Genomic DNA, 121,896 nt, shown 5'->3' with positions numbered 1-121,896 from the left:
TCCGGTCAGTGAGATCTGCTCAGTGGGGGAATCCACGGGGACATCCCCAGAGGGAAGGGGTGGGAGTCCTAACACTGGGTCGGCACATTCGCAGCTGGGCAGTAGGCGCCAGTCCTGCCCTGAGCCCCCAGGTCTGACTGGGTTGACATTTTCCTTCCCTAACCTCTGTGATCCCATGATTTGAAAGGTGAGGGCTCCTGGCTCATGATTTGAAAGGTGAGAGCAGCCTGATACCTGGATATGTTCGTAGGGTCCTGTACCATCCCCATGGCTGTGTGCCCACTCCAAGGGACCCAGGACTCCGCTCTGTGTTTTTCTGTCAGGAAAGATGAACCCAGAGCTGTTCTTGACCCCACTTCTGGAATTGCCACAATAGCATCCCCAAGCACTGGTAGGAAGTGGGAAGGAGCCCCCTGGGGTCTGTCAAATCCCCACATTAGCTCAGGGCTGCCTGCATTTCTGCGGGCTTCCCGTGGCTAATTATGGAAACAAGCCAAGCCCCTGGGGTTGCCCAGTGCTCCTGGAGCAAGGGGCTTTGTGCACCTTCCAGCTTCTCCTCTTTGCTCCTTGCCCAGGGAGGAGAGGAGCTCTGGCTTCTCCTTTCTTTGCCTCCTTCCCTCATTTGGGAATGGGGCATTCCAGACGTGGGGGCATCTCCCCAGTTGTCTCTTTGAGCTGTCATCCTTTTCAGGCAGGGGGAAGAAGGAGGGGAGATAGACCATTCACCCTGCAACCCTCCTATTCTCTTCCCCCAGTCACTGGGGGAGCTGCTCCAGCTGACATCCCTGCAGTTGCCCAGCTGAGTGTTCCACGCCAGCTCCTCACTCGGACCCCCGTGGGAGTAGAAAGCAAGCCAGGTGAGCAACACTGGGGAGAACATTCCCAGCCAGCTGGAGGCCAGCTTCCTGGATGCTGAAACAGGGAGGCAGAACATTGGCAGAGACTGGCCTTTCCAAGAGCAGATTTAAACAACCAGGGGCAGTCCTGGATTAATTGAGATTATTGACAGCTAAGTGTATGATGTAGCTGTGAAATTCCAAGTGACCATGGTGCTAAGCGTAGTGACAACCAAGAAGCTGTACACTACCGCTGATTTGTGGCAACACTTAGGTACCTCACTAAAGTGCCATTAGGCCAAATTCAGTAGCATGTTTTGAGATCCTCAGGTGGAGGCCTCTGAGCAATGCAAAGTATTACTGCTATATTTATTTTAGAATGTCTACATCCTGTTTCTTTTTCACGTTGGATTCCCTGTCCAACCCTTATTCTGCTATGGTTTTAAAGTAACAAAAATATATGTTGTAAAGAAACTAATTTCTTTTGATTGTATGAATAACACCTCAGATGATCAGAGCTGAAAGAATTTTAAAACCCCAAAGTGCGTGTCCCTGTTTGTGCTGTTTGTTTACCTTCTGCCTGTCTTCCAGCTTGCGCAATGGAAACCAACTGAATCAGCTTCCCTTTTCTCACTTATGGTCAATGTCACTTTCAGGGGCTGACAGCTGAATGTGAGCTGCAAATAGTAAAGAGGAAGGGTCATTTGTTTAAAACCAGCTGTTTCCTTTGGAACTGAAAAAAATTGTACAAACATAGCTACTGGTCTTAGCTTTTATAAATGTTGGGCAGAAATTTAAGTTGCCCTTTGCCCTGTTGCAACACGGGGGGAGGAGGTGGTATGAGGACATCTGGAGTTTAAAAATAGCATCAGTCATTATTAATTAGACATTAAACTCCATTTCCCAGAAACTCAGAGGATGCTGCGAAAGAGCCTGGCATCGAGAACTACATTGCCCAGACAGCTCTGCGTATCCATCTTGCTCGGTAGCAGACTCATATTATTTCTGTTCTTACATTGCAGGAGAGGTTAAGAACTACACTTCCCAGTGTGCTCCTGAAAGACATGCTCTGTGCAGAGATGTCCAGGGCCTGGGACAGGGGAGCTGCTTTGTTTTGGACCTGTACAAGGAATTAATCCCAGCACTTAACACACTGACAGGCGTGGAGACCCCAGTGAAGGCCAGCTGGGGAGCCCCAGGAGGTAAGTCACAGTCTGGAGAGAGGGAGGCAGAGTGTACAGGGCTGGTTCTGGGTGCTGAAAACATTGGGACTCTGATGGGGACAAAATAGCCAGGTTGCGTGTAAGGCAGAGCAAGGGCACATGCCTGTGTGTTGGAAATATGGTAGGGGACTCTTCCCTCTGCATGCAGGTGGGTGCTGGGTGGAACATGAGCAGGGATCCTTGTTTCCCGTGATTAACTTCCCTTCCCCAAAATTTTCTGATAAAAAAACGTAAAAATCTGCCTTTTCCCACGATTAAAATGAAATGCTGAACTTTAGTTTCCCTAGCCACAACACAGGGGAACTCCATTTATCTGATCTAATTAGGACGGGGGCCGGATTGGATAATCAAAAATTTGGAAAATCCGTAGAGCTTCAGCTCTGGGCAGCGGGTCTTGGGCTGTCAGCCCTGGTTTGGTCAATATGGAGAGCTGGATATCGGAGGCTCAGATAAACGGGGTTCTGCTGTATACATTTTTATTTTTTCACAAAATATAAAAACTAAAGATTCTCTGTAAAAACACTAATTGCACGTTTTTCTGTGGTAAATGGATTTCTAGGAACCCTGAACATGAGCCACAATTTGGGTCTCTGTGTGCCAGGTTGGACAATGCAGCGCTTTCTGTCTGGGAGTGTGTGTCAGGGAGGACCTTAATACCTTTCTCCCTGAACAGGCAGGAGTTGTGCCCTACCATATTTAATAATCTGTTGGCCAGTGTCTGTCAGATGGTATGCTCTTTAAGGTCTTTTCTTCCTACATGGTACTAATAAAAGCGTACAGCAGGCAGGGACCCTAATTTAGATATTAACTGTATATCTGATTGACAAGCCATTCATTCAGTCTAGTTTACTGAACTCTTAATAGCTACAGTCCTACCAAAGAGTGACTGTGCCTTCCCACTTTCTGCTCGGCTGATAAAACTGAATTATTTGTAAATCTCTATAAAATGTTGTCAGGGGGAAAAACTGTGATTAGAGACATATGTGAAGGGGATGGAGCTTTTTAGTTCATTTTGTACCATGCTCATCACCATGGTATCTAATCATCTCTGCATGCTACAAGGAAATCTGTTTGCAGGGTGAGATATATATGCTAATTGCTAGAAGTTTGGGGTGGTTATTAGTTGTAAGGCAGTCAACTAAGTTGTGAATGGGCTTTTGAATGAGGAAGTGACAGCAAACTGAATAGTCATTGAATTTTGCTCACCCAAATTCTGACATCAACTTTGAACTTGACCTTGATCTTGTGCTTGGACTGAAGGGACCCGAGACCAAACTTGAAAAAACAAAAGAACCTGTATTGCTATCTTAATTTTCTCTCTAAAGGTGTAAAACCGGTAACCACATTTTCAAGGGAAGATAGCCAGCCCAGACTTCATAATAGTTTGAAAGTGGGCTGGACGCAGAAGGGACTGTTGAAAGTGCGACTTATAAATCATCATATGTTGTGTATTGGTGCTTCAATTTCTTGGCCACCTGTCTCCTGAAGTGGGAAGTAAAAATGAAAATGACTTCTAATGAATTTTGGTCATTTGGTGCTCATTTGGCCCCAATCCTGCACTCGCCTCCATGCAGGTGGGCTACTGTCTCTGTGCAGAAACCAGTATACTTCAGTGGGGCTCTGTGGAGGCATAGGGGCCTGACTCTGCATATCCCATTGCAAGGTCAGGGCCTTGCAGGCCACTGATACATATTTGATGTTGAGAAGATTAAGAGATCTGATGGAAGGTACCTCGCAGAAATCAGCTTGTTTCATTCTGCAGGATGTAGTTTGATATTGGCAGCTCAGTGACTGGGGTGTATTTTCTCTTGAATGATTGTTAAGTATTATTATTTTTTGCTTGTTGCTTTAATAGGGGAAAGTGACCAGAATGATTGTTCTGGGGAAGGTGCATTAGCTAAGATTTCTGAACTGTTGTGAATGTGCCAGAAGAATTAAAAAATGTATCTATCTTTTTAAGGAACATGCCCACACGACAGGAAAAGGCTTAGGGATGGGCTAAGCATGAACAGCTCCAAAGGTGATAGCAGATTACCACCCAGGGTTGGTGTGGTTACTCTCCAGTCGGCTGGTCCCAAACATTTATTTTCCTTCAGTACACTTCCTGCCACACTTCAGGAGAATTTCTGTTGGAGTTCACTTTGCAGCAGGTACTAGGATTCTCAGAACGTGGCCCAGAATCCTTTTATAACAGCACTATAGCTAGTGTGAAGGATCTGAGCTCCCTGTCTGGCAGCTGGAGGAGCCTGCTGCCAATGGCTGAGCAGAAAAAGGGGCCGCAAGGATGAATATGTAGATGGAGGAAGGTTGCTGTGCTGGGGTGGGTAGGTTTGTTTGCAATAAGAATTTTTGTTGGTTTTTGGTGTGCAGAGGCCACTAATCCTGTCTTCACCTCCTGAATCAATGCTTGTAGGGTCAGCTTGGCCCTGCCCTACCAAATGCCGAGGGTTAGCACATCTCCTATCATGAAGATGAGGAGATCTGTCCTAAGGAATAACTCTGAGGCCTAATCTACACTTAAAAATTAGATCGATCTAGCTACATCACTCAGGGCTATGAAAAAATTTGCTCCTGGTGCAACGTAGTTAGGTCGATCTAACTCCCATCGAATACGTGGTTAGGTTGACGGAAGAATTCTTAGAATCATAGAATCATAGAATATCAGGGTTGGAAGGGACCCCAGAAGGTCATCTAGTCCAACCCCCTGCTCAAAGCAGGACCAATTCCCAGTTAAATCATCCCAGCCAGGGCTTTGTCAAGCCTGACCTTAAAAACCTCTAAGGAAGGAGATTCTACCACCTCCCTAGGTAACGCATTCCAGTGTTTCACCACGCTCTTAGTGAAAAAGTTTTTCCTAATATCCAATCTAAACCTCCCCCACTGCAACTTGAGACCATTACTCCTCGTTCTGTCATCTGCTACCATTGAGAACAGTCTAGAGCCATCCTCTTTGGACCCCCCTTTCAGGTAGTTGAAAGCAGCTATCAAATCCCCCCTCATTCTTCTCTTCTGCAGGCTAAACAATCCCAGCTCCCTCAGTCTCTCCTCATAACTCATGTGTTCCAGTCCCCTAATCATTTTTGTTGCCCTTCGCTGGACTCTCTCCAATTTATCCACATCCTTCTTGAAGTGTGGGGCCCAAAACTGGACACAGTACTCCAGATGAGGCCTCACCAATGTCGAATAGAGGGGAACGATCACGTCCTTCGATCTGCTCGCTATGCCCCTACTTATACATCCCAAAATGCCATTGGCCTTCTTGGCAACAAGGGCACACTGCTGACTCATATCCAGCTTCTCGTCCACTGTCACCCCTAGGTCCTTCTCCGCAGAACTGCTGCCTAGCCATTCAGTCCCTAGTCTGTAGCTGTGCATTGGGTTCTTCCGTCCTAAGTGCAGAACCCTGCACTTATCCTTATTGAACCTCATCAGATTCCTTTTGGCCCAATCCTCCAATTTGTCTAGGTCCTTCTGTATCCTATCCCTCCCCTCCAGCGTATCTACCACTCCTCCCAGTTTAGTATCATCCGCAAATTTGCTGAGAGTGCAATCCACACCATCCTCCAGATCCAGATCATCCTTCTTCTGTCAACCTAGCTATTACCTCCCAGAGGGGCAGCTAAACTCCAGCAATGGAAACCCCCCATCTGTTTATGTAGGAAGCATTAATGCTATGGCGCTACAGGGGCACAGCTGCATCACCATAGCTGTGTTGGTGTCACCGCTGTAGTGTAGACGTACCCTGAGATAACGGAGAAACATAGAACTGTGTTAACTGAGTAATGCACTTGTTTAACTAGTTGCTATTCTAAGCTCTGGAGAAGGGAAGGATGTGGGGTGATGTCCCCTCACACAGTTACTCCATGCTCATTGGCTTCAGAATGCTCTGACTAGTCCAGAGCATTTGCTTGTTGTTACAATGAGATAATTGCAGGACACTTCCTGTTTACAAGGTAAATGGCTACATCCTGGGCAGACATCCTGAGATGTTTATTACCCAGAGCACAGTTATTATTCAGTTAAGAGGAAGAACCATCTGTTGTACTGAGAGATGCTCATTTGTGTCATACACCCTGTCCATCCCTCCGCTCCTCCTTACTCTTCACAGAGATTTAGCCCCACCCTCAATAAGTGAGTGATTTGTAATGTAACGATATTCTTCCCAAAGCTGTCACAACCCTCCCCCACACTAATTAATATTATGGTGCATTAACAGCTGGAAGGGGAGGGTGTTGTATGTAGAACTGCTGGCATGCATACAAATTGGCTCATCTGCTCTAAAGCCATCATAGGAGGAGGCGGTACATAGGGCATGGTCTCTTTGCCCATAGGAGCAGAAACACAGGGCCTCATTTTCACTCAGAGACACAGACTGCCACTTCGTGGGAAACAGGTACATGTTCAAATTACAGACAGTTCTGCTTGTGTCATTTACTGAATTTTCCTTCCTTGTCTTTTATCCTTAGCTCATCAGTGTAGCTAGTCAAAATTAACCCCAGTTTGGGATTAGAGGGTTGACTCCAACAAGCTACATCAAGGTAAAAACTACCTGTGCCTTGTTGTCTCCTGTAGGATTTTACATTGCAGTAACTACCTTAATGACAGGTTTCAGAGGAGCAGCTGTGTTCGTCTGTATTCGCAAAAAGAAAAGGAGGACTTGTAGCACCTTAGAGACTAACCCATTTATTTGAGCATCGGATGCATCCGATGAAGTGAGCTGTAGCTCACGAAAGCTTATGCTCTAATAAATTTGTTCGTCCCTAAGGTGCCACAAGTCCTCCTTTTCTTTTTATCTTAATGTAAAAACATGCCTATTCTTTGCAGTGAAGACCAGTCCTCTCTAGAAGATCCCAATGAAAGGCTGTGGAAAGGTGGCTGATGTCACCGCAGTGGGTTTCACGTCTTCAGGTGGGGAATAAGTGGCAGGATCAGAAGAGCTCCTAAAATGTAAAGACCCTGGGCCTGGTTCTCCTGGGAGTTGTACCATCGTCATCATCAATCAGGAGCAGCTGCACTGAAGTCGGCAGAAGTTATCTGGTGCAAGACGGGAGTGAGAAACTGGGCCCATCTCCAGGAATAGGACGACAGCCCGAACGAGAACCCAGCTGTGCGACGGGCCCCTGTTCTCCCCCTCCACGGAAGGGGAAAGGGGCCGGGGGGCGGGGGTCCTGGCAAGGCAGGGGGCTGGGGGGCTGGGACAGAACCCAGGAGTTCTGAGGTGGTGCGGGTGGGGGCCCGGCAGGGGGGGCACCGGGCCAGGCCCTGCGGTTGGGTGTGTGCCACCGTGGGCGGCCTCAGCACGAGGCTGGCCCCGGGCCCCAGCAACGTGCCCAGGCCCAAGCTCCCCCCGCCCCAAGGTTGCTTCAGCAGGGAGCGCTGCGGGCTGCGCCTCTCCTGCGCCCCCTGTGGCCGCCCGTGCATTGCACCCCTGAGGGGGACGGGCCGCGCCTGCGCGTTCGCAGGCCGGCGCCGCGCCGCGGGCTCCCTTGGCGGCCGCCGTGAGTGCTGCCGAGCTGAGGAGGCTGCTGGCGCATGCGCGGTGTGTCTCGGCCGGCCGGCGCGCTCGGCTGGGAAGTCCGGCCTGAGAGGGGGACGGAGCCTCGGTCGCGGAGCCCCGGGAGCGTCCCCGCCCGCTCCGGTGAGCCCCGGCCCCGGGCACCCCCCCCGCCCGCTCCCCCGGGCACCCCCCGCCCCGCCGCCCGCTGGGTGCTCTGTCCCTGGCACCCCCCGCCCCACCGCCCGGGCACCCCGTCCCGCCCCGGCACTGCGCTCTGCCCCCCGGTCCCTGGCACCCCGCTCTGCCCCCGCTCTCTGCCCCCCGGGCACCCCGTCCCGCCCCGGCACTGCGCTCTGCCCCCCGCTCTCTGCCCCCCGGGCACCCCGTCCCGCCCCGGCACTGCGCTCTGCCCCCCGCTCTCTGCCCCCCGCTCTGCCCCCCGGGCACCCCGTCCCGCCCCGGCACTGCGCTCTGCCCCCCGGTCCCTGGCACCCCGCTCTGCCCCCGCTCTCTGCCCCCCGGGCACCCCGTCCCGCCCCGGCACTGCGCTCTGCCCCCGCTCTCTGCCCCCCGGGCACCCCGTCCCGCCCCGGCACTGCGCTCTGCCCCCCGGTCCCTGGCACCCCGCTCTGCCCCCCGCTCTGCCCCCCGGGCACCCCGTCCCGCCCCGGCACTGCGCTCTGCCCCCCGGTCCCTGGCACCCCGCTCTGCCCCCGCTCTGCCCCCCGGGCACCCCGTCCCGCCCCGGCACTGCGCTCTGCCCCCCGGTCCCTGGCACCCCGCTCTGCCCCCCGCTCTGCCCCCCGGGCACCCCGTCCCGCCCCGGCACTGCGCTCTGCCCCCCGGTCCCTGGCACCCCGCTCTGCCCCCCGCTCTGCCCCCCGGGCACCCCGTCCCGGCACTGCGCTCTGCCCCCCGCTCTCTGCCCCCCGGGCACCCCGTCCCGCCCCGGCACTGCGCTCTGCCCCCCGGTCCCTGGCACCCCGCTCTGCCCCCCGCTCTGCCCCCCGGGCACCCCGCCCCGGCACTGCGCTCTGCCCCCCGCTCTCTGCCCCCCGGGCACCCCGCCCCGGCACTGCGCTCTGCCCCCCGCTCTCTGCCCCCCGGGCACCCCGTCCCGGCACTGCGCTCTGCCCCCGCTCTCTGCCCCCCGGGCACCCCGTCCCGGCACTGCGCTCTGCCCCCCGCTCTCTGCCCCCCGCTCTGCCCCCCGGGCACCCCGTCCCGGCACTGCGCTCTGCCCCCCGCTCTCTGCCCCCCGCTCTGCCCCCCGGGCACCCCGTCCCGCCCCGGCACTGCGCTCTGCCCCCCGCTCTCTGCCCCCCGCTCTGCCCCCCGGGCACCCCGTCCCGCCCCGGCACTGCGCTCTGCCCCCCGCTCTCTGCCCCCCGGGCACCCCGTCCCGGCACTGCGCTCTGCCCCCCGCTCTCTGCCCCCTGGGCACCCCGTCCCGGCACTGCGCTCTGCCCCCCGCTCTCTGCCCCCCGCTCTGCACCCCGGGCACCCCGTCCCGCCCCGGCACTGCGCTCTGCCCCCCGGTCCCTGGCACCCCGCTCTGCCCCCCGCTCTGCCCCCCGGGCACCCCGTCCCGCCCCGGCACTGCGCTCTGCCCCCCGGTCCCTGGCACCCCGCTCTGCCCCCCGCTCTGCCCCCCGGGCACCCCGTCCCGCCCCGGCACTGCGCTCTGCCCCCCGCTCTCTGCCCCCCGGGCACCCCGCCCCGGCACTGCGCTCTGCCCCCCGGTCCCTGGCACCCCGCTCTGCCCCCGCTCTCTGCCCCCCGGGCACCCCGTCCCGCCCCGGCACTGCGCTCTGCCCCCCGGTCCCTGGCACCCCGCTCTGCCCCCCGCTCTGCCCCCCGGGCACCCCGTCCCGCCCCGGCACTGCGCTCTGCCCCCCGGTCCCTGGCACCCCGCTCTGCCCCCCGCTCTGCCCCCCGGGCACCCCGTCCCGCCCCGGCACTGCGCTCTGCCCCCCGCTCTCTGCCCCCCGGGCACCCCGCCCCGGCACTGCGCTCTGCCCCCCGGTCCCTGGCACCCCGCTCTGCCCCCGCTCTCTGCCCCCCGGGCACCCCGTCCCGCCCCGGCACTGCGCTCTGCCCCCCGGTCCCTGGCACCCCGCTCTGCCCCCGCTCTCTGCCCCCTGGGCACCCCGTCCCGCCCCGGCACTGCGCTCTGCCCCCCGGTCCCTGGCACCCCGCTCTGCCCCCCGCTCTGCCCCCCGGGCACCCCGTCCCGCCCCGGCACTGCGCTCTGCCCCCGCTCTCTGCCCCCCGGGCACCCCGTCCCGCCCCGGCACTGCGCTCTGCCCCCGCTCTCTGCCCCCCGGGCACCCCGTCCCGCCCCGGCACTGCGCTCTGCCCCCCGCTCTCTGCCCCCCGCTTTGCTCCCCGCTCTCTGTCCCCCGGGCACCCCGTCCCGGCACTGCGCTCTGCCCCCCGCTCTCTGCCCCCCGCTCTGCCCCCCGGGCACCCCGTCCCGCCCCGGCACTACGCTCTGCCCCCGCTCTCTGCCCCCCGGGCACCCCGTCCCGCCCCGGCACTGCGCTCTGCCCCCCGCTCTCTGCCCCCCGCTCTCTGCCCCCCGCTCTCTGCCCCCCGCTCTGCCCCCCGGGCACCCCGTCCCGCCCCGGCACTGCGCTCTGCCCCCCGGTCCCTGGCACCCCGCTCTGCCCCCCGCTCTGCCCCCCGGGCACGCCGTCCCGCCCCGGCACTGCGCTCTGCCCCCGCTCTCTGCCCCCCGGGCACCCCGTCCCGCCCCGGCACTGCGCTCTGCCCCCCGGTCCCTGGCACCCCGCTCTGCCCCCCGCTCTCTGCCCCCCGCTCTCTGCCCCCCGCTCTCTGCCCCCCGCTCTGCCCCCCGGGCACCCCGTCCCGCCCCGGCACTGCGCTCTGCCCCCCGGTCCCTGGCACCCCGCTCTGCCCCCCGCTCTGCCCCCCGGGCACGCCGTCCCGCCCCGGCACTGCGCTCTGCCCCCGCTCTCTGCCCCCCGGGCACCCCGTCCCGCCCCGGCACTGCGCTCTGCCCCCGCTCTCTGCCCCCCGCTTTGCCCCCCGCTCTCTGCCCCCCGGGCACCCCGTCCCGCCCCGGCACTGCGCTCTGCCCCCCGCTTTGCCCCCCGCTCTCTGTCCCCCGGGCACCCCGCCCCGGCACTGCGCTCTGCCCCCGCTCTCTGCCCCCCGGGCACCCCGTCCCGCCCCGGCACTGCGCTCTGCCCCCCGGTCCCTGGCACCCCGCTCTGCCCCCCGCTCTGCCCCCCGGGCACCCCGTCCCGCCCCGGCACTGCGCTCTGCCCCCCGCTCTCTGCCCCCCGCTCTCTGCCCCCCGCTCTCTGCCCCCCGGGCACCCCGTCCCGCCCCGGCACTGCGCTCTGCCCCCCGGTCCCTGGCACCCCGCTCTGCCCCCCGCTCTGCCCCCCGGGCACCCCGTCCCGCCCCGGCACTGCGCTCTGCCCCCGCTCTCTGCCCCCCGGGCACCCCGTCCCGCCCCGGCACTGCGCTCTGCCCCCCGGTCCCTGGCACCCCGCTCTGCCCCCCGCTCTGCCCCCCGGGCACCCCGTCCCGCCCCGGCACTGCGCTCTGCCCCCGCTCTCTGCCCCCCGGGCACCCCGTCCCGCCCCGGCACTGCGCTCTGCCCCCGCTCTCTGCCCCCCGCTTTGCCCCCCGCTCTCTGCCCCCCGGGCACCCCGTCCCGCCCCGGCACTGCGCTCTGCCCCCCGCTCTCTGCCCCCCGCTTTGCCCCCCGCTCTCTGTCCCCCGGGCACCCCGCCCCGGCACTGCGCTCTGCCCCCGCTCTCTGCCCCCCGGGCACCCCGTCCCGCCCCGGCACTGCGCTCTGCCCCCGCTCTCTGCCCCCCGGGCACCCCGTCCCGCCCCGGCACTGCGCTCTGCCCCCGCTCTCTGCCCCTCGGGCACCCCGTCCCGCCCCGGCACTGCGCTCTGCCCCCCGGTCCCTGGCACCCCGCTCTGCCCCCCGCTCTGCCCCTCGGGCACCCCGTCCCGCCCCGGCACTGCGCTCTGCCCCCCGCTCTCTGCCCCTCGGGCACCCCGTCCCGCCCCGGCACTGCGCTCTGCCCCCCGCTCTCTGCCCCTCGGGCACCCCGTCCCGCCCCATCCCCGCTCTCTGCCCCCCTGCTCTCTGCCCCCCCGCTCTCTGCCCCCCGGTCTCTGGGCCCCGTTCTGCCCTGGGTGCTCAATCTCAGGCACCCCCGGGCACGCTGGCCTTCCCTGCCCCGGTTGCTGTGGGTGACACCCGTTCCCGGCCCCCACCTGCCTGCGTGCCCCGGCCCAGATGCTTTCCCCCTCTGGTACCCCATCTTATTAGGTTGGATATTAGGAAAAACTTTTTCACGAGGAGGGTGGTGAAGCCCGGGAATGGGTTCCCTAGGGAGGTGATGGAATCTCCATCCTTAGATGTTTTTAAGGTCAGGCTTGACAAAGCCCTGGCTGGGATGATTTAGTTGGGGATGGGTCCTGCTTTGAGCAGGGGTTTGGACTAGATGACCTCCTGAGGTCCCTTCCAACCCTGATATTCTATGATTCTGTGATCTCCTTTGTCTTCACCCCGGTCTTGGTATAGGGCTCCCTCCCCAGCGTCCTCTCTCTGGGCTGCCTGGGGTGACAGGAAACTCCTTGCTCTCCCTCATCCGACCTGCCCTGTCTCCCTCTGTTGGGTGCTACCCCTGATTCTGTAGGGAGAGGGGCCCTGAGCCACTGAGTGGGTCCTTTCGCCACAGGAGAGTAGGGGGGAGAAGAATCCCTCATCATGGGGGGGGGGGGGGGGGGTGTTGTCTACCTGGATATACAGGGGAAGGGGAAGCAGCTTTATAGGGACACTGAATTGAGGGTGTGTGGTGTGTCTGCTTTTTAGGGATGTGCTGAACTGGCTAAATCCAGCAGGCGCAGCTGCTTTGTAGGGAGTCAGGTAGCCCGAGATGGCCCTTTCTAAGAACATTTGTTAGGGAACTGACTTCGCTTAATGATCGTGACTGGAACTGGAAACATGCCACTTGCTGAGGAGGTGTTCAGCTGGTGCCAGAAGGTGAAGAGAAGAACTCTGCTCTTCCAGCACAGCCATCATCCCTTTTATTCCTGGACATTTATTCAGCCCAGAATTTTTCCCACTTAAATTCTGTTAGACTTTATTCATGGACTTCTCTCTTAACTGGGACGATTCTGTCCTTTGGCCCATCCCAGTCAAGGGGCTTCTGCTGTTTATTGGCTTAATTGCATAAAAAACCACTTTCATTTGTAACTATAAATGTGATTCATGTCCTTATCTGACACAGATCCATTAGTATCGTGGTTTTCTACCTGTGGTGTGTGAACCCCTGGGGGTCCACAGACTGTGTCTAAAGTGTCCGCAAAAGGTTGTCGTTACCATAGAACAGTGGTTTTCAACCCATGGTCCACAGAAGTCTGGGGGTCTGCAGAATGTCTGCAAATGAAAAAAGGTTGGAAACCACTGCGTTAGTATAATCATTGACTTCACTATGGCCATGTCTGTGCGACTGCAGTATCGCTATAGTGCTGTATCTATGCCACTGTAACTCCATAGTGTAGACACAAGACTACAGAAATGGAAGGAGTATTTCCATCGCTGCAGGAATTCCACCTCCCGAGCTTACAGGAACTCGGTCAATGAAGCATTCTTTCATCGGCTGCTTAAAACCTAGGTTGGCATAGCTATATCACTCAAGGGTGTGGATTTTTCACACCCCCTGGGTGATGTAGCTATTTTGAACTATGTTTTAAATGTAGACCAGGCAGAGTGAAATAAGAATGTGCAGAATGGGGCTCTGCAGAGTCTCCGGAGTGCATCCATGTGGATTTGATTGCAAAATTAGGGCCCAATTTTGGGGTGACAGCTTAAAAATCTGTGCTAAAGCTTTGCATTCTAAAGAAACCACAGTAATGAAATATAATTTACATATTGATCAGCGTGGATTTGATTTCAATCAAATTGATTTAAATCATGATTTAAATCACTAGTCAGGAAGACTTGATTTAATCATGGATTTCTACATAAAAGTGACAGGTTTTAGAGCGGTAGCCGTGATAGTTATTTTTACATAAAAGTGCATTCTTGTTGGTTGTTATAACCTTAATACATATTCTTCACAACTTAGAGATAGATATAAGTTTCATTTTTAGAAGGTACACACTATATATTTTTTAAGTGATTTATTTTGAAAACTTTTCAGATTAGTTTTACAGCTGTATCAGAAAATGAATGATGGTTTGGTTATTTCATTTACCAAAGGTAATTGAAGCAGATATTTATGAAGTCATTGGGAGGTGAACTAGCTCCAATTCAACAGGTTAATCATTAATATTTGGAGGATTTTCTTGTCAGGCTGTATTAGGAGGAGAACATCACCAGACAGACATTTAAATTGTTTTATTTAACTAAAAAAAGTTATGTATTCTGGATTTTTTTTCTTCAACAGCAAACATATCATATATTAACAAAACAAGCATATGAATTTTTGAATTTAAACATTCAAGTTTTTTAAAATCAGGTTTGTTTCTGTTAAAATTGTTTTTAACTAAAATAGTTAAATGAAATTCAAAACAAAACAAAACAAAAATTAAATTGACAATGTCAGCCAGATCAACCTGAGAAACTTAAAATATTGGCTTCTGCAGCTAAATCAGTCGTCTTCACCTTCATTTTCCTGTTTGTTCATAATCTGGGAAAGAAAAACTAGCTTTCCTGCTATTTCAGGTCCCAAACGAGTTCTCAGTTTGGAATGAAGTAGTCCAAAGGAAGAAAATATTCTCTCTACACTCTACTGTTCTCTCTACAGAAGAAGCTACTGCTGTTAAAAGTGAGATTATCACTTCAACAGTCTCTGAATCCAAGTGCTTAAGTGACTTCCACCAGTTCACTGGTGTGATTTTCTTTAAAACATCATCAGCGAACATATATTTCTTGAATGTTCTTATTCGCAAACTGGGTCTCTTTTATGGCCTGCTGCCATTATAGGTTTTCCCTTCTAGTGAGAGAATGGTATGATAGATCTCAAATCAATGAAGGCTACACTCAGAAAGACCTCAAGACTTCTGGAATATGCTGCTCAAACAGTTTCACTTTTGTTTCTACTACCTGTCCCTCCCTTCTCGCATTTATCTCCTTGTCCAGATCTATTCCGCCCCCAACAACCTTCTATTCATTGAACTTTTTGAAACTTTGCACTTTTAGAGAGAGGTAAGGCACTGACTCTGTGTACACAGATTTGCAGAGGGACAGTAGGGTTGAGGTTTGTTATTTCTCACCTGTATATATTATTTAAAAACATTTTTGCTGTTTACAAGCATGTTATCTCTGGAGACACAAATCCACAGTTTGAGAACTGCAAAACTAAGCATCTCTGATGGTATCTTCTATCTAGACTGAGCACTGGGTCCCTTTGGGTAGATAGAAATATTAACCTAAATTATCTATACGGAAGCCCCTGGAGCCCCATAAGATTGGGTCCCTAATCCATGAACTATTGGAACTCATTTACAAAACTTTTCTTAAACATTACATGAATATATTGTCTCATATTATAGAATTATAATTTATAATCCCTATTCCATGATGAGATATCTTTGAGCTATAATGTATCTTAATTAAAACTATCTTTAGATAGGTTTTTCCCTCAAAAAGCAATTTATCAAAAAAAATCCAAATTTTATTTATTTTTTTTAAAAATCATTGATTTTTATCCACCCTGAAATTGATTAATTTAGAAGGGCACTGTGATGGGGTGGATTAGCTTCCCACTATGGAATGGGAATACAGGAACAACTCTGGGCCCAAGAAGCCCTTCCCCGGTGGGCCTGCTGGGCATGCTCCAGTCAGAGGAGGGGTTTAAAAAGAGGCAGTGCAGTGGGGCAGGGAGCAGAGGGAGGTGGACCTGTTCTCACAGCTTGGAGGGACTACACCTGGAGGATGCATCATCAGGAGGGACGCTGCATCCGGTGGCTCCCATTGCACAGGATAACCGAAAACCTTGATGTGCCTTGAGGAGGAACAAATTGGTAGAAAGAGACCCAAAGAAGTGTGTTAGCTAGATTGCAGGTAGTGAACAGCATCCTTACAGTACTCAAGAGGGCCCTGAGTCAGAAGCGGTGGAGTGCCCAGGCCCAGGTTCCCTCTCCCTCTGGCTGCTGCTTCAGACTGTAACCCCTAGGCCGGTGGGAGACATGTTCTAGCTGCTGAGGGGTGGGGGCTTGCCCAACCATTGGCACTTTAAAAAAAAAAAAAAATTACAAGTCTTCCTGAACATTTTTTACACAGAAGGTTGCGATCACTGAAAGAGATTAGAGAAAACACTTTTTCCTCTCCCTTTGTCAGTTTGATGATTGTGTGCATTGTAAACTTTTCTGTCTCCTCTGTTTGTATGAATCTTTCATACAGCAAGATCGGGGTGGGGGGGCAAGATTTTTAAAAATAGAAAAATGTAACTTCAAACCCACAGAAATTGTCAGCGTCAGCTGTGGGATCAAAAACTACTTAGAATTTGTAAAAGATTGATTTCAAGTTGACTGTCCATTTGTGAGTTAACTTAGGGCTCACAAAATTGAGGGACTAATAACATGGGTTTAGAGGTAGTCACCAGCCAGGCTGGTTCTGTGCAGGGTTACTTTATATAGTTCTGCCTCTGAACGTCTATCCCGCCTGCGGCACCCTCTGCTATTCCAGATCTGGACTCTGAGGAGAGTTTACTAGTCATTTTGAACTGTGTTCTGGTTCTTGTGATGAGGACAAATGTGTTGAAGCATTTAGGTAGTGATCCACATGCTGGACAAATGCTTTTTTGACACTTTAAGAGAAGCTGAAGGATCAAAATTTGATGGCGAAATGCTAAAAGCACAGAAGTTGTGAGACCCTACAATAATAATAGGTATCCTTTTATGTTGTGCTTTTCATCTGTAGATTTCAAAATTCTTTACAAAGAAGGTTGTTATTGTCCCCATGTTACATGTGATGCAGAGAGGATGAAGATTACACAGCTGGATAGTGACAGAGCTGGGAATAGAACCCAGGTCCTTTGACTCCCAATCCAGGCAGTCCACTGGGCCACACATCCCTTATAATAAACTAGTGATAGCATAGGACTTGCAGGGAGAATATTTTTAGTATAGAAACATGCTTTTGATTTGAGCTTTTTGTGGGTTATCATAAACCACTTTCTGTGGACACATGCACATAGACACTAGAGTCATCTGCTGATCACCATCCTGAGCCTACGGCTGGAGGCAGAAGGCTCGTCTCAAAATTGCAACACTAGTGATTCTTTCGCCATGGAAGGCCAATGTAGGACTGTAAACAATATGGGTTTCTATTTGACATAGGTCAGAAATCCAGTGTGTTTCCTTTTTAGAAATTGAGTGGGAAAATCTCATAGAGGAAGATTTCACTGGATACATGTATGGAATAAAATGTGTCTGACATACTTTCCCTTTAACTTGTGCGTGTGTATACTACTGGAGGAAGAAATGGAGAGAGAGCTCTTTTCAAATTGTGAAAATGTTTGACTCCCAAATTACTTGGTAATTTCTGCCTTACTGACTCTTAAGTGTTTCATAACTGTTCTTTCATCCTGCATGCTCATTCTGAGATCTCTTGTTTTTATACTGGGCTATTTCACAGATGAAATATTCTTTTTAGATCTCTATGTCCAGTTAAATGTTTAATACTAGCAGACATCATCCTCTTTGCTTAGGTTCTGGCCTACCTCTCTTAGACTCCACTCCATCTTATGGCCCATCTGTTTTGCCACCTTCTGTGCTCTTACAACAAATACCATTCCCGGGTTAGTTTTGGCCACTGAGTTTTGGTGTTTTGAGATAAGGACACACCCAAAGGGCCTTGCTTTGATCAGCACAATGTCTGATTTGAATACAGTAGATATAAAACTGCAAAACAGAATGTGTATGAAGGTCAAGGTTTAGATCATTGACTGACGTCAGTGTCTGCTGAAGAAGGCTGTTGCTTATTGATACTAATCCTGAAACTGGGTATTTATAACTCTTCAGTTATTGTAGAAATTAAATGATTCACTTTTATGGCTATACATTTGTATGCTCCTGCAGGAAGAAGAACGTGAAAAGTTGTGCATCATGCTGGAATAGGTTGACAAATTGTTGTTTAGTTGCCAGTAGTGTTCTGTAAAACACAACTGTACCAAGGAATTTACAGTCTGTCTCAAACAGAGTTTTTGGAGAATAATTGTAGTACTCAGATTTGTCCACAGATTCAGAATATCTTAATATTTAGAGTTAAAATGTTCAGCAGTTAAATAGATAACAATGTTGACATTTAACTTATCACTATTAGACTTCAGATCTGCTATTTTAGACTGTCTGCAGACATTGTGTTAGTTGTGTATGTGAAGTGTCTTGTTCCTAACCAGAAGGGTTTTGTTCCTAACCAGAAAAAACTTAAAAGCTTCAATTCTAGAGAAACCGATGAAGCCAGGATGGCATTGCAGCCAGTACTAGCCCTTTGCAACTCCGTAACACTAATAAGTTGTCACTTAGGATTATTTTTGTCAAAATACCATAGAACCATACCAGTTAGTCTTGAAAATCAATAAATCTGCTTTCTTTAAAAGAAGCAAAACATAAAAAATTCGCAACACATCTCAGCTAAAATATAACAGTAAAGACTATGATGTGGTGACCTCTTGTATTACGAAGTTACAGAATACACGAAAGAATATTTAAAGTAAGGCTAAGTCTTACTGGTGCAAGCTCCTCTTTACAATGGTGCAGCACACGCATGTTGGGTTTTGTTATGGTGTAGCTACATCAATGTACACGAGTGACAGTGCACAAATCCCTAATGTAGTCAAAGCCCTAAGTCACTTTGTCTGTCTCCTCTGGTGTGCCCTTTACCTCGTGCAGTGCTTATTTCTTTGAAGTAGACTACACTAGGTCTTTCTGTGTAAAGGGTCCTTAGCTCTGGAGCAAGGAGAAGCTTGTATTTCCAAAACATTTGCAAAACAAGTCATGAACCTAATTTGAACTCTGCTTGTCAAATGCATCCCCTGTTCTGACCTGGGTTTTGTCCCGCTGTTTCACTGTTCGCCTCGGCCTGAATACTTTCTCATCTGTCATTGCATACGGTTTCTTGTTTAGGGGCTTGTTAATCTTCATATAACTTTCCTTTTTGCCACTTTGGAGATGCATATAGGAAATCTAGGAGTTTTGATGTACTGAGGTCCATGGTCATTCTTCTCTCTTGTGGGAGTGGTTTCAGAGTCTAAGACCTTCTCTTGTGAAAGATTTGTCTCCCCACTCATGCATTTTTCCCTATTGTTCAACAGTTTTGTTCTTCAGCTGGGACCATACCTAGGGCTGCAGATTTTTTATGACATTTTTTATTAAAAAAGATCGAGCAATCACAGTTAATTTAGTAAAAGTCATAGCTTTTGTGATTTGTGATTTTTTTTTTAAAGCAGTACAAATGAAATTCATCTGTGTCTCATTAAGATGATAGGCCAGCATCCTTCTTCACTGCTGTCACTGCCCTCAGCAGTACCTTCCACCCCGGCACCACAACCCTAATCCCACTATAGTGAGGAGGGGAGGCCATTGGTTTGGGGGCCCTCCCTCAGTGGTGGCTCCTGTCCCACATGGCTGGGCCTGTGGGTTGAGAGCGAGCCTATCCTGTGATCACCCTGGGCATGGGCAGCAGCGGCTCCTGTGTCCCAGGCATTGTGACCTGGCACATCGGCTCATAGCTCTGCTCAGGTTTGGCTTGGCCACCCCGGGGCAGCAGGCTAAATTTGAGTGAATGGCATTGCGACCTGAGAAAAAGGTCACAGTGCCATTCACTCAAATTTGGCCTGGCCACTGCTCTGTCATTATAGAAGGGTGCTGCGATCCCATGCGCCAGGTTGCAATGCCTGGAGTAGGGAGCTGGGCCCAACCCCGTGGGTCTCAGGAACTGCAGCTTGGGGTGAGTGTAGGGTGAGCTAGCTCTCCAACACCCCCACCCAACCTGGTGTAGAGAAGAGGTTGCTGGGGTGACCCACCTAGGACCTTCCCATATGGAAGTCATGGACAAATGGAGAAGTCATGGTATCTGTGACATTTTCACCACTGTGACAAATCTGCAACCGTAGCCACAGCTTTTAAGAAGTAATCTGTTGAATAGGTAGAAGCTAATCCCATGGAGAGCTTTGTGTATCAGGATAGATATCTTGAATTGGACAGTTGTTTGATGAGATCCATCGCAGAGAGCAGAGTACTGGGATGATGTGCTCATGGTGACTTGTGTTGTAAGCAGATAGGCAGCTGCATTTTGTACTAGCAGCTTTTTCAGGATATATGGCTTCATTCCTAGATACGGGTTGCAACAATGAAGACTGGAGTTAATGTAAAACTTTATTTCATTAGTTCAAAAGTCTGAATTTTACAACTTTCAAACCTTTGGTTACCTATGTGTTTTCCAATTGTCATGCCTTTTCTTCAGAAATGCTGCACATTAATATAGTAGTAAGTGTTAAATTATTCATGTAGCCTGGACAAATATTGCCTTCTGTTTAAAATGGTTGAGATGCTATTAAACGTACAATTCCATTACACACACCAATGCGTAAACCAGGAATTCTTTGTTTACATCTACCATGGTAATGTTTCCTTTTCTCTCTGCCAGGCTCCATCAGTTTCCCATCTCTGCATGATGACAGAGGTTTGGGCTCTTCTCTTCCCTTCTCCCTGTAGTTGATAGTTTTGGAATCAGAGGTGATGCTGGAGTAGAGATGGCAGACAGTGTGAAAACCTTCCTTCATGATCTCGTCAGGGTAAGTCTCTCAATTTGTCTTGAGCCCAGAATCTCTTCAGGATCTTTTTTTTCCCCTTGCATAAGTGGCATAGTGAGTTTATCGGCAAAATAGACTTAGAGACCAATCAATATTATAGGTCTTGAATATTCAGATTATATCCTGTTCTTTAACGCTTGGTGCCTCCCTTTCCATGTATCCAATGGTGGACTAAGAATATATCCTCTCCAGGAGTAACCTCAAGTTTCACTCCTGGTTACCTTTTTAAAAAAAATATGGAGCAGAATAGTGGTTGTGTACCTAATTTATATGTGTGGGATCACACACAAATAGCAGGATTCTAATCTCCCTCCAACTCCACTCATTGACATTCTTTTGCTCTTGAGTGTGTGGAAATAAGAGGGAGCTACTCTTGTTCAGCATGATACCACTACAGACTCACACGGCTGAGCATGGTCTGGACAAACGTTGAGCCTCCACTGCACCTCCAAACATCTCTATGTGCTGCAGAGCGCCCTGCAGAATTGAGCCTTAATCACTCTGCCATCAAAGGGATCAATTATGTATTTTTTGTGATGGGAATGCTTGACTGATTACAGCTGATTTGGATGATGCTGCAACAGATGGCCCACAGGTGAAAGGCTAACTCCGACCTAGTTAAGAAGATGTTGCTTCCCCCACCCGTTTTTAAAAAAAGTTGGAAATATCTTAAGTGCTTTCTGGAGCCCTTTGTGGGTTTAACTTTGGGTTTGGGCAACATGGAGCTGATGTTTCTTTGCAACCAGGAAGAGCAAACTGCCTTGGTTTTGTAACCAGAGGACACAATCAAGTAGTGTAAACACCAAATTTTGATTTACATTCGACCACAGATGCCTTGCATATCCTAAATGTGTGTGTAATTATATTTTATTGCCCTTATATTTTCTGCCTCCATGGATTAAAAAAGCTAACAAGATAATAGATAACTTGTATAAAGATATATCATAAATTATACTAATAACTCCCCACTCTTGGTGAGAAATTACAAATAAAGTGAACCAGTTCTTGGGAGATCCTTGAAACACTATCTTGTGGATTGATACTTCTATTGATAGCACAGCATTAAAAAACTAATAACTACGCCTCAAATGTCTGCGACAATCTCACTTATCAGCTTGTGTTACAAAACAAGGCAGTAAAGAAACCCTACTGGATTAATTCCAGCTTTATACACAAATTGGCAGGAGAAAAAGCACTTTTTGCCAGATAGGAGAAAACAGACAAGGAAAGAAATGATTCTCGGGCTTCTGAGAGAGGGGCTATAAATAATGGGAAGTCAACAAGAAATGACACCTTTAAAAAAAAAAAACTAATTACTTTCTACTGTCCCTTTTAGAGATGCCTAAAATGTGTGTGATTTAGGTCACTGGGCCACTGAAAATAGTTGGTGTAATGTATTGAACTGAACCTTGACTACAATTAACAGTGTTGGCTTCTCCTCCTGACGGAGTACTGTTGCTGGCTTTCATCCAAATTGTGGTCTGAGGGAATGATGGGAGCTGAGGGAACACAGGACAGGTGGCCAAACTGTCCCAAAGAGAACAACCTCTCCTTTCTTGGCTACTCCTTACAGCCTCGCTATTCTCCTTGGAATTCCACCTCAGAAGCTCATGACTTTTGTGTCTCCTTCTGCCATTGATCTCGCCACAGGTGCTCTCTGTTGCCGCTTCTGAGCATGGCCAAGATGACATAAAAAAATAGAGCAACATAGCCTTTATTTTTAGCGTGTGCCAAAACTGTTGTCCGGGGAGCATTTCCCCCACTTCCTTGTTTTGTTATCCTGCTGCTGTGACAGTTATCCCACTACTGTTATCGTCATTAATTATCTGTCTACACTAGACTGTGAGCTCCTTGAGGCTGGGACCTTGTCTTTTAAAATGCCATGCACACCTGCAGTTTTATATATAAGCCTCTCAGACCCACCTAAACTGAGATTTTCATTGAAAGGAAAACCACTGCACAATTTAGTACCCCTGAAATGTAGGTCTTGTTTAAAATGTTTTTGTTGAAAGGCCAATATTAATAGAAATGTTGACATAAAATTAAAAACAAATGCAAGGGAAACTGTTTTATAATTCGTACCTTCCTCTGCACAGGTTGTAGCCCAAAGACAGAAGTTTAGGCCAGTGCATGCACCAGAAAGTGAAACTGCCCAGGCTGGTTTTTACTGTCCCTAGCTGACTGAAGTGTGCAAAAGTAAACTGATGCAATGATCATAATGAAGAGATTTGTAAAATTCTTTCCGTTTCTATCATATAGTGGATTGCAGATAATATATGTAATTTTTATGAACATGATTTTTCTATTGATATATATATTCTATCTATATAACTTTTACTTTGACTGCCCAAAGTATGTTGGGTTCAGGTGTCCTGTTTCCTTGTGTCTGCAGGGAATTAAGGACTCCATCTGGGGGATCTGCACAATCTCCAAGCTGGATGCCCGGATCCAACAGAAAAGAGAAGAGCAGAGAAAAAGGAGAGCAAGCAGCGTGCTTGCCCAGCGGAGAGCTCAGAGTGAGGAGAGGAAGCTGGAGAAGTGAGTAAAGGAGCTTAAGTGTTAAAGACTTAACAAATTTGTTTGTGCCTTCTCAACCTACCATCTCCTAGGACAGGGAAGACAGAGAATTATTTGTAAGCACAATGGTTCTGACTAGGACTATGGAGGTCCTAAATAACTGGGAAAACAGAAAGTCACACTGAATTGGGAATAATCTGCAAGAACATTTGTTCACATATATAATATTTCAGAGTAGTCCAGATAGGGAATTTGAGGTGAGTGGAGATTTGACATTTAGACTGCTATTTCCCTCTGCACATGTGAGGATTTCCATGCTTACCCCTCCATGCATTGGGATGAAAATATGCCCCTTAATAGTAGGAACCTACTGACTGAAGGTCCATGGGGTCAGAATCTCTCTGAAATACTTTGCAATTAAAACTGGATTCATGAGCCAACTGTCATTGAAACAGAAAGGTAACAAACATAAAATGGATTAAAGGAGATACACTTTTTACATAAGGCACCTGTGGCAGTGACTTCCACGAGATATTCAGGCCAAGAGCTTAGAAAGATTCAAAAATTGTGTATGGTTAATGGGAGAGGACTAAAAAATAGAGTTATAAACCCTCATGCATCAAGACATAAGCCAACTCAGAACACGGATTTTTACATATCCCTCTGAAGCATCTGGTACTGGCCACTGCTGGAGAAAGGACACTGACCTGGTGGGTAATTAGTGCCACTGATCCAGTGCCTGTATTCTGTGACTGTCTTACAGAAGAGATATTGTATGCAGCGCTGGCAGTTGTGGGATTTGGGAGTAAGCTTTCCACATACAGTTCTGCCATCACACTTCAGAAATTTGCAGGGCTCTCTTAGTCCTGGCCTGGGCATCCAAAACAACTGTTGTTTCACAGTCATACCGTGTTCTTCAGTGATGTGGAAGAAACATCCACTAAGGACTAGGAAGAGATCCTCAAATTTATTGCCACTTGTGACCAAAACAGGATTTCTACCTTGGGTGTCTAGTCTCCAGATTATGGTAGCACTTGTTCTGGCTTCTCTGGTGAGGGTTAGGTTTATTTTTGTACCTAAGGCATGGATTCAACCTCTTTGTTAAATGAGTTAATTTGAGTTAATTTTTACTTTATAAAAAGTCAGTCTTTTAAGAAATAGCACCATATGCCTGTCTTTTTGTTGTTGTTGCCCTGAATGATTTTAGTTATCGAATAAGGCAACTCTTCAGACTTTCCAGACAGTTAATGTACTGAAATCTCATGGATTAGCTGCATTTGAATAATTATTTTAGGATTAATGGTCATATTTTACTATTATTCTTCATAATAAACTTTCTACAGCAGAGACTGATGAATAAAGTTCTACAGAGGTTCCCATAGAACTGCCCTCTTTCAAAAAGGCCACTGCCTTCCAGATTTCCCCAAGAGAGATAAGGGAAGAGGATGGCCCCAGAGAACATAGAGCACCAAAGAACCTTAACTCTGCTCTGTGGTGATAGCATAGACTCAGAGCTATAGGGTTAAAAGGGACCACAAGGGTCATCTAGTTAAAGTTTTAAATATTGAACGTGTCTTTAAAAATCAGTTTAATGTAACCTGGGACTGCAGATACATCATCATCACTCCTATAACCGCACTGGTCACTGGGACACCATCATTGATAAACAATCAACCAATTGTCTCCACCCCTGACGATTGCGTGTCAGTGCTTGAGTCTCCGCAAAGTCCATTCCTGTCTGCTCTTTTATGTCGTCAATCCATCTCTTCTTCTGTCTACCTCTTCTTCTCTTCCCCGTACTGTTCCTTGGAGGATGATCTTGGATAGGCCAGATGATCTTGTTACATTGCTGTACCACTTCAGCTTGCGCTTCTTCATGGTCGTCCGGAGGTCTTCATATGACCCAGCGCACTGGGTGATGACGTTGCGGACCTCTTCGTTAGTGACGTGGTCAAAGTAGGAGATGCCCGGGATTTTATGAAAGTATCTTATCTCTACTACCTGTACTTTCCATTCAAGTTCTGCCGTAAGGGTCCATGTCTCGCACACAGAAAAATGGAAATGACTAGCGCGTGCAGCCGTTTCAGTTTGGATTCCAGGGAGATGTTCTTGTTCCTCCAAATAGGCTTTAGCTTTGCCACTGTTGCTGTTGTTTGCACAGTTCTTGCCAGAATTTCTGCCTTTAATTCTTCATCAGTGATGATTGTCCCCAAATAGTTGAGCTGTTTCACTGTGTCGAGTTCTTGTCCACTGACAATGATATGTGATCTGATCCCATTTGTCATCAGCTTGGTTTTCTCTGCACTGATTTCCGTGCCGTATTTTGCGGAGGTTTCATCCAGTCATTTCACAAGGTTGGCAAGTTCATCTTTGCTACCTGCCAGGCCGTCAATGTCATCAGCGAACCGAAGGTTTGAGATTGTTTGCCCCCCAATGCTGACTATGCATATGTGATCTTCTAGGGCATCAGTCATTATGCACTCCAAGTAGATGTTGAACAGTATGGGCGAAAGAAGGCAGCCTTGCTGGACTCCAACTGTGGTGCGAAACCACTCTCCTATTGTGCCATTGACGAGAAATGCACTGCTGGCCTTGGCATACAGTTGTTTAATGGTAAGAATAAGCTTACGACCAACATTGTACTTCTTCGTGGTTGCCCAGAGAGCTTTGTGCCATACTCTGTCAAACGCCTTCTTGAAGTCAACAAAGACGTGGTAGACGTCCTGCTGGTGTTGTAAGTACTTCTCACACAGAACACGAAGGTTGAAAATCTGTTTTGTGGTACTTCTTCCAGCACATTCTTCCGCAATGATATTCTCCGCTTGTGGCTTCAGTCTGTTCAATATGACTTTCAACATCACTTTGCTGGGATGGCTAATTAAGCTTATGGTCTGGTAATTTTGACACAGCTGCAGGTTGCCTTTTTTTGGCAGAGTGATGAGTAGTGACTGTGTTCCCGTGGAGGGCCACTCGCCATTCTGCCAGATCTTGTTGCAGATCTTGGTGAGTACATCTATTACTATTTCTCCTCCGAATTTCATCATTTCGGCTTGGATGTTATCAATACCTGTAGCCTTTCTGCTCTTGAGTGATTTCACAGCTGTCTCCACTTCTTCATGCAGTATTGGAAAGACATCCTCCTCTGTTGAATCTGGGCTGTCTAGGACACTAGGATCTCCATTTGTCTGGTGGTTGTATAGATCAGAGCAGTAGTTTATCCACCTATTGATGATGTCCCTTTCTTCTGTAAGACTGTTCCCTTCTTTGTCTTGAATTACGTTAGCTTTGGTCCATCTTTCCTTCTTCAGATCTTTTACAACCTGGAAGGCTCGTTTGCTATTTTTATTGTATTTTAGAGCATTTGTTTTTCTATCTGTATCTCCTTGGTCTTCTTCATTCCTTTCTTGATCTTTCTGCCAATCGTTCTGTATTTATCAGCTCCCTCAGTGCTGTTCTTGTCTCTCTTGAGCTCTCTTCCAATGTCACATATTCTAGTGTTTCATTTGTGACCCAAGGTTTTGTCATCTTGTGGTGTTTCCCAAGGATGTCCATTGCAGTATCATTCATTACAGTATTGAAATGATGTTTCTACGTCTTCCTCTAGAGCAAGCAGCGGGGCAAATTTTCCGCCAGTCATTGCTTGGAATGACTCTGCAATGCTTCGGACTCCAAGTCTTTCTAAGTCAAACTTGATTCTGGTGAGGTTTGGCCTGATGATTTTTCCTTAGCCACAGCCAAAAGCATAGCATCACAAGGTCGAGATCACTTCCAATATCCACACAGTGGATGCTCCTTGTTTTAGCTCTGTTGATCCCAGAACGAAATCGGTTTTGCATCATGATGTAGTCGATCTGACTGTGAGGTAGGCCATTAGGTGCATGCCACATTGATCGTCTGGATGCTTTATGTGCTCCTAATGTGTTTGCAAGAACCAGATTGTTATAGCTGGCAAACTCCAAGAGTCTCAGTCCTCTCTCATTGGTTACTGCATCACAGAAAGGGCCACAGTAATCTCGCCAATCTGCCTGTTCGCCAGTACCCACTGTAACATTCCAATCTCCCTGTACAATCAGGATATTTTTCTTGTGTACCTTACAGATGTCTTGGCGCTGATTGTAAAAAACTTCAATTTGCTCATTGTCATAGTCTGTTGTAGGGGCGTAGACTTGTACCACTGTGATACTGAACGGTACTGCCTTAGATGGATGGAAATAAGCCGGCTGGATATTGGGCGGCCTCCAAATCCTGAATTCTTGATACCTTTATGCACAATAAATCCTACGCCGTTGACATGTTTGTCCTCTCCACTTTCCCCTGTGGGTCCGGGGACAGAATAGGCCCACTGCTCCTCCTGCATGTCGTAAGAGTCGACTAAAAGGGGGCTGCCTGGAGAAGGATGGGCTCTGCCAGGTTAGAAATTTGCCCAAGACATACCATACGATGAGCAAGTCAACCTTGTCTATATCGGATTGGTCACAGCCCAGGTTAATAATGACCATGCCATCCGTCTCCCACCAGGGCGGACGTGACAAGTATACTATTGGTGTAACCCCAACAAAGAGGATCCATGGAAGAGATAACATCACCATAGTCACGTGGAATGTTAGGACATTGAGACAAATAAGGAAGTTGAAAGAACTCGTGTATGAAATGGAACAATACACCTGGCATCTCCTAGGAATCTCTGAGGTCAGATGGAAGAACTTTGGAGAGGCACTAATGGATGAAGGCCATGTACTCTTATTACAGTGGAGAGACTACAGATACAGTTATGCACTAATCATAATTGAATAGTCACTGCATGGATGTTTTAACTGTGCATTTCCATGCCTTAACATGTTTGGATTTTTGAATTGAACCTTTAACTTTGAATTTCCTGGATTTCTAATGCTTGTTTTTGGAATAACAACAACATCCTTGTAAAGTCTTTTACTCTAAATTACTGATATATAATCTCAATTTTAATTCCATTTTAAAATAGTTTCTGCTGGGAATTAACACTATGTTGAAATGGACTTTCTGATACAACAGCATTAGTTTTCTATAAGCGTTGAAAAATTAACTTGTGTGTTGCAGTGAGCATATGTCATGAGTTTGTGTGGTGAATTGTTGGAGCATTACAGTGCTGCTGATTTACCAACTGAATTCTAGTAATAGAATTTATGATTCTAGATATTTTGAAGGCACCCAGCACATTTCTTCTTTAAGTTATTGTATAAAAGTGGTTCTCAGTGACCCAGGATGCTGGGGATAATTTGCTTTGAAGAGAAGTAGCTACAGTGATACAGTCTCTCATGCATGTGTATTATTGCTCTCCAGTGAACCTCGGATAGTAAGCCGGATTTTTCAATGTTGTGCATGGAATGGAGGCGTGTTCTGGGTAAGTGTAATTTTTTTTATTTCCTAACTTAAAAATTGAAGCACCAGTTTAAACCAGTGCACTGCTTCAGGGCTTTTATGGTTTCAGAGGTGATCTGTCAGGTTGGCTGCCTGGCTAAGATGGAAGGCGTTATGAATTGAGAGAAACCAGTAAGTTTCTAAGTTTTGATGTTTTATATAAAGGGGGACCCTCCTTAAAATATATAATTGAGCTACTGTATTCCCTAAGCAGACCATTATATTAATCTGGAGTCTGTTTCTCAAGTTCCTAATGCTGCTTGTTCGCCTGCTGATCAAATGAAATCTGTAGTGCTGCTCCACTGAATCGAATAGTACATTTACTCAGGTCAGCTTTCCAATAGGTGTTAATGAGTTTGATAGGGTTTATTCATGATTGTAGTAGGCATTTTGCAGCCTAATAAATCACTTGTCTCTTTTCATCTTCCATTAGACTTTGTCCTGATGGGTGAGGAACCAACATGGAAATGTTGAAAGGAAACAGTTCAATTATATATTTTGGTTGTATTTAAGAGAGGAGCGATCTTTCAGTGCTCTGCATTGATGGATCATAGTGTTTAATGTTTAATAGATGGTAGGCAAACAATTTGCTGTTAATAGAGAATGCACAATGTCTACATGAAATATCACTTTAAATCAGTGCTTATGGATCTTTGTCACTGTAGATGAAAGTTATTGCCCCATCTGATGCAGAGGTGTTTAGGTGCCAAATATGAAACAGCCTCTCAGTTTGCCAAAGCCATTCAGCATGGCAATGGCAGTGCAGTCAGACAAGATGGTACTTTTAGTAGGGTTCCTGCAGGAGATGGACACGTGGAGGCAGTTGAGAGTCTCTGGAGTGATTGCAGATTGGGTTGATGGATAGAGATAAGAGTAATAGAAGTGAACATTTAAGTGTCATTAACAAAACCTCTTCTATGGTTTCCTTGTTTCCTTTTTCCTTTAGCTTAGTCTCCTCTTGTTTTACCGAGTATTTATACCTGTACTTCAGTCAGTCACAGCACAGATAATTGGTAAGTACATAATTTGTTTCTGTAAAGAGTGCTAGGACATCAGCTCTCCTCAGGGTAAATAATTATCAGCATCTGTGTAGAAGACTAAGGCGACACTACTGCCAAGTGCCCCTACATCCTGCCTCTCCATCCTTGAGTTATTTCCCTCTCTCAAGTCTTTAACTGAGAGCAAAATCCAGGGGTGGCCACGCTGAGCCTGAGAAGGAGCCAGAATTTACCAATGTACATTGCCAAAGAGCCACAGTAATACGTCAGCAGCCCCCATTAGCTCCCCCCTGCTCCCAGCACCTCCCACCCACCAGCACACCTGCCGATCAGAGCCTCCCGTTCCCTCCCCATCAGCTGTTCCATGGCATGCAGGAGGCTCTGGGGGTGGGAGGGGGGGAGCAAGGGCATGGCAGGCTCAGGGGAGGGTGTGGGAAGGGGTGGAGTGGGGGCAGGGCTTGTGGCAGAGCCAGGGGTTGAGCAGTGAGCACCCCGCTCCCAGGATATTGGAAAGTTGGCACCTGTAGTTCCAGCCCCAGAGTCGATGCCTGTACAAGGAGCTGCATAGTAACTTCTGAAGAGCCGCATGTGGCTGCCACCTCTGTCCTTAGAAATGCTGAGCATCGCAGCTCCCACTGACTTGAGTGAGGGATGTGAGGACTCAGTACAACTCAGGATTTGACCCACTCAGTGTGGGCTGTGCCCTCCTCTTCCTGTGTTTTTCATGCATTAATGCTGCCATATCCTCTTTAGTGAACTGACTCAGATGAAAATTTTTAAAACTATCTATGGGATTTGGATGCTCAGGTCCCATTAAAATTAATGAGAATTGGACATCCACATTCCTTACCTTTTTGAAAATCTCAGCCAGATTTTCTTTTTCTTGTTTTTCTGTTGTGAAAACTGACACGTAAGCCTTAAAAAGCACACTTGGACAAAGTTAAACAATGTTCCAGTGACTTGATTAGCATGGCTTGTATCAGATAGAAAGATTGATGGGCAATTCTGCTAACAGACGGGGAAACGGGGAAGACCTTTTTTTGGAATGCTGTTTTAGTATTAAGCTAGTTACATAAGAACCTCCAAACTAGGTCAGACCAAAGGTCCATCTAGCTCAGTATCCTGTCTTCTGACAGTGGCCAGGGCCAGGGCCAGTGCCGGTGCCCCAGAGGGAATGAACAGAACAGGGAATGATCCAGCAATCCATCCCCTGTCGCCCATTCCCAGTTATTGTTTCTCCATGTGGGAATCCTGCTGCTGTTTATAATTACTTTCATTTAAATACTGTTCAGAGTGAATTTCTCACAAGCAGTACATCCTCCTCTTTATTGGGGGTGTAGCTTCTCATAGAGTTCACAATATGTAACATAGAAAGTTACCATTAGACATGGGATGAGTTGTTTTTTAATTGGTGTATTCTCTGACCAGCCAGTAAAGTCTAAAGCTGTTAAAATGAATTGTCTGGGATAAAAAGTGTTATATTTTGGAAGAGTCCTAATTTAAATGTTGTAAAGTGCTTTTTAAGTTAAGTGGCATGGATTGCAAATGCTATGTATTACTAATCACACTGACAGGAAAAGTCTCCACTCATTTTCATGGTCCTCATATTCTTCTTAAAACCATTGAAATTAAGCATTAATACTGAAAGCAAATGTAAAATCCAACATGTTAAAACTCAGTGCATGTGAATAGTAACATGTATTGAACTGTGGAGGTGAATGCCAGGAGGAGTTGGGGGTCTGCCTCTTAGTGTCAGTGGAAGTCTGTTTGTTAGCAATGTGATACAGTCACATTGCTTCCAGTTTTCTGTCATACGAGGAGGAGCTTCAGCATAGATCCAGGACAGCCACAGGCATGCCCAATAAGTGCTGACGTGAGGCAAACTAGAAGTAGGGCTGCCAAGCGTTTTTGGGCTTGGAGAACACTGAAAATACAGGAAAAACTGATCTTCGGTTGCTTTGTCCCTGAGTAAGTTCTTCTCCCATAACACAAACACATACAGCAAAGCTCCAACTATCTAAACAAAGAACTTTTTGGGAAGAAAGGGAGATACAGTCAGTGATATTGACTGTTTAATTTTTGGGAGGTCCTCTAGCACTACAGTGATGGACGCCATATAAGTACCTAAACAGGCAAATGTCTTACCCTTACCCTATGTCTCCTGACCTGTCTGTGTCTCCCGTCCTCTAGTTCTGTTTTGTTTAACACTGTTTCTCTTTTTCTTTGTCTCCTACCCTCTTCTCTCTTGCCTCCCCCCACATCTTTGTCCACCTCCTTTCCCTCTTGCTGACACTCTCTACCCTTTTGCCTTACTCCATTCTGTCCTTTTACTCTCATCTCTGTCCCTTTCTTCCTGTTGCTGGGTCAGCTTTCCCCACTGTTCAGATGTCTGGTTTGCTCATGATGTGCATGCTGTAATTGTTGCTTCTTTTTCCCTTTTCCCACTCTGAGTGTTCAGGGAGAGCAGGGACCAGAATGCTGATTAGAGCGAGCACTTGAGGAGCAGATAGGTCAGGGAATCTCGCTACAAGTATTAGAAACCTCTTACAGAGTTATCCATCAAAACAAAGGAGAACCCCATTTTTTTCCTGGGTGTTCTGGGCCTCTCATCTCCTGAGAACCAAAACACACAGCTTTGATAACATCTGTTCAAAACAGTATTTGAGTATAGGCGAGAGCTGTCTGTCTTCCCATGTGTCTGCTGCATGACATATTAGTTGCAGAATGCTTTCTCTTCCCATCCATATACGTTTTCAGCAAATAAGTGTCAAACCCGGAAACCTTATTCCTAATGATGGAAGAGGAAACTATGTTCCTGCTTATACCACAAGAAAGCGAAAGCCATTGTTTTTGAACCAGTAGGATGCTTTTTGGCAGTCCCAAAGCAAATGTTCCCATAGGATTAACCACTGGTTCCCTATGGAAGTACTGCAGCTAGGATATTATTAGAAGTAAATAAAGAGCAGGTGCATGAAAATGGGTCTGTAAAGAAGGGAAGTAGGAAATGGCCCTTCCTGGTTTTATCTATTTCCCTTTTTGTAGTAGGACCAGACTATCACATCTGTACAAAGGAGGCCGCTGTTAGCTATTTCTCCATTGTAACTGTAGGTTGTGCAGTCTGAAATGAAGAGAATCCCATGTGCATGTTGCTGATAGGGACTGTATTCTTATTTTGAAGGTGACCCCTCACTACATGGTGATGTCTGGTCCTGGCTGGAATTTATCCTCACCTCTATTTTCGGTGCCCTTTGGGTCCTTCCTCTCTTTGTGCTCAGTAAAGTCGTCAATGCCATCTGGTTTCAGGTAGGTGAGGAGGATGCGGAACAGCCCTCAGTAGCTATGGGAGCAGGAGTTCACATTAAACAAGTGACATAGCATATGCTGTGTTACGGGTGGGTCAGTTAAGACCATAGAGCAAGAGTACAACCCACAGCCTCCTTTATTTTTCATATCGATGGTGACCAGTCAGACTGAGGTGGAACATTGCGTACTGGAACAAGTAGTCTCCACAGACTGGCACCTCTGTAAATGAGCCGTAACCTGCTTTATTTCGTAAGGTCTTCTGGGTCAAACAAGCTACTAGTGTGGCCCTTATTTGGACAACATGTGGACGGCCATGTGCTCTGTTCTGTATAATGCCATAAAAGGAACATTTCTACATAAAGCTTATTGTTCCAGATGTGTTGAGTGTGTTGGCAGGTGCACTGTGGAATATGTGCACTGTGTTTCATGATGATGGAGAGATGGCTTGCTGCTTTTTGGGAGAAATCATCACTGTTATGTGATTGGCAATATGTTTGGAAAATACGCAATGGAGACAGCATGGTGATGTGATTAGAGAAAGGGACTGGGAGTCGTGAGACCTGAGTTCTAGTCTCAGCTCTGCCACTGGCTTACTGAATGACTTTGGACTCTGTGCCTCAGTTTCTCCATTTGTAGCAATGGGGTTAATGATACCCAGGTTTCTAAAGTACTCTGAGCACCTTGAATGAAAAGTGCAAACCCTTATTACTGTGTCTAATAAGCTGCTGAGCTAAAGCTGTTACTGCATCAGTAAGAAAACAAGATTGCACCCTGAAAGTGTACTCAGTGGAATCTGCATGCTGACTGCAGATCAGTAGCGCAGTCACTCGTGTTAATTGTCTTTGTAAATTCGTTTCCCTGAAATGTTTCTCTGTTTCAGGACATAGCAGATTTGGCATTTGAGGTTTCCGGAAGAAAGCCCCAGCCCTTTCCCAGTGTCAGTAAAATCATTGCTGACATGCTATTTAACCTCCTCCTGCAAGCACTGTTTCTCATCCAGGTGAGATTAGACCTATCTTGGGTTCTGTATCTGGGTCAGTAGAGAACCAAGTACATATTAGCTGTGAAATGCTGAGGGGGAGATGCCAAACCATTCTGCTGTTCGAATGCAGCTGTTGGCATTAGTGGCCGCCTTGGAAGAGAGAGAGCCTCTTGGCTGGAGTGGGGAGCTGTGACCAGGAGACTGTTATATGCAGAAAATTGTGGTCAAATTGATTGATGTTCCCAAAGTGACAGGATGAGCTTTGCTAGAAGGAAGGTGGGGTTCGGATGGTTCTGTTGGAGGGCGGGAGAATAAAATTAAAACTACAAGAAAGCAAGGTCCTCTCTAATTGTGCTCCCCTATCACTCGCTAGGGTAAAGATAAAAGTATTGTGTCCCTGCTGTGCTGTACAGAAATCCACCACTGCAGAAAGCAAACTCAATCAATTTCTTCTCTTCCTCTGCAGGGGATGATTGTGAGCCTTTTCCCAATTGATATCATTGGCCAGTTGGTTAGCCTTCTGCACATGTCGCTGCTCTACTCCTTGTACTGCTTTGAATACCGCTGGTTTAATAAAGGTTAGTGCTACCCTTCACTTCCAAGGCTAACAGCGTGTGTCTGGGGACATTCTGCATTGCTGGGAATATTTTAAATGCATAAGCTTCCCGATAGGAGGACAATCGAGTTTCAAACACATTTTATCCAGACAAGTAACTTGGGATGTTTCCAAGTGATCTCTCTCTCTGTCACCCTTCCTCCTCCCTTACCTCAAGAGTATGGAATATGAGCCTCTCTTTAGAGAATGAATCTCTGCTGTATTTGCAAATTTGTTTTTTCAGAGCATTAAACCTTACTAGCTGATCGATTTATTGTGCTGTTTACAAGAGAGGGATTTGACTAGGAGATGATTTTCACTTGTACTACTCTAATAAATGGTCTCGCCTGTTTATCCATATTTGGATGTTAGTGTCCCAGTAATGGGCCTGAGTATAGGAGCAGAGGTGTTGCCCAAAGATGAGACACGTCAATAAGATGGATAAAACAGAGCAGCACCCCAAAGCACCTCACAGTTGGGAGTGAGATCCTGCTGTTAGGGGGACTACATAGGCAATGGATCAACCATACCACTTATGGTCCAAGAGACTGTTCTATTGAGAGAGAGGAATGTTGGCTGCAACACTGGCATGTTATCCCTGACTTTCTTTAGAAGGTGCTGTGGGAACATTTCCACCTGAAACAGTCACCAGAGATGGGCAGATGGGACTTCAGCATCTTGTCTGAAGTCTGGCACCTCTGACATCTCAGCCAATCCCTCTCTGGTGCATGCTCCATTGCAGTGTGAATCCAAATCCTGATAGGGATCTTGACTCCACCCCTTTCTGGCATCAAGGTGTGAGAGCAGCACAGACACGAGGGGGGTGAATACATCATTTCACAATCCATTGAACACTGGCTGAGAAGGGGCCACTATAGATGACTTACTGCCCTTCTCTGTTTTTCTGTGACTGAATGCTCTGGTTGTGCTGTGCTTAATCTCTTGCCTGCCTATTCACTGAGGCTATAGCAGAGATGAGAAATAGTCACATGGTGTTTGAAGCAGGGCAGGGAAGATGAGTAGAATAATAAACATTTGTTTGAGGGCCAGATGCAGTCTGAAATTCTCCTGGTGGTTCTCACTTGAAAGCCTTGGATTTGGTCCCTGTCTGACTTGGTTTGCAGCGTACCATAGAATTCTCAGTTCCAGGGAAAAACAAGGTTCTCTTGTATAGTGGTTTTTCAGCTCCAAATATTTTTCACTCCATGGAATTAAGTCCAGGAACTAAATCCAAAGAGGCAATCTTACCATCATTGGAACAATCTGAATTCTAAATTCAGCTAGAGAAAAAACACTAGAAGAAAAGAGAACTTCCATTTCTGATGCTAGAGCTCTGGGTTGGCAAGGAGCCTGATGATGAATGTCAGGTAGGCCCAGCCACCTCTTGCTTTGTAATGCACATATTCAGACATGCAGAACATGAACATTTACTTGTCTCTCACACCTATGGTAAAATTGTTTTAATTGTTTAACCTTTTCCAGCAAAGGTAATAGAAGAAAAAAGAAATGCTGGTATCTTTTTCCTTTCAGATTAGAGAGAGATGCCTTGAAAACTTGTGCTGACAAAAGATCCCATGTTACTTTTCACAAGAGGAGTGTTAGTTCAGTTTTCCCAATTGGAATAACTTAATTTTGCCACCTACCTTCAACTATTAGTGAAGTTTCAGCCGAACATAGCGTTATTTTGTATCACACCATACGTTGCAGGCCATTTTAGGCATAAAAATACAGGAAGTTCATAATCTAAATTAGATTCTTCATTTAACACCGTAAGTGTTCTGTATTTTTACAGTCCACTGATAAATTAGTGCCACATTTATTCTAAATGTGTCTGCATTTAAATGATGGTAGATGTGATTTTTATCAAGGGGAAAAACCGTTAGAAGAAAGTTTAAAAAAAGCAGTGGGGAAGAAGGTAGAAACCTATTATATTTTTTTAAAAAGCATAGTCCTCCATATTTTAATTGAGCTGACCAGCTTTTCTGAGGTTAGTCTTTGAAGTCTTGATGTTATCTAAACTTGGAGTTTAATCAACTGCTATTTGTCTTGTGCCTTTTGTCTTACCAACTCAATGGGTCCAGTAAACCAAGTTTATATTCTGCTTTTTACTACAAAAGTGGCAAAACAATTAGGTTTTTACACTCTGAAGAACATCTCTGTTTCTATGGTGTTGTAAATCAGGGATCCCTTGTCAGATTTTATTGAAGCATGATAGAAAAATTCTACTGTCGTCTCAGGCTTCACATACCACTTTTGAGGCTGATGTCTTTTGTTTGTGGATTTTATAGGGTAGAGCCAAAATCTAATTTATAATAGAAACTTGTTTGCAACCTTAACTATGGAATGGCCAATACAGCTCCCTTATGTAGTTTATAAATTACTTTGGGATCATTCAGGATGCCTGGCACTCTAGAAATGTGAGATTTAGTGACAACACATGCTCTTTATCCCAAACTTTCCTGCCTTAGTTCCTTAAATTTCTGTACATTAACTTGTGTTTTTATTAGGAATTGAAATGCATCAACGGTTATCCAACATTGAGAGGAACTGGCCCTATTACTTTGGATTTGGTTTACCACTGGCTTTTCTCACTGCAATGCAGTCTTCTTACATCATCAGGTGACTTCAACTGTAAATTGGGAGCACTGGGCGTTTTTGCTTTGAGGGTGATGAATGCAGAGGTAACATGTCCCCCCAAATACCACCCAAAATTCCCACCCTCCAAGATACCACCAACCCCTGCAGATCAGAGGAGTATATCTGCTTCCACAGCACCATAGGGAAATAGCTCTGCTAATAAGTAGTTGGAGGGGAAAGTACATTGAAGAATAAGGAAGGTTTTTCCATTAAAATCAGAAATGTAGTGCAGATTCTTCCACCGAACTACCATACAACTATGAAACATATTTGGATAGTAGAATCTCCCCTACTTCCTGCCTCACTGTATTGACCATTCTGGAGGCACAGTGGCTGGGAAAAGCTTATAAATCCTCTCACTGCTCAGAAATCATCTCTTTGCTGAGATGATGTCATTGCTGTTTGCTTTATGATTTCTCGTCCTGCTCTCATTCTGCTGTAACCTTTTCCCATACGGTTGGAATACTCTTACAGATGGAGCCAACATTAGTGGCATGTTTTCTCTTATACTTAAAATGTAGAGCAGTAAGCAGAGCTAGCAGGGGCCACGATTTATTGATGCAGACAAGCTTCTCTGTGATGAGCTGCATTTCTAACTGTGTCAGCCCTGCCTAAGGTGACACTGAGACAGCATATATGTGGGAGGTAAAATCCAATTCCAGTGTCAAGCTGTGTATCTGTCTCTTCTTCTGAAAGTTCACTGAATACTTACTCTTAAAAGAACACTGTAGTGGATCCCAGCAGGGAAGGGTTTAAGCATGCCCAGATTCTATTGGAGTTACTTGTCCTTTATTTACATTGTTGATTCCGCACCTTTTGCTCGTCTTCCATGTGACTGAGATTGTCTCATTTAAAGCTGCGGTGAAGTGCTGATGGTTGCAGTAGTAGTCCCGTGAAGCCCACAGCAATCTCTGTTTAATATGCAGATGCAGCCTATGGAAGCTACATGATACTCTCTCTTGATGTGAGCTGCCGGAAAATGTTGTCTCTGCACAATGTGTTTCCTTATTAAATATTGTGACTGGTGTCATCTGCTCCATTTATATAAATTCAGTGTGGCCCTTGGTTGGGCTGTTTGATTTCCCGTGTGTTTAAAGGTGCTTCATTTCATCCTTCTCCAGTCCCTGCGAAGGGATGTCCTGAAATCAGCTTCCATTGCATGGGGGAGGTCATTTTCCTGTGTAACCTTATTATGACACCAACCTATAGTAATTGGCTTTTTGCTCAATGTGCCGTCTTCTCTTTGCAGTGGCTGCCTGTTCTCCATTCTTTTCCCTCTGTTTATCATCAGCGCCAATGAAGCAAAGACACCTGGGAAAGCATAGTAAGTATTTTCCTTAGGAAACTCAGAGTTGATTTTAATTAACATGATAATGCTAGATGCAGGATGAACTGACACTCGAATCTGTGACCTAAAACAGGGCTTTAGCAGTACTGTGCTTGGTAAGTCAGGGGATGCCCATGTACATCTCTGAAGATATTGGTCATGTAATGATGAAAGGTTGGGACACCTTGATTAATTTAAAATAGAGGAAATTAAACAGAGAGGACATTGTGTTAACACTTCAAAAGGGTGTGTTATTGGTAAGGGAAAGGTTCTCTGCGGTTATTGATAGACCTGCACTGAACTTTAAATCCTCTTACATCACACTCCCTGAGCTGAGTGCGGGTATGCCAAAACCCTGCAATTCCTGGGCAGCCATCAGCTCAGCTCTTATCTGCAACTTCAAGCTTTTCAAGACAGACTTAACCCCAAGGTTGGAATAATTGCGTCTGCTTTGTCCTCCCTACGTAGATACAAGGATGGAATGGAGGCATCCTGCATTTTCCAGGGGGTTTTGATAACTGTGCCTACATTAGGTCTTTACTCTTCATTACTGTAGAGTGTATCTACTAATCTGTGGGTATGTCTGCACTACGAAATTAGGTCGAACTTATAGAAGTCAGTTTTTTAGAAATCGGTTTTATATATTCGAGTGTGTGTGTCTCCACAGAAAATGCTCTAAGTGCATTAACTCGGCAGAGTGCTTCCACAGTACCGAGGCTAGAGTCGACTTCCGGAGCGTTGCACTGTGGGTAGCTATCCCACAGTTCCCACAGTCTCCGCTGCCCACTGGAATTCTGGGTTCAGATCCCAATGCCTGATGGGACTAAAACATTGTCGCGGGTGGTTCTGGGTACATATCGTCAGGCCCCCGTTCCCTCCCTCCCTCCATGAAAGCAAGGGCAGACAATCGTTCCGCGCCTTTTTTCCTGAGTTACCTGTGCAGACGCCATACCACGGCAAGCATGGAGCCCGCTCAGCTCACTGTCACCGTATGTCTCCTGGGTGCTGGCAGACGCGGTACTGCATTGCTACACAGCAGCAGCAACCCATTGCCTTGTGGCAGCAGACGGTGCAATAGGACTGGTAGCCGTCATCGTCATGTCCGAGGTGCTCCTGGTCGCTTCTGTGAGGTCGATCAGGAGCGCCTGGGCAGACATGGGCGCAGGGACTAAATTTGGAGTGACTTGATCAGGTCATTCTCTTTAGTCCTGCAGTCAGTCCTATTGAACCATCTTATGGTGAGCAGGCAGGCGATACGGATTGCTAGGAGTCCTATTGCATCATCTTCTGCCGGGCAGGCAAGAGATGAGGATGGCTAGCAGTCCTATTGTACCACCTTCCGCCGAGCAGCCATGAGATGTGGATGGCATGCAGTCCTTCTGCACCGTCTGCTGCCAGCCAAAGATGTAAAAGATAGATGAAGTGGATCAAAACAAGAAATAGATCAGATTTGTTTTGTACTCATTTGCAAACCCCGCCCCCCGTCTACGGGACTCATTCCTCTAGGTCACACTGCAGTCACTCACAGAGAAGGTGCAGCGAGGTAAATCTAGCCATGTATCAATCAGAGGCCAGACTAACCTCCTTGTTCCAATAAGAACAATAACTTAGGTGCACCATTTCTTATTGGAACCCTCCGTGAAGTCCTGCCTGAAATACTCCTTGATGTAAAGCCACCCCCTTTATTGATTTTAACTCCCTGTAAGCCAACCCTGTAAGCCGTGTCGTCAGTCGCCCCTCCCTGTGTCAGAGCAACGGCAAACAATCGTGCATCTGAGTTGAGAGTGCTGTCCAGAGCAGTCACAATGGAGCACTCTGGGATAGCTCCCGGAGGCCAATACCGTCGAATTGTGTCCACAGTACCCCAAATTCGACCCGGCAAGGCTGATTTAAGCGCTAATTCACTTGTCGGGGTAGAGTAAGGAAATCGATTTTAAGAGCCCTTTAAGTCGAAATAAAGGGCTTCATCGTGTTAACGGGTGCAGGTTTACATTGATTTAACGCTGCTAAATTCGACCTAAAGTCCTAGTGTAGACCAGGGCTGTGTTGTGAAGACACTCATTATCCTAGAATATACTAAGCAAAATATAAAAACGGACAAAGGGAGCTTCTTGCTGCACTGTTCTGTTAATGTGTTCGTGTGTGTGCGTGCGCGTATGTGTGCAAGAGACACCAATTGAGACTTTGGGATTGGAGCTCACAGCATTTGTTCTGTGTTTCAGCCATTTCCAGCTGCGTCTCTTCTCCTTGGTGGTTTTCCTCAGCAACAGACTCTTTCACAAGACAGTTTACCTTCAGTCCACCCTGAGCAGCTCCTCCTCAGTAGATAGACTGCCCTCTCCTCGCTCATCCCCTGCCAAACAGAAGGCTGCTTTGAGGCACTGAACCACAACCAAAGGGGTGTGTGTGTGTGTGTCATCCTTGGCTGCTACATGTGCCCCTGTGACCTAGGGAAGGGCAGGACCCATTCTGCCAAGGGGCTTGTGCATTTCCCCACCAGTCACCATTGTAAGCGCCACTTGGACATTGGTTTTGTGTCACACTGAGAACGTGGATGGAAATCTCTGGAAAAGTCTGGATTTTTAACACCTTTGTGAGTTTTAAAAAGCCGGGTTCTCTGTGCTTGTTTTATAGAGTGTAACAGACCTGTGCCTGTACTGTTTTGTATACTCTTTTCCTGTGCCATTTCCCTCCATACCCCAGGAAGAATGGTTTTGTAATCCACGTTTTGCTGTAGCTTTGTGGAGCTGATGGGAGTCTTTAAAGTAGATTGCGCCACAACTGTTGGATTCCTCAATGATCATAGTTCTTTGTATATTGTATCTCAGGTCAGGTTTTTGTAATTCTTGCTGTGCTGAAAAGCAGAATTGGAAGACAAACTGGATCATGCTGATCTAGGGGCAAGATCAATTTATACAGAGAGGGGACTCCCCCAGCCCACTATCCAATGAGCTCCAGTCAAGCTCTTTCTGTCAACTGGCAAACTTTGGGTCTTTCGTCAATACAAGACCTGGACAAGTGCCACCTTTCTGTATCCAGGATATATACTGGAGGGCATCAACTTTCATCAGGATGAAGCAAATTCCTAACCTAAACAGCAGAATGTGGTGGGTTTTTTTTAAATCCTGTTTGGAGCTGGTGAAAGCTCCTGAAATTTCAAAGGGAAATTGTATAAACGAGGTCAGGAACTGAAATGGAAACTTATTGAAACACTTTAACTCTGTAGTTGGGTTATAAGGTTTTTTTAATGTATCTTTTTGTCTCAGCAATCAGATGCTTTTGAAAATTAGTGTCTGCCAGTTTTCCGTGGAGACACCATGCATACTGGCGGTATTTAAAAAAAAATTCAAAATTATGAGGTTCCAAACTGTATCCAGACAACACAAGGGAGAACAATCGGTTTCTACTGGACTCATGGGATAACATACAGACCTGGGCTACACCATTGCCCTGCTTAAAGTAGGTAGTGTGCCTCTTGGGGAAGAGAGAGAGCTTGTTCAATTAACATGAAAGGCTCCAAGTCTGTCGCCATGGTGACACTATCTCTACTGCAATTGTTGTCCCAGCATAGGTGGAATGGTATTGGCCAAAGTACACTTAAGTGGTTGTAGCTGCAGTGAAACTGCTTCGTCAGCTCAGGATGTGTGAATTCATGTGCGTGTGTCTGTAAGTCTCTGTGTGTGTATATATACTCTGTATACACAAAGGGAGGGTGAGCAATCCTGGTTCTAGACAGTGTTCTTCTTGCATGTAACATTTCTGTTTGGCAGAAAAAAAATCTGTGAAATTCAAGAAGCCCTTGGTTTTTCAGAACTGAGGTTGGTCTACAGATAAACTTTTCTCTAGTATTTTCACACTGAAATATTAAACGAAAATGAACAAAAATTCAAAAATTGCAGTGGGTTCTGCCTGAGCACTGAAGTTAATGTTAAGAGGAAAAACTGCATTTTACTGTGGATGGGTCATTCTTAAAGTCTAAATTGCAATCCAGGGACTTTAAGGCTCTACATGTGGGAAGGGTGGTGGGGGAGATTTGGGAAACAGTTCAGTGCAACTTGATACTGGAGGCAAATGGAAATAGAATTTGAACTTCCCTTAAGCTTCTCTAAATAATGTAAATGATTCTCTTGGCTTGCTACAAAGCACTCTCAAAGTAATAGTAGAGAGAGCCACTTCTGGATGTTACGTACTCTCTTCCAGCAAGCTACAGGGAAGAGAAGGGGCAGATTCATATGAGAGTATTTTGAAAATGAACATTTTTGAAAGGGATTGTATACAATCTTATTTTACTGTACAAACAAAACCTAAATGACAATATACTAACCTATTACATTATTGACACAAATCAAGCATTTCAAAGCAAGGAAATAGTTTTGGACACTACATCTGACATTGCCCACTTAATAAGCAACCATATTGTTATCAGGAATTCAAAGATATGCACATCTTTAACTACACCAGGTGCATGAGTTTTCAAGGAGATTTAACTCCATGGAAAGTTTGAAGGGGCAGTAATGAGCTTGTTTTAAGCCAAAGGGAGGAAGACAAATGATAGACAATTCAGCATTCAGAGCAGGGTAACTTTAATGGCCTGCAACTCAAAAACAGCTTGACTAATTTTGCAAAAACTTCCTTTGTTGCTTTCTGAGTAAACGTGGCAGTTTTCAGATCAAACTGATTTACTAATTCAAAGTTAGATCGGGGCTAAAAGTGGGCAATGGAATGGAAGTTGGTTCCAAATGGAACTGAATGGGCTACTGCCTTTCTCCAATATGCAAACTGTTATACACATCTATTGTTTGATATCACATATATAGATTAACATGGCTATGGGAATCTTCCTTCTTGGGCTAACATGATAAATTAATGATGCCTTAACTGAAATAAACAGCATGGAGGAGAGTTAGACTGGGCATGTAACCTAGTACCTTTTCTAGTTTATCATGCTTAAACACGCTTCTTGCTTGAAGGATGCTAGCAAGACTTCCCTGGCCAATGGTACTGGGCTGAAGTCTGGCCACCATCAGCTGGATAGTGATTGAAGGCTATGAAAGTGACAGGGGTCATTTGAGGGAAACTCCATGTTCTAATATACTCTTCGTTGTGGTCTGGGCTGCATGAGTAGCTTAAGAGTTAATGAAACATAGAACAGCCAGAGAGGTATTCCTGCATTCCTTGCCAGTGTACCAGCCAGCTTCCTCCCTCTACCCGAAATAGCTTTCCAACCATGTTTGGCCTGTCAGTTTTCTGGACAAAAACCTCTGTTCCAGACAGGGCCTGCTGTTTCTTATTCAGCTATGCACCATCAAATGACCAGTGCTGTTTGCCGCTCTGGTCTGCTGATTGACAAAGGAGGCTAAATTCCATAGTGAGCTACAGCACGCACAAGAGGCAGGCAGCAGTAATGCAGTGGAGTTCAGCAAACAAGCTCATTACGAGACTTCCCCTCCCTGCCTAAGCGAACCAGGTCCAAAAGGCTACAAACCCAATACTGTGGGTAGGATTCTTCTCCTCTTAGTGTGGCCTTGTTGACCGCCAGCAGGTCTCGCCTATCTAGGAAAAGGGAGTAGAAGCTTCTCCTTTGTTAGCCTGTCAGTGGAGGCCTTCCATCTTTCTGTCCAGCACACTACACAGTGCTGCATTATTTAGAGGTGAACAAAATGGGGAATTCACAGGTTCCAAAGAATGAACCAAGCCCTTCACTGAGATGATGATGGGTTTCTTCATAGAGTTACAAGGCAATGGACCCAGCTGCTGTTTGTTCCCATAGCAATCAGAGCAAGACAAACGCTGAGGAAGGGAGCAGCACGACATAAGGTGCCAGCGGGTTTGCAAGGGCACTGCTGTGACAGCGAGTATGTGGGAATGTTTCCTAGGCTGTCAAAAATAGAATGCAAGGAGGAGATTCAGTTAAGCCATCCCAGCGGGTAAGGATTTCAAGAAGCCATGTGCTCAACCATGTAGCTCCTGTCCACTGAAAGTTCATGAGTCGGGGAAAGAGAAGGGAACGTACGGTGAGGAAAGTAGGATTTAATTCTCTTACATATGTAACCGATGGGAGATTTAAGATCTGTAGACTAAAAATGTCTGTGGGTAGCTTGGAGTGAGGGGTTACACCGCTGCTGTGCCCTGTCCTTGGGCAGACTCTCCTGCCCCTTTTCCAAGCCCTACCCATGGCCCTAACTCACTTTTATGTGGCCTCCTTTTGCAGCGTGCTGAACATTGCTGTGTGCGCCACATAAAATAGGAGGTAGCACCGGCCGCTAGATGGTCGCTAATGGTTGTGTAATTAGTACAGTGTCACCTTTAGCATGATTAAAGCTCTGGGTAAAATCCTGCTCACAAAGGCAGCCACGCTGAAGTTAATGGGACGAGTTATAGGAGTATAATGAGCAGAATTTGGCTGAGATAATATCTCCTGGGATTCACAGAAGAGAGAATCTTTCAGATACTCCTCGTCTCTCAGCGTAACTTTAAGGCTGCCAGAAAGTCATTGCATCATTCTGTGTTGATGCAGCGTTGGGATGTGATGGGAAGATGCTGCACTCCAGAGGAGTCTCGCACCAAAATTCCCTTTCGGTCTGAGAAATTTGCAAATGCACAGGAATCCAGCCTCTTCTCAGAGAGCTATGTGAGCATATAGTCACTCTGTGTTGTCCCACTACACCTGCTGGAATTGTATTTAATCCACAGCAGTACATAGCCCATAGACTCAGATTTATTTAAAGATACAGAATGAGTACATCAGGTAATGGAGTTCCCCCTCTTTTCCAACTGATTGCATCCACAATTTGGAGAAAGTGTACCCAGATGTGAGGAAAGAGAGTCAGGGGGAAAGAGACAATGTAACATTGTAGAAAGCAAGGGGTAGACTAACAACTGGACAGAAAAGTCACTCTGCAACAAGTCAAAGCAGCACACATGAGAAGAAAAAAGGAAAAGAAAGTGGCCTGGAGATGGAGAGAATGAGTTGAAAATGTAAGGAGAAAGGGGGAGGGGGGGGAATGAAAAAAGATAATCAAGTTCACATTGTTTTCTGGTGAGTAACTTCAAGGATGCTGCTTTAGTTTATTATACTATCTCCAAATTTGGAAAAAAAAGATCTTGAGCTTATGGGATGTCAATAGTTTAGGCTGCTCTGGATCCTGCAGGCAGCTAATCAGAGAAGCCAGAGCAGATACTGGGATATTCACCAGGCTGCACGCTGCTCTCCATGCAGGATGCAGCTCTGGGTGTCTCTTACAGCAGTTATCTAGTTATCTTGAGTTATAAATCAAATGTTACCCCAGCTTGACTCCCTCCCACCCACCCACAAAATTCTCTAACTCAAGGTTAGGGGTGCTTGGAGCTCAAGCAGGCTGGCCCATCCAGGCGTGTGGGTTAAAGCCCCAGTTATGCTGATGCTGGAGCTAGTAATGTCGTGGGGATGCAACAGCTCCAGTTACAACTGCTCAGCAGCAGCCAACGCCGTTGCTCTGGGCTACTCCTAACACCAGGGTAGGTCTACACAGTGAAAAAACTCCACAGCAGCAAACCCCAGAGCCTGGACCCCCAGCCGGAGCCCTCATCGCCCTGCCCCGACCCCCACCCCCTTCCCCGTCCTGGTGAAAATGAGCGAGTGAGGAAGTGGGCTGGGGTTTTCGGTTTTGTGCGATCAGAAAGTTGGCAACCCTGGGGGAACGGGGGACCCCACCAAGCCGGACAGCCCAGGGGGCGGGGAGTGAGCCCGCGGGGGCCCCGGATAGCCCGGGGGTCGGGGCGGGCGGGGAGTGAGGCGGGGGGGTGGACAGCCGGGGGGGGCGGGGGCGGGGAGTGAGGCCGGACAGCCCGGGGCGGGGGCGGGGAGTGAGGCCGGGGGGGGCCCGGACAGCCCCAGGGGGGGTGGAGAGTGAGGCCGGGGGGGGGCGGACAGCCCCGGGGGGGCGGGGAGTGAGGCCGGGGGGGGCGGACAGCCCCGGGGGGGCGGACAGCGAGGCGGGGGGGGGGCGGACAGCCCCGGGGGGGCGGGGAGTGAGGCCGGGGGGGGGCGGACAGCCCCGGGGGGGCGGGGGCGGGGAGTGAGGCCGGGGGGGGCGGACAGCCCCGGGGGGCGGGGAGTGAGGCCGGGGGGGCGGACAGCCCCGGGGGGGCGGGGGCGGGGAGTGAGGCCGTGGGGGGGGGTGGACAGCCCCGGGGGGGCGGGGGCGGGGAGTGAGGCGGGGGGGGGCGGACAGCCCCGGGGGGGCGGGGGCGGGGAGTGAGGCCGGGGGGGGGCGGACAGCCCCGGCGGGGGCGGGGAGTGAGGCCGGGGGGGGCGGACAGCCCGGGGGGGCGGGGGCGGGGAGTGAGGCGGGGGGGGGCGGACAGCCCCGGGGGGGCGGGGAGTGAGGCCGGGGGGGGCGGACAGCCCCGGGGGGGCGGGGGCGGGGAGTGAGGCCGGGGGGGGCGGACAGCCCCGGGGGGCGGGGGCGGGGAGTGAGGCGGGGGGGGGGGCGGACAGCCCCGGGGGGGCGGGGAGTGAGGCCGGGGGGGGGCGGACAGCCCCGGGGGGGCGGGGAGTGAGGCCGGGGGGGGCGGACAGCCCCGGGGGGGCGGGGGCGGGGAGTGAGGCCGGGGGGGGCGGACAGCCCCGGGGGGGCGGGGGCGGGGAGTGAGGCCGGGGGGGGGGTGGACAGCCCCGGGGGGGCGGGGGCGGGGAGTGAGGCCGGGGGGGGGTGGACAGCCCCGGGGGGCGGGGGCGGGGAGTGAGGCGGGGGGGGGGCGGACAGCCCCGGGGGGGCGGGGAGTGAGGCCGGGGGGGGGCGGACAGCCCCGGGGGGGCGGGGGCGGGGAGTGAGGCCGGGGGGGGCGGACAGCCCCGGGGGGCGGGGGCGGGGAGTGAGGCGGGGGGGGGGCGGACAGCCCCGGGGGGGCGGGGAGTGAGGCCGGGGGGGGGCGGACAGCCCCGGCGGGGGCGGGGAGTGAGGCCGGGGGGGGCGGACAGCCCCGGGGGGCGGGGGCGGGGAGTGAGGCGGGGGGGGGGGCGGACAGCCCCGGGGGGGCGGGGAGTGAGGCCGGGGGGGGCGGACAGCCCCGGGGGGGCGGGGGCGGGGAGTGAGGCCGGGGGGGGCGGACAGCCCCGGGGGGCGGGGGCGGGGAGTGAGGCGGGGGGGGGGGGCGGACAGCCCCGGGGGGGCGGGGAGTGAGGCCGGGGGGGGGGCGGGACAGCCCCGGGGGGGCGGGGAGTGAGGCCGGGAGCCCGCCCAGCCGAACAGCCCGCCGGGCGCAGCGGTCCCAGGCCGGCCCTGCCCACACCCGGGGCGCGGCCGGCGAGCGGCTGGATCACGTGGCTCAGGCTCGCCCCAGCCCTGGGGGGCGGAGCCGGGAGCCGTCCTCAGGCACCGCCCCCCGGCCCGCCGCCACGAGCGGGCCCCACCTCGCCACCACCACGTCCGAATCCGGTCACGTGACACCCCGCCCACCGGCCCCTTCCGGGCGTCTCTCGCCTGGACCGACACGTCACTGCTCGCGCCTCAACCAAACTGCCCCGCTCTCCAGACCCCGCCCCTCCTCTCACTTTTCCACCAGCCACAATTCAGTCCTGAAGCGCCAGTCCTGCCCACCCCCGCGCTGAGTGACAGGCCTGGCATCCAGTCAGCTCAGGCGCCGCCCGCGGCGCGCTGAGGGACAGCGGTCTGTGCCAATGGGGTGTGCCCAGGAGCGAGGGGCGGGGAGGAGGCGCGAGCCGGGGTGGGTGCGCCGAGCAGATGGCTGCTGAGGGAGCGGGGCGGAGAGCGGCGCCCAGGTGAGGGGGTGAGGGCCCGGGCCGGCCTGCGGGGCCTCCGCGCGTGCAGCGTCGGGTCGCCGGGGGCAGCGTCCGCCTTGGCGGGCGGGCTCGTTCTCACTGCCCCGGCCCCTCCCCCCCCGCCCCCCGGCCCCTGCGGCTGGGGGAGCTCCCCGCCCTCCTTGGCCCCCCAGGCCGCTCGGCTCCGGGGCCCCTGCCCGCCGGGCTCTCGCTCTGGGCGTCAGGCCAGGGGCTCCTGGGGGCAGGGCCTGTCTCTTGTGTCGGTGTGTACAGCGCCTAGCACGGGGGGGGCGGTCCCAGTCTAGGACTGGGGCCCCCGGGCGTTACGGCGACGCTGTCACGCATGACGGCGGGGTGCGGGTGCCCGCGGCAGCGGGGGCGCCGGACCTGCTGAGGGACCGGCCCCGGGGGGCAGCCGGGTGTGGGTCTAGCGCTGAACACGCCGAGGCCTGTGGCCACGTCGCTTTTGTGGCAGCGGGTCCCGTAGTCTCGGCCAGTGGGTCTCCAACTTTTTTCTTTTTTTCTGCAGACGCCTGGGAAATGGCCGAGGGTCTTAGCGGACCACTTAATAATCTTTCCGAACTCTGTTCGGAGCCTTCGCTAACCGTTGTAAAAGCCCTTTGGATAAAAGCGCTATATAAAAAAAATTAATAATAATTAACGGTTTTTTGCTCTACAAATAAAAGCACACAACTCATATTTTAATATCCGTAGTCTTACCTTTCAAATGTGATGGATGTGCCCCCTCTTCTCCTGCCACAGCAGCCCCCGAGCTGGAGCTGGGAAGGAGCAGGAGTCTCTCCCCAGCCACAGAGCTGGGGCTGGGAAGGAGGGCCATCTCTTCCCAGCAGCTGCAGCCCTGGAGCTGGGGAAAGTCGCCTCTTTCTCTGGCCACTGCAGCCTTGCACATCCCAAATTCCCCCCACCCCCTCTTCTCACCCCACTGCCCTCTCCCGCCTACCCCCTATTCCCCCCCAAGCCGCCACCTCACCTTACATGTGCGACTTCTCCAGGGTCCAGGCACCTAATCAGTGGCTCCACTAATTAGGTGGGTGGCCCCTCATTCTCTTGTGTGCGACCGCCCAGGCGTGCACCTTAGAGGGAACTATCCGCGGACCACCTGAATGGAGCTTGTGGACCACTGGCGGTCCACGGACTACAGTTTTAGAATCTCTGGTCTAAAGTCACTCTCATGAAATTTCTGTCTTCTGCACTAAGGAGCCTTTCCCTGCAGATTGACAGTTGCATAGCCTCGGTGGAAGGTAGCAATTGTGAGAGGCCATGCTCGAGGTGGGGGTACCGAGGGTCAGTCCCAGGGCGGGCTATTGGGCTAGAGACTTTGAACTGGACTGTTCATTGGTGAGAAGTGCAGAGGGTGGAGACCTGTGATGAGTGACTTATGGTGCTAAGCTGATGGGCTGCTGTGTTTTGTACCAGCTGAAGCTTTTTCGGGGCATGTGGCCTCTTTCCTCAATATGAGTTGCAATAATCAAACCCCAGAGGCCATGAATGACATTTATTATATTGATCACCACGAGGAGCTCTGTATCTGATAAGAGATGTGCAATCACCTGGCCAGTCATAGATGGCAGTGGGCACTTTTTTTACATCATGATCATTTGGGTACCCAGTGCCATGGAGGAAGTTAAAACGGACCCCAAGGTTACTGACTGCCCTGCCCTCACTAGTAGGGAGTGCTGTAGAGGAGCCAAATTCCTTGAAGGACTTTCCCTCATCCTACAAGCATCACCTTCATCTTGCCTGAGTTCAGCTTTAGGGAGCTGGTCTTCATCCAGGTGCTGATTTTGGCTGGACATTGAGAAAGCTAGGAGATAATGCTGGCACTTTCACCTGTGTTAACTCTGTAGCTCTCCCAAAGGTATCAGAGAGCTGTTGAATGATATGGGGCAGAAGATTGAGTCTTCGGGGACTGCAGAAGAGGGAACAGTTGACTGTAATGACTCTCTGTTCAGTCTGAGAGGAAGGAGGGGATATGATGTCTCGGTGGTATCCGTTCCACAGTTGTTCCATGGCCCTGAGCTCTACCCTTTTGCTTATTCCTCTTACTGAGGGCAGTTACTGTACAGGAATTGCAGGTTGCCCCATCTGGATGACAAAGCCATGGCTGGACAATGTTCCTTAGAGCCAGCTTTGCCAGTTAGTAGAGTGACCTGTGAGGCAGACTGACTTACTGTGTGTGTCACCTTCTGGAATCCAGACAATCTATAGGCAGCAACTCCAGCACCATATCCTTTGTTGCCCTGAAGTTCCTGGGGCTGCTGCCAAGCTCAGAGCTAGATTATCCGTTATCTAGAAAATCTCCAGAGCCAGTGCCAGATTCTCTTGCCCTAATGCTCCATGGGCATTTGCATTCCGTTACCTTTGAGTAGAATAATAATGATCTTTCTGTGTCCCCCGAAATTGGGAAACTATTAAAAATGTAGCATCAGTGATTCGGTCTTGACTATTATTTTTGCCAAGTTTGTAACTTTTCTGATAGGTAAAGCAGATCTGGAAGTGTTTCTGCACGTATCTTTATTTTATTTACAAATCCCAGGATTGTCAAGTCTGGTCTCCCCTGGCTTAATTGAAAGGCTCATTGGGTGTCTCAGACATATGGATATGGAGCTTTCTTTGTCCTTGAAGGGTTAGGGAGTCTAAATCAATAGCAAAGAGAACTTATTTCCCAAATGTATTTGTTAAAGAAGTGAGGTGTCAACAAAATCAAAGAGTCTGATGTATTCTGAATTAAAATCCCTTCTCTTTTTAATCAGGTTTCACTTCCCTCTTGTCTGATATCATAATCCTATTGGTTTTGTATTTATAGTGTCTTTGGGCTTGTCACGATTAGAAAAGTTTCACCGGTTGATTTTAAATTGATTGATTTAAACTGGTGCAATTTTACTACCCTATCCTGGTCCACAGTAGAAAAGTCCTGAATTTCTAGTGTAAACAAATCGGGAGGTGGGGGGAGATCCTTTCAGGCCCTCTTCATGTATCAAATGGGAGTAAAAAAGGGCACAAACTCTATGTGTACTGTTTTGTTTGGGATTTTTTTGGCCTTTGCAGGTCACTTTAAAAGTTGAAGGGAGGGTTTTAGGCCAGGGAATGCTTTTGAAGTATTACTTTTTGAAGTATTACTTATTGTTAATTGCTTATAAAACTTACATTTACATGGCACTTTACACACACAGAAACAGACACATCCTCTGCCCCAAAGAACTTGCAGTCTAAGGCAAGACAAACACAGACAAGACTGAGGACAGCTGATCAGGTGAGGGGGTTACTGGTGAAGAGGGATTGCTTGAAGAGGTGTGTTTCAAAGATGAATTTGAAGGGGAAAAGGACATCTGGCAGATGAGGGCAGGGAGAGTGTCCCAGTCTTAGGGGGAGTATAGTAGAAGATGCTGAGAGCGAAAGGAAGTGAGGAATGGCAAAGTAAGGGGAGGAGGGACTGAGATCAGAGATCTAAGTAGGGCTGGGATTAGTGAGAAGTTTGAATCAGATTCCATAAGAGACAGAAAGCCAGTGAAAGTATCCAGAGCGGGTGACACAGTCAGAATGACAGGAGGGGAGACTGCCTTTTGGGGCAGAAATGGAGTGTGTTGAGGCATGGGGACGGTCCCATTCAAGGGAATATGGATCTGTTAATTCCTTATTTAGAGAGCTTCTGAATAAACGTCCTAACAGGAATCCAAAATGCTGCTCTTGGGCTGCGGGCTGCCTTGCTCTTGGTTCATCCCTTCTGTCCTGTTCCCTTTCAGGTGTTCAGGCATCATCCATCGCAGCCTTTGATGTGAAAATGACCAAGTTAGGGTTTCTCCGCCTGTCCTATGAAAAACAGGACACGCTGCTCAAGCTTCTCATCCTGTCGATGGCAGCTGTGCTATGTAAGTCTGAGCCTTGGTAATTTAACTATGAACATCCTCAAAAGGCAACTTCCAGAATTTTGCTAGCTCAGCTCCATGTTCTGCATTTCTTAGGGTTACGGAACTCAGCTATTTTTAGAATTGCTTTTAAAAAAAACCCTTTCCATTATTTTTAATATATTGAAAATAACATCTCTCCACCCCAACTCCCTCAAGGGGTCAGTTCGAGCCAGTCCTGGATATCAGGCCAAACGCACCTTCTCCGATGACCCCACCACTTTTCACAGGTTTTAAGCTTTCATCGAACAGAGACATTGAGCTAAATCAAGTTTCCCTTGCTGTGTGAATGCTGTGCGTTGATTCTCCCTTCTGCCTATGTTTTGCAGCTTTCTCCACTAGACTCTTCTCTGTGTTAAGATTTGAAAGTGTCATCCATGAATTTGACCCGTAAGTATCATTCTTGTGGGCTCTGGTTAGTCTTTTTCCTTGTGAGAATGCAGAAATGGTGCTGTGTTTGTCAGGGTCACATTACCCTTCTGCAATGTCATGTGCGAGGGTGCTGAGCAAATTGCTCTGCGTTAAAGATGGGGGATTGAAAACGTACCCTTCATCACAGACCTTTAGGTTGCCCTCCCCCAAAAGCTGGCACTCCCCTGTTGCCAGTGATTCTTGCTGGAGTGTGGAGCTGGCTTAGATGGAGTTAACTTGAACAGGTTCCCTGGTAGCTTTGGTATAAGTATGTTGCTGCCAGGGCGTGCCCTCTGGACCTGGTGGGGATGAATGCAGGACCCCCAAAAAGTAAGAGTACAATAAAGTACGCTTAGGTAGCAAAGCTCTGAGTGCCCCTTGCAGGTTTGAGCTCATATTGGGTTAATCTACTAGAATTTGGACCTTTGTGGTCACCTTTGAAACCAGTAGGAAGTAGCGCAGAGGTGGAGACGGACAGGGCACCTTCACTACAGAGGTTCAGGATGGTTTAGCGAAGCTGGAGTAAAGTAGTGAACAGTTTTGTGACATGCTTGCTGGGAGGATGGGGGATCGAATTGGCTCTGCAAGTGATCTCTTCTGGCCCTGCTTTTACTGAGGCTGTCCCAGTAAAAACACAATGCAACTATCTTGCAAAATGTTAGGCAGCCTAGATATGCAGAGGTCTGAGCTGCATTCTTTCTCTCTTCAGAAAATATACTGCCAACTGGGGTAGCTTTGTATTCTGTATCGTTAGTCATAAACGTCTACAGCTGGAGAGAGGTCCAGCTGATCACATTGCTACCTGCTAAAACTCAGAATGCATAGTGAAGAAATGGCCAGAGCTCCTTGTATCTAATACTTGGTGTGTTTGCACATGGATCTCCTAAGGATTTTATTTCAAGACTGTGTACTGCTCAGCACTTGGGCTGGCACTCACGTGTCATAAATAGTGGCACTTCCTCGTGCATTGATTAGTTAAAGGCTGAGATTGGAACCTGAGGAGCGGTAAACAGCGTTTCCCGTGTCCACACTGCAGACACACTCAACATCTCGTGCTATTGCAGGTATTTTAACTACCGCACGACCCGCTTCCTGGCAGAGGAGGGCTTCTATAAATTCCACAACTGGTTTGACGACAGAGCCTGGTACCCCCTGGGGAGGATCATTGGTGGAACCATTTATCCAGGTAAAGCCAGGGTGTTTCTTTTGCACTAAACCTCACTTTAAAGTACAAGAAGTTCAGATGGTGCAGATTCCAAGCCCTTATCTTGGTTCAAGAGACTTATCCCTTCATCTTGTCTCTCCTGTTCCCTAGCTCCGATATTTTTGTGGCCGGGCAATCAAACTTGATTTTCCTCTCTCACTTTACATCAGCGTCATGAAACATTAGAATTGTTCTTATCAGTTGCGTAGCTGAAATGGTACCTAAGAAATAATTTTGGATAAACAAATTGACTAGTAATGTGGCAGCCCACTGGGCTAGCATCTGACAGTGGTAGTTCAGATAGTCCTTGCTAGGATTTAAGGATTATTCATCTAAGACAGTGTGAGCGGCACATGGGTGTGTGTCGTCCCCCGTCCCCCCCCCGGTTCGAGTTTTGGACAGTAGCTGGCTGGCGTGAACTATACTGTTGATTCTGCTTGCACCATGGTACCTGATTGACAGAGAGGTGGAATTCTCGGAGTTCACACATGTTGCGTCCCATGAAGTGAGCCGTAGCTCATGAAAGCTTATGCTCAAATAAATGGGTTAGTTTCTAAGGTGCCACCAGTCCCCCTGTTCTTTTTACACATGATCTGGGCATTCATAATTCTAATACAGCCCTTGAGATAACAGACTTCACTTAAATGTAGTCCAGTTTTGTCCTGCAGGGTTGCACTTTGTTGCAGATTCTCCAAAGATAGAACATAGTTCAAAGCTGCTGTCTGGTTTACTCAAGGCCAACTGTGGGAGGAAGTCTGCACTTTATCCCATGTTCAGAGCCCAGTTAAGACAGATGCCAGATGTCTTTAAAAGGGTCTGGAGTATTTTGATGGCTGTCCCTTTAAATCTGACCAGCATTCTCTTGGATCAGAGGCACTGGCCAGACATCCCTGTTTTATATCCTCTCCCCACCAAGCCTCTAATTTAGGAAGGTTTGGGGGTCCCTGAGACCTTCAGATAATAGTGTTAAGGGCAATATAAGTACCTAGATGGTCATAATTTACATTAAGAATTAGTGTAAATGCTTTAATCTGACTGTGTCCTTTAAATTCTCTTTACAGCAGCTAAATTATCCCTTTCTTAACTTAAAACAGCATCTCAGTTGCCTTCTGTGCTAAATGAAGTATAGCTCATGTATTGCTGGTGAATCAATGACCCCTTGCTAACAAGATTCTCTGTCACTCAGGTTTGATGATCACATCAGCAGCGATTTACCATGTTCTGCACTTCTTCCACATTACCATTGACATCCGAAATGTTTGTGTATTCCTGGCTCCCCTCTTCTCTTCCTTCACCACCATAGTAACTTATCACCTCACCAAAGAACTCAAGGTAAAGAGTGATAAAGAGTAGATCTGTGCATAGCTTCTGAGTTTTGTAGCTTTCTGTAGAGGGCATGAGATTTGCTGTCTGGTGTACCTATATGACAGAGCAGAAGCACTGAGAATTGTGGGGGGCGTGAGATTATGGTCCTTAATACTTCTGTTACACTGTTGTCTATTGATTATTTGCTGTTTGAGAGCCAGATTCATCAGGTAGTTCAGTTTATTCATCTGGCCTTGAAAAATCCCCCAAACTATTTGGGAGGCCTGTATATTCTTGACTGGGTTTTTTATTGACTCCTACCCAATGGGATCTTTTCCGTGCTCTATTTCATTTTGCACTGACCTCTGAGTGCTTGGCGCTGACTGGCTTTGATGGGAGGCCAGCAGGTTAGCAACCATGCTGGGGTCTTACAGACTAGGAAAAAATAGCAGCTCTCCCCTTCAGTCATGTTTAGGTCCTGTGTCTCACACATGGCTCTGTGAGTGCTACAAATCCCACAATGCCTGGGGGTTTGTAAATGGCAATAGTTGGCCTAGGATTCCAGCTTGAGTCCTGTTTCCTTGCTCCTTGTCATGTTAAATGTGGTAGGGAGAATGGGAGTAGGAGGGGCTGGGGCTTAAATGTATTGCCTCAGCTTGACCCAAAGGCAGCTCTGAGAGTTGCTTCAGGATCTCTACTTGTTTGAGGCATCTGGGCCACAGTTTATTTTGTGCCCTTTAAAATTCTCTGCTGCCTGGAGATGCCTTTTGAATGACCTGCAAGGCTTGTAATTGCACAGGAATGTGTGTCCAGAGCCTCCGCCGTGTCACGTTCATCTGCACGAGCAACGCAGTTTGGTCCCAAGTGCCTGGGCTTTATTTTCCCACCAGAGCTGCTTTGCACAGCGATAGTGCAAAGTCATTCATGTTTGCTTAGTTCTGCCCACTGGCTTTTAAAAAGATGTTTGAGCTGGAGAGGGTGACCTTGGGCTACTGCCCAAAGATCCTTCCGCATTCAGTCTCATATGTTCGTGTTCCCCATGAAACTGGGAGTTTCAGCCTTACTGTCAGCATTTTGTAGCCATAATGAAGGTAGTTTCAGGATTCTGTTTAGATACAGCTCTGTGAGTTCCTTCCTTCTGCCAGCTTTCTGTCAGGGTGGTACATGCAGTAATCAGGTTTGACTCTCTGGTCTGTGTTTCAGTCTCTGTATTGATCCCCCTCTAGCAGACAAGAGCCCCTCTTATGGGCCCCAAAGGGGATCCTCCTCCAGCTCTCCTCAGCTGAAGGCAGGCTCTGATACAGGTCTCAGAGGGAGTGGGGTATGGCAAATCTTCTCTAGGGCCCCTTGGGCTGGGAGAATTGATTATTTTACCAAGTCACTAAGCAGGAACTGTGCCTTGGGTTAGTTTGCTTTTGCCAGCCATGCTTGTTTGTAAATCTCTCTTTAAAGACTGAAGTTGAATCTCTTTCCCTCTGACCATATGTGGTTCCCAGGATGCAGGGGCAGGTCTCCTAGCTGCTGCCATGATTGCCGTGGTGCCTGGTTACATCTCTCGTTCTGTGGCTGGCTCCTATGACAATGAAGGTGAGATCGGTGGGACTCCAAAATGGGGTTATGTAGAGACAGAAGGTAACCCCTAAAGAACCACTACGTGCTGAAAACTGACTGTAAAAATAGCATTGTGTGATTCCTCCTGTATTCGCTCCCAGAGACACACAGCCGGGTCATTCCTAAGCAATAATGATCCACCAGACAAAATCTTCACTGCATTGAGATGTGGCTTTTCTCCTGCCCATCCAGCATGTTTTGCCTGTCCAGTTGAGGCAGCTGACCTCTCAGGACAGAAAGCATCTTTTCTCTTTTGTACAGAAATGAGCATGCTAATCATACTCTAATAGGAATATCGTCAGTTTCATGTCACCAAGCGATTCTACCAGCTCCATAAACTCTACTACGCTTGCCATGTTTCTTCTTCCCCTTACCTCGCTGCCAGTAACAACAATTCTGCAGCTGAAATGGAGACAAGTTCGCTCTTGGTACCTAAAACAGAACAGAATCCAGCTTGCTCTTCTGTAGCTGTGTTGGTACTGCTGGGGCTACCAAGAAGCAACTTGTCAGCAAAGTTAGCAGATGTGACTTGGAGGGGCACCAGAAGCAAATTTGTAGAGTCAGAAGGAACCATGTTTACCTTTTTTAAACCTTGAATTGTGCTTTAAATTGTAATTTAATTTACATATACATTCACATACGGGGTAGATGTTTCTTCCAGGGGCCCAAGGCAACATAGACAGTGACGTGTTAAGTTGTCCGTGTAACAGACAGTAATTTTGTAGGCCTCTGCTCCTTGCGATAATCTAGGTAGGCACTGCCACTGCACGTGTGGTTCCCAAACCAGTGGGGGGTTTTTCAGGAGCTGGACAGTGTGTGCTGTGCCCTAGTCCCATGGCTGAACTTTGAGGGAAGGACATTTTGACATAGGGCAGTAACTTTCATAGGAGATCACATTGCCAGTGATGCAATGGCTATTACTACTGTGAGGAAATTTTGTCTCCTTGGACAACATGGTGGACCTAGGGTCAGGTTTACCAAGGTTTTTAGGTGCCTAAAGATGCAGATGTTGTCTAGTGAGATTTACAAAAGCGCCTAAGTAAGTTAGGCACCTAATCCCCATTGAATTAAAGGGCTTGTCCTTTTTGCCATGGTGAGGTTGTCCTGGGCCCTTCAGGGCAGATATTTGTTTTTGTGTCCATAGTTTTTCCAGGCTGATTTCTGTACATTATTTTGCTCAGGTATTGCAATATTCTGTATGTTGCTAACTTACTACATGTGGATCAAAGCAGTGAAGACTGGCTCCATCTACTGGGCAGCCATGTGTGCCCTTGCCTACTTCTACATGGTAAGTGTCTGTTTCTGTTCATAATGTTTAGGAATCTCCAACAAGCCAGTGACCACTTCAGCTGTGGGGGTTGACCAGAAGTAACCAAAATACAGCCTGGGTGTCAAATGTGTCCTGCAGCTGTTTGTCTCTGTTTCAGCATTCAATCTTCCATCCTGTGTTCCTTGATGATTCCTATATGTAGGGTGTATCCTCCCTGCGGCACACCTGGGTATTGAAGTTGCGGGTGACTATATTTTGTATCATTTTATGCCAGTTACATGTGTCTGCCTAGTTCCTACCAGGTTGCTGATGGGGCCAGTGGTTGGGAGCCCTTGGATTGACTCCCTGCTGATTGAGCTTTATTATCCATTGACCCTTTTTATTATAGAGGGTGATGTAGCAGAGTCCAGGTATCAAAGGCCTTGTCCTCATTAGGAGAAAAGGTGGTTTTTTTTAACACATTAGTGATCAAAGTAAAGCCTAGGGTTTCCATATACAGACTGACATGTTAAAACTACAACTTGCCTTGCCTACATTAGGATTTTAACATGTTTTGGCCTTCACCTCTTTTCCTAGTGTAGACATGGTCAAAGCAAATAGTAAGCAGAGCTGCCTAGCATGCTGTCTGGTGTTCGAGGACTCCAGAGCAGCCCAGCAGAGATGCTCTGTTAGCAACTCCAGTGTAAAGAAAATTTATCTGAGGCGTAAAAAAACTAGAATTTGATTTCAAAGCCAGAAGGACATGTTTCCCCCCTCCTGTGGAACATTCATCCTGATATGTTGAAATGAAGTGAGGGGCAAAGCTTTCACTCCTCCTGTTTCCTGTGTAGTGGGTTTCATTTTGTCCAGTGATCTAAGCTGCCTAGATGCTGTCATTAAGACCCAGTGGTCTCTGTATATTCTCAGATGCTATTTTCTTTTGCTTTTTCTTTATTTGGCTTTTTTGAGTGGAGCAAGTAGGGTCAATGCTCCGTTCAGCTTTTATGAATACTGTATCAGATTAACTGCTAATGATTCCCAGTGTTACATGCCATATTGTTTGTGCATAGTAGTAGCATTGGCGAGTCTGGGTAAGCGTCACATAAGACTATATTCATAATACAGCAGATAATGCAAGATCTGAGATGAGCCATTCTGAAATTCTTCCATGTGGCTACAAAGATAATTCTCTTTCTTTGGGTGCATTTTCCTGTCAGGTCAGTGCTGGAGAGCTCATCTAAACTAGCAGAGAAAAGGCAGATTTTTAAAGAAGAGTCACTTACTTAAAAGGAAAGATGTTTGGAATTGGGGCAGCACCATGACTTTTACATGTTCTCTTCCCTCTAGTGGGATGTACTAAATGTACAAACAACAGTAACATTTGCCCAAGTCTGCTGAGAGAAACAGTGAACTAAGTGTTAGAAAAGCCAAAGAGGGACGTTAACTCTGCATTGTTTGAAGCCATCACAAGAAGGCTGCTATATACGGACAGTGTTAATTCTGAAGAACGTTTTGAATTGGTAACTGTTTAAAAACGACTGGAGTGTGATCAAGAGTCCCACGTATGTGGCATTGGCTACTGTGAGAAATTCCAGTTTTCACATGGGTGTTGATGGGAATTTGTTTCCTTTTAAAGGGAATTTTGAAAGTATTAGTTTGCTTAAGAATCAGACTATTCCTGAGTGAAAATGGTCCTGTTTTTGAGCAAAAGCCCATGATACTTTGTGGGTATCTTGTAAAATTGGACCAGTTGTCCTATGTGGCCTACATGGCAGATGAGGGTAGCTGTAGTCTGTCTTACACAACCTATGAGCATACCATGCATTTCTGTGAAGTTGGCAAGCATGGGCCTGTATTGGATAGAGTTTGGATGCCCTGTAGTGAAAGATGCACAGCTCAGCTTAGCTTGTCTTCCTTAATATATTTTACTTAAATATTGATGGTATTTGATCTGCTGCATGTTTGTTGCTTCCCTGGCATATTCACTGAGTGCGCAGTCTTTCGTCCACTTTGCAGTTACTCTCCCAGTCACGTTAGCCATGATTTGTATAAAAGGGAGAATGGCTTTTCAGCATTGTAGGATTCTGGGCCCAGTTGTCTCCCTGTCAAAAGGAGTAAGGGAATGGGAGATGGCCTGTAGAATATTAACCTCTTTTCCATCCCCACAGTGCAACTGACTCTGAGCATAGAATTGTTTTTTTTTCTTTTCTTACCCAGGTCTCCTCGTGGGGTGGCTACGTATTTCTGATTAACCTGATCCCCCTGCATGTCCTTGTGCTGATGCTGACAGGACGCTTCTCCCACAGGATCTATGTAGCCTACTGCACCGTGTACTGCTTAGGAACCATCTTGTCTATGCAGATTTCCTTTGTTGGCTTCCAGGTAAGGGAATTAAATGAAGCAGTGAGATGGAGTATGGTCTAGCAGTTAGAGAAGGGGAACTGTAGGTTGATGTTTGAGTTCTGTTCCTGGCTCTGCCACTAACTTATTGAGTGACCTTAGGGGAGATGCTTCACCTCTCTGTCCCTCAGTTCATATGTAACAGAGGGATGATATGACTGAATTTCCTCCCAGAAGTGTGCAGGGCTTCATGAACTTCGGTAATGCTCTTTGCACTGTTCGTCAGAGGGCTGCAGACTGTTATCAGTGCTAGCAAATATCCTGACCTGCTGTGTTCTGGATATTTTAAGTTATTATAAAACCCATTATTATAAAATAGCTGTAAGTTCCAAATCACTTGGGTTTGCCTGTTCTTAAAACCACTTGGTCTTCACGGACTTACTCAATGCCATTGTGATTAAGGTCATTGTTTCTTATTATGGCTTTTCTAGTCCCAGTGCTAATTATGGAAGGCCGGGTTGTCCATTGAGGGATGGGTTCTACTTCCAGCTTTGCCATACTGACTTTTCTGGGGCCTTGGGCAAGTCACTTAACCTCGCTGTGCCTCTGTTTCCAGCTCCGTGAAATGGGGAGAAAGCTGCTTCACAGCCTTTGTCAAATGTTACATGTTTACAACTTAGCCTGGGCGTGGTTGTAAGGCTGGGTGACTTCTACAGCAGTAGGCTGGTACTAGATTATTCACTGCGTCTTTGTTGTTACCTTTTTATTAAAATACCCCTATTTTCTCGTAAACGAATGAGCCAGCTGAAACCATCTTGAGCTGCAGTTATGTGGTCTTTCTGAGCTCCTGCTTAGATACTCAGGAGACTTAATCTGAGCTACTACCATATGCTAAATGTTACGGTATCAGTTCAGGTCAGCATCTTTGTCTTAACAAGTTCTCAGGGAGAGAGTATGTGGAAAAAGGGATTGGTATGATCAGGGCTCTCATTGTGGCTCCTGGATTTAATTTTCTTTCTGGCTTCCTAAGAGCTTTAATTTGTGTGAGAAAATGACTCTTCCTGGCCGAGTGGTGCACTCTCTGCCCAGAGGGGAAGGCTTCATGTGACTCAGTGAGAATGCTGCTGGAAAGCAGATTGAAATATCTGCTGTCGTTCTCCTTCGCATCTGATCCCGCTCTTTCTCCTCACAGCCTGTCCTGTCATCTGAGCACATGGCTGCCTTGGGGGTCTTTGGCCTGTGTCAGATCCATGCCTTTGTGGATTACCTGCGCAGCAAGCTGAACCCCCAGCAATTTGAAATTCTCTTCAGAAGTGTGATCTCCCTGGTTGGATTTGTTCTTCTCACTATAGGAGCTATGCTGATGCTGACAGGTAGATTGAGATATGTGACAAAAGCTGTGATCGTGTTGGTGATGGAACACATGAATTTTCTGCTTCACTTTCCTGCTATTGCTTTGAAAAGTGGCATAATGGTTAATTTTAATTCTTTCCTTCAATGAAATAGGAAAGAGCCCTTATCTTGGCTGAGAAGTTGTACTAGCTCTTGTACCAAAATCTGCATGCAAAGTGTAGCTCTACGCTGATAAGTAGAAATAGCTCCTTCTTCCTCAAACCTGATCCCCTGTGTGTGTGTCCAGAGTCATAATCTTCTTATTTCAGCGTAGCAGCCGTGTTAGTCTGTATTCGCAAAAAGAAAAGGAGGACTTGTGGCACCTTAGAGACTAACCCATTTATTTGAGCATAAGCTTTTGTGAGCTACAGCTCACTTCGTCGGATGCATTTAGTGGAAAAAAAATGCATCCGACGAAGTGAGCTGTAGCTCACGAAAGCTTATGCTCAAATAAATTGGTTAGTCTAAGGTGCCACAAGTACTCATAATCTTCTTATGTTATTCACTAAAAGCATGTTTTTAGTATTTTTGTTAGCCCAACAGAGCCAGCACAACTCTGGGAGCTGGAGCTGGGGTATATTCTGGTTCATGCTTCATCTTCAGAACAGTTAACTAATCTCCAGCAGCAGAATCTGTATAGAAGTGTCAGAAAGGACTCTTGGATCCCATACTGAGTTTGCTGAGCTAGAGGTTACACAACTGCTGCTTGACTTGGAATCTGAACAGATTTGACCTGGAGTCAAGGAGAGACTATTACAAATGGCACTGTGGAGCTCCATGCTGAGAGTGCCTTTCAGAGGAGAGCTGCACTTTACAGCTATTTTAAAACCTAGTAATTCTGAGGAGTAATAAATTCAGTATATTAATAGTGTTGCATGTGATCAATATTTGTGAGATACAATTACAGCTCTACATATTCGTCCTCTGTAAAAGAACTTTCTGGTGTAAACTGACCTGTGACTCCAGTACATAAATGTGGATTTCTCTCCTCACTGCCAGGGAAAATCTCTCCTTGGACTGGCCGTTTCTACTCTCTGCTGGATCCTTCCTATGCAAAGAATAACATTCCCATCATTGCTTCAGTCTCTGAGCACCAGCCCACCACTTGGTCCTCCTATTACTTTGACCTGCAGCTTCTTGTTTTCATGTTCCCAGGTGAGTTCAGTGCACTTGTTTATGGAATGTGCTCACACCAATCCGATTCCGATGAAGAAAAAAATTGCTGCAGAAATTCTAATGACAGGCCCCTGCCCACACCAAGTGGGCAAAGCCCTAGAGTGGAGGAGCTTTATACCAAAAGCCAAAACCCTTGTCCAACAGAAGATCAGTGGGAAATTGCATTGCAATGTACAGCTGGTTAGGCCTACATTTTAGGGCCACTTAAAAGCTTCAGCTAGTGCACCATGGAGCTGCCCCCGGCTTAGCATTGTCAGCCATGCGTTTCATACTACATTCACTCTGAAACCTGCACTTTTACTTCTGGATGCAGTCCAGAGTGTTGACCTTATGGCATGGCCTGTGTGGCTTGGGTCCCAACTGCCATGAAAGAGCATTATATAGCAGAGAGAACATTGGAATGGGAGTTAGGACTTCTGGGTTCTGTTGCTTTCTTTGCTACAGTGTGATCCTGAGCAAGTCATTCCATTCTCTGTAAAATGGGATGATAATGCTTAAACTGCCTTGTAAAATACTTTCAGATCTATGGATGGAAAGCTATAAACACAATAGGTGCTGGATATTATTACCACTGGAGAGACAGCCTATCCCTGCCATGAACTGTTGTCACTGCTGAGATTACCCCATGGCCTTCTGCCCTCAGTCTTTAGATCTGAGCATTTGGGGTTAATTGGTGCTAATATTTTGAATTACACCCAGATATGAATAAGAAGCAAGTGCAGTCTGCAGAGCATTGGTTGGTTAGTGAGGGTACTACAGCCTTGTATGCTTTGTACACAAAAACCCACTAAATCAGCTGAATCATTCGTTGCTGTGCCAATAAAATGTCCTGCTCATTGTCTTAATGCTGTAGCACACCACATACTTATGGGTCCCTTGTTATGCACAGTAAGCCCAGCATTTGCTCTGTCTTCTAACCCTCAACCCCATGTTGACAGGCTAATTCATCACAAGACAGCCTTACAATACCTGACCAGCACTGCCCCATCCCTGGTGTTAATGCATTGTAACCTTGCATTCTCCTTGGACAGCCTAATGCTGCATGTAACTGATTTCATTGTTGGCAACAGGTGATGCATTCTAAAATCAGGTGATTCATAACATTCTGTTTTGGTCCTGCATTGTTTAATACAATGCGTTTTAACTCTTGGCCTGGAAGGAAATTGTCAAGCTGGCTGCTGACCTGTCTCTCCCTCTCTTACAGTTGGTCTGTATTACTGTTTCAGTAATCTGTCGGACGCCCGCATTTTTATCATCATGTACGGCGTAACCAGCATGTATTTCTCTGCAGTCATGGTGAGAGCTGCCACGTGCTGAGGATTGAATGTGCGAAGTCACGGGATTGACCATCCTGGGGATGGAAAAATGGGTAGAAAGAGGAAATGAGTAAAGTGGAGAACTAGGATGGCTCCTAGTCCGTCTGTTACTGACTCACTAGTGGCCTTAGAGTAATTTCTCCTCCCTATGTCTGAACTTTTTCAATTGTCAAACAGAGCTAATGTTACCCACAGAGTTAGTTAAAACAGTCATGACATTTTTCTGTTTTTCAATCACACATGGTTGTGAGGTTTTGTTAGGGAATGCGCCCTTGCGAGATTTTTGAAGCGGCAATGAAATATCATTAGTCTCTCTCTTGCCATCGCCGTGGGTGAGTAGATTTTTGGGAGGGATTAGTGAATGTTCTTTCTAGTTTTTCACAGCTGAGTTGTAAAGCCCATCAAGCTTCTAGGTGGTAGGCTCTGGATTTCATTATTAAAGCTGAGTGGCTGATGGTGAGCTAGTAGTTCAGGATTTTGGTTTAGCACATTGTGCCCCAGGTGAGAGTTGACCTCTGTGCATGGAAGCATCCGTTAATTCTTGGTTACGGTACAACAGTATTAGAGGTTGTAGAAGTGATGTTAAATTAAGATCCCTCCTGCACATGGCTGGTGGCCATCCCTGAGAAATTCAAAGACCCCATGGCACTAGGCATGTTGCCTTGCATTCCCCTTGGACAGCCTAATGCTGCATGTAACTGATTTCATTGTTGGCATTAGGTGATGCATTCTAAAATCAGGTGATTCATAACATTCTGTTTTGGTCCTGAATGCCAGTGTGTTCAACATAATGATGGTCCACTGGAAAACAGTCTTATGTCCCAGGCTGGGATGGTTATTGCGAAGTACAGTATGGCTGTTTGCCTGTACAGTCACTGCATCCGTGGGGAGGAGCTATATACACCCACTGTCTGTATTTCATTTCTGTGCTCATTGTGCATTTTGCTAGGAGCTCATCATTCTGTGGCCAGGTACTAAATGTCCTGTTGTCTTCAACAGGTGCGTCTCATGCTGGTTCTGGCCCCAGTTATGTGCATTCTATCTGGCATTGGGGTTTCTCAGGTGCTCTCCACTTACATGAAGAACCTGGATATCAGCCGACCAGACAAGAAAACCAAAAAGCAACAGGACTCTACCTACCCTATTAAAAACGAAGTGGGTTTTCATGCATGATTATAATCCAGGTTTCAAGGGGAAGCCATGTGGGCACTGATCTGGGGGAAGTGCTCCAAATCTCTATGGGGGAATGTGATTAAAGGAGGTGGGGGAAGGAGATTGCGGGGTGCGGGGAAGTGACATGGGGATGTTCTCTAGCCCTCCTTTTGAGTAGCTCAGAGAGGATCAGTGGTAGAGTCTCTTTTCTGAGCATAGAGTAGACCAATCGTCGCTTGTGATCCCTGCACTTTGGTTGAGCACAGCTCTGTGATATGAGGTTGAGCTCTCTTTCAAAATGAGTGAACCTTCTGACATGCTTTTGATACTGTCTGTTGCTTCCCTAGGTTGCCAGTGGCATGATCCTGGTCATGGCTTTCTTCTTGATCACCTACACTTTTCATTCGACTTGGGTAACCAGTGAGGCCTACTCCTCCCCCTCCATAGTGCTATCTGCTCGTGGGGGGGATGGCAGTAGGATCATCTTCGATGACTTCAGAGAGGCGTATTACTGGCTGCGTCACAATACGCCAGAGGTAAACTGCCACAGGGTCTCTGCACAAACAAAGTGATCCTAGGGCTTGGTTTCAGGTGGAGCAGGGAGACTTGAATCCTGACAGCTTACAGGGCTGTTGCACCTTCTGTCGCTGGGGAGACAATGGCAACAATTTGGACTTAAATGCCAGAATATTTGGCTAAATTAGATTTATTCCGAGTAAGAGGAGGAGGCACTGATCAGGTTTTTATTTAAATGTGCTAAATCAAAACTGAAACAGAATTAAATCTGTTTCTGACGAGCAGGGTTTTATGTTTATTTTCTCTACTGCTGTACCTATCCACGGTGCACAACTGGGAGTCTGGACTCCTGGGTTCTAATTCCCCATGGTGTGTGACGGTGGGAGGTCACTTATCCGATATGTGCCTCAACTATTCCATCTGTAAAATGGAGATAATAGTTGCATAGCTCCCTTCTAGGAGAGTGAAGAGGCCTAACTAATTAATTACTGTTTGTAAAGGGCTCTGATAGCCTGGTATGAAAGGTACTACTTGAGTGAATATTATTACACTGAGTAAGCATGGGGTTACATTTGTAACCCATCCCTAGGTCCCAAGCTTCCTGGCAGGGGCCACAAGGCCCTATTTGCAAGATACTAATATTCAGCATGATGGCATCACACGGTAATGGAAAACTGGAAAAGTAAGTTAGCTGCTTTTAGTGTGTCTGTACAGGAAGGGCCCTGATAAATTGCCCTTCATCACTTGCAGAATGACTTGCTTTTACACTGTTAATTTCTTGGGGAAGTGAAGGTTCTTTGCCATACTGTCTGTTGCACGTCAGCTGGTTTGTTTTCTGTAGAGCTGCATGTGGCACATGGATCTACTGTTCATAGTGCTGGGCCGCTGGCCTAGACTTGTGGGAAGCAAACAGTTTTGACACATTTGTTTCATTTGTGGGAGGTTATGAAAGTGTAGGTTAGGTGTTGCTCTAACTTTACCATTATGTCCCTTTGGACTGGCACTGGGGAGTACAGCTCACCTCTGCAGAGGGATTGCCTATGAGGATGAACCTCAGACTTCCGAACACATTGGGAATGGAGGTTTTTCGTAACTCTGAAATGTTTGTATCTCAGAACAAAACATTACGGTTGTTCTTTCAAAAGTTTACAACAGAGCATTGACTTAATGCAGCTTTGAAACTTTACTGTGCAGAAGAAAAATGCTGCATTTAACCATCTTAATGTAAATGAAACAAGCACAGAAACCGTTTCCTTACCTTGTCAACTCTTCTTTTTGTTTAAACTTTCCCTTTATATTTTTAGTAGTTTAACACAGTACTGTACTATATTTGCTTCCCCCCCCCCCCCGCTGCCTGATTGCATATTTTTGCTTCCACCTGTGGTGTGTGGTTGACCGGTCAGTTCATAATTCTGGTGTTGTTAACTCCAAGATGGTACTGTGTGTCTCTGACTTGGCCTCCGAGACCCAGTGTGTCACTTTAAATTTAAAACTGTCCGGTGCAGTGAGTAGTTCTGTCACACACAACATAGGTTTGGAAATTATCTCAGTCCCTGGGTCTCTGGAGCAATTGGTTGTATTGCAAGACTATCAGTCTCCAGAAGCTAACATATTAGTGACTCGCTATACAACTAACGTATGGAGCAGTTCCTGTGTTGGGCCTATCTAGCCATGAAAATCAACCGTTTTAGAAGGTTGCAGTGTAAGGCAGTTTGATCCTACCTATGTAGACTAGAACAAACTGCATCACAACTCCACATTCTAGCATTATAGTCTGGGTCATTGCACAACTGTAACACAATCTAAAGGGGTTGTAATACACCTTAATTCAGTCTGTGAGCAAGAATGCTGTCCACTGACATGGTCAGTTTGGCTGTGTAAATAGGTCTTTGGCCTCAGATTTCAGACTCAAAGAAAGGGATAAAATGGTGAGGTGAGGGTTCCTCTGGATACAGCCTGAGCTAGAGGTGACCTGTATGTTGAAATGGTTGCGGGGAATATTGGCAGGCACAGCATCTTTGAGCCCCTTCTCCATTTTAACAAAGCCTTTCTTGGCAGCTTTCAAGGAATTCCCTGTTGCAGTCTTGCTCTCTGTGTATTTTGTAGCTGGGAAATGAGATCGCAGATAGTTCTTTTCCAGATGTCTTTATTTGCAGAGATGGCCCAGTTTGCTGCAGAGCTTAGCTGTTTGAGCAAGCTTTTAATGCTCTTGCGCGCCCCGCCCCGCCTGCTTTGTCTCTGAACCTTTGGCATACATGGCTCTATGGCTGCCCAACTTTTTTCCATCACAGACTAGTTCAACTTCAATGAACACTGTAGTGTCCTATAATAATGTTTATTCCTAAGCAACCCTAGAGCCAAAGGACTTTGGGAACCTGATGCAAATGTTTAAGCTTCTCAGAGCAAATCACTCAGGCCTGCGACTTAAGTGTGTTGTAGTGGGAATAGGACAGCGCCCTTTCTGAATTTTGGTTGAAAGCAGGTGACTAATTGGTTCTTTCGTATTTGAATGCAGGATGCAAAGGTCATGTCCTGGTGGGACTATGGGTATCAGATAACAGCCATGGCGAATCGGACGATTCTTGTAGACAACAACACCTGGAATAACACACACATCTCCCGAGTTGGTCAGGTAGGTGCAGTGACTCCTTGAACGCAGGACCTCTCTTCTTAGTGTACCAGGAAAAACCTCCCATGGATGAAGATGAATTCTTCTTGGGTGCTGCACTGAATGGAGGTTCTAGCTCTCATTTGAGTGACCCGTGCTCTTATTTATTGATGGAGACGATTCCATGATGCAGCTTGTACTCCCGTGTGATGGGGTTACTGTGGATTTCATGGCTATGGCTTGACTCTGGCTTTGTTTTTCTCCAAGGCAATGGCATCCACTGAAGAGAAGGCCTATGAGATTATGAGGGAGCTGGATGTCAGTTATGTGCTGGTAATATTTGGAGGCCTCACTGGATATTCCTCAGATGGTAACATATGTCACTCTAAAACCCTTTTCTTACAGCTCTGCAGTGCAAACTCCTGCATGCTAACTCATCCCTCTAGCCCAGTTGCCCACACTCCCTTCTTGCATGAATAACCCTGATTTCTGTGCTGTGATGCTCTCATCTCCTGCCTGCACAATGCACAGTAGCAGGTTGTGCATTCAGCTGCTGCACCAAGTGACCACTGAAGAGCTGGCTGGAGCTACACTGCACAAGCAGCAGGGGAAGGAAAGACCTAGCCCATGGTTACTCTTAAATTGGGCGGGTTTGTTATTGGTGTGGGGTTTTTTTAATCTAATGTAAATTAATCCCAACACACAGACTAGAATGGACAGGTAGGCTGGAGGTTCTGTTAGACTTCGGGGATGGATAATCAGTGTAGGGATGAGCAGGTGCGTGGCAAGGCCAGAATGATTCATGTCGCTGCTCCATCTTGCTGGTGAATGCCTGGATTTGTTTGTACGATACTGTTTGATCAAAGGGTGTCTAGGGGGCTTGCTAATTGAATTGGATGGCATCTTCTGAGCCTTCAGGCTGGGTATTAGAGAAACACAAAACCAATTCTCTGCCAGGAACAAGAACAATCCTGCAATTCAATTGCAGGTACCCTCTGGAACGTACAATAGCTTGTTATGCAGTAATTTTGCAAAGTATGTAAGCTCCTGTGAGCTTCCTTACCGAGGCAGTGGCTAAGTGCCTTATGATTACTGATGTTTGAGGGAAGGTTGCAGTTTGGGTAGCAGGTGGAGTATATGTTCTGTGTTCCTGGGCAAAGTCACTTACATTCTCTGCCTTCCTTTCCCTGTCAGTAAACTGGAGACAATTCCCTACCTCCTGGTGGGTATTGAGGGTTCATGAATTCATGTTTCCACTTGAGAAGAATGTAGATGGGGCACCTTTTACCTATTTGCTCACTGAGCTCCTAGCTTGTGCGATTCGGGGAGACTACAGAGTTCAAAGCAGCTTCATCTACCTTGTTTCTTCACTCAGAGCCACATATACAGTTTCAGCCTGAAGTGAGGCTCTCCAGGAGGTCCAGCTGCTACTGACGTTTCTGAATATAGGGACTGAGGGCACCTGCCTTTCAGCCTTGTGCCTCCAGATGGGCAGTTGTCTCAATAACCACATGCCCTGTGTGTGCTCCTTCACATGGGTCACCTAACTGGTGGAGGCCTGAAGTCTGAAAGTTGACCCCGCTGAGTGCCATTCTTAGCTGCTTAGACTGTTTGCTTGAAGTACGTGTGATGTGTAAAAACACTTTGACCTCTCTTTCCTACCTCTGTTAGATATAAACAAGTTTCTGTGGATGGTGCGAATTGGTGGAAGCACAGACACCGGGAAGCACATAAAGGAGCACGATTACTACACGCCGACAGGAGAGTTCCGTGTGGATAGGGAAGGTTCCCCTGTGTTGCTCAACTGCCTTATGTATAAGATGTGCTACTACCGCTTCGGGCAGGTCTACACAGAAGCCAGTATGTAGTAATGGTCCTTGTATTGGTATTGCAGAAGAGTATCAGGAATACTGTCTAGGCATTAGAGCAGGGAACATGGGTACCCAGATCCTGAGGTTCTGTTCCCAACTCTGATGCTAACTTGCTGTGTGAACTTGAGCAAGTCCCTTCCTTTTTCTGTCTCTACTCTGTAAATGGAGAGGATGTTGCCCTACCTCCTGGGGGTGGGGAAGGAGGGCTTCTATTGGCAGGACTGTCATTCCAGCACCACACACCAGTGCAAAGTTTTGTTCTGGAATATAAAGTGCATTGCCAGGCTCTGGGCTTTCTTTGAAGGCATTGGCAGCTCTGAGCCTGCTGTGCTGATGTTGGCGCATGACTGCCTTTCATGAGAACATCTTGATACCTGACACCCAAAAGTTAAGGATGCATTTGGAAAGGAATACAGCTGAAAGGAATACAAAAAATAACACCTCCCACTTACCTTGTTTCCCTGCTCTGGCTTGCCCCGAGGAGGCTTGTACTGCAGCCCTTCAGAACATAAAGAGATGAAAATCTGACTTTATATAGGGGGCACAGACTGTGTTAGAACTCACAGGAGGCTGTACGTTCAGAATTGAGTCATCTGGGGAAAGAGAAGAGCCTGGCCAGCTCCATGTTTTGAATGCATTGTCTGCCCACCGGGTTTTGAGAGGCCTTGGGAAAGGGTTTTCATTTGGGTTGGAAGGACCTGTATTATTTTTGGCAGAAATGTGGACTCTGAAGCTGTTGGTCATTTTCCCCACTCCCATTCTTTCTAGAGCGTCCCCCAGGTTATGACAGAGTGAGAAACGCTGAGATTGGAAACAAAGACTTTGAACTCGATGTGCTGGAGGAGGCATATACCACAGAGCACTGGCTAGTTCGAATATACAAAGTAAGCAGGCAGTGGGTGCTATCGTCTCTCTACAGAGGAGCGGGGGGAAATTGTGAACAGTCTGGGTATCTGGGGTTTGCCTGTGCTGGGATATGACAGCCTTTTTGGAAGTGAGACTTTGGGAATTTTTTTCTTTTAAACAAAGGATGGAGTCCAGCTTTCTAGGCAAGTTTAGGCTACTGATATGGGCTACAAGTCCTGGGAAGCTGCCAGGAATGCCGTAATAACTGGACTGCTAAATTTACAAAGGAGTCAAGCTTTAAACCAGGTCTGATGCTGCTTTTCCTTCAGGGCTCTTTGTTTCTTTAGTTGGCATTTTCTATATTGTTGTACCGGAAATGCCCCATTTTGATTAGGATTCTTGAACATTCCTTGCATGCCCAAACAAGTGTCAGAGGATGTATTTTGTTAGCTATGCTGCAGGGGAATTGGGAAGCGTAGGCCACCAGATGGCTGTGAAGGTGATCCTCCATAGATTAGATCACAGATCTTATTTCTGCTATACTAAAGTAAACAAATAATGAATGCAGACTGTGCCACAGGTCTTCAGTTCCCCTGTACTGATGCCATTTGTTTGGTCTTTATATGCGATCACATCATACCTTCTCTGAAACAGCTAATACCGTTTTTGCCTTTCCATTAAATACTCAAAGGCAGCATGGGTCCAGTGAGCAGGGCACAAGACTAGGAGTAAGTAGAAATAGGTTTTAGTCCCACTTCTGCCACAGATTTGCTCTGTGACCTTGAACAAGTCTGTTCACCTCTCTGCATCTATTTCTCCATCTGTAAAATGGGGTTGATGATGATAGTTAGTCCATCAATAGCTATTAGCCAAGATGGTCAGGGATGCAACCCCATGCTCTGGGTGTCCCTAAACTTCCAGCTACCAGGAAATGGGACTGGACAACAGGGGATGGGATCACTCTGAAGCATTTGACATCGGCCACTGGCAGAAGACTGGATACTGGGCTAGATGGACCATTGGTCTGATCTAGAGTGGTCTTTCTTAGGATCTTATCTTAGTTACCAAGTGCTGTCAAAATCCACATATGGCTCCCATCACCATGGTACCTAAGCACTATAGAAGTACAAAGTGGTATTCTGTTACTGTGTTTGAAAGTGGATTATATCTGGATAGTAATGTGCAGCCAGCAGTCTAAAGAATTTGGGCTGAACATTTTGTTAAACTTTAAACACTGAAATTTAAAATTATCCTGTGGCTACTACAGCTAAGAATTGGAACCGATGGAGCATGTGTGTGGAATATAACGTTACAGACAAGTGAAATGATCCTAGATGTTTCTCCCCTCACTTAGTTGGATAGCTTGTGAAAAGGTAGAGAAACTGTATAAGTGAAATGACTTGCCCTTTTGGTGTTTAGAAGTGCATGAGCTACAGACAGCAAAGTACTTGTGAACAGGAGTAAAAAGAATGTAACTTTGAATGTTGAGTTGCCAATACAAAGTGGACAAGTCAGTACGAATAATTTATGATTTCTCCTAAACATGTGCTGGAGTCAGTACGCAGTAGAGTAGTTCCCTGTGTTAATGGAACTATGGAAAGCTGCAAAGATTATTTGTGTCTTGCAGGTAAAGGACTTGGATAATCGTGGATTGTCAAGAACATAAATTTGCCTTCAGCTTTAACGCAAACTGCACTGACCGAGCCTTTGCCTGTGAAGCAGAATTTTTTTATACAGTTTGTAAGTGCAGAAAGGAGTTGGATTTAACTGCCCGTGAAGTCCCATCCTCATGCGTTCAGTCTGTATTTGATGGAATGATTTTTTATAAATATGAACCGGTTACCAAATCAGAAATAATGGCTTTACGGTGGGTTGATTAAAGGGGGAACGAAAAAGAGTGTGTTTCTTCTTTCCCTTCCACTGATGATGCCAGATGCAGCAATCCAGATGTCTGCACTTCCCCTGATAAACAGGAAACGCATTTTGGCCGCTGTCGATCAACACTCAGCAGTCTATAAAACAGCAGTCCTTGTCCATTTAGAATTTCAGATCAAGTCTATGAAACCTCTCCTCCTATCTAAACAAGCAGTAAACTTCCTTGTGGTTTCCTATACTGGAGGGCACTGAACATATTGCCTACTATGAAGTGGCAGCTCCTGCTCCCCTGACATATAAAACCAAGCCTTTCCCTTCCAGCCTGTATCTCCTCCAGCCTGTGTCATTGTAGGCAGCCTCTACCTGACTGAGCCACCTTGTTCCAGACTTCCCTCTGTCATGCATCAGTGGTATGGTTCAGTGTTAACAGCCTCTTCTTGAACCCTCCAGTTTGCTTTCTCCTGGCAAGGTCAGTCCATACACCTGATTAGCATCACCCAAAAGGTGATTGACTTAGTACCATGTGACATTTTGATTAAAAGGCTAGAATGATATAAAATTAATGTGGCACACATTACATGGGTTAAAACCTGGGTCACTGCTTGGTCTCAAAATGTAACTGTAAATGGGGAATAGTTAGCAGGTAGGTGTATTTCCAGTAGGGTCCCCTAGGTATCTGTTCTTGACCCTATGCCATTTAGTATTTGTATCAATGACAGACAAAAACAATCACTGATAAAGTTTGCAGATGATGCAAATTGGTGGTAAACACTGCAGAAGACAGGTGATTGTTTGAGAGTGATCTGGTTCCCTTGGTAAAGTGGGCACAAGTAAGTAATATATGCCTAAATGGTGTGCAGCTAGGAATAAAGGATATAGGGCTTGCTTATAGCATGGGGGACTCTATGCTAGGAGGCAGTGACTTTGAAAAAGATTTGGGGGTCATGGTGGCTAAGCTCCTACTGTGATGCTATAGCCAAAAGTGCTAATATGATCCTGGGATCCATAAACAGGAATCTCAAGTAAGGAGGGTATTTTCTCTCTATATTTGGCACTGGTGGGACTGCTGCTGCTGTCCATAGCTGGTGACCAGTTCTGTTGTCCATAGTTTAGGAAGGCTGTTGATAAATTGGAGATGGTTCAGAGAAGAGCCATAAGAATGACTACAGGATTAGAAAGCATGCATTCTGGTAACTCAGCTCTTTCTCTTTGTTAAGCTAAAAAGAGAGGCAAAGTTAAGAGGTGACTTGAATACAGTTTAATAGGGGTGGCCAAACTTGCTGGCCTTCCGAGCTGCGTACAACACTCTTCAGAAGTTTGACAGCCAGGGCATACCTGCCGGGAGCCAGGGTTCAGGGCTTCAGCTCCACTCCTGTTGAAGCGCCAAGCCCCAGCAGCCGGAAGCACCAAGATCCCCCTCCCTGCTGGACAGAAGCCCCTCCACCACCGCACTGCAAGGCAGAGGTCCTGAGCTCTGTCCCCCCAGTAGGTGGAGAATGGGGGCATGTGGGCGGCTTCCAAGCTGCACTTTTAACGGTAAAAGAGCTGCATGTGGCTTGCACGCCACAGTTGGCTACCCCTGGTCTATTAAGTTTCTAGATGGGGAACACATTTAAGAATAGGCTCTTCAGTTTAGCAGAGAAAGATATAATATGATCCAATGGCTGAAAGTTGAAGCTAGACCAATTCAGACTAGAAATAAGGTGTAAATTTTTAATGGTGAGAGTAATTAACCATTAGAACAATTTACCAAGGGTGGTGGTGGATTCTCCATCGTTGACCATTTTTAAATCAAAATTGGATGGTTTTCTGAAAGATCTTGAGCAATTATTTTGGGTGATTTCTATGACCTGTTCTACAGGAGGTGAGGCTAGATGATCACAGTGGTCCCTTCTAGCCTTGGAGTCTCTGAAAATGAGACTGAACTAATGTTACTGCACCAATCTAGAGCATTTCTCAATGACCAGTCTGTGGGCCAGTGGTGGTCCCTGAGATCTCCCTGACATAGTTTAGGAAGGCAGCAAGCTGATCCCTGGTATCAAGAAGGTTGAAAAAAACTGCTTTAGAGCATACAGCAGCCAAATGGGTGTACAACAACTGATGGCCACCTTGGATCCTCAGGCCAACTGAGAAAATTGAGTTAATATCTAAATCTGACCGCAGCTAAAAACCAGGAAATAACATGGGATATCTTTATCCTGGTGGGAAGTGGCTTTATTTGTAGTGAATGGTGAAACATCTAATAATTTTTTACTGTATTGAAATTTATCTAATTTTTTCTAAACATGAGTAATGCTCTGTGGAAGTCTTGTTGATGTTAGGGGAAGCTGTGGTAAAGTCACATCTGCTTTTTAGGTAGCTGAGATACTCTAAATCAGAAGATCTAGGGTGGTTGTGACACAAGATTCATCAATGAAACCTATTTTGCAAAACAAAAATAATGAGAAACTAACCGCCCACTATGGATACTGAGCTGGATCTTTAGCCTAATTTTCACTGATAAGCTGGACAGGTGTTGTGTAACTAGTAGGGAAGGATGGCACCTGCATGTTGTTGAAGGCACAGCAGGTAATGGTGTGATCAGGAAATTCCTGATCTCTTCAATGTTCTACGTATAGGATGCAATTTGTGCTCCTTTACCCACTGCTAAAATGGGTTTCTAATCTTAATATATATTAACTGAAAAAAACCCCAAACCTTCTCCAGTAATGATCCCAACCCCTCCCATAACACCAATCTGTTGTGTTTAGGGCCTCTAGTATATTTATAAGGGGACAACAGATAAAACAACGTCCATAAGGCACTAATTTCGGAGTACTCTTTAAAAACCACATGCTGAAAGAATGTAAGACTGATTTGCATTTTATCTGTCCAATGCCTTTAAGAGGAAAAGTTGTAATAGGGAGGCTAATGAAGACAAATGTGAGTCAAGGAAAATTCTTTCACCACAGGCCCAAGATAAAATTGGGCAGTAGAATGAACCTCTCAATAACTGGGGAGATCCTGTATCTGCCAAATTAATGTAACGAAATAAACGGGACAGGAGGCAAGGGAGTAAACACAGCCGGGCGGTTTCTAATTGACACCACTATAAATCCAAAATAAATGAGGTGGTGGGGCTGAAGCCTGGGATTGTGCAATGTAAGGAGCTTTCTCAAAATTATTTCACTTCTTTCAGTGAAAATCACAGCTTCCATTCAAATAGAAATGTTATTTCCAGCCACTCCTGTTGCAGAGATTCCTTCAGCCCTGTCCCTTGCCTTAGAAAGTTATCACTAAACAAAGGACAGCAGTAAGACTTTCCTTTGTTAACACTGCTTAAACTCTCTTCCTCCCTCCCCAGCCATCCCTTAGTTAGGGGTCAGGTTGTTGCATGATGAAGTATGGGCTTGTCTACACTTGAAATGCTACATGGGCACAGCTGCAATCTGCACCACTGTAGTGCTTCAGTGTGGCCTATACGTATGCCAACAGCAGGAGTTCGCCAGTTGGGGTAGGCGATCCACTCCTCGAGAGTGATGGAAGAACTCTATTGCCTAAACTCTGTCTACGCTGGGGTTTAGGTTGGCTTTACTTCGCTCAGGTGTGTGGATTTTTCATACCCCCTGAACGACATAGCAGGGTTGACCTAACTTTTTAGTGTAGACCAGGCCACGGTGTTTGTGATGTTCTGCTAGAGACACGGCACTTTCTCTCTGCCTTTTGCATTTAACCTTTCTCTGCCTCTGTGCATCAAGGACTTTTTTCTCCACAGCAAGACCTCTGGCTTTCAGAGATCTTACCTGCCCGCCTATCCTTGATGTTTCTTTCTAGTTCCTGTACTCTTTTCTGTAGCGGTATCAATGTGGGGCCTCAACTGCTGTCTAGGACATGGGTATAGCAGAGTTAGCTATCTGTTAGCATGGGGTGCCGTGGGAGGATAATAGGAAGTTTTCAGAGCTCATTACTATACACAGTCTCTTAGCCAATGTAACTAGACTTTCAAGTTCACTCTCTTCCAGCCTGTTTTTTCCCTGTCTTCTTACCTTTACTCACTTCTGACCTGTCTTCTTGGATATGTGTGACAGTGATGCCCAAAACCCATCTGTCTTATCCAGAGTCCAGCAAGGAGATGGGGGACCTGCTACCCCATGATGCAGCTGCCTTAAAGGAAGGCGGGTAGAGTATGGCAGAGAGGGAAGCAGGACTGGGTTGGGGAGGAGGGAGTATGCCTGTTGCCATCTGACAGATGGAGCAGGCTTGTGCACACCCTGGGCTGGGAGTTACCTCAAAGCCAGTAGATGGAGTTGGACACTAGTGTTCCAGGGACCGAGGGAGGTGGTCTGAGGAGGGCATAGCCGAGAGAAGTGAAGCAGGTTAGGGTAGCATATATCCCACCAGTGAAGTTTATGGTTTCCCACAAGGTCCATCTATGAGGTAGTACAAGGCGGGAGTGTCCCGAGGCCTAAGCAGCTAGTGAGGAGTCTCAAGGGGAAAGGTCTTGCCTCCTGCCTGATCAGAGTCAGACCGTGAGACGGTAGTTTTCTTGAAATATGAACTGATAGTTTGTGTGCACGGGTGGATGGGTGGAATCTCCTACAGCAGGGGTTCTCAACCTTTTCCTTTCTGAACCCCCCCCCCCCACTACAAAAACGCCATGCTCCAAAACTGCTCCTTTTCTGCATATAAAGCCCAGGGCTGGTGTTAGGGGGTAGCAAGCAGGGCAATTACCTCTGCAATTGCCCCACTGTCCCAGGGGGTTCCACAAAGCGAAGTTGCTCAGGCTTTGGCTTCAGCCGTGGGTGGCAGGGCTCGGGGCTTCAGCTTTCTGCCCTAGGCCCCAGGGAGTCTAACACTGGCTCGGCTTGATGAACCCCCTGAAACCTGCTCGTGGCCCTCCAGGGGACCCTGAACACCTGATTGAGAACTGCTGTCCTAGGGCTGCTGCAGAACACCTTCCCAGAGGATTACTGTGCCCTGTGTTCCCTTAACAGGGAACCTTGATGAAAGGAAGAACAGGAAGTTCCACAAGCAAGGGGATCCTTTAGTCCCATTGCTCCCCCATCCTGCCCCTCCCCTCGAGTGCACCATCAGACAGGAAGCCTGTGCAATGCTGCGCCCTGTGCCAGGCATGGGAATGAGCACTGCTGCCTGGTCTCTGCATATTTATGTAGCAGAATGGCATCAGTTCGGTTGACAGGATGCTTCTGTTTGGAGGTCACCAGATTTACCCTCAGGAGAGCTGGCTTCTACCTAGAGTGGCATCCAGGCAAGTACCTGGTACATTTTTCCCTTCCTCAAATTAACTTGTGTCCACTGAAGCATGTGCTGGGTTAGAGCTTCTGTGCTGTGTCTCCCAATGGCCGGACAGGCTGAAGGAAGCTGCTTCCATCTCGCTCACCAGAGGCATCTCCTGCTTCCCACCTAAGCACTTTCTGTCCCAGCCTCTGCCAAGATCCAGTGCCTCTCTGCCAGCAGCTCCAAGCTCCAGCCTCCTCCTCCAAGGTGCTTCACAGACATGGATGAGTTCAGCCCCTGGCCATGGGCGTCAGCATCACTTTGTAAACAGGGACCCGGGGATGGGGGCAGAGAGGTGAGTTAGAGGCAGAGTGAGGAAAGAACCCAGGAGTCCTGCCCCCCACCCCCAGGCCTCGCTCCCCTGGCTGGGAAAGAACCCAGGAGTCCTGCCCCCCACCCCCAGGCCTCGCTCCCCTGGGGGGGAAAGAACCCAGGAGTCCTGCCCCCCACCCCCAGGCCTCGCTCCCCTGGCAGGGAAAGAACCCAGGAGTCCTGCCCCCCACCCCCAGGCCTCGCTCCCCTGCGGGAGAAAGAACCCAGGAGTCCTGCCCCCCACCCCCAGGCCTCGCTCCCCTGGGGGGGAAAGAACCCAGGAGTCCTGCCCCCCACCCCCAGGCCTCGCTCCCCTGGGGGGGAAAGAACCCAGGAGTCCTGGCCCCCACCCCCAGGCCTCGCTCCCCTGGCAGGGAAAGAACCCAGGAGTCCTGGCCCCCCCACCCCCAGGCCTCGCTCCCCTGGCGGGGAAAGAACCCAGGAGTCCTGCCCCCCACCCCCAGGCCTCGCTCCCCTGGCAGGGAAAGAACCCAGGAGTCCTGCCCCCCACCCCCAGGCCTCGCTCCCCTAGGGGGGAAAGAACCCAGGAGTCCTGCCCCCCACCCCCAGGCCTCGCTCCCCTGGGGGGGAAAGAACCCAGGAGTCCTGCCCCCCACCTCCGCTCTCGGCCCAGGGTCACTCACAGGCCGACGGGGAGACCCCGGCGGTGACGGGCAGGGGCGGGGCCGATCCCCGGGGCGGGGCGGGGCGGGGCGAGCGGCTCCTAGGCCCCGCCCCTGCCCTGCGCCCGGCCCGTGCCGCGCGCGGGGGGCGGCGCGCGGCGCTGGGCGGGAAAGTCGCGGCGGCTGAGGCGCGGGGCCGGCAGCAGGTGAGCGGCTCGGGCCGGGTCGCCTCACGCCCCCCCCCCCCGCCCGGCCGCTGACCCCGCTCTCTCCCGGCTGCAGGGCCCGCGGACCGCCATGGCCGTGCCCTTCGTGGAGGACTGGGACCTGGTGCAGACCCTGGGCGAGGGCGCCTACGGAGAGTGAGTACGGCGGGGCTCGGGCGCCTTGCCGCGAGCCTGGGCTCGCCCCCGGCGGGCGGAGGCCGAGGGGCCCCGCGGGGGCGTGGCCGGCCCTGCTCCGCCGCCGCTCGGCAGCCTGCCTGGCCGGAAAAGCTGCCCCAGAGCGGGGCGCGCCCCGGCAGCAGTGGGTCCAATAAAAGACATCGCGTCGCCCCCTGGCCCCCATTGCCTGACCCCCCCCCCCTCACCTCACCCCATCGCCCCGCCCCCATCGCCTCGCCCCATTGCCCTCATTGCCCCGCCCCCCTCGCCTGACCCCCATCGCCTCGCCCGACCCCCATCACCCTCACCCCCATCGCCCGACCCCCTCGCCTCGCCTCATTGCCCCGACCCCCTCGCCCGACCCCCCCATCGCCTGGCCCAATGGCCCCCCTCGCCCGACCCCCATCATCTCCCTCGCCCGACTCCCCCCATCGCCTGGCCCCCATCACCTGACCCCCTCACCCCCATCGCCTCGCCCCCCTCGCCCAATCCCCATCACCCTCGCCCCCCTCACCCCCATCGCCCGACCCTCCCCCTCGCCCGACCCCCATCACCTCCCTCGCCCGACTCCCCCCATCGCCTGGCCCTCGTCGCCCCCACCCCATCGTCTCACCCCATCACCCACATCGCCTCACCCTTGTCACTCCCATATGTACATCTGAAGGGGGGGGGTATAGTTGCCCCCTCCACCCCTGTGTTCGCCCCAGGGCCACTTCTGACCAATAAGGGCCTGCAAGGCTGCGGAAGGCAGACGCTTGCTGAAGCCGGTGTTGCTGGCACAGCGGTGCCAGGTTTCAGCCTAAGTGAGAGTTGACATTTTTATCTGACGTTAACTTGATGTCCAGATGTAACATATAACTGTCAGAAGGGAAAAAATGACTGAGCTGCAAGGGTTGTGCAGACCTTTATAGGTAGCATCTGCCAGAAATTACAACCAGTCTTCAGGACTCTTCCGAGTAATGTCCAGGGTCCTGCCCCTGATAGGAGTCTTGGAGGTAGAACTGACTTTCCAAACTATTTTGCTGTCAACAGTGGTAACCCACAGTTGTCTTTCACGTCAGGTCCATCACATCATGTCAACTTGTGCTTCCCTGTACAGAGAGGTGCTTTAACCAAAGGACTGGGAGCCCCTTTCTAGCTCTGGGCAAGTCACTTAATCTGCCTTTTTTTTGGTTGTGAAGTGCTTTGACTGTTTAATATTGTAGCAGTTTGGTGGTGGTGTTACTCTGTTAGGACATGTACTGATGGTAAGGATACATTCTCCTTCAACTTAACTCCCAAGACATCTTGAGACACACTGTATTATATTCTGATATTACCATTATATTCTGTGTATGTACGGTATGTTGTATCCACCATGTACTGTGGCATACAATACGTTTATGATGCAACCTGAGTTAATTAATGTCACTACTAATCTTGTTTTCTCTTGCTTTTATATAAGTCATAATTAGGGATATGCTGCAACTTCTTAAACAAATGTCAGAATTAATGTAAATATTATGACTTTTGTGATCATTGACAATTTCAAAACTAGCTTTATGTGGATATTTTTAAAGCTCAGGCATGACACTTGGGTGAAACTCATAGATGTAAGCGCATGCAACTCTATTGTACTCCATATAGCTGCATCCATTTACACCAGAGCTGGAATTTCCTCCATATAATTTATGGAGACCACAAATTTCAAATGCTTATCAGAATTTTTACAACTTGAACAGCTGTAAGCCTTCTATGTGTCCAGGCATGTAATTAGTTGTTTTGGAACATGGACATGTGGGTCTGTTGAGCCTGGTTTTTGGCACTTTTCATCTGTCAGGCTATTTTTAAACAACATATCGAGATAGGGGTATGTAAATTCAGACTGGGGGTAGACCTCACACTAACACCTGATCGATAGAGCTGCCCACACTCGCTATGCTTTGACAGGGAGTAGGGTGAAACTCTTATGTAAATAAAGGATGGGGCATCCTAAGCTTCAGGCTAGACCACTACATATCTATATTGGAGATTTCTCTCTAGCACCCATCACCATAGTGTCTCAAGCCCTGGTCCTTAAAGATGTTAGGTGCCTAACTCCCATTGATTTAAGTGGGAATTGGGTGCCTAACTTCCATTGAGTATATGGATCATAGTGTTAAACATGCGAACTAGCTGTGCATTCCAAGGTTCATAGTGCACTACCTGCTTCATCCCTTGTTACCTTGCTTTTCCCCTTCTTCTCTTCAGAGTTCAGCTTGCTGTGAACAGACGCACAGAAGAAGCTGTTGCAGTAAAAATAGTTGACATGAAACGTGCTGTGGACTGTCCAGAGAACATAAAAAAAGAGATCTGCATTAATAAGATGTTAAATCATGAGAACATTGTGAAGTTCTATGGACATCGTAGAGAAGGCAGTATTCAGTACCTCTTCCTCGAGTACTGCAGCGGGGGAGAGCTCTTTGACCGAATAGGTACAGAATTCTTGGGGCAGGGGAGGGTCTGAGGGCAACTCCAGTGGTGGTTGCACAGACTCATTAGAACACCATAGTTGTCTTATAAGACCGGAGGGATTCCTTACTCTACTCTTCCAGTGCCACTGATCTTAGAGGGAAAGTGTCTAGGAGAGGCTGGCTTTGCGGGTGGCTGTCCTTCTGCACACTGTGAGTCAGTGATTAAGCCATGGCTAGAAGTAGAGTTCCCACGTTTCAAACCTATGCTTAGCTCACTATACCACCTTGCTTCACTTTGCATGGTCCTAACAATTCAGAAATTCTACATATTTAATGCTATAGGTTAAATAAAAGTTAGGGGGAAAAACTGATTGGAGAGCAAACATGATAAATGGGCTGGAAAATTTAATGCGTACAGACTTGCATTCCAGTGGTTACCAGACTGAAAATAAATATGTAATATATTCCCCTTCCAGTGTACAGTTCTATTTAGTGCTAATGGGAGATGCATGCACCCTGAGAAGGTAGCCATTGAAATCTGCAGGAGTTTCTGCTCATGACTGTCTTTATGCTCACTATTGATAGCGTAATCCTGGTAGAACTTCTGTTACAAGACTATTGACAGCCATCGTTTTTCACAAGTAAGGATAATTTAATTTAAACAAATAAAATAACTTGCTGTGAGGAGCTTGAGAAATCCAAGGAAGGAAGTTTTCCCAGGCCAATGCTTTCAATTTCTGCGGACTCTAAGCTTTCATTAAAAAAAATAAATAAATAAAAATCTCACTCTCATGGCTACAAAACTCATTTTCTGAACATGAGCCTTGGGGACTGAGGCAGTGGTATTTTTCAAAGTCTGTAGCCAGAGCTCTGCTGCTGTTTGCAGGTTTATCAAGCTGAAGCAGAGTAAAAACTGACTAGTTTTGTCAGTTTTAACTGCTGCTATTCAGATCTTAGGGTGCAGCTGTGAAGCTGAAAAGAAAGGTCAGTTTCACTCTGCTGCTGGTTGGGAAAACTCTGAGCAGTATGTAGGTAACAAATATTGGTATTGCTAAGGAGAACACAAAAGCATCATAAACATGAGAAGTGTTGGCGGCCACTCCTCATGTCAGCAAGGAAGTTGGGGAAGTGGAAGTGTGCCAATGGGGGCTGGTTTCTCACTTGTGTGCCCTTGCACACTGGGATCCTCCAGCTTTCTTATACGGCTGTGGCTAGAAGACTTGATTCTGTGGCACTTAGATGAAACTTACCCTGAGGACAATGTAAGAAGAGATGTCTTATAGGAAAAGAGAGAAAATGGAATGAAGTCAGGAATTAAAGAAGGTATAATAAATGCAAAAGATCTAGGGAGTTACTTTATTTTAAAAAGCTATTAAATATCATAGTACACAACTGTTTTATTCCTTAAAATGGCCGGGGAAGTGGCAGCACAGCTATTGTTCACCGTGGCTGGTAGGCTTAGACCTTGGGCTAGCGTGTGTTGGGCAAACTTTACAAGCCCTGGTCTGGTGTTCAGGCTCTTTCATCTTGCCAAAGTCCTCCAGAAAAATGAGGATAGTCAGACCAGGATATTTCTAATATAGATAACACTTTTTAAAAGAGAGTATTTTGATGTAATCTTTATAATCATAATGGAGCAGTGAAAAGCACAAAATCCTTAAAATTTTTTCTTTGCATTTGATTTTGTAAAAATCGCTTGCCTACAAGTCATGTGACACAGTTTTTATTGCAAAAGATAATAAATCTTTTAACCAATGTCTTCTGGATTTAATGTAATTGGGAAGATGTTTTATATTTCAGAATCATTTAACTTCAGAGATTATGTGCTGTTTTAAGTGTGATTTAGAGAATGTTTATCTTGTAAATCACTAACCAAGTAGAGAAGAAAAGCTGGAGTATTGGAGACTCAAATTGCACAGATCAAATAGATTAATCTGTGCAACAAAAAATCCTTTTGAAGCTTTTTTTAAAACAAAATGTTTGGGCCATAAGTAGATATCTGTCTCTTGGAAGTTTTAATCAGTATTTCCAACCACAAAAGCAATTTGGTATGTAAGATATATCTTCCATTTTTCTTTAATCTGTTTTTTTTTCTACCATTGGAATGTGAAACTGCTTCTGAAGTAGAGCTGTGCAAGGAACGTTCTGATACAAGTTTTAACAGTACATATTGTGCAGTAGTAACGATCTGCAATAATATACAGGAATTTTCAGTTTTTATGTAGAGAAGCCTTTCTTCTAACATCATAAACTCCTGGTTCTTTTTTCAGTGTGCATCTTAATATTAAACTAGCCTCATTTTATTAGCTTTTTAAGTGGAGAAGCGGTTGGCATTACTGAAGAGGACTGGAGTAGAGCCCTGTTGGAACTATTCTTAACTTCGCTCCCAACCACTCTTGCTATTATGGCAGCGGGTCTTGTGGGACCTGCGGGATCCTGGTCCCGCTGCAGGGCTTTACACTAGTCCCACCCAGGGCTCTAGACTGGAGTTTTGAGGCAACGAATTTGCCCCTAGAAAGTGGAAAATAGACTACAGTGGGACTATATATGGGCACAAGGGGTCTGTTGGTGTAGAGCAGCTTGCAGGATCTGGGCCCTAGTGTTTTGATGGTATAAGATTTAAAGAGAACCTTTAGCATTTTCCCCCATGGTGCTTTGGGAAGATACAAAAAAAGTAGCATCTCAGTTTAGATTAAATAGATGCAGACTCTGCAGTGTAACTCAATAACCTTTCATGACACTTTTGCATTGCCTGTAGTTACTGTTTCAAGGCAGGTGAAAAATAAGTGTTGTGCAGAGTATCCAGGAAACTTTGTAAAATAGTTACAAAAACATAGTGTAGAGTCTCCGTTCCATAGTTTGTTTATGATGGAAGAAAAGTATTTTGGTATGTAGATTCTGAATTACTTTTTACAGAACCTGATATAGGAATGCCTGAACCAGATGCACAGAAGTTTTTCCATCAGCTTATGGCTGGCGTGGTACGTGTTGGGCTTTATGCATTTATTTCAAGCTCCTTTTTTCCAGTTAAATTAAACAGAACATGGTATTAAAGCCTTTTATTTATTTGTTCAGGTATATCTTCACAGTATAGGAATAACTCACAGGGATATTAAGCCTGAGAATCTACTACTAGATGAAAGAGGTAAGTATAAAAACTTTTGACTTCATATTCTCTTAAATTCTTGGTCATCAAGAATATAGGGGAGAAAAGAAACACCATCACTCAATGAGTCTGAAAATACTCCTAGAGCTTCTGTGGCATCCTGCTACATTAAGAATAACCAAATGCAGTAAGCAGATTTGTGCTGTCAGGGCTTGTATTCATTCCCTTATCCTGTGTAAATAGACTAATCAGTGTATTCTAAAGCAAGTTATTCTGGGTCTCTGCACAGTGGCCTTTAAAGGAACACACTTGAATAAAGCTTAAGTTTTGTTAAACCTTGTTCTTACAAAATTTAAAGACCAATACAAATGTTTCTATGTCTGCTGAACAAGCTTTTTATTTGAACTTTTGTAAAACGGTGTTCAGAACCAAAATATTACAGCATGGTACTAGTGCATGAGAATCCGAAACAGACTAGTGAAATGGATTGATTTTGTTAAAGCTGAGAGGAAAACCAAAACACTAAATAATCGGGGTATGGTGAAAAGTAATCTAGATTTTTAAAACTTTCAGTTTAATAATCAAAGGCAGTGTTAGTAATAAAAACGTATTTTTTAAATGGTTTCTAACGTGACTATTCTTTAAGGAGAGAATAACTCTTCACAAACTGTCTTAGAGGTTTTTCTGTACCCTGAATCTCTCTTTGAATCAAACTCATGTGCTCCTTGAATCAAAGTCAGGTTCAAACTTCAGATCAATTGTATAAATGCCTATGATCAGAAACGAGAGAAAAGTCATAAGGGCCTGATTTTCACTTTTATTAAGGCCCCTTTATGCTGCACTGGCAATGTAAAGGGGACCTTAGAGTGAGTGTAAATGTGCTTATCTCTGGTTTTATCTAGCTTTAACGTAATATAATAGTCTTCTAGCCGAGAAGATGAACATACCTTGTTACACAATATACTTAATGACTTTTTTCTTTTGTTTGCTTAGATAATCTCAAAATCTCTGACTTTGGTTTAGCGACTGTATTTAAACACAATGGTCGTGAGCGTCTGTTAAACAAGATGTGTGGCACTCTCCCATATGTTGCCCCAGAACTGTTAAAGAGAAAAGAATTCCATGCAGAGCCAGTTGACGTTTGGTCATGTGGGATAGTACTTACTGCTATGTTGGCAGGAGGTAGGAGTTGGTCAATTTCTTCTCACTATTTTATAACATGCATATTTACTGCAGCTTCAGTGATTTAGATTTGCAGTACAAATGCTCATAACCTACCTAGATTTAAAGAGTTGATCCCAAATCATGGAGGTGGTCTTGGTGGGGAAAGTAAATGTTGTATTTTAAATATTTTCTCAAACTTCCATATTGTGGTCATCTTTTTTATAGATTCTCATAGGGGTCATCTGCCATGGACCATCTTGTTCTGTAGCAGCTCTAGTATATGGCATTTAGTATTTACCATTGTGGGCTGCATATGTAGCTCTCTTTTATTATATATGTTTTATATGAGCTGCATCCACACAATATATGTAGTACCTGTATGGCCCTGAGGATGTCACCTGGGCTGCAGCTGTGTGCTGATTGGGCTGCAAGCAGGCTACAGATTGAGAACCGCTAGTATATGTAAGGGAGGGAATGGTCCCTCTATTGTGGAGAACTTTTCTGGCTTATAAATTACCCTGGTGAAATGGGCTAGCAAAAGGATCTGAGTCCTCATTCCCGCTTCCTTTACCCAGAGGCCTGCCTGACCTCAAGGGCTCTCCTTCTATTTTCCTGTGTGGCAGAGTCCTTGTAATCCCGATAAGGCTGGGTCCAGGATTTCTGGGGGGCTTGACTCCCAACCTTGTCGTGGTCAGTTAGGGCAGGGGCTAGGGTGCCTCAACGCTGGGGTGCTCTCCCCACACTGGATGCTTCCCTGACCCACTGATCATTACATATAGTTCAAAGCAAATACAGTTTATTAAACCGCTTTTTTGACAAGGGATATAGAAATATCCAGTCATGTTGTTGAGCAGGGAGCGCCTCTCACCACTGCAAGGAGGCAGTGAGTGTTGTAGTGATCCTTCTGAAGGCGTTAGCCAGAACCTTGCCATGCTTTGCTAATGCACATTGTACAGGATTAGTGCTGTTAGCCAAGTGTGCCTCCTCACTAACCTTGCTGTTAGAGAAGAATTTACCAAGGTTTGGTGTTGCTCAGAGGTTCTCTGTTCACTGTAGAGCCACTGACTCACCAGTTTGAGGTCAGGATATTTTCTAAACAGATGATGTCATTACATATGTAACTAGTTTGGAGCAATGCAATGACTTTTAGCTTTAACCTGGCACTTCTATAACTTGTAACCACAATCAGGATGGACCATTTTTTTCCCTTTTCCACACATTGAAATCCATTTAGTTTCATGGCAGTGCTCTTTACATGTCTTTCACTCTTTCCCTAGCCATCCTAAATTTTTAATCCTTAAACTTGTGTTCAGAGGCATAAAAATGATTTGGTACCTGGCTTTTTTACTTGCAGAATTGCCATGGGACCAGCCTAGCGACAGTTGTCAAGAATACTGTGACTGGAAGGAAAAGAAAACATACCTTCCACCTTGGAAGAAGATTGATTCTGCACCATTAGGTAAGTTGTCAGTGGAATGGCTGGCTGATTTTTATGTATTTGAGTAGGACAGTGATGTGTCTAGGGGAATAAAGTGCTGGAGTTATGCATGTCTGTGTTCAAAAATCATTCTGTCTAAAGGCTGGATTCTACTATGGACTCACGATGTCACATGAACTGTCACTTGTAAAACACCTTTAGGGAGCTACCTGAAAATTGGGTTGGGGGGGAGGGTGGGTGTTCTTAAGCAAGACTGGTGGGAGACATCTGGTTGACATAGCAGCGATGGCAACAGGAAGAGACTATTCAGACAGACTTCTAAAGATATGGGGCCTGCCTCCTCCTTGCTTGTGCAGTCACTTAGCTGTGCAAAGCACATGCAAAGATCTGTCATTCTGATCTGGTACTATTTCACACCTACTTTGCACAGCTATAATGACTTCACAAGCTAGTAAAGAATTGGGGCCCGAGATCTGTTAGACAGGAAATTATTTCCCAAGGGAACGGGCAGAAGTCCTGTTGATGAAGATGTGTACAACTAGGCTATGTTTTATTATTTTTGAGTAATGAGCTTAAGGACACTTGGTAGGTCTGAGCCGATTAAATTTAACCCCCACGCCGGGCTCTTTGGTCACTACATTTCTTCCTGACCCTGGAAAGTCTGAGGGTTGAAGTGTTGCTAATATTTCTTTCTTTGCTGAGTGACCTAAAACCCAGGGTACTAGATTTGTTTGGTGTACTCTCCTACGCTGTTCTTGCCCAAGATGATTCTTGTAAGTAAACAGGCCTATAGAAATCTGCTAGAAAGCCTTCATGAAGGTGGAAGGTGGAACACGGTGGACTTTGGTACACAGTCACAAATCTATACAAAACTTGGGTTTTATTTTAGGCCTCCCAGATATGAGTTTACCTTAACTTGGTGTTAATTTATGAGTGATCAAAATGTGGATTTGATCTGGTTAGGATTGATAAACTCTAGGATTTGGGGATGGAATTGAAGTATCATTTTGAAATGTAATGACCTGTGGAAAACATGATATATAGAGATCTAGGAATCAGGATATATGGCAGTTAATTCATTGTTGTTTCTTCCTATGAATGTAATGTTTCTCTCTAGCTTTGCTCCACAAAATACTAACTGAGAGCCCCACGGCAAGGGTTACCATTGCAGACATTAAAAAGGACAGATGGTACAACAAACCTATGAAAAAAGGTAAATGCCTTTAAGTGCTTTGTCAGCATAGACAAATAGCTTAAGTAAAGGTTGAGAGCATATGTTGGGGTAAAATCCTTGGAACGCTATAGTTAGCAGAAACTACTCTAAAGGCAAGAAATTCAGAGTTAAGGTTAAACTTACAAGAAATTCAAACAACTTAAATCCTGGAAATTCACAGTTGAAGTGTGCAGACTACCTTAATTCATCCTCTGGATATATGTCTCCTTCCCAACTTCTCTGCTCTGTGAGTGAAGTTTCAAAAATGTACACTGCAGAGTATTGGTTTTAAGACTTTCATAAGTATGTTTGATATCAAGTGTGATATTTTTGTTACCTCATTAACCTTGGGTCTTCTCATATAAGTGTTAAAATGTCATCATCTGGCCTGGGAGACTTACATATGTGGGCATGTTAGCTCTGTCTCATGATGCTCTTATAACTGGTTGTCACACAATATCATAGGAGACGGTGCTGAGTGCTATCAGCACCCCATGGAAGGGGTCTGCTCTTAACGAAGAGTGGGGGAACAGTTGTCTTCAGGATGAGATCTTGGGAATTTGCAAAGCATTTTTTTCCCTGTGGACACAACCATAAAGAAAGAAGGATCAGCGCAACCAGCATAGGCTTAAGGCATTATAGTTCCTGTCTTTTCTAGTGAGATGTTACTCTTTTGGATGAAAAAAATAGTTATTTCTCATTTTTTCTCACGGTATTCCTATAAGGGCAGGATTTTTCTGCCCCTTAAGTGACGTTTTTGAAAACGATAATGTATTAAGGATTTTTACCCTTGTGGCTATGCTAGTTGTTCAGCTATTGAGATAGCTGTTCAGTGATGTTTGGCATCATAGTTTCAAACATTGCAGCTCCTGGAACACAAATGGAAAAAATAAACAAAGACAGTGATCTGTGTGACAATTCAAAGACCAACCTATGCGAGAGCTATGTATTTTTAATGGGGGAGCTCCGCCTAATTCCAAATGCTTTAAACCCCTGGTGACCCTTAGGATGATTTTTCTGACCCCTGATTGTGTGATCTATCTTCTTCTGTTAGGTGTAAAGCGGGCTCGTGTCTCCTCAGGGGGCCTTTCAGACTCACCAGGTGGCTTTTCTAAGCACATTCGGTCTGATATGGACTTTTCGCCGATGAAAAGTGCACACAGGTCAGAATGCTATATGCTTGTGTTTTTTGTTGTTTTCAGTGACTAATACACAATGGACTCCAGCCTGATATCACCTTTTGTTTCTAGATGCCTGTTTTTTACACCACAGTGCTATTCAGATGGGGATATGTATAATTACATTCTTCTCCGCTACCTGTGATTCAGGGTTCCCTTCCCCGCGATACCTTAAAAGATGATTATAGCCTCACTTTCTAACCCCACACACTTCTTTACCTGAAAGCCTTTACTTGAAAACCTATAACTTAGTTAAGCTGGCTTCAGAATTATACCCTTCCTGTTGTATTTTATCCAAATTTCCCTCTTATGTGAAAACAGGTTGTAATCTGACAGCTCTTCTCCCCATACTCTGTATTCATAGATTCAAAGGCCAGAAGGGCCTTTGTCTAATCTCCCGTATACCACAGCACATAGAACTTCCCCCAAATTCCTAGAGTATATTAAAACATCATGGGGAGGGGGATCCTTAATAGTTTCCACCCGATGAATGTTCCATGAATTAGCGCAAACATACTCAGTATTCAGATCTGTCCGCACCCATTAAGACTGTGGAGGTGGCTAAACCTTGTAAAGTGGGTCTTTTAATATAAGTTCTGTAATGCAAATTACTGTTGTTTTTAAATATATGTGTATGTAGTCCAGCAGTTCCCGAACTGTGGGCCATCAGCAGATGGGGTAGAGCCTGTGAGGTTATGCCATCTGACCACAGATGTATCCAGACTGTGCCAGTATGGTGTGTACAAGGTCATGTTGTGTGGAGGCCACCATTTTGTACATCAAAACGGCATTTGTGGAGCAGGCCCGGACACATTGGCCATGCGGATGGCAGTTTGGCCATTTGCACCGTCCAGCTGTGCAAGCATCCAGCTGAGGGACTTGAATTTAGAAGATCCTTATCTGTGGGCAGCAGCGTTATCAACAAAACATCCTCTCTGCATGAGCTAGAAGGATCCTGTGCTAGCCTCTTCTGAGATGAGAATTTGCAGTGGCTTATAAGCGCCTTAAGGGCCCATATCTTTTTTGAGTACCCTGTTGGCACTCAGTAAAGATTCATTGTAAGTCCCTGTCTCTGTGCTGCCCTACTATCACCACACAGGGATTTCTTCCATCCTGGGCTCATTTGCTTAACAGTGACTTCCTCTTTCTGATTTGTGATAAAAGGCACAGTGGACTCTGTGCTTCAACCTCCAGCAGTGAGTCAAGTGATGCAGTAATGAACGAAAAACAAGAGTTCAAGAAATGTACTTGCAAATATGATGAGGTTTGCTTTGATTATGGCTTCACCAGTGTTTTGGTCAAGAACGAAGAAAGGCTAAATGTCTGCTATGTCACACAGTGTTGTTAAGTGGAAGCATGATCCCTAATAAACCTAAACAATGCTTGGAAACATTTTGCAAAGAACACAGGGAAAACCAAGGTCATTTTTCCAGTGTTGGAAAAAAGAACTTTTGCATCAATCATTGCTATTGAGGGGAGTCAAGTCCATATCTGACCAAGCTCAAAAGTCGTCATTTTGAAGTTAGTGACCGCACTGCACAGGCCAAGAAACCTCACAATTGGAGAGACTTTGATTTTGCCAGCTGCAGTCAATACGGTGAATATAATGTGTGGGGAAACTGAGGCCATGTCTTCACTAGCACTTATGTCGGCAAAATTTTGGTGTTGAGGGGTGTGAAAAAAACACAGCCCTGAATGACATAAGTTTTGCTGGCGTAAGCGCTCGTGTGCACAACGCTGTGTGGGCAGGAGACACTCTCCCTCCAACATAGCTACTGCCGCTCATAGATCGAGTTTTATTATGTTGACAGTAGAGTTCCCTCCTGTCGGCATAACATGGCTACGGGAGCAATCTTACAGCAACGCAGCTGTAGTACAACTGTGCTGCTGTAAGCTTGTAAGTGTAGACATGGCCTGAGGCAAACTCAAAGCCATCTCACTCTCCAACAACATGGTGAAGCAAAGGATTGAAGCATTAGGATCAGATAAGGAAAACATGTTAGTGGAGCAGCTGAAAAACACAGCTGCTTTTGCTCTGCAAGTTGATGAGAGAACTGAGGGTTGTGATGCACATGTCTTGACTTTTGTGAAATACACATGGGAGGCTGTGGTTCTCGAAGACATTCTGTTCTTTCTCTCGGACACGACGCAGCCACGTAGCACATTGAACATTCCTTGTGCTACATGCAAGACAAAATGTACTGTGATATCACAATGGTGAGGTTTTGCACAGATGGAGCGTTGTCTGACAGGCCACAAAGCAAGTCTGTGTACCAATGTAAAGGAAGTTGCTCAGTCTCCTGTGTGGACTCACTGCATGGTTCACAGAGAGCAGCTGGCATCTAAAGGTCTGTGTCCAGAGCTAGGTGACATTTTGCAGCAGGTCTCATCTATTGTGATCTACATCAAGACCCAGCCTCTCTGTGCACATCTATTTGCAAAACTGCGAAGAAATCTGATCATGTGTTGGTCCACACTGAAGCTTGTTGGCATTTGAGAACAAAAGTACTAGAACAATTCTGTTAACTGAGATGAGTTGCATGATTTGCACGCCCATGTAATGGTCTGCGAAAAGTGAATTTATTGGTTTTTTTTCCTTTGTGGCTAAAGGAAGATGTGCCTTCTTGCCTATGTCACAGACATATTTGGGAATCTGAATGAATTGAATACAGATCTGCAAGGAAAGAACTCCCACGTCCTTCAGCTGAGTGATTGAATCACAGGATTCATTCATGAAGAAAATTGTTTTCTGGAAGAATAATCTATAAAAGATGAACTATGAATCCTTTCTGAAGCTTTGCAAATTCCTGGCTGACCAGCTATTCAGCCTCCAGTGCAGGTGATGGCTGAGCATCTTAGTTGGCTGGAGGAATAGTTTCCATCCTTTTTCCCTGACTTGGACATGACAAAGTATGATTGGGTGCAAAACCCCTTTCAGTGCAAGCCTGATGCCATGGATTTGCCAGCAACTGAAATCGAACAGGTCATCAAAATTTCCTGCAGTCGATTCTTGCAAGGAACCTTCTTGCTCAGATAAATTTGTTAGTCTCTAAGGTGCCACAAGTACTTCTTTTTTTTTTTTGCGAATACAGACTAACACGGCTGCTACTCTGAAACCTGCCAGAGTTGTGGTTCATTGTCCAGAATGAATATCCTGCACTCTCAACACTTGCCTTGAAGTTGATGGTGCCATTCACAAGCACATACTTGTGCGAAGTTGTATTCAGCACACTTGTGTCCATCAAGTCTCTGCAATATTGAGCTACTGTTGGTGTCATTAGATGTGCAATTTCTACCATGCCACCAGACTTTGAGGAGCTGTCACAACATGCAAGCCCATGTATCACACGAGAGCACTAAAGGATACTTAATGTGTAAATTCTTTGGATTCCTTGGTTGCTATATTGTTGTCTGGGGTCACAGAAAACAGTCTCAAAATTGTGGTCACTCAGCCAAAAAGTTTGGGAACCCCTGGTTTAGTCTGTAAAAGTCAGCAGAGAAATGTAACATTACTATGATGCACTTTATTATTAACATAACTAATTGTGTTTTCATGTTTCAGTGAGGAAAAAGTGAGCTACTCCACTTCTCAGCCAGAACCTCGCACTGGCATTTCCTTGTGGGACAGCAGTCCAACCAATATCAACAAACTAGTGCAAGGGATCAGCTTCTCCCAGCCAGCATGCCCTGAGCACATGCTAGTTAACAGTCAGTTACTTGGCACCCCAGGCTCATCACAGGTAATATCTGGAAATGCTATGTTCGTTCATCTTTGTTCACAGCAGCTTGGCAATTTGTTCTTTGGCTGCTAGACTGTAAAGATGCAGTTTGCACCAATTCAGATACATTATCCTAATTTTAAAGCCAAGTAAATTGGGTGGGGGGGAGGTGGTATCCAAACGTTCAGCCCCGAAAAGTAGTTGGTTATCTGTGGAATCCACATCTCTAATCTGCAGAACCCATGGCAACGCTTAGTGAAGAGGATGACCCGTTTCTTTACAAAGCTGGATGCTGACCGCTCCTATAATAGTTTGAAGGAGGTTTGTGAGAAGATGGGCTATGTCTGGAAGAAAAGCTGCACAAACCAGGTACAGTCCATGGAAATAAACAAATTAAAGCTTCTGATTCCATTTGGCAAATCTATAAAAATATCTTTTAGTCAGATGTAGCATTTTCTGAACCAACACAAGACCTGTAAATGAGATCTCTAGTCAGTCAGACTCCCTTAGTGTAGTTTCTAGTATACTGTGAATATAGTGCTAGGAGCATGTGAAATCTGCCCTTCTCATAAAAATGTTCTCCCATTTGCCTTCAAGGTCACTATATCAACTACTGACAGAAGGAATAATAAACTGATTTTCAAGGTGAACCTGGTAGAAATGGAGGACAAGATTTTGGTGGATTTCCGCCTGTCTAAGGTATGCAAAATAAGCCAACAGACTTTAGCGTTAGAGGGGTGGGTGTTAGAAGCAAACTGGACCAGCTTTCATATGATAAAGCTACATGTGCAAGTGGGATAAGATGACAAGCCTGGGGAGAAGGGGTTTTTGCATGGGCATGTTGTGTCTAACTGAAGAGAGAACCTACAAAATGGGAGCTGGAAACATTACTTTTTCACTGGTGCCTGAAACAAGGGCTGTGGTACTGAATGCCCCATGCAGTGCAAAAGCTATTAACTCTCACTGTCTGGAAATCCCTCCTTCCAGTTAATAAGTGTGGCGAGCTAGTGAGAGAGCAAGCTCCTGGAGTGCCCAAATACTATGGGAGAAGAAATTGTAATTATCTAAAGCATAATGACTTCTAGGCACTGGGGCAGCATGCTGGGCTAGCCTGATCCTGCTTTCGTGGAAATCAGTGGGGAAATAGAGTTATGAACTCCAGTGGAAGCAGGATCAAGCCCTTAAAGGTGTAGTTAGCCTTATTCTATCTCCCCATTCAGCTCTGCTGATACCTACTGTAGTGGGGAAGAAAGCATGCCCACACTCAGACAGCCTCTCTTGGAGTTTGGCAGCCACTAGCTGGACTGTCTGCCAACACTGCAACTGTATTATGGCTGTTGGTGTGCATGGGGTTCCCTGTGTCTTGTCCCTAGCGTAGTATGCAGGGGCTGCATAAATTTGGCCCACAGTATCAAGCTAAGAGAGATCTGAATGTAATGGACCATAATAGCTTTCTGGGAAAAGGTTAAGCATTCTGTCTTGAGTGCAGGGGACTGGACTAGATGACCTCTTGAGGTAGTTCCAGCTCTACACGTCTGTGATTCTGTGAAACGGGGGCCCTACCTAATATTAAAGGTGCTCTTCATCTCTAGGCAGATAGTGCAGAATAGTCTGCTGCAGGTGAGACAGAGAACTCCAGCTTCTGCCTCTGCCAGTGACAATTAACAGTAATAGGCTGATTTGCTTGCTGTGTTAAAGATCCCTGACAGTTTTGTTTCTATAGAGAACACTTGTCAATGTATTTGGAGGGAGAGTCTATTATAAATGTGTGCATGAAAAATAAGGCTCTGAAATGGATTAGGTCATGGTCGGGCCAAGCTGTTAAGAGCATAATAGTAGAGGTGGGGACTCTTCTTGCCATGTCATATATTTCCCTTCTTGAAAGATTAAGTCTTAAAAATATTTTAATTTTATTTAACATGGGTTCAGGGGAATTTCTGCTGCACCCTAAGTGGAGAAAATCCACAACTACTGTCTCAAAGGGGCAAATGGAAGAGACACTTTTGTAAAAGGTTATAAAAGTAATACCATGCATATAACGATAGAGGAGGTGGCAGCGTTTCTTGAGAACTAATTATAAACAATGAACACAAAACTTGTAAAGGAAAAAATAAAATCTCTATAATAGGTCCCAGTGTCCCTCAGATAGGCAGGCGTTAAAGCGTTCCCATTCCTTTCTTGTCTGTCTATTTGCACATGCATGCAGTCCCCAAAGTAGTTTTGTTTTTATTACCTAGGGTGATGGGTTGGAGTTCAAGAGGCACTTCCTGAAGATTAAAGGGAAACTGAATGATATTGTCAGCACCCAGAAAGTATGGCTTCCTGCCACATGATCCAGCTGCCGTTGGGAGGTGGAGTGAATTGGATGCTGCTACACTGATCTAATTTTTTTTATTCCGCATCAACAAATACTTGTGGGTGCCAGTATCTGAGAGTCACTTGCGATGGAAACCCATTTGTTTAGGGATCCATCTTGACACCAGGACATTTCCTCAGAGGACAGACTTAGTAAATACATGTCCAGATGAATTTGGGTTAATGATCATGAAAGTGTTCCTGACTGTAGTAAGTTAGCTGGTGGCATGCCTTCCTATTGCTAGCTACTGGCATGAGGAGTTTTTTCTTCTGCTCAGTCAGAAAACCCTGTCATTGGGATGCTTTGTGCTTCTGTGGGAGCCAACCTGACTGTTCCACTGATTTATGGAGCATATGCCTCCTGTCCCAAGGTTGTTGCAGCCACTGACTGATGCAGACTTAGGGTTGGGGGTGTGGGGAGGGGAAGAGCCTATACCTAATAAAAAAAATTGTTTCAGCCCCCTTACTGCATTGCTGTATCTTCTGATTTTAAATCTATTTGAGCTATAACTTGTCTGTTACCCTTTCATTTAAAATTTGATGACATGGGTGCAGAGGCTTAGAGACAATGTGGGTCTTAGTCATGTAATTTTGTTAAATTTATTATATCTTTTTGGCCTTTCCTTTTATTAAGTAAAGTGGTTGGGTCCAAAGCACTAGTTCTAGTGTGTTGTTCACCTGTAGTTTTACACATTGCAGGCTAAGAGGTCTGCAGCAGAATAGATGCTGTATTAACATTTTATGTACCATTTATCTTGTTTTTAACTATCTTTTCCGCTTGTTCAGTGTTTTGCAGTTTTCCCTACATTGGAAGGTAAAGTCAAACCTATTATATACAACAGCTTATATTGGGAATTTGCTGGAGGGTAGCAGGGCCCCATGGAAATAAGAAATGCCCCTTTCTCTTACCCCTTTCTTGGTACCTAAAATTCAGACTTAGTTGGACAGTTATTTCTTTTAATGGTACATAGTTTATTTGTATTAACAAGGACCACTTGCTTCTGACCAGTCACAGTCAAATGTACAATGATGGGAAGATAAACACGATCTGTGTAAACTTTTGTAAATTTTACAAAATAAAGTATAATCTCAATTTGAAAGAAAGCAAATGGCTGCCCCAGGGTGTTCTGAACAGAATTTCATTTCAGAAAAGTTTGCCCCTTCTAGGGATCTCAACTTATTAACAAAGCAAAGGATCCAGACAAGCCGGTGTCTCATTCCCACAACACCACCTCCCAGCATCTAGCAGTGCCCCCTTTCTGTTTTATTTCAGTAGGAAGGTAGGGAGTCTTTTCATGTCTTCCACATTGGGCAGGGAGGGGGTTCCAGTTTTGGCTCAGGATTCAGCTTTCTGCTATGCCTCTGAGTCCTTCAATCAGTCAGGCTTGCTTCTCCAGCAGGCCTGGCAGTATAGGAGCAGTTCAAAGCTCACTCCCATAATGACTGAAGTCAGGTATGACACTGCCAGTTTTCAAGCAGTGGTTTAGCAACACGTTTTGTATTGTGACCTCTTCTTTCCTAGCTTTAGTCATAAACTTGAAAGGAAAGGTTTACATATTCCTGATACAGGCCTCCGGGCCATTTGATGTAGCTTCCCAAAACAGAGGTCAAACTGGGACTGTGGTTTAAATTAATAGACTATATCTGGCCAAGAGTGTTGTAGGGTTTTTTGGCATGAAAATGCTTAGGAGAGATCAGAAGGCTGCCTGGCTTATGCAAGGGGAACCCCTGATACAAATCAGAACTGCTGAGATTTCAATTTAGTAATAATGAGGTTTATAGACCAGGAAACAAAGTAGAGAAATCCAAACGAAGCAAAGTTCACAGTTCAGCAGCGCAATATCATAGGCGAACGGATACATGCTCAGTACACCAGCAATATTTCAGAGACCACTGAAATGTTGCACCAGCTGCTGGCTCTGGATATGTGAAGATTGCTTGAAAGTCAGTCTCCCTTGCATAGGCGCTCTTATTTCAGTTTTGAGTGCTTTTACCAACCAACTGAAGTTGATTCCTTATCAGCTAAATCGATTCAAGACCTAAATTGGTGTAGGTAAGCTGGTGCAAGCCCCTAATGTAGATGCACTTAAACCAGTTTAACTTGCATCTTTTTAGCTTCCCTCAGTGGTTACTGATGCAAGTTAAAGTGATTTCAGTGACAGTTTCACTGGTTTAAATATATGGATGTTAAAGGTTGCATTAGTTTTAAATAGATTTTAAATTGATTTGGGCAAACTAGTGCAAATCTCCTAGCATAAACAAGGCGTAAGACGTGCAAAGGTGAAGGGACCTGCCCTAGAATACAGCTAGTAGAGCTGGAACTGGAACTCCAGAGTTCCTAGCCTGTGCTCTCTCCACTAGCCCACATTACTATCCTTTGCCTGAGGGAATGGTGAAATGGGATAATCAGCGAGGCAGGGGTGTGGGTGTGAATGCAGCTAACTGGGATCTCTGCTGAGTAAGGCAGAGGTATATGAGCTCCCAGCTGTGAGGACCTCGATTGTGGCTGAGTCAGTCTGGCAGCGAGCCTGTTAGTGCCATGTATGGCAAGAGTTTTCAGAGTTAGGATCGTTTTGGAAATGTCAAATTAGCACCATAAAGGCAGCGAGGTCCTAGGTGGTGGTCTTGGATTGTGGAGGCATCTTGAAGCCCGAGATGGGGGATGAGAGAAGGGCTTGGGATCCCTATAGCATGGAGGAGGCAGGCCCCGCAATTCCATGAGGTGGAGATCCACATTGGTGCTGTTGGTAGTTCTAATTGTTGCAGAAATCAGAGTTGCAGCAGGAAATTTGGTGGTGGCCAGACTTCGTTGGCTCCATGATGTTGCATCTGTCACCTTGCATAGCACAATCTGCTTGAGAAGAAAATTGGATGCCTGCTGTGTAGGGAGGAAAAACACATCAGGACAATGCACCCAGGAATGAGGGCTCCTTCCAAGATTCTCACAAGTGCCCGCTCAGTTCAACTCAGTGGCAAAGGTGGAGTGTCTAACCAGAAATAGTTTATGTACTCATTTCCTCTCTCCGCTCACAGGGCTAGACTAACATTTAGGCTAACAAGACATGTGGGCCAAGAGAGATGAGAGTGCTGACCCTCGAAAGAACATGGAGGTAAAGAACTGCTCTTGCTGCCCAGCTCTACTGTGTGAACACATATGGATCATGACAGATCAGGACTCATGGGGTTATCCACATAACTCAGTGCTGGGGCAAATGGCTAACTTCTGCTGGGGCAGACTAGAGCTTGATTTAAAGTCTTCTCCAAAGGACCACTTCCAGCAATAGCACAGCAACCAACCAACATTCTTCAGTCCTACTTTGTGAGCTCAGTGTTTGGGTACACACTGGAGATGGGGACAAAAAGCTAAGCCAGCTACTTAATGCTGGGATCCATGCTGAACCCCCAAAGTAGGTCACGTCAAGATTAAGATGTACTGCGCTCCCAGGTGATCACTGAAGCTCCCAGGTTCCCTCTGATAGGAAGAAGGGAGTAAACGCTGGTGTCCCAGCCACACACAACCTTTGGGTGCACTGTTCCTAATGTCGTTTCACTGGGCTACAGGATTCTTCATTTCCTGCCCTAAAGTGCTGTCCCTGGTTAAACAGCTGCCACGTTCCCCAAGGTGACTGCCTTTCAGAATTGGGTGATGTGCCCCATATAGTCTCACCTATCCCAGCGGCATGTTGTGGTTTCCATTCGTTGATTTCACCGTTTGAGCTCCTTGGATGGGGGAGGTGCTAAAGAAGTGGCCAGTACTAGTCTGTGTCCTCTGCCCGGGCAGCTCCCCTGGTTTGCCAGTGCAGCGCAGCCACTATGGCACTGCATGGTCTGCAGCTGGGCTGGGACTTGTGAATAAGGCCCCCTTTGGCCATGGGTCCAGTGTCTCCATTGACCCTCATGGGTCCTGCTGGCCCTGTTCGCATGCAGTTAAGCCGCCTTCCCAAAGCCAGTCCTCTTCCCGTCTTGGCCCTAAGATGGACCCTCCTTGGAGAGAGGGAAGTAGCTTTTCATAACCCATTACTGTCACTTCAAGCTCCTTACCCTACAGCTCTGCAAGCAGGGGTTAAATAGAATGCTGCATAGGTAACTCCGACAGCCCTTGCCTGGACACCCAGCCAGAAGGCAAGACTCATCACATTTCTTGGCCACAAGGGGTCACTAAGGGTACAGCATGCCTTTTCTCCCTGTCCTGTCTCATTTGGGGCCCAACTGAGAGAGAGGCAGCCTGAGCTGATATAAACCACCCCATGGGGAGTGCCCATTTTGGTACATACTGGTATAGACTCTGATGAGTTTGCAGGGCAGCCCTGGCGGAAGGTGGCAAATGCCCTGTCCTTTGATGCAGCCGAAGATGGGAATCTTGTTTTGGCAAACAATACATCGAAGGACTTCAGCTGCAGGAAAAAGGAGGAAAAACCCACACAGAGCCAGACAGGAAGCAGTTAGCAGAGAAGGCCACAGAATTCCCCATGCACCTGCCATGGAGAGTGTGTCATGTGATGACAAAGACCACCCGCAGATGGAGCCAAAGAAGAGGCCTGTGGAGAAGCAAGTCAGGCAAGAGTCTGCTCGTGATAAAGGTAAATTCCCTGGGCTGGCAGTAGCACATGCCAATGTCCCTCCACTAGGGGGAAGCAAACGTGTTAGAGGGTATTACACAGGAGGCAGGGCTGGGCAATAGTTGGTTCCCAATCCCTAAGGACAGAGGCAGGTAACACAAAGACAAGTGGGGACTGTTCTCCCCGCGACTGCTAAGCAGTCTCTCCAGTGCCCAGAGGAAGCCAGTTGCCAGTTTCTGACAGGGTTTGGTTACACAGGAGACAAATGCTGTTAGTCACCATCTAGCAGTGAAATGCAGGAACTGTGCACGCGACACGAGGACAATCACCGCTGGACTGCTTTGTTAGCTGTGCTCCATGTCTCCAGTGGCTCTCCACAGGCAGCTTGGATATGCTGCATGGAATGGACTAGCACAGTGGGGGTGTTGGTGCTGTGATCTGCTGCTCGCAGACCTTGGAAAGATCCGGTTCATCGAGGCTAGATTACAAAACCAGAAGGGACCACAGATCATCTAGTCAGACCTCCTGTATAGCACAGGCCAGATAATTTCACCTAGTTACTCCTATTCCCTGGGCCCCCCAGGAATTCTGCCACTGCAGCCCAGGCACTTATCTTTCCAGCGCCCCCATTTTGTTTCAGGGACTCACCTGGGACACAGCAGAGCAGGGCAGAGAAGCCCAGAGCCAAGAGCTTGTTCATCTTTAGCTTCGTCTCCGTAAAGCCGCAGTCATGTGGGGTGAGTGGGGATCCTGAGACTGCAAACCTCGCTCAGTGGCTGCTGGGCAGGGCAGAACTGAATTGATATCCCCAGGGCAAAGGCGAGTCCTGGGAGGAACCAACATGCACCCCCGGGATCTTACTCGTTGGACTCTTGTCGTATGGCAGACCGGGGGCAAGACGCTCCCTGCCCAGATGAGCGGCTGCTGCTCCATAAACATGCTAATGCAGGGGTCGGCAACCTTTCAGAAGTGGTGTGCCAAGTCTTCCTTTATTCACTCTAATTTTAACGTTTTTAGAAGGTCTCTTTCTATAAGTCTTTAATATATAACTAAACTATTGTTGTATGTAAAGTAAATAAGGTTTTTAAAAATGTTTAAGAAGCTTCATTTAAAATTAAATTACAATGCAGAGTCCCCCGGACCTGTGGCCAGGACCTGGGCAGTGTGAGTGTCACTGAAAATCCGCTCGTGTGCTGCAGGTTGCCTACCCCTGTGCTAATCAGAGACTAAATTTGGCTGAAGGCCTGAGGGATGGAGGAGGCAAACTGGCTGAAGGGCCCTGCACTGTGGTGCTGGCCGGGGGAAGGGTATGATGGGAGGGCTGGTGTAACTGAGGGAGAGGAGAGAATGTGGGATCCGATCCCAAGTTACTTGGTGGGCCAGATCCTGAGCTCAGGTACACCTGTGTGAGCCCAGAGTCCCTCCCCATCGACCCGGTGTCCCAGGGCTCAGCACCTGGCCCACTGAGGTGAAGTTAGTTTATTTTAAGGTTGTTTGTACAGCAAGTTCCCATTACCGGCCATGGCCCTGTGTGACAGGGACACACGGCGGCCCTGTGAGGAGGCCCCTCGGGAGGGCGGGGAGTGTTATGGAAAAGAACGAGACTTTCAGTGCCAGCCTTGTCAGGGAGTGCTACCAGTAGGGCAGCTTTCAGAGTAACAGCCGTGTTAGTCTGTATTCGCAAAAAGAAAAGGACTTGTGGCACCTTAGAGACTAACCAATTTATTTGAGCATGAGCTTTCGTGAGCTCCAGCTCACTTCATCGGATGCATTCCCATCCGATGAAGTGAGCTGTAGCTCACGAAAGCTTATGCTCAAATAAATTGGTTGGCCTCGAAGGTGCCCCAAGTCCTCCTCTTCTTCTTTTTTTTTTAGTAGTGCATGGAGCATCTGGCAGGATTGGGCTCTATGGGACCCGCTCGTGTGGCCCTTCCCCCCCCCCGACTTGGGTACGACACTGCAGGAACACGGGGGCCCACATCCCTGCAGAAGTTTGCAGGATTAGGACAGTTCAGGGGGAAAGGGTGGGGGAGGGGATGAAATGGGGTTCAGCTGCGGTTCACCCAGGAACTGTTTTCCAGTAGCATCCTGATAGGTTAGCAGTAGCTGTGGGTGCATGAGCTGAGAAGGAGAGACAGGGTTGAGTGCCACACTGGCAGCTAAGCCCATGGCCTCTCATGCTCTCTCCCAGCCATTGAAGACAAGCAGGGATAGGAGGGATCCCTGTGAGACCCACAGTGGGGCCTTTGGAGAGGGGCCGTTACCCACCGCCCTTCTGAGTTCTGATGCAGAAGGCTGATTGGAGCCATTGAAGCAGCTCCTGCTGGGATCTGTGTCAGCAGGTAGCAGGACTTTATGGTGCACTGTGTCAAAGGCTGCGGAGAGGTCCAGCAACAGGGGCATAGAGAGCTGACCTGCGTCCACGGCCACGAGGCTGTCGTCTCTGCTGTGCCCTGGTATGAACCCTGCTGCAAGGCAGCCCCATGTTGTTGGGCCAGCGTGGTTATGACCGTCTCAGTTGTTATAGGAGGTTGGAGACAGGGCAGCTGTTGGAAAGATCTACTGGGTTGGGGTTTGGGTGGTGAGAACTGGTCAAGCACTTGACTTTTTTAAAGGGTTTGGTAGCTGTGTCTCTCTGGAGGAGGCATTGACTAGTTCCTGATGACTCTCCTCTAATGAGATGGGATGGTCTAAGTACTATGAACCCCGAAACATACAAATGGGACAGAGTCCCCCTCACACAGAGTGGGGAGGCAAAACACCCTTTCTCCCCCTCCCCCAAACATCTGGCCAGCCCACGCTCAGCTCAGGTCTGCTCTCATGCAACCCCAGGGAGCAGAATGCTATGCTCTGGATCCACCCACCTGAGCCCGTCGAGCCTGGCTGGAAGTGAGGCAGTGGGGGGTTGTGCTGGGAGCATGGATGACAGCTGGTGGGAGTATGTTTAGCCCTGTGGAGGGGATAGCACCGGATCAGATGGAGCTGATTTGTTTGGGGACAGAGACTGTGGCTTGGCACGTCCCAAGGTCACTCTGAACCCAGAACACTGAGGAGCCCACTTTGTGTCAGGTGCTGTACGCGCAAATCATGCCGAAGCATCAACGCACTAATGTCCTAAGTGGGGCCAAAGGGGAAACAAATCTGACTGGTGCTGTCTGTGTCGCTACCTTGCTAAACTCACCCATGTGGGTAGGGACCGAATGGCTAGGCAGCAGTTCTGCAGAAAAGGACCTAGGGGTGACAGTGGACGAGAAGCTGGATATGAGTCAGCAGTGTGCCCTTGTTGCCAAGAAAGCCAATGGCATTTTGGGATGTATAAGTAGGGGCATAGCGAGCAGATCGAGGGACATGATCATTCCCCTCTATTTGACATTGGTGAGGCCTCATCTGGAGTACTGTGTCCAGTTTTGGGCCCCACACTTCAAGAAGGATGTGGATAAATTGGAGAGAGTCCAGCGAAGGGCAACAAAAATGATTAGGGGACTGGAACACATGAGTTATGAGGAGAGGCTGAGGGAGCTGGGATTGTTTAGTCTGCAGAAGAGAAGAATGAGGGGGGATTTGATAGCTGCTTTCAACTACCTGAAAGGGGGTTCCAAAGAGGATGGCTCTAGACTGTTCTCAATGGTAGCAGATGACAGAACGAGGAGTAATGGTCTCAAGTTGCAGTGGGGGAGGTTTAGATTGGATATTAGGAAAAACTTTTTCACTAAGAGGGTGGTAAAACACTGGAATGTGTTACCTAGGGAGGTGGTAGAATCTCCTTCCTTAGAGGTTTTTAAGGTCAGGCTTGACAAAGCCCTGGCTGGGATGATTTAACTGGGAATTGGTCCTGCTTTGAGCAGGGGGTTGGACTAGATGACCTTCTGGGGTCCCTTCCAACCCTGATATTCTATGATTCTATGTGTCTTGTGCTAAGGAAGTGCCTTTAAAATCTCAGTGCACCCAGCACATCACAGACTGTGCTAACAGACCCTGGCCCCCATACAGCACCCTTCCCCCTGCCAGCACAGATGGGGATGCACTGCATGCTGCAGCCTGTGCGAATGCAAACCTGTACCCCTTTTGGTCCAAGTAGTTAGCCAGTATTCGGGGCTCTGTGGGTCATTTCCATTAGGAGGAGAGACTGATGAGAGAGTCAGGTATTTCTTTGGTGCAATCCTGTTTAGTCAAAAGACTGGCCACAAAGTCCTATTTCCCTAAACAAAGCAGAACCAAACAGCAGGCAGTTTCTTTGCCCAGAAACCCAAGTCTGCGTTTCCAGCCAGCACTGTGCCCAAACAGAAGCCCTGTCTCTCAGCTTCCTGTCAGGGCCATGCTCACCCCTGCTTGTCTTGCCTGCTGATGCTGGTGCACACAGGTAGCTGCAAGCAATCAATCCCCTAGCCCCTGTGTTTTACAGTCAGTCTCAGGGAAACCTCTTAGCCCCACATAGAATCACAGAAGTGTAGGGATGAGAGGAACCTTGAGAGGTCACCAAGTCCAGCCCCCAGCCCTGAGGCAGGACCAAGTGAGCCTGAACCATCCCTGACAGGTGTTTGTCTAACCTGTTCTTAAAAACTTCCAATGAGGGGGATTCCACAGCCTCCCTTGGAAGCCTGTTCCAGAGCTACCTTTATGTCTAACTTCCCCTGGTCTTGTTCTCAGGAACAGCTGGACCGTTTTGGCTGAAACTTCCCAAGAAAATTCAGCCAGAGGCAGACACCGGTCATGGAAAATGTCAGTCTAACTAGCTAAAGTTTGGCAAAGGTATCAGCAACTGAAAACAGGGCCCTATAATGAGATGTCTTGGGCAACCGTAATAACAAGTGGGGCTAACAGCCCCTTCACCGAAGGCTGGACTATGCAGCCACCTCTCGGGCCCAGCCCAGGTTTAGGACAGGACTGGTGGATGGATCCCCTGTCCAGTTGAAACTGCCAGGGGAGGGGGTGTTTCAGGAGGTGGAATGTCATTGCTTGAGTTGGACGCCTTGGCTAATGCCAGTGAGGTCCCTCTGGGGCCTGGGCATTGGCCTCCAGCAGCCAGGGTGACAACACTAAATAGCGTGTGGCTGAGATGGTCCAAACGACTCCATAAAGGGGGCTTAGAGTGACCCTGGGACGGGCCGAGCCGCAGACTCTGTCCCGAAGCGAATTGGATCCCTCTGATCCTGCACTGCCTCCGCTGCTGGGCTAAAAATACTGATGGAAATCTGCCACCCACGTTCCCAGCATGTTCCCTCTCTGTCCTTTGCAGTGGTCAGGCTCTGGTGGGCAGATCCCCAGGGGCTCTGTTCCCTGGGCATGAGGGGGCACACACAGCGGTTGGAGGAGTTTGCACCTTTCCCAGCGCATGAGCTGAGGGGGGTGCTGCAGCTCTCCCCTCCCACGGCCACTGGGGGCTGCAGGTTTGTTTGTGAGGTTCCTGTCCTGCTCGCCCATGCCCACCATCCCACCATAATCCTGATCCCCCATCCCAGCTCCCAGTTGCCCTGCTGGTAACTGGGGACACATGCTGCCTCTTTCTCCATAACAGCTGGTGGGACTCTCTGCCTGTGGCCAGGGCGTTCTCTGTTGGAGCCACTAGCTCTGCTGCCCTCCACGTCCCAGCAGGGAGACTTTCAAGGGGGTGTCAGTCTGCTGTGGCCAACTCTACTGCAGCTGGCTCCCCTCTCCCCGGGAGTGGGTGTGTGTCTCAGCCAGGCAGACTCAGCAGCCAGCTGTGCATCGGGCCCGGTTGGAAGGTTTTATTCACAATAACGGGGCAAGAAGTTTAATGCTTAAAAAGGACCATTTATGTTCTGTGGGCATTGGGCGGGACCCTATGGGAGCCCTGGGCGACGGGCACCAGTGCAGTCCAACCCCAGCCTTTGGGGAGGGTGGGCAGCTGCCTGCCCAGAGCTGGTCACCTGAGCAGGAATCGCTCTGCTCCTGGGCTGACCATCCGATCCGATCTGGGGATATGACTGTTAATCAACAGAAACTCATGGGTGTTTCCCGCAGGATGGGCCCTGACTGGCTGCTGCCCGGCCCCACCAGGGGTAATATAAATCCGGCTGGTGTTTGAGTTGTGCCGTACTCCGCCCACTGCCCTGCACCACTGCCTGGGCTCTCACTTGCCCAGCACACCGTGCTGCTTTCCACTCTGCTTGAAGGAGAGAAAACGAAGGATGAGCAAGATGCTGGTTCCTATTTTCACAGCCCTGCTGTACTTCTCAACGGGTAAGTCCCCAAACAAAACCGACCTATTCACTCCCAAAGGGGCCAGATCCTCGGCTCCATCGGGGAGCTGGCCCTTCGACGTCAGTGGAGCTAGCTAGGATGATGTACACCAGCAGAGGAGCTGGCCTTTGTTGGTTAGGGAGAGGGATTCACATACTGTAGCGGAAGAGCAGGCTGTGCTCTGCATTAGGGACAGATGCCTTGGCAAAGCCAGGCTGGCCTAGGGAGGGCCCTGCGAGGGGACAGATAACATCAGCGTGTTCTGAAGTCAATTCAGGGAAATGGATGGGTTCACAAGACTGAGACAGGGCTGTTGAGTTGTGCAAACCAGCGACATGCTTCCCAAATTTGCCCAAATACAGCAGGGCCATGAGCTTGTTAGAAGCGTCTCTGGCAGTCGCAAAGTCCAGTTGGGCTGGATCCAGGCAGTTGGTAGAGAGAGATCTAGCCTCTTTGTGTAACTAGCAAGGGGGATTTTGAGGTGACCTGTGCAGTGAACATTACCAGTCCCTTTTCTCCAAGACAAAGAACTGGACAACGTGTGTTGCAAAATGGTGAGCGGCAGCCAGTGCCAATCACTTCCGTGGGTCACTTTGTGGTTTTCACATTATTTTAAATTCTTAATAAAATTACAGGGGCAGGAAAAGTTCTATGCTGCCACAGGGATAGTGGAATAGAGAGATCTGACTGGCTGCTGACATGCTGCACAGTGTTTTTTCCCCAGGCTCTTTAAAATACTCACTGACTCTTTCATAAGCAGTACAGAAAAACTGGAATGGGCCTTCAGATTGATTTGATTCACTCTCCACATAGAAATCACAGTTTCTGAAATATTTTGAACTAAGAGAATAAAAGCTCATTGTAACTGCAAGGACCAGAGAGAAAGGTATTTTTCCCATTCCCCCCCACCCACCCACACTCCCCGGTTTACTTTGTTAGCATATCGCGGCCCTCTGTTTAGTCAGTTTCCGAGGCAGAGCTAGTGTGTGTATGCTGACAAGCTTCTATTTCATGAGCTTGGCTGGGCCAGTTCCCTAGGCCGATCCACACTCAGCCTTTCTTATGACAGAGGGAAGTGAGCGCTCCCTGTCACCCAGCCACGCTCCTGATCAGATGGGTGACTCTGTTTCCCCGCCCATCTCCAGTGGCCCTCTGTGCCTGGCGAGTTGTCATTCTCTTCTCTCTCCTGTCACGCAGCGGGAGCCCTGCTATGCCACATGTGTGTCAGACTGCAGCCAAACAAGATGTGCACAGGATGGAAATCGTGCAAGGCGGATCAGGAGGAATCCTGCTTCGTCCACACACACTCATTAGGTAGGTGCATGTGGCATGCACGCACCCCGCTCTCATTCCTGCTGTTTTCAGTCACCACGAGATGCCCCATCTCTGGGGCTCACGGTGCTGCCCCTGGCAGGGTGAGAACTAGGATGGTCTCTGCTAGGTCTAGAGCGAGCCCTGGTTGCCAGACTGGCAGGAGCACTGGGGAACTCCAGAGGGAGCTATGTTCAGCCCTTAGTTCAGAAAGGTGGCTGTGACATGAGGCCGTAGGGAAGAGCAGGAGGATGAGGGGTAGGGGTGTGGGAATCTCCTGAGGGCAGAGGGAGGGACCGGCAGGTGTCTTCCCCTGGAGCAATGGGAAAGGAATGGCAGAGCATGACAACGGAGCCCTGGTTCCTGGGCGTCAACAAAGGGAAAGGCATCTCAGCTGGGGATGCTCTGGCTATGGGGCTGGACCAGATGCTGGATTCCTCTGGCACAGTCCCAGGGAGGAGGCGTCTGTCCCTGTCGCCCAGGCTCTCTCTCTCTCTCTCCAGGGAACAACTTCGTCTTTGCAAAGATGGGCTGCGTCAGCAATTGCCAGGACTACGTCGTAGGCCCATACAACTGGCACATCTTCCACTGCTGCACCAAAGACTTCTGCAACGCCTAGGGGCCATGGACACCCCCTCACTTCCCACTCACGTGGGAGCAGCTGCACTTCTGGAAGAAGTCCATGTTCTCCCCTCCCCCCCCATCCCTCCTGGTTTCTCTCCAGTCTGATTAAAAACCCACCAGAATCCAAGATCTGCTGTAGCTCATGCCTGCCCTCTCCTGTCCTCTGGCCTCCCCCTTCCCATGGCCCCCTCCCCTTTGACCCCTCTCCTGCCTGCTCACCCCCTGTCTGTGTCTCGCTGGCCCACTATGACTCCCTTGGATATTGGGTTTGCTGTGGTGCCGTGGGTTAAGGTGACCCATGCGCCCCCCCCGCCCAGCTGTCATTCAGAGCCCCCCTCCTCCCCAAGAGCATTAAGGGGCCCCTCTCCCTGGCAGCGCTCTGAACAGGGTGGGCAGTTTGCCAGTGGGGAAGGCTCCAGTGCCCTCCCTTGACGTTTGAGGGACGGGGACACCGTGCCTGCCACCCAGCCAGCCCTGCTCAATCCCCCCTCCATCCGCCAGGCTCCCCCGAATGCCCGGGGCCAGCCCTGAGCCTGGGGCCCGTGTAACCCATACCCCGCAGGGCAGTGCTCCCTGTTCCTCTGGCGGTAGCTGGGTGTCAGACAGAGGCTGAGGAGCCTGCCACAGCCGTGGCTAACGGAGCTGGCTGGGTCTGTCAGCTGAGGCGGTCCCGGCTCATGCGTTAAGGACCCCACCGCCAACGGCCCAGCCAGGGCCAACATATCGTCCGCCATTCCCAAAGGCCAGGAGGAACGAGGGTGGGACTGTCGTTAAGATACTTTGTGGGGTGGGAATCTTACCTCCTTAGAATTTGTTAATTACTGATTTCCCCAAATTTGTTCTGTTGTCTGCCCTACCCCCCTTTCCCCTCCCCTAATAAAGTTCTCTTTGTTTTAACCCCTGGACTCGGTCCCACCAAGGGTGCTCAGGGTGGGGTACATAGTTTCATTCATTTCTGGGGAGGGGATCAAGTCGGTGTCAGCTAAGGAGGGCACCCCGAGAACACTGAACGCAGCCCTTTTGCTGCCAACACAGGGTTACACTTAGACCCGCCCTCCCAATGGGAAGAACTTGGTTGTAATGCCACAGGGCCAGGCACTCTGCTTTACCCACCAGAGGGAGATGTCCTAGCAGAACCTCTGCCATCTTTGGACACGGAGGGGTGGTGAGAGAAGCTACTGTCCCAAATGTGGGTCTGAAAATACAGTGTCCCCTGACCGTGTATGAAGAAACGAAGGCCCTGAGAGCTCCGTGAGAATCAGAGGGTTTATTGCGCAAGGAAACAAAAGAGCAAAATACCACAAAGAGGGAGATAAGTGCAGTCATTTCATCAGCGAAATCTCAGCTGCAAATACAGCAAGCCAGGATCACACCTGTCCCTGGGCACAGCGGGGAGGCGGCGTTTCAGAGACAGCTGTAACCGTTACATCGCCAATGGCGGGATGTGATCAGTAGAGAGTGACCCCATTCCAGGATCACTCAGAGACCAGGGACTGCCCCAGGCACAGTGGGGGTTGGAGCACGGCAGGGAGACGGGCAGGACTCATTTCCGAGGGCAGGGGGGCTCTGGGGGATCAGCCAGGCAGGGAGCTGGGCACGCTGCGGAGGAGGAAATCCCTGCGCGCTCTGTTGTCCGGGTTCCTGTCCCAGGCGTGGCTCTGCCAGCCTGTTGCCTGGGGGAGAACCTGGTAGCGACCCTCTTACAGCCCGTCTGGAGCAGAGACCTGTGGGTTGTGCTGTGTTCACTCTGTCTCAGGGGTCTGCGCTGAGCAGACACCAGGCTCAGGGCGTCACTGGGGCCCAGTGTACGGGGAAGCACGGAGGGAGAATTGAGTGGGTCCCACTGGTTGGCAGGTTAGGTGTCCCCTCTGCACTGCAGCCTCCTGAGCTGGCAAACTGACCACCCTGCACAGAGCGATGTCTGGGGAAATGGGGGGGGGTCCCCCTTAACATTCTCACGGGGCAGCGGCGACTCTGAAGCGACAGCTGTGGGGGAGGGTGTCGCCCCGATTCGGGCACCTTTAACTATGGAACAGCAGCAAAGCTCCAGAGTTTGGGTGCTGGGCCTGGGGCAGCAAGATGGGAGGAGGGCAGCCAGGCACGGGGAGGGGCCAAGGGGAAGCGGGACGTGGCCAGGGGGAGTGGGGCGGGGCCGGAGGGTAGAGCTCAGTTCCTAATTTAAACATCGTTTGTAGCCGACAGGAGCGGGGAATTGAGGATGACACCAGGGGATGGTCTTGGGTCCTGCTGGGTTTTACATGCGGCGAGGGGCGGGAGAGACTAACCTAGAGCCAGGGGGTGGGGTGAAGGGAGACCATGGCGTTCCTGCCAGGCCGGACTGCCAGCCTCCCGCTAGGCATAATCGGAGAATTTGGGGAAGGGGTTGTGGATGTTGCAGAAGTCCTCGTCTGTGCAGCACTGGGTGGTGTCCTTGTAGTAGTCGCCAGTGATCTCCGTATCCTTGCAGATGGACGTGCAGCCCCGCTCCACACGCCTGATAAAGCCCGCTGCAGAGGGAAAGAGTCCAGAGCCAGGTGCCAGGGACAGGCCCCTCCTGCCAGCTGAGCTGCCCGCCCCTCTGTCCAGGGCTCCTCTGTCTCCCCTTGCCACTTCCTTCGCACTGCTCCCGGGGAGGACACTTGCTGGCCCCTCTCTCTGTCCTCAGAGGACACCCGCCCCAGCGTCACAGGGTCTGTCTACACGGCAGTCAGAGCCGTGACTGAAGCCCTGTAGACAGGCCGGAGCCAGCTCCGGTGACAACAGCAGGGCAACCACGGCAGCACTGGGCAGACGAGCCCACCCGGGCCTCTGGGTGCATCCGCCAGCAGCTAGCTGTGCGGTCACCCCTGATGCCCCAGCCTCCCGGCTCGTGCTCGCCACGCGAGCTGGGCCACCCCTAGCTCTGGCCGTCCCCGTACTCACCGGCCTAGATTTAGGGACGAATGTGGCGGCCACCGAGCGAGCAGCAGCACATCTCAGAGCCAGGTCGACAGAACACCAGGACACTGTGGCCCTAAAAACAGCCGTGTAGCTGCTCCGTAGCAGGGCTGTGAGGCCCTCCCCAGCTTCCCTCCTCAGTACTGCGGCCAGCTTGGCCACAAGGGGTCACTCTAGAGCAGGGGTGGGCAAACTTTTTGGCCCGAGGGCCACATCGGGGTTGTGAAACGGTATGGAGGCCCGGGTAGGGAAGGCTGGGCCTCCGCAAACAGCCTGGCCCCTGGCCCCTATCAGCCCCCTTGCACTTCCCGCCCCCTGGCTGCCCCCCTCAGGACCCCCAACCCATCCAACCCCCCCTGCTCCTTGTCCCCTGACAGCCCCCTTCTGGGACCCCCACCCCTAACCGCCCCCCCCGGACCCCACCCCCTATCCAACCCCCCCCGCTCCCTGTCTCCTGATTCCCCCGATGCCTATGCACACCCCCACCCCTGACAGGCCCCCCGGGACCCCCGACACATCCCTCCCTCCCCCACTTCTTGTCCCCTGACCGCCCCCTCCCAGGACCCCTGTCCTGGGAGTGCCCCCCAGGACTCCACCCCCATCCAACCCCCCGCTCCCTGTCTCCTGACCGCCCTCCCGAACCTCCACCCCATCCAACCGCCCCCTGTCCCCTGACTGCCCCCCATCCAACCTCCCCCTCCTCCCGCCCCCTTACCAGGCCACTCAGAGCAGCAGGACAGGCTTAGTGGAAAGCCTGGGAGGTGGGCGGGCACAAGCCGCACTGCCCGCGCGGTGACGTGGCTGCAGGGGAGGGGGCATAGCAGGGGAGGGGATGGGGACTAGACTCCACAGCCGGCAGCTCAGGGGCTGGGCAGGACGGTCCCGTGGGCCAGATGTCGCCTGCAGGCCGTAGTTTGCCCACCTCTGGTCTAGAGTAAGGTGCCCTCACACCCCGGCAGCTCCTAAATGGCATTTCATGGGGCCCTTGGCTGCCCAGACTCACCTATAGTGATTTTCCGGGTAAAGCAGGATTCCCCCCGAGCCGCTGTGCAGGTGTGTTTGCCGAGCATACAGCTGCCGTCCTGTAACAGCATGAAACAGCTGTTGCACTGGAGAGCTGCAGCTGTGGGAGAGGACAGAGAAGGGAGAGTAGGAAACAAACAGCCAGACCCAGACTGGTGACCGGACACAGACACCAAAACAGCTTCCCAGCCGCATGGAACCAGCCATTCCCCTCCCGCATATTGATGTCCTGCTCTGGTTCATTTCATCCCTCCGTGGGCAGGTCACCGCTGGGCCAGCCTGACTTTTCAGGGGCGGCTCTGTCTCTCCGCCAGGGCACGGGCTGCCCTTTAGGTAGGATACTTGGTTGTAATTGAAATGCCCTCACTAAAGAACACAGGCCAGACCTCAGCTGATTGGACTGGCACCAGCTGAAGCTCTGCCCCACCACGGGTGGAAATCTCTCCTCGTTGGGTTTTGTTTCGGGACTTACCTGTAACTAAGCAGAGCAGGGCTGGCAAACCCAGAGCCAGGATCTTGTTCATCTTTAGTTTTCTCTCTGCCAAGAGAAGGGGGCAACTGTGCGATTGTGTCAGGTACGTGAGGAGCTGAGCCAGGGCTGCAAACCTGGTGCACTGGCTCCCGGGGGAGGACAGAGATGGATTTATACCCCCGGGGACTGGGATAATTACTAATTACAATCTAATGGTCACTGTGCAGCTCAGAGCAGAACATTCCCTGCCCAGGTGAGTGGCTCTGGCAGGTGACTCCCCAGCCCTGCCTCCCCCACAGGGACATTTTGCCAAATGTGCAAGTGGGAGGAAAAGTGGCAAAATGCCACAGCAGCTGGGAATGAGGGGTGAGACCTGTTCCTGTGTCACTGTGGAGCTGTCGGTTGGCCTGTTGGGTTCTATTTTATTAAGAAAAAAAATCAGATCAGTTATTACAATGATAAAAGTATGCACTGGGGTGAAGCATGCACTTGTCACAAATAACCAGCTCTTTTCCAGGCAGCTGCTTACAGGTAAGTGAGAAGATGCAATTGGTGAAGGACACAGAAACTTTATAAGCTTGAGATGGTACAGACAAATATACCTGAAGTAATAGAAAAATCAATGTACATAAGTTCCTGCTTTGTTCAAACTTACAGTATTTCATTGTGTGGACTTATAACCTCATGGACCATTGGAAACAAAGTGTAACTGGAGCTCACCCTAGGAGAAGGGCACAGGGCCAGGCTTTCCATCCATTGTATAAGGCCCCAGAACCCAGGTCCATAGAGCTGATAGGTAGGTAGCAGCTCCAGCCTGCCACCCAGTAGTCACTGTGACCAGTTTGCTCTCTACTTCCCATGATCTGCTATGGACGCAGATCAATGGAAAGATCCACCTCAAGCGTTTGACAGGCAGCAGCCTCAAGGCTTCTGATTGGCTGTCTACTCTATATAAACCCAAGGGGGCGGTCCTCCAGCTGCCATGATGGTTCCTGCTCTTTGCTCCTGAAGTTCAGGCTTTGACCTCGGTTTGATTTGGATTCTGCCTCCTGACTTGGACTGACCCTGGCTGTGAACTCCTCTGCTACTTCCAACCTCAGGTTTGCCCCTGCTCTGATCTTTGGCCCTGACTGCCCTTGTTGGGATCCTGACAGGCTGTCTCATGTCATCCCCTGGTGCCCCAACAGCAGGCTGGATAATCACATTTTCCTATTTTACCCTCTCATGTCTGGGTCCATCTTTGATAAGGATTCAGCCTGGTAGTACCACAGTTAAACTTCCAACCACCGATGCAAGCACTTGCATCAATTAATGTCCCCATAGTTTTGATATGTCAATGCAGACAGCTCCATTGTTAACTCATTGCAAAAGTACGCATCTGCTTGTTTGTGGTTTACGCATATATCACAAAATGCATTGCTGACCTATCACAAGATGCATATTGCTAAACTTCATAATCTTCGCTTAAGCACATAATACTTATTCCAATGAGACCTCACTCTAAGCCCTTAGTGCTTAAACCGAAGCCAATTTTTAATATGTGCATTTTGGTTCTTCTACTGGCTGTTACAGTTGCAATAATAACCTTCATTGTTATTTCTATATGCATACTTAACAAATAGATTGTGTTTTACTCAAAACCAAGATCAGGTCAGGGTCAATGATCAACAGATGCAATTCTGTGAAGCAAATAACTATATTCCCAAACGTGCTGCCTGCCCGTCCAGCCATCCGCACGCACAGAGCCATGGCCAATAGAAGAGAGACCTTTATCATAGAATATCAGGGTTGGAAGAGACCTCAGGAGGTCATCTAGTCCAACCCCCTGCTCAAAGCAGGACCAACACCCACCAAATCATCCCAGCCAGGGCTTTGTCAAGATGGGCCTTAAAAACCTCTAAGGATGGAGGTTCCACCACCTCCCTAGATAACCCATTCCAGTGCTTCACCACCCTCCTAGTGAAAGTCTTTCCTAATATCCAATCTAGACCTCCCCCACTGCCACTTGAGACCATTACTCCTTGTTCTGTCATCTGCCACCACTGAGAACAGCTTAGCTCCATCCTCTTTGGAACCCCCCTTCAGGTATCAAATCCCCCCTCAACTCTTCTCTTCTGCAGACTAAACAAGCCCAGTTCCCTTGGCCTTTCCTTGTAAGGCATGTGCCCCAGACCCCTGATCATCCACCCTCCAGCCAACTCATCTCTCCACAAGGTTATCCTGGCATCCTCCTTTTGGGGGTTAGGAGGAAAGAAGTTGCAGCACATAAACATTACCGATGGAAGCAGAGAAGAACCAGATAGGGGAATCCTAACTCCATGCCCCAAGGGGTCTCCTAAACGGAGGATGCCAGGATAACCCTGTGGAGAGATGAGTTGGCCAGAGTGCAGTGTGCAGCTAAAGATGGAGAACAAGGGTCTGGCCATTGCAAGCTCCAGTTGGCACCTGATGATGGAATTGGGGAGAGCGCAAGGGTGGCTGCCGGTGCCCAAGAGCAGCCAGCCACCCTTGAGGACTGGGGAGCTCTGCACAATGGATCCACCCCTGGGCTCCAAGGCCAGGGATGGGCTGGTGGGTGTGAGCCCTAGTCCGAATAGCCTACATAGATAATCAGCTCAACATGAGCTCCCAGTGTGATGCTGTGGCCAGAAGAGCTAATGCAATCCTGGGATGCATAAACAGGAGACCCTTGAGTGGGAGTAGAGATTATTCTACCTCTGTAATTGGCACTGGTGCACCACTGCTGGAATCCTGTATCCAATTCTGGTGCCCACTACTCAAGAGGGATGTTGATGAATTGGCGAGGGTTCAGCGAAGAGCCATGAGAATGGTCAAAGGAAACATGCCTTATAGTGGTTGACTGAGCTCCTTGAGTCAATTTAGCTTACCAAAGAGAAGCTTAAGGGGTGACTTAAGTACAGTCGATAAGTGTCTACATGGGGAACAGTTGTTTAACAATGGGCTCTTCAGTCTAGCAGGGAGAGGTATAATACAATCCAGTGGCTGGGAGTTGAAGCTAGACAAATTCAGACTGGAAATAAGGTGTACATTTTTAATGGTGAGAGGAATTAACTGTTGGAAGAATTTACCAAGGCTCAGGGTAAATTCTTCATAACTAACAAGTTTTGAATCCAGATTGGAAATGTTTCTGGAAGCTCTGCTCTAGGCATTATTTCGGGGCAGATCTCTGGCCTGTTCTACAGGAGGTCAGACTGGATGATCGCAGTGGTCCCTTCTGGCCTTGGAATTGATGAACTCCTGCCCCAGTTGCTTGTGGCCCACTCTCCTGCTGCAGGTGGCGGAGAGCCAGTTCAGGGCTGGGAAACAGCCCCAGAGCCAGCACCGGGCTGCAAATGAGGATCAGCCAGAGCCTGGAGCGAAGGAAGCTCTTGATTGGTTTCCGAGGGGTTGAATGGGGCGGATGAGTGGTGCCCTTTGTATTTCACATGGGGGTTTCGGGGGGAGGAAAGGGGCAGCAGAGGGTTGTATGCTGCTGTGGCTGTGAGAGAGAGCAGGGCGCAGAACAGCCTGAACTCAACTCGGGGACCAGACCCAGGGGCAGCCGAGACCCAGCAGAGAAGTCTGGGCCAGCACCAGGACCGTAGCAGAGACCTGGAACCAGAGCTCTGAGCTTGCACCGTAGAGAGACTGTGGCCAAGTGCTTTAGACTCTGGCTCCATCTGTCGCTGATGAAGGGGACTGTTGCTGATAGAGCTGAGTGTTTGTATGGATAACAGCAGTGGGAGGGGTCTGCACCCCAAAGCAAGGCTGGAACCTACTGCTGGCAAGGGCATCCTCCACTGTACTCCTGAAGGATCCAGCTGAGTGATGTGTGGTCTATGGCCGTACCACCTTGTGCTGTTAGCTCTTGCAGGCCAGGCAGGATGGGGCTGGATGCTCCAAGGAATGCTTAGCTGCTGCAAGTGGGGGTGACGCAGAAGGTACTGCTGTTTCTTCTGGACCCGTCCCTTGACACGAGGGGCTAGCAGTGGACCCGTAGTTCCAGCTTTGCCTGGTGAGTGGACTTAAAGGGTTGACTGGTCGACTCCTTTGTTTCTCCCAGGAAATGAACAGCAGGTCAGAGTGGGAGCTGGTTAATGCTGAAGCTAGCTCTCAATTCAGAGATTGGGAATGAGCAATGGCTAGTAAGGACCCGACAGCTTATAATGAAATGTGAGTCTAGCTTGTCGTTTCTCATTTGCTGGAGTTGAATGATTACAGGGGAATCTCGCTTTTTTTTAAAAACCAAAACTCAAAAAATGAAAGGCGAGTTTATAGCCCTTGTGGTTGCGGAGAAAAGCTTGAAAGTAAACCTGAGTGTAATGTACAGGGTCAGAAACAAATAGGCAGAATAATGGAATGGCTGATATGGGACTTGATGCAGAAAGAATTCAATGACCATCAACATGGATTTATGGAAAATAGATCTTGACCTTTTTTTATGTTAGAGTGGATTTATAAAAGCAATCGTGTTGATGTAATAGACTTTAGTGAGGCATTTACTTGGTGCCAAGTGGCATTTTGATTAAGAAGCAACCACAGTACAAAATCAACAGGGCACATATTACATGGGTTAAAAACTGGCTAAATGCTAGGTCTCTAAATGTAACTTGTAAATGGGGACTCCTCGTCGAATGGGTGTGGTTTTGGTGAGGTCCTGCAGGTTCTGGTCCTTGGCCCTACTACACTATGTCACACTTTTGTCAGTGTCCTGGAAGAAAATATGAAATCATTCCTGATGAAGTTTGCAGATGATCCAAAAGCTGGAGGAGTGGTAAGCAATGAAGAGGCCAGATGGCTGGTGCAGAGCAATCTGGAGCACGTGCATTATGGTTACCAGGCAAACTGCACCGTAGACCCCTTTTTGTCCCTCTTGAGTGCACCCCTCAGGTAACAGGCCTGGCTTCCCCTCTGGGCATAACATCTGGATCCAACCACTCTTAGGCTGGGTCTTTGGGCTACATCCCTCCTTTTTTTACCAACCATATTAAATCGACAAGGTGGGTGAGGTAAGATCTTTTATTGGACCAACTTCTGTTGGTGAAAGAGGCGAGTAATTGAAAATATTGAAGCAAGTTCTCTCGGGGTATTTGGGTGGTTCCACTGATTACTCCTGAGGGCATTCTGCACCAAAAAAAAAAAAATTCTGTAAGTTTTATTTGTCAATAAATAAATGCAGCGGGTCCAGCATGGCAGTGGGGAGCACAGGCCACTGGCTGCACGAAGGGGTCTGGGTGCCGGGGTTCTCCAGATGCAGGGGTTGAGGTTCAGTGGGGTGGGGTTTGGTTATGGAGGGCTAGGGGGGTTCTGGATGTACCGGCTTGGCAGGGGTGTCCAGGTATGGGGGGTCCGGATGCATGGGGGTTGGGTGGAAGGGGGAGCAAGACACCCTCCCCACAGCTCTGTCTGTACAGTGCCTGGTACAGTGACCCCTCCCACCACAGCTGAAGAGCGATGTGGGGAGGATGCTGAGCTTCCTGCAGCTGCGGGAGGTTTCTGGGGGTGGGTCTGACACCGCCCCAGCCACCACTTGCAGGGGAAGAGGAAGTCCTGTCCTCTCCTGCCTCCAGCCCAGCCAGGATCCTGGCTCAGGGTAGGAGCCACTGGCTGGGGTGTCCCCAGCCCTGCAGCGATTTATCTCTCTGCTGGCTGCTCCCAGTGCCTGAAAAGATGTACCAGCGCAGCTAGGGAGTGATGCGTGACTGCTCTTGCACCTTCTCTTTCCTTCCCTGCCAGAAAGTCATTTTTCTGCGGGGCAGCAAAGAAATCTGCGGGGGACACAGTGAGACTGTGCAGTGGCACAGAATTCCCCCAGGAGTACCTGATGTACTGCTTTGGGGGGTCCTTGTTCGGCAAAGGCAGTTTTTAGTGTGTATCCTGGACTTTCTCCTCCTTTCTACCATATTTTGTGGTATCTGAGTGCCTGGCAGTAGATCAGATTTCTTGGTGTGTTTGGGGTGATTATTGGATCTGTGAAAGTATGTGTGGTGATCTGTGGGTTTCTTGTACATAGTTGTGTCTGTAGGACACCACATCCGCTTGAGCAATTGAATCCAGGAAGCTGATACTGGTGCAGGAGTGCTCTAGAGAGAGTTTGATGGATGGGTGGTGGTGGTTGAAGGTGTAGTGGAAATATATGAGAAAGTTTAGGTCACCTGTCCAGAGGATGAAAAGATCATGATGCGTCTCAGGTAGATCATTGGTTTCATGGTACATTTGTCCAGTGATATACCTGTTTATAAGACTTACTACAACAATCTGTAATCTACTAATTCCATCTTTTATCTTGTGACTGCAGGGGCGTTAATGGGTGTCTTCACCATCAATGGTCCCTTAGAAAATGTTAACTACTTACGCTAAGTTTCAGAGTAGCAGCCGTATTAGTCTGTATCTGTAAAAAGAAAAGGAGGACTTGTGGCATCTTAGAGACGAACAAAGTTACTAGAGCATAAGCTTTTGTAAGCTACAGCTCACTTCATCAGATGCATCTGATGAAGTGAGCTGTAGCTCACGAAAGCTTATGCTCTGATAAATTTGTTAATCTCTAAGGTGCCACAAGTCCTCCTTTTCTTTTTACTTATGCTAAACAATCTGTTCCACCTTGTATTTAGCTGGGATGTTCTGTGAACCTTTCCCAGACCCGAAGAACTCTGTGTAGCTTGAAAGCTTGTCTGTCACCACCAGAGTCCCTCGCTCACCGTGTCTCTTTGCAATCATTTGTAAGTTCCCGTCAACCCAGCTATCCCTCTCCTCTGGCGGCGAGAAGGCGGCTGTCCTGCTGGCAGCATGCTCTGTCTGTCTTTCTGTGTGTCTCACTTGGATTGGGTATCCGTCTTAAGGCTTGTCTACAGTTGTCAGGTGTCTGTGCTGAGCAGACACCAGGCTTAGGGTGTTGCTGGGGCCTAGTGTACAGGGACGCATGGAGGACGGAGTGGGAATTGAGTGGTTCCACTGGTTGGCAAGCTCCATGCCCCCTCTGCACTGTAGCCTCCAAAGCTGGAAAACTGCCCACCCTGCATAGAGTGATGTCTGGGGAGAGGGGCCTCCCTTAACAGGGCCCTAGACTAAATGGCACCCAAGGCGAAGAACCTCTTCAGCGCTCCCCTCCCTTTGTTAAACTTTTGAGTCCCTTGTTTTTTATTGCATTTATAGCCCATTTCATGACTTTGATGCATGATTTATCCCTGGCAGAGAGGACGATAAATTTGCACCCTAGGTTATGTATTTATTCATGTCCTATATAAGCAAATAAAAAAAATTAGTTTGCTCTGAGAATATAGAAACTTTTTAATTTTAAGAATAACTGAAATGTACTGACATCAAGAAATGGAACTGTGCACCAACACTGGGTGGTCCAGTATTAAATAGTGTTAACATCCTAAGACTGTAACCCTAGTCCTTTGGTTCAGATTTGCCCCTTGCTGTAAACTAGATTGTAACTGAGCCTTTCGCTTCCTGTACTGAGCTCCTGAAGGCTTCTTTGGGGGCATCTTTTATTTTCTAGGGGGGAAAACAGACAGTATTGGGAAGAGCAAAAGTCTGTTCCGCAGTCTTAGAAAGTCATCAAACATTACATGTTAAGCATGGCAAAAGAAATAACCGTATTTCTTTTATTCTGTTGCGTAGATAGGGGTTCGATAGATATCTCTGGCGTCCCGTTAAATATGTCCTTTATTAGTCGCTACTTACACTCAAGTCTTAAAACACAAGTATGCTTTCACAATTGAAAGTGGCTGAAAGGGGGTTCCAAAGAGGATGGATCTAGACTGTTCTCAGTGGTAGTAGATGACAGAACGAGGAGTAATGGTCTCAAGTTGCAGTGGGGGAAGTTTAGGTTGGATATTAGGAAAAACTTTTTCACTAGGAGGGTGATGAAGCACTGGAATAGGTTACCTAGGGAGGTGGTGGAATTGCCTTCCTTTGACATTTTTAAGGTCAGGCTTGACAAAACCCTGGCTGGGATGATTTAGTTGGGGATTGGTCCTGCTTTGAGCAGGGGGTTGGACTAGATGACCTCCTGAGGTTCCCTCCAACCTTGATATGCTATGATTCTATGAATTACACAACAAAGCAAGATGGGCTCTTGCTTCACTTTAGTTTGTTCTTATATCTCACTGCCTGACAATGGCCCTCCCCTTATATACCCGCGAGGGCGTGGCTGACCACATTCTAGGAGGGTCGAGGAGATTGTCGTTTTCAGGAAGTCTGCAAAGTTCCATGAGATTCTACAAAGGTCCAGAAAATTCTAGGACAGTGGTTTATCAACCTGCATCCCCCAGGCTGCTTGCAGTCCGATCAGCACAGAGCTGCGGCCCATGTGACATCCTCAGAGCCATACAGGTAATATTGGATGCAGCCCACGTAACGAGGATACGGCCCACAATAGGTTGAGAACCACTGTTCTAGGAGGCTAATGCAAAATGAATCTCCTCAGGAATACCTGAAACATGTCACTTCAAACATTCGACTTTCCCTTTTGTTGCTAACCATAAAAACAGCCCCCCGAGCCTGGTGACCCCAAAGCCTGGCACCGCAGGCGGTCCCCTGGGACACTTGCCCCTAAATCCAGCCCTGCCCCTTAATACTCTCATGGGTCAGCAGCGGAGGCTCTGAAATGACAGCTGCGGGGGAGTGTGTCACCTTTAACTATAGAACAGCAGCAAAGCACAAGAGAGTTTGGGTGCTGAGCCTGGGGCAGCAAGATGGGAGGAGGGCAGCAAGGCAGGGGAGGGGCCGGGGCGAAGCAGGGCAGGGCCAGTGGGCAGAGCTCATTCCCTAATTTAATTATAGTTAATTGATGGCAGGAGTGTGTGATTGAGGGTGACGCCAGGGGACGGTCTTGGGTCCTGACGGGTTTTAAATCAGGAGAGGAGAGTTG

General features: G+C 48.1%; 5 protein-coding genes across 8 annotated transcripts; 4 read left to right on the top strand and 1 right to left on the bottom strand.

Annotated features, from left to right (window-relative positions):
* Window positions 1-1,872: 1,872 nt before the first annotated feature.
* EI24 (EI24 autophagy associated transmembrane protein) lies at window positions 1,873-42,023 on the top strand. Of its 3 annotated transcripts, none has more exons than XM_073320766.1 (11): window positions 1,873-2,038; window positions 20,209-20,356; window positions 22,767-22,912; window positions 28,211-28,271; window positions 29,235-29,301; window positions 32,465-32,589; window positions 33,470-33,589; window positions 34,038-34,149; window positions 36,674-36,785; window positions 38,053-38,127; window positions 40,353-42,023. In XM_073320766.1, exons 2-11 carry the CDS (start codon window positions 20,315-20,317, stop codon window positions 40,513-40,515), a joined length of 1,023 nt encoding a protein of 340 aa, XP_073176867.1. In that variant the 5' UTR covers window positions 1,873-2,038; window positions 20,209-20,314; the 3' UTR covers window positions 40,516-42,023. The 3 variants fall into 3 exon arrangements, with proteins under 3 accessions (XP_073176867.1, XP_073176866.1, XP_073176868.1); XM_073320765.1 differs by lacking the exon at window positions 1,873-2,038 and adding an exon at window positions 7,593-7,697; XM_073320767.1 differs by lacking the exons at window positions 1,873-2,038; window positions 36,674-36,785 and adding an exon at window positions 7,593-7,697.
* Window positions 42,024-47,810: 5,787 nt separating this feature from the next.
* Window positions 47,811-72,711, top strand: STT3A (STT3 oligosaccharyltransferase complex catalytic subunit A). The gene is made up of 19 exons (XM_073320526.1): window positions 47,811-47,893; window positions 51,088-51,167; window positions 51,658-51,783; window positions 52,149-52,209; window positions 53,295-53,416; window positions 54,621-54,766; window positions 56,236-56,326; window positions 57,532-57,638; window positions 59,817-59,981; window positions 61,132-61,312; window positions 62,331-62,486; window positions 63,712-63,803; window positions 64,823-64,978; window positions 65,323-65,511; window positions 68,007-68,123; window positions 68,367-68,469; window positions 69,771-69,959; window positions 70,739-70,854; window positions 72,444-72,711. Exons 3-19 carry the CDS (start codon window positions 51,696-51,698, stop codon window positions 72,480-72,482), a joined length of 2,118 nt encoding a protein of 705 aa, XP_073176627.1. The 5' UTR covers window positions 47,811-47,893; window positions 51,088-51,167; window positions 51,658-51,695; the 3' UTR covers window positions 72,483-72,711.
* Window positions 72,712-79,047: 6,336 nt separating this feature from the next.
* CHEK1 (checkpoint kinase 1) lies at window positions 79,048-97,013 on the top strand. 2 transcript variants are annotated; one of them, XM_073320829.1, is made up of 13 exons: window positions 79,048-79,109; window positions 79,186-79,265; window positions 81,516-81,739; window positions 84,635-84,699; window positions 84,794-84,863; window positions 85,818-86,006; window positions 87,343-87,447; window positions 88,544-88,639; window positions 89,694-89,802; window positions 93,380-93,557; window positions 93,774-93,905; window positions 94,134-94,235; window positions 95,774-97,013. In XM_073320829.1, exons 2-13 carry the CDS (start codon window positions 79,201-79,203, stop codon window positions 95,867-95,869), a joined length of 1,431 nt encoding a protein of 476 aa, XP_073176930.1. In that variant the 5' UTR covers window positions 79,048-79,109; window positions 79,186-79,200; the 3' UTR covers window positions 95,870-97,013. The 2 variants fall into 2 exon arrangements, with proteins under 2 accessions (XP_073176930.1, XP_073176931.1); XM_073320830.1 differs by lacking the exon at window positions 79,048-79,109 and adding an exon at window positions 80,348-80,430 and having other exon boundaries at window positions 79,204-79,265.
* A 9,408-nt stretch (window positions 97,014-106,421) lies between these two features.
* Window positions 106,422-108,801, top strand: LOC140901678 (prostate and testis expressed protein 4-like). The gene is made up of 3 exons (XM_073320922.1): window positions 106,422-106,651; window positions 107,849-107,965; window positions 108,466-108,801. The coding sequence occupies exons 1-3, from the start codon at window positions 106,600-106,602 to the stop codon at window positions 108,579-108,581; spliced, it is 285 nt and encodes a 94-aa protein (XP_073177023.1). The 5' UTR covers window positions 106,422-106,599; the 3' UTR covers window positions 108,582-108,801.
* A 1,033-nt stretch (window positions 108,802-109,834) lies between these two features.
* Window positions 109,835-113,140, bottom strand: ACRV1 (acrosomal vesicle protein 1). Its single transcript, XM_073320981.1, has 3 exons — window positions 113,019-113,140; window positions 112,527-112,646; window positions 109,835-111,093 (listed from the first exon to the last, which is right to left on the bottom strand). Exons 1-3 carry the CDS (start codon window positions 113,068-113,070, stop codon window positions 110,939-110,941), a joined length of 327 nt encoding a protein of 108 aa, XP_073177082.1. The 5' UTR covers window positions 113,071-113,140; the 3' UTR covers window positions 109,835-110,938.
* Window positions 113,141-121,896: the final 8,756 nt, after the last annotated feature.

The sequence above is a fragment of the Lepidochelys kempii genome, chromosome 22 (genome assembly GCF_965140265.1).
Source record: "Lepidochelys kempii isolate rLepKem1 chromosome 22, rLepKem1.hap2, whole genome shotgun sequence".
Classification (NCBI taxonomy): domain Eukaryota; kingdom Metazoa; phylum Chordata; order Testudines; family Cheloniidae; genus Lepidochelys; species Lepidochelys kempii.
This window is presented reverse-complemented; position numbering and strand designations above follow the sequence as displayed.

Coding starts and splice junctions, on each gene's coding strand:
- STT3A (XM_073320526.1), top strand. CDS start 51,696: ATGACCAAGTTAGGGTTTCTCCGCCTGTCCTATGAAAAACAGGACACG. Junction 56,327..57,531: donor TGGCTCCTATGACAATGAAG/GTGAGATCGGTG, acceptor TATTTTGCTCAG/GTATTGCAATATTCTGTATG. Junction 64,979..65,322: donor CCTACCCTATTAAAAACGAA/GTGGGTTTTCAT, acceptor TTGCTTCCCTAG/GTTGCCAGTGGCATGATCCT.
- CHEK1 (XM_073320829.1), top strand. CDS start 79,201: ATGGCCGTGCCCTTCGTGGAGGACTGGGACCTGGTGCAGACCCTGGGC. Junction 79,266..81,515: donor GGCGAGGGCGCCTACGGAGA/GTGAGTACGGCG, acceptor TCTTCTCTTCAG/AGTTCAGCTTGCTGTGAACA. Junction 87,448..88,543: donor GATTGATTCTGCACCATTAG/GTAAGTTGTCAG, acceptor GTTTCTCTCTAG/CTTTGCTCCACAAAATACTA.
- ACRV1 (XM_073320981.1), bottom strand. CDS start 113,070: ATGAACAAGATCCTGGCTCTGGGTTTGCCAGCCCTGCTCTGCTTAGTT. Junction 112,647..113,018: donor CCTGCTCTGCTTAGTTACAG/GTAAGTCCCGAA, acceptor CCTCTCCCACAG/CTGCAGCTCTCCAGTGCAAC. Junction 111,094..112,526: donor TACCCGGAAAATCACTATAG/GTGAGTCTGGGC, acceptor TTCCCTCTGCAG/CGGGCTTTATCAGGCGTGTG.
- EI24 (XM_073320766.1), top strand. CDS start 20,315: ATGGCAGACAGTGTGAAAACCTTCCTTCATGATCTCGTCAGG. Junction 20,357..22,766: donor TCCTTCATGATCTCGTCAGG/GTAAGTCTCTCA, acceptor TTGTGTCTGCAG/GGAATTAAGGACTCCATCTG. Junction 36,786..38,052: donor CAGTCTTCTTACATCATCAG/GTGACTTCAACT, acceptor TTCTCTTTGCAG/TGGCTGCCTGTTCTCCATTC.
- LOC140901678 (XM_073320922.1), top strand. CDS start 106,600: ATGAGCAAGATGCTGGTTCCTATTTTCACAGCCCTGCTGTACTTCTCA. Junction 106,652..107,848: donor CCTGCTGTACTTCTCAACGG/GTAAGTCCCCAA, acceptor CCTGTCACGCAG/CGGGAGCCCTGCTATGCCAC. Junction 107,966..108,465: donor CGTCCACACACACTCATTAG/GTAGGTGCATGT, acceptor CTCTCTCTCCAG/GGAACAACTTCGTCTTTGCA.